Raw genomic sequence first — 144179 nt, 5'->3', positions numbered from 1 at the left:
GTTTGTTTTTGATTTCCGTCACCTATTAATAATCTATTGAAATTTCAAGTCACTGGGTTAATTAGGAATGGTTTATAAATCGCAAAGTAGTGTATTCAAATTAAAAGAAGTTTTACATTAAATATTGCCGTTAAGTATTGAAATATTATCTCCCATTTCTTACCCATTGTTTTCATTGCAGCTTGAAGGCTTCTCAAGGTTATGGTTGAAAGGGCCAATTAGGATAAATTTTCCTAACGACTTGACAGCATCCAGGGAGTCAAGCAGCAGCTCTGGATACTGGGCAGTCATCTTGCAAACCCAAGCTAATGAGGCCCGAGCAGCCACCATTTGGATTTGTCTCCCAAGCTTCAGGAGCTGTGACAAAAAACAAGTACCTTTCAGATTAATCATACATCTTGTATACATTTTGAGATTAGACCATTTTTCATGATTTTCACAATTTTTCATTTCAAGAGTAAATACATTTTAAAAGCAATTTATATAAATTAATACAACCTGAGAAAACACTAAATGCACCAGACAGGAAGTAACAAAGCTAAAGTAATTTTTCTTTCAACTAAAAGAGAAAGCCCAAAACAACACCTTGTTTTAGAGCTTTGCATGGTACAGATTAGCAATGTGAACTTCAAATTTTAAATCTGAAGCTAGCTTGAAAATTGAAGTCAAGATGTCTGGTAGTCTGTAGACTAATGCCAGAAGACCTGATCACAAATACTGAGAAAAAAATCTCAACATTGCCTTCATGGAAGGAAGCCTTGCATCAAGATTCTGTCTGGCCAGGTAATAATGCAAGCCCACACTGCCTTTCAGAATAAAAAGTGCATCTAATTGTACATTCATCACTGTTCAGGAAGACAGACTACCAACTTATCTTGCCAACCAGACATGGGCCGCAAATGTTGCCTTGTCAACAAAACACATTCTAAGTCCAACAGGTTTGTTTCAGAGAAAGACTTTTAGCAATTGAGGGTTCATTGGTAAGGGTACGAGAACCACCATCATGATTGTAAAAAGAAACAAAATTAGTAGGGATTTTCCCCTTCGCTCCTCATTCGTAAAGAACCGGGCGGGAGCAGATGGCCATAATGTGCTAGGTGTATGGGTTCCTTCCAGCCCTCTGTGAAGGTAACTGAGGCCCCTGAAGGAGAACGTGGTTGCAAATTGAAAGATGTATGAGGAAGTTTGCTTGACTACACTAGGTGTCAGCAAACAAATTCCTGAAGATACTTGCCCCCTATAATATCGCAATCCTTGTTAGCTGCTTTATCTAGATAATAAAGTCAATAAGGGTGCAGAGCAAAGCCAATAGGGAGGAGGTAGGAGTTGTTGACCAGACTAAATACAAAGAAATTATTTTTGAAGCCTCAGGGAAATTGCAGAAATTTTTGATTAATCAGTAAAGGGCAGCTCTACAAATAGACGCACAAAATTTGGAGTAGACAAGTTTGAATGCTTTGAGAGGCCAGGTGGTATCAGAACCTTTATGTGTTAAATATATTTAGAGACAGAAAAGTAGGCCTGATAGAACCCAGATGCTTGACAGGCCTCACAGGTGGGAAGAGTGAAGCTATGCATCTTTCATGCCAACTGGAACAACATCAGTTGCTCGAGTAACACAGATAGAGAAGTCAAAGAAATGAAGAAAATAGCCACATCGGGGCCAAGGAGCTGCTCATCTCGGTGACCTTATGGGTCAAGCAAGTTAAGATTCCAGAGCATTAAGAGTCCTCTAAGGAAGGGTTATGGTGGGAGGGAGTTGTGGTGGGAGGAAGAAATGATTAATCTGGTCCAACAGTTAATATTGAAGGTAAGGAAAATATCCACGAGAATTACCACATGTATGTTTTTAAAAATAAACAATAAAATAAAAAGTATGTTCTTTAAAAATAAAAGCATATTCTTATTTCTTTTTTGTTCAATAATAAAACGATTTAAAGCATATACTAACTAAGAGAACAAGTCTACAATTTCCATTTCTGAGGATAGTACAGTGGGAAAAGGTGCAGTGGGAATGGATAGTTATGCTCGACAACCCTTGTATATTTTGAAGCATGTGTTAAGAGCAGAATTGTCAAAGATGTGCCAAGACACTATGAACATACGCTATGCTTGCATGAGAGAGAAACGCAGAGTGGTGGGAACATTTAGAATCTCCAAATAGGAGTATGAATGTACACTGCAGCCTCTTGGTTTTTTTTTCAAAGATTGCCAAAAAATGCTTAACATGCAGGGGCCACAGCCAATGATTTTTTGAAACAGGTCATTAAAAAAATAGGATATGAAAAATTAAATCTAGAGAGGAAAGTGGAACAATTACCAAATACAGAAGCTATTTTAATAACTGTGATTACTTTAGAATTTAATATATTTTATATTTGTTCTCGCCACTTTATGTGGACTGCTAAACCCAAGGTCAATGGCTGAAGCATTATCTGTTTTCCTCTCCACAGGTGCCTGACACACTGAATATTTCCAACATTTTATTTTGTATCACATTTCAAGCATCTGTGCTATTTTCGTTTGTATTTTAAACCATTATGTCACTTCTTAAACACACTTGTCTAAATACCAAGCATGTAATTCTGCAGAAACTACAAAGTGCTAAAAAAATACTCTGGCTTCACAATTTGCAATTCTTCAATCGTTTTGTCTCATAGCTTGTTTTAATCTCTGACCTTTGTTCCAACCATCTGCCTATCAACCCCCACCCCCCTCACCCATGTGCACCCATCACCTGCTACACCTTATCCTGCCTCTCCACGCCCCCCACCCCACCGCTCATCCACCCCCACAAACAGTCTGAAGAAGGGTCTAGACCTGAAACCTCACCTATCCATGTTCTCCAGAGATGCTGCGTGACCCAATGAGTTACTCCAGAACATTGTGGCCATTTTTGAAAATCTTAATCCTCAGATCTCTTTAAAATTTCTCCCCTCTCATCTTAAAGCTATGCTCTCTAGTTCTAGACTTCCTTGCCCTGAAAAAAAGACTCTGAATATCGACACTATCTGTACTGCGCATAATTTTATAAAACACCATTTACCTCTCATCCTCAATAGTCAATAGTCAATATATTTGTCACATACACATAAATGTGCAGTGAAATGAAAAATTACCCCGCAGTTCAACAATAAGACCAATAAGAATAATCAATAAAAATGCAATAACACATACAATCATAACCAACACCAAACAAAAGAAACATCCATCACAGTGAGTCTCCTCCAGTCACCTCCTCACTGTGATGGAAGGCCAGAATGTCTTTTTCTCTTCCCCTGCCGTCTTCTCCCGCGGTCAGGCTGTTGGAGTTGCCACGTCGGGGCGGTCGGGGCTCCCGACATTGAAGCCCCCGCCGGGCGGAGAAAATCCCGCGGCCTATTTCAGGTCGCGCCGGACGGTGAAAGGTCCGCAGCGGGCCGACCCAAGCCCCGCGATTTGGAGCGGGCGAAGACGCTGTCGCTGCCGGAGCTCCCGATGTCGGCCCCCATCCAGGGGCCTGCAGCCTCCTACATCCATTAAGAATAGACCCAGCTGATCCAACCTCTCCTTCTAACCACAGCCCTCCTTTCCAAGGCAACATCCTGAAGAATCTCTTCTGCATTCTCCAAATTGCTAACAGATCCTGCTTGTAGTGCGAGGACCAGAATTACACACAATACTCCAAATGTGGTTTAAACAGTTGCAACATGATGTCCCATTTCTTTCATTCAATCCCCTTGCCTATGACGGCAAGCATACCAAATGCCTTCTTCAGTTCACTACCCTATCCTATGCTACATTCAGTGAGCTATAGACTTGCACCCCTAGGTCTCCTTGCACATCAAATTTCTTGGGGTCCCTGCCATCTACTCACACTAGTCTGGATTAAGTTCCATCTGACACTGCTCTGCCAAATTTATCAGCTGATATACAGTGCCCTCCATAATATTTGGGACAAAGACCCAATTATGGTGCCCTGAAATAGGGGGAATATGTATAAACACAGCTGTAAATTCTACATGGTGAAACCAAAATGTATATAAATACCCTTTAATAAAATCTGACAATGTGCACTATAACCACATGTAATTTTTTTTCTATTACAAATCTCAAATTGTGGACTACAGAGGCAAAAAATAAATGATGGGTCTTTGTCCCAAACATTATGGAGGGCACTGTATATCCCATTACACCCTTGGACAACCTTCTTTGCTCCCTATGGCTCCAGCAATTTTCATATCATTTGCAAGCTTACTTATCAGACTCCCCACATTCTCATTTCCCATTCAATGAATTTATATACAACAAAGGTCCCAACATCAATCCCTGCAGTGCACCACTTTTTTGAGTGTTCCAGTAAAAAAACACCCATCCTCTACTACCCTCTGGGTCCTACCACCAAGCCAATTTTGGATTCAGTTTGCCAATGGTAAATTGGATCCTTTGTGCTGAAAAATTCTGGACCAGCCTACCATAGAAAACATAGAAAATAGGTGCAGGAGTAGGCCATTCAACCCTTCAGGAGTAGCCCATACCTCCCCTTTTCCTAATCTGACACCATTCAGATAATAATCTGCCTTCTTGTTCTTGCCACCAAAGTGGATAACCTCACATTTATCCACATTATACTGCATCTGCCATGCATTTGCCCACTCACCCAACCTATCCAAGTCACCCTGCAGCCTCATAGCATCCTCCTCACAGCTCACACTGCCACCCAGCTTTGTGTCATCTGCAAACCTGGGAATATTCCATTTAATTCCCTCGTCTAAATTGTTAATATATATTGTAAATAGCTGGGGTCCCCGCACTGAGCCTTGCGGCACCCCACTAGTCACTGCCTGCCATTCTGAAAAGGACCCGTTAATTCCTACCATGTGGGACCTTGTTAAAAGCCTTACTGAAGTCATGCCTACTGCGCTGTCTTCATCAATTGGCTAAAAGGGATTCAGCAGCCAAACAGCCCATGTGGACATCGAGTCCATCCTGACCATTAGACATGCATTTTTGTATTAATTTTAACCGATTCCATTGTGTTTTGCCCATATTCCCAGCAACTCACGCCTAGGTTCCATCGCTCATCTGAACTATACTTACAATGGACAATTAACTCACAAACCCATATATTTTGGACATGGGCTGACACCAGAGCACACACCCATGCAATCAGAGGGAGAAAGTGTGAACACCACACAGATAGCACCGGATTGAACCCTGGGCGCTGGAGCTCTGAGTAATGATGCTGGAGATTGGCCTCTCGTGGCCTGATGCCAGTAATAAGGATCAGAGCAGCATCCAGGGGGAGGCGGCACTATCACTAGAGATGCAAAGGAATCATGAGATTCTGAAAATGATGTGCTGGAAGAATGGGGAGCTAGTGTAGATAAATAATGACAAAGGTGACAAATAAATGTGATTTGTTGCAAGTTGAAACACTGCTACCTCAGCATCAGTACTATTTCACTCACTGCCGCTTCTCCAACACTGTACGGTGTACGGCACGGTAGCGCAGCGGTAGAGTTGCTGCTTTACAGCGAATGCAGCGCCGGAGACTCAGGTTCGATCCTGACTACGGGTGCTGCACTGTAAGGAGTTTGTACGTTCTCCCCGTGACCTGCGTGGGTTTTCTCCGAGATCTTCGGTTTCCTCCCACACTCCAAAGACGTACAGGTATGTAGGTTAATTGGCTGGGTAAATGTAAAAATTGTCCCTAGTGGGTGTAGGATAGTGTTAATGTACGGGGATCGCTGGGCGGCACGGACTTGGAGGGCCGAAAAGGCCTGTTTCCGGCTGTATATATATGATATATGATATATATGATATGATTCCTTTTTCCTCAAATCTAAACACCATGGAGTTGATCATTTCATCCATTTTAATTTTCTTCTTTTCAGCTTTCCAAAATACAAACCCAACACTTAAGCTACACTCTTTTACCCTCTTCGATATCAGAAGCGTCCTTTACCATGGCCATTAGTCATGACTTCAATCTAAAAGAATAAAATATTAGATTGCAAAAGTTCTCTTGACTAGTAGTTATTATCATAAATGATGTAAGAATGAGGCATCAATTACATGACTGTAGAGAGCTGTGCTAAACCAGATATACCTAACGGTGAAAATTGTAGAGCTTTGGAAAAAAGTCTTGGATAGCTCAGGCCAAATGGTCTCATCCCGAGCTTTATGATACAATATAATCTACCCTTTCTGTGCATTTGCCAATTACATGTTAAATTAATGAACAGCATTTAACACTTGCAGGTGAATTATTTGGAGAAGGCATCATTTGCTTGAGTCACTTGTTCTAAATCTTTTATTGGATAACGCCAGCTTTATGACAGGACGAGAGAGGCGAAGCCGCAGCAGCAGAAACTAATCATACAGAAGAAAACTAATTTGGGAAACTTAACCTCAATTATGTCTATAAAATAAAAAAACATTTAGAAATTAAAATCAAGGAAAGTTTGGAATTAATTTTATCTGTCTCTCGATACATGGCATCTGTAATTCCATATTTTAAAATATATTTCTTTACTGATTAAAATTAAAACACTCAGGAGAACTCTCCTGAGATGCTGCCTGACCTGCTGAGTTACTCCAGCATTTTGTGAATAAATACCTTTGATTTGTACCAGCATCTGCAGTTATTTTCATACAAAATTAAAACACTGGTATGCCTTCATAGATTTGACATTTTTATGGGGATTTTATTTAACAAATTGCTGTAAATTACTCATTTTCACATCTACAAGCCCATTTTCGCAACCAATAACCTTTTTGATCCAGTTGTAGAGTTATAATGAAATCACTATATAATGAAATTATATTTCAGTTATGTATCATTTTAATGAGAAACTATTTCCACTGGCAGGAGAGTCATTAACTAGAGGAAGACAATATCCATTAACTTGCAGAAGTATTGGAGGACAAATTAGAAGAATTGCTCCCATGCAGAGCCAGTTGCTGTGATTTGGAATTGAGGCAAAAAACTGCACATGCTGGAAGTACAGAACACTTGGCAAGTTAGGTAGTCACTGTGGTGATCTGAGGCAACGTTTTGGTCAATTATCCTTTATGAGAATTGTAAAAGTGAGAAACAATTGGGGTTTTAAATTGCAGAGACAGGGAGGAGTGATGAGAACAAAAGAATGTCTCTGATAGGGCAGAAACCAGGATTAACTATTTAGTGTAGGAAAATAACTGCAGATGCTGGTACAAATCGAAGGTATTTATTCACAAAATGCTGGAGTAATTCAGCAGGTCAGGCAGCATCTCAGGAGATAAGGGTCTCGACCGAAATGTCACCCATTCCTTATCTCCTGAGATGCTGCCTGACCTGCTGTGTTACTCCAGCATTTTGTGAATAAATACCTAAGATGAACTATTTGATTAATAAGGGTGTCAGGGGCTATGGGGAGAAGCCATGAGAATGGGATTGAGAGGGAAAGATAGATCAGCCATGATTGATGGGCCGAATTGCCTAATTCTTCTCCTATAACCAGAATAAAGCTACATTACCATTTTCTGTACTATCCGTTTAAGAGATGGATGATGGAATTTAAACAATAGACAATAGACAATAGGTGCAGGAGTAGGCCATTCGGCCCTTCGAGCCAGCACCACCATTGAATGTGATCATGGCTGATCATTCTCAATCAGTACCCCGTTCCTGCCTTCTCCCCATACCCACTGACTCCGCTATCCTTAAGAGCTCGATCTAGCTCTCTCTTGAATGCATTCAGAGAATTGGCCTCCACTGCCTTCTGAGGCAGAAAATTCCACAGATTCACAACTCTCTGACTGAAAAAGTTTTTCCTCATCTTCGTTCTAAATGGCCTAACCCTTATTCTTAAACTGTGGCCCCTGGTTCTGGACTCCCCCAACAAATTTAGAGGGAGAGAGAAGGTAAAAAAAACATACTGGAACTGTGGGAAACAGCAGTTGTGGTAAATATGAAAGAGAATATGAGATATACCCTTCAGAACAGGTAACACCCATGGCCAATTCTGAATGTAGGTGGCTTGATTCGGAAGTTTGCAGCTGCACCAAAATAGGCGGTAGATTGTACAATGGAGAAGGTTGAATAAGATATACATCAACCAGGGAAGTGGGCAAGGTAATGGCAGATGGAATTTAACTGAGACAAGTGTGAAGTGATGTACAGACGCTCGCTGACTTAGGTAAAAGTTACATCCCATGGACCCTTGCGTAAGTCAGATGTTATGAAAGTCGGAAACGGAAGTGCTACTGGGCACGCGTAAATTGACTATTTGTACTGTGGTAGTACCAGTGGGAGCTCTGACGTGGAGGCCACATGGGAGCATCCACGAGATTAGCTGACTGGCTTGCAACAACTCGTAAAGAAAGCAGTGGGCTTAAAGAATTGTTTACGTAAGTGGGAATTTACTAGAGTTGCCTATTACGCAAGTCGGGGAGTGCCTGTATTTTGGGATGTTGAACCCGGCTGGGACTTACGCAGAGAATAGATGGACCCCAAAGAGTGCTGTTGAACACAAACAGTTAGGGATACAAGTCACCTGAAAGTGGTTACATAGGGATATACAGTTGTGCAGAAGGCAGGACACATCAGCTGAGACGCTGAGTATAGAAGTTTGGATGTCACCTGGTTGTGTCCTCAGGAATTATGCAGATCTGCCCACAAAGGTATTCACAGACATTTTTAACCTCTCACTACTCCATTCTAAGGTCCAGCACATTCTATTGTTGCTTTTCTCTCAAGTACTGCCCCCATTCATCCAAATGGCTGAGTATTTTGGGTATTTTCTATCTGCGTTATGAATTGAAGTTCATCATGTGAAAAGGGGGGGTGTAGAACGACATAGTTAGGAAACTTCTAAATGGGAATTAAATACGCACGTCTGAAAGAGAAAGATCTGTAGGGATATGAGGGAAAAGCAGAGAATAGGGTTAATTAGAAACCTGCTTCAAAGAGCTGACACAAGCAGGATGGACCAAATGTGCTGTCTTCTGATTCTTGATTTATTGCTTAAGAAAACTAGAAGAGGACATTCAGCAGAGGTGTTACAGGTAAAATAGAAAGAAAAACAAGGGGAGCGAAAGTGAAGGAGGAGGGGCTATATGTGAAGGTGACATGACAGTTTAGACTATGAACATTGGAATAGGGTAAAGTACCTTTTCATCATTTACAGCCTGCAGATGTCGAATTGAAGCCTGCGTCAGGGAAGAGATGAATCTCCACATCCAGGACCCTCTCATTGGGCCGACCAGTGAAAGCATCTTTGCCATCTCACTCAATACAGCAAGATACAGGTTGCATCTGTCAAGATCGAGAACCTCAATAAAAGAAAAACAAAACACATTTTAGAAAACTGAAGGAAGGGGGCTCCTTATTCTCTGGCAAATATGGCAACTGCTGTCTGATAAAATGAAACAATAATAAAGCTTTACTTAATACATACCCTAAATAAAATAAAATTTGACCAGATCTTACAGACCTAGTTAAACCACCCAGAATAGCCACTGATAGTCCACAGTCACAGGTGGACAAGGTGGTGAAGACAGCTTTTGGCATGCTGGCCTCCATCAATAAGGGCATTGAGTGTAGAAGCTGGCACATTATGGTTGCAGTTGTGCAAGACATTGGCAAGGCTGCACTTGAAGTGTTGTCTTCAGTTTTGGTCATCCAAACGACGTCATAGAAACGATGTCAATAAGATGGAAAAAGTGCAGGAAAGATTTACAAGGATGTCGCCAGGACTTGAAGAACTGAGCTATCGGGAGAGGTTCCTCTAATTCTTGTTGACTCTTTGGGGCCTATATTATTGAGCTATGGGGAGGGGTTGGGCAAGCTGGAGCTTTAATCCTTGGAGTGTAGGAGACTGAGGGATGTATAAAATCATGAGGGGTGTAGATGGGGTGAATGTGCACAGTCTTTTTCCCAAGGGGAATCAAGAACTAGAGGGCAGAGATGTAAGGTGACCAAACATAAGGAAGGGACAGAATGGCAGCTTAATTCTCCTGGATAGAGATGGTACAGGCAAGATAGAGATGAGGTAAACATGGAGGGGGAGTTGCTTTATTGATTAAGGAGAACATCGTGCAGTTGTCCGAGATAACACTGAAGGTTCATCCAGTGAAGCTATATGGGTGGAGCTGAGGGAAAAAAGGGATTGTAATATAGGCCCCAAAGAGTCAACAAGAATTAGAGAAACAAATATGCCGAGAGATTGCAGATAGCTGCAAGATTCATAGGGTTGTCATACTAGAAAATTTTGTAATGTTCTGCATTGTAGGCTGCTATGGAAGGTTAGATTGCATGGGATCCAGGAAGGTCTAGCTAACTGGATACAAAATTGGCTTTGTGATAGGAAGCAGCGGGTGGTAGTGAGAGGTTGTTTTTTGGACTCAGTCTCAGGGATCGATGCTGGGCATATTGCTGTTTGTCATCTATATGAATGATTTGCATGACAATATACAAGGGATGTGTAGTAAGTTTGCAGGTATCACTAAAATGGGTGGTATAGTAGACAGTGAAGAAGGTTACCAATAATTACAGCTGGATGTTGATCAGCTGGGCAAATGGGTTGTGGAATGACAAATGGAGTTTAATTCTGATAAGTGTGAGATGTTGCATTTTGGGAAATCAAACCAAGGGCAAGACCGTCACAGTGAATGGTAGGGTCCTGGGGAGTGTTGTAGAGCAGAAAGATCTTGAACTACAAGTACATAATTCCTTGAAAGTGGCAGGTAGATGGGGTGGTGAAGAAGGCTTTTGGCATACTGGCCTTCATTGGTTAGGAAATCGAGTATAGAAGTTGGGACATTATGCTAGTAAGGGTGTCAGTTACAAGGAGCAGGCAGAAAAATGGAGTTGAGAGGGTAAAATAGATCAGCCATGAGTGAATGGCGGAGCAGAGGGCCTAATTCTGCTCCTATGTCTTACGGTTACAGTTATACAAAATGCTGGTGAGGCTGCACTTGGAGTATTGTGTTCAGCTTTAGTCACATTGTTATATGAAAGATACCATTGCACTGAAAAGAGAACAGAGGAGATTTATGAGGATGTTGCCAGGAACCAGGTGCCTGAGCTTCATGGAGATGTTGGATAGGTTAAATTTTATTCCTTGAGGTGCTGGAGGCTGAGGTGTGAAATTACAGAGGTATATAAAATCATGAGGGGAATAGATAGCGTGAACACACAGTCTTTTTCCCACAGTGGGGAATCAAGACCCAGAGGGCATAGGTTTAAGGTGGGAGGGGAAACATTTAATAGGAAACTATGGGGTAATATTTTCATTCAGAGGGTGCTACATATATGGAATGAGCTGCCAGAGGAAGTGGCTGAGGCAGGCACCATAACAACATTTAAAAGACATTTGGACAGGTACATGGATCGAAAACGGTTGAGGGATGTAGATCAAACATAAGTAAATGGGACTAACATACAATAGGACAGCCACGGTGGCACAGCGGTAGAGTTGCTGCCTTACAGGGCCGGAGATCTGGGTTCGATCCTAACTATGGGTGCTGTCTGTACGGAGTTTGTACGTTCTCCCCGTGACTGCGTGGGTTTTCTCAGAGATCTTCGGATTTCTCCCACACTCCAAAGATGTACAGGTTTGTAGGTTAATTGGCTTGGTGTAAGTGTAAATTGTTCCCAGTGTGTGTAGGATAGTGTTAGTGTGCGGGGATCACTGGTCAGTTTTGACTTGGTGGGCGGAAGGGCCTGTTTCAGCGATGTATCCCTAAACAAAGCTAAACAAAAAATCTTGGTCATCATGGACGAGTTGGGCAAAAGGGCATTTTTCCATGTGGTATGACTATGACCAGAATAACCCACAATAATTAGCAATCGTAAAATGGTGCTGCAGGTAATAAAACTGTCTCACTGCTCCAGTAACCCCAAATCATTTCTGATCTCGGTTCATGTCTGTGTGGAATCTGCACGCTCTCCCTGTGACAACTTGGGATTCCCCTGGTGCCTCACTTTCCTCCCACACCCTAAAGGCTGTTAGCGGCCTCTATTAATTGCTCCCAGTTTTATGAAGGTAGCGGGATAATCAGGTGTTAATGGATATGCGTGAGATAATAGGAAACAGGCAAATGTGGGGAGTGAGTTGGGTGGGATTGCTTTAAGAACTATCATAGCGAGTGTGGGTGGAAAGCATTCTGGGTTGTCAGGAAATATGAAATATGGAATCTGGTCCAAAATATCTTCTGACTACAGACACAGCATTCCATTTTCAACTCAGAAAAGAATTGACAGCATCTCATTTTGCAAAGATTTACAATTTCACTACAAATTGACAGTTAAGGAATTAATTCACAGTTTTGACAATTTCCTAATCTGGTCCCAATGTCTACACAGCACAAAAAGAAACTCAAGAAACTCAGCAGTATCGCATCTTTTTTTGGATTTAAAAACTGATATACATACAACATATTGGATGTTTTTGAACTTTGTTGTTTTTATATTCGCCGTGATTTATTTATTTATTTTATAACATCGATATGGATAGGGGCAAGGATAGGGGCAACTGGTGCATCCGAATACCACCTTTAGGCTCAACATATCATCGTTGCTGGTCTTACTAAACAGCATTGTATGTGAACCTCCAGATGAAGGACTGCAGTGGTTTAAGGCAGTGACTCTCTATAACTCCCTCAAAGGTAATAACAATGGGCATTAAATGCTCAGATCCTGTAAATGAAGTGAATAAAAATTGCAGCATTTGACTTGCTGGCGGCCACTTCATGCAAAATAGCGAGCATCAAGGAAAATCCAATTCAATGGTATTTATTAAAAGAACCAATGTTATTAGATTTCCATTCAAATAACACAAGACACCAGTTGTTGCTGCAATGGAAATGCAATTTCACTTCCGTATAAACAGTTATTTGAACCAAGCACATTTTTAACTAGAATAGATTAAACCAAATTAGTCATACTTACAGTCTGTAATTCACTTGTCAACCTCCTGAGTGCATACTCCAAAACATGCTCCACTGAAGACATGATGCATTCTTGCAGAACATTCAGGATCCTATCTGTAGACGAATGGTTTACACAATTTATTTACTTCATAAAAATTGTTTTCTCCTGCAAGTTAGCAATAACCCGACAGCAGGAAGAAAAAAAAACAGATTAATAATTAGGAGCATGTTCACTAAATTGCAAAACATCACAAATCCTGAAGCAAATAATCAGTGTCAACCTCATATTGCACAATGCTTGACAGCAACCTATTAATGTTGGGTGCAGAAAAACAGTTCCTGAGGCAGATCTTCAAGGCATTAACCCAAGTTTGCACAATGCTGCTTCCAAAACACCTATCATTGCATTTCAATGAAATTCATTTAAGAACATTTTGTCAACAGGAGACTTATAATAAATAGAATGCAATCATGTTTCAGTGCAGATAACAAATTGATATTAAAATATACCCCTAAGGAACATGCATAGAACTTGGAATTGAGCCAAATGAAAATAGAGCAGCAAAGGTGAGGGACATGGTAGCAGTTATATCACCACACTAATGGAAGTGTTTGAATTCCTCCATGGCAGCTGCAGAACTAATTTCAAATATAAATTGACAATGCTCAATGTAAAACTGTTCAAAATATAAACCCACAATGCACAATAAAGAATAAATGAATATCAAACAAACATGGATCAATGTTTCTTTAAATATAGAATTCAATTTTTTGCATTGTTGGCTGGGGACAAGGTGATACCAAAGATATACAAATGGTGAAATTAGCACGAGGACGGGTGTGCGAGGAATGGAAAGAGAGGGAATGCAATATCATTTTATGGATGATATTGTATTTCAATAATTTTTAGTACTCAGTTTGCTGAATTGCACAACCACAAAGGCTCACATGAAAAGTTCATGTTGATGGTGGCACTAGAAAAAGACGCACAGTGAAGGCCAGAAAGTGGGTAGGGAGCTGGCGGAGAGGGTTTTGTGTCTGTAGTCTGATGGGAGGAAGGTCTAGGAGAATGGAAAGGATGGAATGAGAAGGCAATGAAGAGAGTGGAAGGAGAGGGTTCACGTAAATTTATATTTATAATTATGACATCCTCCATAAATTTTAGGTTCTACACACTACTTGGATGTGTAAATAAATTTAATTAAGTTAATGCAATTGCTAATTGAATACAGCAAAATTACGCAGAGTTTACTGATAAAAAACCAAAACAAATGGTCAAGGAAAAGACCATCCCGCAAAATGGTTTAATGACAAGCATTTTAAAATTTGGAATAGAGTTTGGTAAATAAGGAAAGCAAGGAATAAGAGCCAGCTCCAAGTAAAAACTTATAATTTAACCCATGTGAAGACTAGCTGTGACAAATGTTATTTTTAAAGCAGCTGAGAATTGCTATTCACATCCTTCTTGTCCTTTGTTGACTATTACGTCACTATATTTAATACAGACTGAATACTGGCTTAAAACTGCCAATGACGACTGAAACTGGGATTTACAATGCACAGGATCGACTAACCTGCATCATAGACATTACATAAATTAGACATGATAATATTCATCTTAAAAAAGTTATTAAAAATAACCAGCAAAGATGTAAAAACACGAGATGACTGTTATAGGAAACATATTGGTAGGTGTGGAAGATTCTATATTGCTTTCAGATTGGTTGCAAACTAAACAGATAACAGAGACTAATCAGACCAAACAGCAGAGAGTTACATCCTGTAGGCACTGTAAAGCCTTTTAGGTAGTAATAGATGACCTGTTAATGAAAATTTGCTCTTTATAACAAAACAGAAAACAACGGTTATATTTTCACTGTTATATTTCCCTGTTTTAATTGATGCAAATAACTGTGACTACATATATTTGGAAATGCACATCAACTGTTCAATTTCATTTTTATTTGATTGCTCTTACCATGAGATTAACTAAATGTTTAATCTAAAATGTTTACAAAATAAATTATGGGTAATTTATTTATCCAACATAGAATGCTAGCAGCAATACAGAAACAATCGCTGCCGCCAATGATTATGCTCACCTTGGTGTTATTCTGATGCCATCTAGTCCCATAAAACCAGTCCTCAACTTCATGGCAAGGCTCCCCACTAAGCTCAGCAAGGCCTATTTTGCAAAAGACCTTGCCCACAAGCCCACTCTAAAAGAAGTATGCAACAACTCATGTGGATTTATTGAAAACTAAAATTCCCTTTACATAAACCAAACTTCCATTGTGAGTGGCTTGATTTATTATTTGCATTGGAGAGGAGAGCTTTTGAAATGACATTCCAAAAAAAATGTAAGGAAATTATATGTGCCATTCCACTCATCGCAGGTTTAACAAAAAGGCCTCCCACGTTAATGTTGACAATCTTATGTTCACCAATTGCATGGTCAACCACCGAGGGAGTCAACTGGACTTCAGAATCCACCTGACTATCCAGTACCATGTTGAAAGCTGGTGATTTACAATGATTTGCTTAATTAAACTTACAATTCCATTTTATTTTTAAATTTTTCTTTTGCAGGGGTAGCTATTTATTTGAAAATCTCAATGAACTGTAAAGATATGAATTTAAACATCTCACCATTTGAAAAACATACTTACATTTGTGAACCTTTTCTGAAGTCATCAGGAAGGCATATTTTATGTTCCAGATCTGTTCTTGTAAAACTCTGGAGGAAGTTTTGCAACAATACATTTGTCCATTATGCGAACTGAAAGGCCCATAATTTGTGGGTGTCTGCCAGTAGTGGACACATTTCTTTGACCTCAGTGTCATGTGTTATCCCTTCATCCCTAACTTCAAAATCCAGGCATGTATTTTCTCTCTTTACCTGAACTTTTTTTCTTCATGTAATTGTAAATGTTACTCATAAGTAAATGTTGTCATAATGTTCTTGTACTATTCACTCCTCGCACTGTAATGCCTGAATATGAGTGCTGTCCCAATCTATTTATGTTGCCTGGCATCAAATGTTCTCTCAATATGCTCCTGTGAAACATCTTTGGACTTTTAAACTATACTGACAACACTATTTAAATGTGAGTTGAGGTTGTGGTTGATTGTTTATTCATACACTTGAACATCAAGCAGCAACATGCTTGTTTGCATTTCCCCAAAGAACTATTTCCTCAGGCCATATAACACAAAACAAGGGAGCATAATCTTAAGATTAGAAATTAGCTAGGACGTTTTTCCCTCTCTTATGGTTCCGTAAGACATTGATGCTGCGAGAATACATTTTTTTTATGGAGAGGGTTGGAGCTTTGTTAGATATAGCTATCAAAAGCATACACCCAGAAATATATAGAAGAGTCAGTAACAGTGGTCAGTGACAGCTCCTTGCTCGGTGATACGATTGATTGTATCACTAACACTAACTGTTTGCTAAAAATACTTCCATGAAAGCATTGCATTTTTAATTGTTCAGGAGTCTAACAGAAGCTTTCTTCACGTCACCACAAGATGTACTCATTTAGCACATTTAAATGCTTGTTCCCAACTGCTCCCTGATGTGTACATGTATATGTTAAAAATAGCAATCAAAATGAAGCAGGGTGAAACACAATGGGAGCAGCACAAGACTGTTCATGCGAAGATTCACTATTCTGTTCAATAATTGTAAAGTATTTTGTTATTTTACATTCAGATCAGTAATTTAGTTAATAATGTATGTAAAATAAGATGACATCTCTAACACAGCACACTGCTGAAATATTTACATGGAAAGTACAACATGATGGAGATTTATACTTGTATTCCACAAAGTGCACATCCTGTAGGAAGCAAATAGCAGTGGGGAAGGAGCATTTCCTTTGCTCCATCAACACAGGACTGGCAAGAGAACATGTCCCAAATAACTAGCATACATGGTCAACTGTCATCCGGCCAATTAAACTAATGTTTTCATTGTTATTTCAAGGAATGTGGATGTCACAACCATGCCGGTAATTATTGTCTCTGAATTGAAGAAGTGGTTAACAATCAACCACTTTGATGGATCTGGAATCATAGGTAGCCCTGATCAGTTAACAATGGCAGATTTTCTTCCCTGAAGGAGACTGACAAAGCGGATGGCTTTTGCTACAATCTAGAAGGCCCATGATTTATATTATTGAGGTCAGCCTGTTTTTGCTGAAGTTCCAGGTTTTTAATTATTTGAATTCAATTCCTGCAGCTGCCTTGGTAGAATTCAAACCCACATTTCAGATCAATAGTTCAGAGCTCTGGCTGCTACCCCAGTAAGTTAACAGCAATACTACAGTATCCCATAAAAAGAGCATTGTAATCTTTGAGCAGGATTTTGCATTTGATCCAAGGAGAGGCTATAACTGTGCTTCATTTGGTTAAAATACTGCAAATTGCCGTCTATTTAAAAGACTTGTTGGTGAACAAACAGCTTTGATTGGATTTCACAGCAAGCGTCCCAAAGTCCCAATAAACAATCCTTAAAAAGAGAAGGCAGCTGAATTTTCTCTCCTAGGTAGTGTACCACACAATTATTTGGGATGTGGGGAAGAACAGTTGGAAAGAGAGATGTTGCAGGAATCAGTGAGCAAGGGAGGAAAAATGAATTGAACGATATATGCCAAAATAAACAAGATAACGTACTCTAATTTAGACATTCGGGGTAAATTAATTGGGCTAGCTTGACAAAACAAAAGCAGACACATTAAAGCACAGTTCTCATTTATTTGTTCTGTAAGCTTGCTTTAAATCTGAATAGGAACATTCATCGTTCAGCACAGTTGACAGGTGAACATTCACAGCTGTACCTCAATTTTTTCTGCAATCCAAATAGTGCAGGAGTAGAAAAAGAAGCTAATTTCTTGTATCTGGTAACTTTCCACAACATTTGTACTCTTGTAAAAACAGAAATTACAGTATGGTATCTTTAAATAATGTAATCTCTTTTGGTGCAGGAAACAGCAATTAATTCCATCCACAATTTAACTAAACCAAATACAGAAACCACTGAGTAAAACTCCTTAAAATAGAAACCATTATTGTTATCCATCCTTGCTTCATTAATACTTTTGCCTGCCTAAATATCAAAGGGATAAGGACTGATATCCGGTTTCATATAAAAATAAAAATGCAATATGAATGAATTAATTGCACTGTGATAATTATATTATCTCCTGTCCATGAATTCATGAATCTAAGTGGTGTGCAGCTGATAATAAAATAATTTGTGAATTTTAAAGAGCATAGCCAGTTCCCAGAAGAAACAATGGCTCTGGGGTATTGTCAATGAAATGTCACACTATTGGAAACATATTAATCAGCTACTGAAAATATGCCACTGCTTACATGAGAGCATTTGCCTCTTCTAACATTTTTCCCTGCCAGCTTCTGATAGCTGTTGCAGGTTGGATGCATTAAAAAAATCTAGGGGACAAGGCACAGAGCTTGGGCAACATTCAGTGCATGTTTCCTTGCAGGCTGCTGAAGATACTGTTAAGTACTGTCATCCCTGATGAGCTCAATAAATTCCACCATGATTTATGTGAAACAGCATCAAATTGGTCAAACATTCAATTTGACCAAATTGGGGGAGAAAATCTACTGGAACATTGTTTAGCACCAATGTCCGCCACTTGGATTGCCGACGGATTGAAAAATGAATGGCTCTTTCATGCATTCCGATCACGACATTGTGGAATTGCAGTTGTAAACAAAAGCAAACCAAGCAGGGCCAAGGAGGGGAAGAGGAAGGATAGGGGAGGGTTAGGGAGGGGTTGAGGGGTAGGGGGAGGGGGGGGATGGGGGATGGGGGAGGGGAATGGTAAGGGGGAAACAAAACTATAAGGAAAATGTTATTTTGAATGTACTGAAGTGCCAAATCTGCTGGTATGCTACTAGATTTATTGAAGGGTTGACTAACCTTCTGAAGTTGTTGCATTGTGCTTTGGTACGGACATCTGTAACAGTTTCAGCAATAGTTGTAAGCTCTTGTCTGCTTTCAGTAAAGGTAGGTAAGCATGAGTATTCAACTTTGTTAAGGCTTCCAGAAGGGGTTGTAGGAAGCAAACCAAGGCATTCTGATCCCTGTCATCTATAACACTAAAATTTAAAAGAAAAAGCAGATGCAGAATACTTTTCAGAGAAAACATTTTTACCACACCTGCCTTTGAACAAATAAAGAAAGCTTTTAACAGAGACTCAAACATGCACTTTCTATTGTCAGTCCTAGAAGAGCATGGGAACATGGTTAGGTGCTGGCTGGTTCACTCACTAGCACATTTATCCCATCCATATTCAGCTGCAGGAATTTGATCGTCCACCCATATTATTGACTCCAGGATCTGTCAGTGCACAACGTCTCAAACATGCCTCATATGCAGACTATGCCAATGTAATGCAGGTGCTCAAACACATTCTATCCATCATGAATAGTGTAACTCTTCCCAGTAGAAAACATAGTAAAAGGAATGCCAAATCAGAATGACAAGTAGTGCAATGAGAAGAGTTGCTGCATCACAGGTTCAACAACCTCCGGGTCAGTCTTGATCTCCTATGCTGTCTGCATATTCTCCCTGTCTCCAGTTTCCAAAGAGTGCTCCACTTTCCTCCCATATGTCAAGATGTATGGGTCACTGTAAATTGGCCCTAGTGTGTAAGTGAGTGGTGAAATCTGCAAGGAGTTGGAGAATTTATTCTTCCACAGTCCCATAATTCGCAGCAAATAGCTTATTGTACATCAAAAAAAAATCTATATACTCAGACAATTTGCAGACAAAGCAAACAGAAACAACTGCAACTTCTCACAATAAAACTAGGATAATTTCTCCAGAAAATGCAATGGGTGTAAGATAGAAGTACGTACATTATTGGCATGAAATTAAATCCATTTACACCTTATGCAGGTATTTGGATGCACTTACACCTTATGCAGGTATTTGGGAATGAAAAGTTACAAACGTTCTGTGCAATTAATTTCACAATTTATCACTAAGAGATCTTCAAGCACTTTAATGCATGAATTAATGTCTAGTATTACTTCTTCACACTCACGTAAACACACCAAGAACTTTATATGAACATGGCAATATTATAGAAACCAATTTTGCTTTTGATGTGCACTTAAAATAACTAAACACATACATTTAGAATAACAGACATTACCCTTCAGTGCGATGTTGCTCTTCCACATCTGCAGCTAGGAGAATCATTCGAGCAACAAGTTGGGCCTCAAACAGGTCTGGCAAATAACTCGCCTTTTCTCCTAGTTATTAAGAAAGCACAGCAAAAGGGCATTAAATTTATTGTCTACTGATGGGTAACATTTCTGCAGTCTTGTTTTCCAGGTAACATCACTCTTACAATTTTGAAGATCACTATGACAATGGCTCAACATTTCATGAAAATGCACTCGCCCACAATTCTGCACAATCCTTCATTTTAATCCAAGGTAAAGTAGTGGGGTGGTGGTGGTGAAGACAGGTTATTTCTGCTATGAAGAAACAGGATAATCCAGATAAAGAGACATTCCATTTGTGCAGCTTCAAGGTGGAACAGATTGCACTTTTCATAATGAAGGTAGACACAAAAATCTGGAGTAACTCAGCGGTTCAGGCAGCATCTCTGGAGAGAAGGAATGGGTGTTGTTCCGGGTCGAAACCCTTCTTCACAATCCCAGGACATCCTGAAGTACCTGACAGTTGATTAAATACTTTTGAAGAGTATTTATGATTGTAATGTAGAAAGTGCCGAAGCCATATTCTGCATAGCAAATTCCCATAAACAGTTGCTTGAACAGTAAACGGTTTCATGCTGTCATTACTCAATGACTGTATTAAACAGTCAACGAGCAATGAACCAATGACCATTTGATCTAATTTTGGTAATGTTGACAGAGAGATAGCCAATATACTAAAGTTGCTGCTTTGATACAGATTTTTGTGATCTTTTTTTTAACTCAATGACCTGATGGGCTTTGGTTTAATGTCACATCTGAGCCCTCTCAGTAATGAAATGGGTGTCAACCTGGCCATTGCGGTCAAGTCGCTAGATCAGAACTTGAATTTACTGACTTGGAGATGAGTGTCACTCATTGAGGAACCCATATGTTACAATTCAAGTTAATATCAGTTTTTTTCTGAATTGAAACATATGTGTAGGAAAAAGAAAACACCCTCTTTCAGGGCTCGTTTACATTATGAGATACTCATTATATACTGCAGGCTACCACGATTGAAAAATACCATCTAGCCTGAAAGAAAATTAAAAATATCTGAATGTTTTAAAAGAAACTGCCTATCATGCTGACATTTCAATGATCGTTATTGATAACTTCATGCAGATACATGCCTGTTCTGGAAGCAAATTATACGGGAATCATCAGATGGCTCATTCAGCTAATGTTGGCCTTATCCAATATCCAAAATTAGCTCAATTGACCACGTAACCAGAGAACATTTAATCCCTGTTCATTAATCTGGAGACAAATCTTCCTACGTTTTCTCTGCTGCTGTGGGAATAATCGTGAACTTCTCAGTCCTGCCAAACAACAATAAATAGCTTTGTACGGTCTCTTAGATATTACAGAACATCCCAAGGCACTCAACAGAAAAATAATCAGGCAAATGCTGAACGAGGCAATGTGAGAAGTAATGGAACAGAGCTAAAATCTCAGGCAAAGACAAAGGCTTTCAAATACCATCGTAACAGACTTCTTGAAGGAATTCCAGAGCTAAAGAATTGTACAGATGAAAAGATCGATGTTATTGATAAGCCTCATAGCAAGTTTAGGTTAGTTTAGAGATACAGCGCAGAAACAGGCCCTTCGGCTGACCGAGTCCGCACCGACCAATGATCCCCACACATTAACACTACCCTATACACACTAGAGACAATTTACATTTATAACAAGCCAATTAACCTCCAACCCTGTATGTCTTTGGAGTGTGGGAGGAAACCGAAGAGCTCGGAGAAAACTCATGCAGGTCACGGGGGGAACTTACAAACTCCGTACAGGTAAGCACCCGTAGTCAAGATCGAACCTGGGTCTCTGGCGCTGTAAGGCAGCAACTCTACCCTGTGCCACCCTGCCGGTGATAGAGCATGAGAAATCAGAATGGGATCAATGCAGGGGTTCAGAACATCTCAGACATGGAAGGGGGCAAGGCCATGGAGAAATATAAAATGAGAGATGATGATTTTTTAATTAAGTAATTGGAAAGTGATACAGTTCTGGTGAATTCACACGTGGATTGTGTTAGTCACATGAATAATATAAATAAGTCTCTTACCATCAGTCACTGGCACCTTCATGTACTGCTTCACCAGATTCTGAACGTACGTACGTAGTGCAGGTCGCTTTAGATGTAGTTCTGTGGCACTATCGTCAAGCTTGAAACTCCTGTTGTTGCTGTGCAACCACTCGCACACCTAAAAATAACAACAATACCTAAGAAATTAGAGTCATGGTGCATTCACAAAGGGCCTGTTTCCTCATGGCGTTAACAGGTTTCTCAATAAATTATTTCTGCAGATTTAATTACACTTTAAGAAAAAAATAAGTACCATTTCTTCTGATCTAAATTGATGAAGAAACATACAGGGTGTGTTGGAAACCCAGACAAGAGCCAAGATTGAATGCCAAGATTGAGCTGGGCACACCTGGGAAAGGCTGAATTTGGGTAATTACCTGGATTCACACGTGAGAATGACCAGGCTGACCAAGTCCCCAAAATGCCCTGAATGACTGTGCAAGCATTTGCTAATTCAGGAAAGCAGAAACTGGGTGAAGAATTGCAAACTGATGGGAGAAAATTACAATCCAAGATCTGAGCGGCCTTTTTAAAAAATTACTGTATAACATTAAATATCATGAAAAAATTTAAAAAACACCTAAGTGCCAGGGAATTCCCAAATCCCAATACTTAGAATATTGGTATGATTGATTGAATATTGGTCTGAAGAAGGGTCTCGACCCGAAACATCACCCATTCCTTCTCTCCAGAGATGCTGCCTGTCCAGCTGAGTTACTCCAGCTTTTTGTGTCTAACTTAGAATATGATGCTCAGTAAGAACAGTGGCTCTCCTTAAATGTGGAATGGACACACCACATGATGAAAACACAAAACTAACGCATATGTAAATTGTTATCCTCAAACAAGGCTGTCACTCAGTCTGAGGAAGGGTCTCGACCCGAAACGTCGCCCATTCCTTCTCTCCTGAGATGCTGCCTGACCTGCTGAGTTACTCCAGCATTTTGTGAATAAATACCTTCGATTTGTACCAGCATCTGCAGTTATTTTCTTACACTCAGTTTTAAGAATGACTTGCTTTCTATCTGTGTTTGTGGCTTCTGAGGTAGGTTAATGAAGCCAATGTGGAAACAGCATGCTCTTTCACAGATAAGGCTTTTGATGCCTGACCAGATGAGTCGTTTTAGAGGTGATGTGCTATTTCCGCTGCTGAAGCAAAGCTTCTGTTTACTCCTGACAAATGGAATCATGGTTCTCAACAACACGCTGAACATTTCTTCTTTCATTTGAGAAGCTTTGAGCCAAAGATTACCAGAAATGAGTGGAACATTGCAATGAGCACATCCTTGAATCTTTCCCCGTCTGTTGATAATCTTTTCACATGATAGGGCGTGGAATAGAGTATCCACTTGAGGAGTCCTAAGCCTGATACCCAAACAATGAGGTCTTCTCACCATTGCCCACCTGACCCTAATACTGGGGATATTTAAATAATTAAACCAGATGAACAAGAGCCTGGATTAGTGCATGGAAGAGTAACATTGTGGTCATTAGAGACTTCATTTAGGGAAGAGCAGGACTGGCAGCTCAGCATTCCAGAATTTAGATATTTCTGACATGATAGAGAAGGATGTAAAGGAGGTGGAGGAGCTGCATGACTGATCTGATCGGAGAGAATGTCATAGAGGCACTTAATGGAGACATCCTGGAGAGCACATCTAGTAGGGCAGCAAGGATACATCCGAGGAAATCACTACAATGGCATTATACTATAGGCAACCCAATAGCCAGTAAGCGGTTGACGAGGTTTCATAGCGGGGGGGGAGGGGGATTGTTATTGTGGGATGCCAGAACCAACCGTTGAGCCTTCCTGAGGTGTCATGGGCCTAACTCAATGAAACACCAATGAAGGAAGGTGCCCACTTGATAATCCCAATGATATACTTGCATCGACAGGAGTAGTTGTTTTAAAATAGAATTGATATGCGGGTAGCTTTTTTAAAATAAAAGAAAGATACCCCAAAAGTGTACGAGAGCAAGATGTCTCACAGGTGGATTACCCGGATTCAGACCACGGAACGGAAAAGACTATGAGTAGGATTAGCGCATCAATGAAGGACAGCAGCTCAGTGGTAGGGGGAAAGAAGCTCCAGGTCTGTTCTTGTGGTTGGCAGAAAGTAACAACAGCAAAGGGCCTCAGAATACACCAGGGAAAGAAATGCTTGTTAGAGGGAGTGCAGGGAAATTGCATTGAGCAGTACCTTCTGAGAAGTCAGTCAAGTCAGTTGAGTAAAGTCCAGTGACTGGTAGAAAACCACAGCTCGCGGGATATCATTACCCCTGTTACTGATGAGGAGGGAACAAGTGCTGTCGAGGGGGATATGGGTGGTGGTGAGATTAATCTGCCAGTCAGGGAGAAGAACAGTAGGCTGAAAGCTAGAATTAAATGGCCTAGGGCACGTGAAAGGAAGGAATGGGAAACTGTTAATATAGATTTGGTAAAGGTGCTAGAGAGTCTGAAAGTGACAGTGGAAAACACGTTAGGTGCAGACAGGTTTGGTATTATTGAGAAAAAGAAGGTGCAGGCTCTACAGGTGGTTAGATCTAGACGAGAGAGAGAAATCAAGAGATTAGTGAAGGAGAGGAGACAGTTGAGAAAGCCGTGGAGAAAGTCTACAGTTGATGAGAGAGAGGGAATTAATATTTTGCAAGAAGAGTTAAGAAATCGGTGAGCAATATTAAGGAGGCCAGAACACCTTCGGAGGAAGAGAAAGAAGAAGGAGCGAGTCAGGTCAGCATTTTATAGGGATCCATTTAAATTTGTTAAAAGAATGTTTAGTCAGGAAAAAAGTGGAAAGCTCAATGCTTCAAGGAAGAGTTAGAGGAATATTTAAAAATTCCTTTAACTTTTTAGTTATCGGATCCAGAAAAGGGGAATGGGTTTCCCTCCAGATATACCACCCTGAGGAGAGATAGTATAAGTTAGATGTTTTGCCACCAAAGTGGAAGGAAGTGGAAGCCGTAATAAGGCATGCAAAGACTTCTTTGGCCCCAGGTCCGAATGGAGTCCATTACCAGGTATATAAAAGTGCACCTGATGTGCTTAGATTCTCGTGGAGGCTCTTGCGTATAGTTTGGGTGAAGCATGGTTTGACGTAGAGCAGGGGGAATTTTCATTCCCAAGGAGAGTCTTCAGAGTAAGTCAGTTTAGGTCTATGTGTCTCCTAAATGTAGAAGGCAAGAATTTCTTTATCATCGTGGCATAGAGGCTGGCAAGTTATTTAGAAAGGAACAGGTTAATGGATCCCACAGTGCAGAAAGCAGGAATCCCAGGTATCGCAGGTTGCTTGGAACACATTAGTGTAATATGGCACCAGATTCAGACAGCCAAGCTCAAGAGAAGAGATTTGCATGTAGTGTTTTTGGACCTGGCAAATGCATTTGGATCTGTGCCACATAGTCTTATTTGGAGTGCATTTTGATTTCTTTAGAGTTCCAGAATCAATAGTAAATTTAGTGAAAGCATATTTCCAAGATGTCTGAATGTGTTTTAGTACAGCAGACTCTACGACAGCATGGTAGAGACTGGAGATGGGCATTATGGTAATGTTTACTATTTCCGCATTAGCGTTTACAATGGCAATGGAGCTAGTGATTAGAGCATCACAGCGGATCGTCAGCAGGGAGAGATGGTAGGATGGACTGTGCCACCCTCCAATCAGGGCCTATGTGGATGATATGACCTTGGTGATCACAACAGTCGCTTGTACAAGAAGGTTGTTAGAGAGTGGGGAGGGGGGGAGGAGCGGGAGAGGAGGGGGGGAGGAGCGGGAGAGGAGGGGGGGGAGGAGCAGGGGGGAGGGGGGGGTTGTTCTGGGATGCCAGAACCAGCTGTTGAGCCTTTCCAAGGTGTTGTGGGCCTAACTCAACGAAACACCAATGAAGGGAGGTGCCCACTTGATGACCCCAATGATATACTTGCATCTACAGGATTAAGTTTTTTTTAAAGAATAGACATGTAGGCAGCTTTTTTTTCCACATATGGAGTCATTTATTGTAAGTTGGTGTATTTAGTTAGATAATACTTTGGTTTTGGGCTTGGTTTTTTTAGTTGAGCGCTTATCCTGGAGTTATAGCACGTACTTTATGTTTTAATTGTAAAAAAAGGAGATAGAGGAGCAAAAACATAGGCAGATTGTGTAAAAATGTGAAAGCAACAAGGTTTTGGTAGTGGATTACTAAACTACACCAATATTGACTGGAACGTCCTTCGTGCCAGGGGCATAAATGAGTTTGTTGGATGCAACGAGGATAATGTCTGGAAACATTATGTCGATCGTCCAACCAGGATATGGGCCGTACAAGATCTTATATTCTTGTAAATGAGTAAATGATCCTGACCAGTTGATCAGATGTTCAGTGGGAATTAGCCTACAATCCAGCATGTTTCTGGGAAGTGGGAGGAAGGCAGAGGACCCAGAGCGCCACGCTACAGTGACTTTCTTCTGAGAAATTCTACAAAGATTCTCTTGGCGATGTTTTCATCAGGTAACATCCTGAATATCAACTTGTGCTGATTAAAGACTTCAATTCTACAGCACCAGTCTCTGTGGGACTCATTCAAACAGACATGAAGGCAAAGCTTCCTTTACTAACAATACAAAGAGGCCAATGTACTGCAAAACAGATGGTTGCTAATAAGATTTCTTATCATGCAAAGACAATAGTTTTCTAAAGTGTAAAATGAAGCAGCTAGAAATATAGTGCTGGCCATTTCTATGGTGTTTCAGAAGGTGTAAGGTAAGTGCTGGATAAGACAACTCTGTACTTCTTGACTGTTATGCAATTATAGAATATTTTATGACTCCAGCTTGGTATCATTGTCTTGGGTGGAACATCATTGTTTGCTTTCTCGCAAATATACATTCCTGGCGGTACTGTTGGAACAAAAAGAACAACCCTTGCAATTCAGCTTTGGATTGGAAATCATATTCACACGTCGGTGTCAGAAGGTCTTTGGTTCAAGTCCCATTTCAAATTCTGGAAATTCCTCCCCCAAATATAAGCGCAAAAAAAAACCACTCAGCAAGTCAAGCAGCATCTGTGCAAAGAGAAATAGAGCTTACATTTACAAAGGTCAAAGATTTTTTGTCAGAACTGAGAAGAAACTAACTAATTGTAAGTAGACATAATTGTTATGGAGGATGTGTTAAAAAAGTTCCATAAAACTAAAGATAGACACAAAATGATGGAGTAACAGCAGGATAGGCAGCATCTCTGGAGAGAAGGAATGGTGACATTTCGGGTCGAGACCCTTCTTCAGGCTGATGTCGGGGGAGAGGGAGACACGTAGATAAGGAAGTGTAAGGTGTGAAAATAGGACAAAGGGAATGGAGTTCAAGGAAAATGTAGAATAGATCATTGTTCGCTAGGAGAAGGTAACAACAAAGCAAACAGAGATACAATATAGTCGGACACAGTAAGACTGGTGGGAGAACTGGGGAGGGATGGAGAGAGACGGAAAGCATGGGTTTCTTGAAATTAGAGAAGTCAATGTTCATACCGCTGGGGTGTAAGCTGCCCAAGCGAAATATGAGGTTGTGGCGGCTCCCAAGGGTCGGGCCATACTTCTACCGACCCCTCGGCACGGGAATGGACCAGTCCAGGGAGGCGGTCCAGGACCAGGTATATAAGGACAAGGTTTGGGCGCCAAGCCATTCCGGCAGACTAGACCCGTCTGATAACTGTTATACAATAAAATATATCTTCTCGAAATACCTGGCTCCTTGCCTTTATCGACGCGCTACAAGGTGCTGTTTCTCCAATTTGCGCTGGGCCTCTCTCTGACAATGGAGGTGGCCCAGGACAGAAAGGTCAGTGTGGGAATGGGAGAGGGAGTTAAAGTATTTAGAAACCTCAATAAAACTAATTTGTTTTTCTCTCTTTCCCAATACTGATAAAAGGTGTTCTACTCGATACTCCTTTTATCTTTCCATACATTCTGCCTGATCTGCTGAGTGTTTACAAAATTTTCTGTTTTTATTATAGATTTCCAGCATTTGCAACTTGTTTGGTTTTTAATCTCACCGATGGCCCCCATCCTGTACTGAAGGAAGGCTGCAAGATGCTATGTATCAGCCAAATGCCTGCACAGCCTCTTCAAGAGGATGTGAAAGTTCTCAGAGAAATTGTTCAACCACCACAAATGAGAAATATAGGAATTGCTACAAACCATCTTGCTCGTCTTCTACTAGCGGGGTAATTAAACCAAATGGTAATATAGGGTTGCTCACTACCCTTTATCAGTCTGCAGCAATAACTTGAAGCCAAATAGCACTTTTACCATCATAACATATGCCATGGTAGGTCATAGGAGCTTCACTCTATGATGGTCACACAGTTGAAAAATTGCCGTTTGTTACCCCTAGATGTTGGTCTATTCCTAATTCAAATTCTACATCAAAAGGACACCTCCCTGCCTGTTGTGCTTGTCCATGTGTTCATCCCAGATCTCTACCTTGGTCTGAAATGACCTCTTAGCATTAAAATAATACAATACATGAGGTTTTATGATGAGATTTATAAAGGCAAGGTTTCAGACGACAATAGCATTCAAGTCCAGGGAATTATGCTACTGGGACCATTGATACTCAGCAGAGCAGTAGCACCATCTACAGGAACGTCAAGCTGCAATTTATGAACCATACCACTGGATATATAACATCTCTTGAGGACATGAATGAGTGGTTTTGTAACAAATACTTTACTCAATGCAACTCAAAAATAACAATTCTGCAGGAACAGAGTATATCCACTGATCTCCTAAAATTTGCCAACCAACTCCTACTCACCGGTTACACATTCATAGCTTCATCTCTAACAGGACGAGGGTGTTGCAGTAGATTTCAGAGATGCTGCAATTGTGACTGTCTTTGCAAAATGAGATGTCCGAGTGTGATAGTTACAGAGGGGCCTATCTGCTGTGTCTTACACTGGAAATCATTGCCAGCGTCCTCTTTAGTAGGTTTCTCTCAGCAGCTGAAGACCTGCTGCCTAAATTGCAATGTAGATTCTGTCCATGAAGGGGCACATTGGGCATGATCTTCACTGCAGGACAATTCCAAGAAAAATCCTGGGAGAAAAAAGCCATTATACATGCCTTTTTCTCAACCTCCATTCAGCATTTGATTCTTCAATCGGCAGGGGACAGATTTCGATTCACATCTTATGCTTACTCCACATCTGCCAACATCCTTAGTAAAAAGGCCCAAGTTACACTCTGTCAGCTACACTGGGCAGGCCACATCGACCACTTGCTTGACACCCGAGTCCTAAAACAGGACCAAGCTCTAGTCCAAGCTCTGTCCTGAGAAGAACTTAAAAAGAACTTGAAAAGTGAATGGAGGGTTATATTCAAGGATGTGCTCCATGCTTCCTTGAAGAAACCAAAGATCTCCACTGACTCCTGGGAATCTCAGTCCATGTTAGCTGAATGTGAAGTAACTCGAGTCCATGCATCAAGAATGAACAGCGACCTTGAACATGTGATGGAGGAAGCAGACCATCTCACAAACTACCTGTGTACCCTCCCATCCTGTCAGCCACCTTCTGCCCTATGAGTGCAAAGATCGTGATTTTCCACACAGGCCACTGCAGAGTCTATAAAAACAGAGAGGATGCAAGTCATTCTCAATCCCCAAGATGAAGCAACAGCAGCACCATCTACAGGAGCCTAATGGTACAATTGGTTTGTCAGCAATATTGGGTATGAAATTATCTAGACTGAGTGATACTGCAGTACTTGTTTAAGTGTCCAATTTCCATATCAAAAATCAGAAGAAGTTTAAAATGAGAAAGCATTTTAGTATTGTTCATTTTCAAGACAATCTTAGATTGCTTTATTGGTACTGGTTTATTATTGTCAGTGAAAAACTTTGTTTTGTATATTATCCAGGCAGATCATACCATACATAATTAAAATAGATGGTGCAAAAAGAGAAAGGAAAGGAAAGGAAAGGAAATGTGTACCAATTACAGAGAAAGTGCAGATTATATAACTGTGCAAGGGCCACACAAGGTAGGTTGGAAGATCAGGAACACTTCCTTAGCTGATGAGAGGTCCTTTCAAGAGTCTGATAACAGCGGGAAAGTAGTTGTCTTGAATTTGATAGTATGTGCTTTCAGAAATTCATGTATTTTCTGCCTGACGGGAAAGGGGAGAAGAGGGAAAAACTGGGGTGTGAGAGTGGTCTTTGATTATGTTGACTGCATTCCCAAGGTAGCCTGAAATGTTGATAAGAGCAATGGTGGGAGGGGGCAGGGGGAGGCATGTTTGCATTATGGACTGGGTTATATCCACAACTCTGCAATTTCTCACGGCCTTAGGCAGAACAGTTGCCAAACCAAGCTGTGATGGATCTGTACAGAATGCTTTCTATGATGCATCTGTAGAAGTTGTGAAACTCTCAACTCATCCTAGTGACATGCATTGGAAAAGGTGCATCATACCTGGAATTCTTAAACAACCCAAGATAGAATGTACAATATAGAAGAAGTGACTTCAATTATTGATTTCACTGCTACATTGATTTACACTTATTGAGTTATTGATTTACACTACTCCACCAAGATGCAGGACAGAATGCCACAGGAAATCCTTCTTCCCTGTGGCTATCAAACTGTACAACTCCTCCCTCTTCTGTTGTGGGGTAGACTGACTCCCCTCCCACCCCTCCCCTCACCAATCTTTGCACATCCCCAATCCTTTCCACTCGTTATTTTATTTTCATGTTTCATGTATTTTGTGTTTTTATGATTGTTGGCAGATCAATTTCCCTCCTGGGATAAATAAAGTTCTATCGTATCGTATCGTATCCTACATATATTTCTGAGACTTTTGCATCACTGTTAACTTCGTTTATAAAGAATCCCCGAGGGAAAAGTGATGACAATCTTGGGCAGGATTGCAATGATAGGTTCCCAAAGAATTGCCAACTAGCCACCAAGCACAAGACAGCCCATTCCAGCCATCCCTGCCTGTGCAATGCTCTCACCCTGGGGCATTTTTGATCAGTTACTGTGATAAACGGTCAATACACTTTGTATCAGGCCGCTCAGCTTTATGCAAATTAGTTCAGTAATTGATTAGATTTTGCTCAAAGCAAGAAATTTTACTTTTCAAAAAGTCACCATTGAAAATCTACGTCAATAGAGCAACTTGCAATCAAAACTTCCCCAAGCACCAAAAAAAGATTGGTGGCATTCTTTTTGTGGGATGAAAGTGGAAATGTTTAAAATAAAGTTATCTAAAATGTCATTTAAAAGATGGAATTTGTTAAAGTTCTAAGAAGGCAAAGAGTGAAAAGGCAGATGGGTTAAATGAAACACCTGCTTCTCTGATGCAACGGTATCAGTAGCCAGCACAGCAGACCAAAGCAGGATGAGTGGAGAGCGATCATGTTAAGATATAAAGATTAAAGATTACAACAGTGTAAAGATGTAATTAAAAATTTGCATTCACGGAAAGACGAGGGCTCTGGGAAGGGAGTAGAAGAAGAATTCAAAATGATGCACTGCAGGAGGAGCCAATTCATTCTGAAAATAAGAGAGCTTCAAGAGATTTGATTCAGTTAGTTGGAAGCTAAACAAGTTCTTGACCACAGGCAACTTGATGCGAACATTAATCCTTTGTCAAACAGAAAGCAAATTTTCTTATATTTCTCTTCCAAACCCTCCTATTTCTCTGCACCTCTACACCATATTCTCCCATGCCCATGCCCATGCCCATCAACTCCTCTTTGATTCCCCTTTTCCATTAACCTACAAGAATGTGCACAAAGCTTACAATGTTGGAGAAAAACAGAAAACACAGAGGAAATCAACATGATCATCAAGAGAATGTAAATCCCCAAATAGCACCCAAAGTTAGGATTGAACCTGGTACGTTGAAAACTGCCTAATAATGTTTTAAGACTTTATAGCTTCCATACATACCAGACTAACCTGGGAATGGCAAACTGAGTGAAATTAAGACCATTTTTTTCCAAATTAATGCACTATGCAAGCAAGGGATTAAACAACTCTCATCAGCGAGAAACAACTCTCCACCTCTTTAAGAAGTCACAACAGCTTGAATTTAAATAGCATCTTTGATACAACTGAACATCCAATTTCACTGGAACATCATTAAACAAACAAATGGTACTAGCAGCTGAATACATGTTTAGTCAAGGAGGCAGACGTATGGACTGCCTTAACTGAGGATATAGAGGAAGAGAGACTCACGGGTGGGGTGAGATTCAAGTGCTTCGGGCCTTGAAAGCCAAAGCTATCAATGGCAGAGAAACTAGTGGGAATAATCACCAGCTCCAGAATTAGAGTGGAAGGAAATTACAGAAGTAGGGAGGAATGTTACGTTGGGATTTATTGTAAATATTGGATGACTTTTACAATATGGCCAGGGGAAAGGAACAATAATGCAAAAATATTCTAATGAAATTAGGACTTTGCAAGAAATAATACAGTCGGCTGGTTCAACTCTTCATGGCTGCACTGCCCAATAAGCTCTCGTTGGTCTTACCTCCATCCATAATTTTGTTCCCCGAGTCAAAGCCTCTTCAGTCCGTATGGATGTCAGAAAGCTTGCAATGTCAGAGAGCGTCACCATTTTCTAAAAGAGCAAAATAATTCATCAACAAGAATCAATTCTCATTATATGGGTTAAATTAATGAGAAATTTCAAAAGCAGGAAATTATTTTTTATCATTGTTATACCAACAACTAATAGAGTTATCGATGTTTATACAGGAATTGCCAACAAATTGCACATAAATGCTTAAGTGGAGCAGGTATGAAATCAGAATTTTTGCGATAAAACAAAATGATCTCACAAATAAAGAGATATCATAGATTTATTTTTCAAACAGTGATATCGAAGAGTCCTCATGTCCACTCATGGATAAAAGCGCAAGGGGAAAATAAATGAACAAAGCTGTCAAGAACAGTGACAACTTTGTCAGTTCGTTATAACTTCTAAAATAGAGGCACCTTGTGTTTTACATGGGGTTACGTGCTTGCCCAGTGTCTCACAACAGCCGTTCTCACGTGTTCAAAACAGTCATTGTTACCCTACATTAAATACATTTATAAAAAACTGAATATATTCACATTGTAAACCATGCAGCTGATTGATTTGTAATTTACCATGGGCTATTGCGACGCTAAATGGGATTACTTTCATTGGTAACCGAATTTCAAGTAAAAATGGCAAGAAATTGAACATTCACTGGAGTGAGGTATGGTGGAGGCAAAGTGAGTCTTCACTCCAGTTTCGTCTTACACTAACCTTTCAATTATCCTTGACATCACCAAAGATCACCACCTTGCTGGAGCTGACATTAAACAGAACAAATGGAGTGGGTTGGGGGGAGGGAGGGAGGGGACGGTGGAGGATTTCAATCTTTGATGAGGCAGGAAAAAACAAAGGTTCCAGGGAATTCATGTTCAATAAGCTAATGGTTGTGCCATCCTTGCACTCACCGGGAGTCATTTATCGTCTGTGCAGATTTCTGATGAAATTTATCGGTCTAGAATTCTTGCTCAACATTTGAAGAGACAGTGGTTTATCAGCCTCCTGAGCCTTGCGAATGGCCCTCCGTAATTCATAATTGAAAGGCAGACCACTGAAGCAGTGGAGCACTAGGCTTATAGTAAACATTCAGCATAGGTTGCAATATTCTAGGGGCTCCCATTAGAAATATTTTGGTGCAAATTCACCATTTTCAACCCTTGGAATGACACCAAGATCCAAGTATACAGTTTGGATATCATTCACACCTATCAAAAACTGAACGTCTCACACTGTTAACCATGCTGCTGCTTGATGTGTAATTTACTATCTCATTCACATGGTGACTTGCAGACCAACACATTAACGTCTTAAGAAGGGTCTTGACCCGAAACGTCACCCATTCCTCTCTCCAGAAATGCTGCCTGTCTCGCTGAGTTACTCCAGCTTTTTGTGTCTATCTTCGGTTTAAACCTGCATCTGCAGTTCCTTCTTACACATTAGCATCTATGTTTACATCAAAGCCAATGTCATCAGCACTGAGGTAATGATCTGCAGGCAGCTCTCTTCACACAGAAATATTTATTGTTTTGACCAATTCAGATGTGAGCATGGGATCATCCTTGAATCAAGGGATTGCCGACAATGTTGAGACATAAAAAGATGAACATTTTAAGCACCAATTAGACTTCTAATTGGCTTTCTTTGAGTCAAATGGAAGTAAAATGAACATTTCATGTTTCAAGCATGCTGCATTTGTACTGATGTACAAAGTGCACACTGGTTAGGCAAGAGTGTTTTATTGTCGTATGTCCCGAAATGGAAGAGTGAAATTCTTACTTGCAGTAGCACAGCAGATATGTCAACATCGTACTCAGTAGACACCATAATAACCAGCAAAAAGAAATTCAATGTATAAAAAACAAACAAACAATATAGTGCAAAGACAAAAACATTGCCCCAAAGTCCATTATGCAATCAAGGCAGTTTGTAGTTCAGAGTTTAGTTGGAGTTCATTGCATTGATTAGCCTAATGGTTGTTGGGATGAAGCTGCTCCTGAACCTGGACGTTCCAGTTTTCCCCTGAATTAAATACAATGTTTGTCAATAAGCAGAAGGCTGAGAAAAAATGGAAACATATAAAAAGCAAATGCTTGCTAGTTCCAAGAAGTTATCCTTTATAACATGTATTATATGAGACCAGCAACTGCACAGAGAGCATGAAGCATTCGTCGGCAAAACACAAAGTGCTGGAGTAACTCAGCAGGTCAGGCAGCATCTGTGGAGGGAATGAATAGGTGACATTTTGGGTCAGGTCCCTTCTTCAGACTCAAGCATTCATCAGGTTTGTATTTGGAGAGGAGCAAAGTCCTGATGAAACAGCTGCAGCAAATCATTTACATTATTACAGATATTTTGGCATTAGATGTTGTCCATGTTGGATTTATTCAGACACTTATGTTGAATCAAAGTATAGAACTGCCCCTATATACAAAGATTACTGCCAAGTACATAGATACATAGAAAACAGGTGCAGGGGTAGGCCCTTCGGCCCTTCAAGCCAGCACCCCCATTTAATGTGATCACGGCTGATCATCCACAATCAGTACCCCGTTCCTGCTTTCTCCCCATATCCCTTGATACCGCTAGCCCTAAGAGCTCTATCTAACTATGTTTTTAATGCATCCAATGAATCAGCATCCACTGCCTTCTGAGGCAGAGAATTCCACAAATTCACAACTCTTTGGGTGAAAAAGTTTTTCCTTATTCTTAAACTGTGGTTCTGGACTCCCCCCAAAATCGGGAACAATTTCCCTGCATCTAGCCTGTCCAATCCCTTAATGAAATCCACTTAATCGCTAAGTGAAGGTTAAAGAGCAACATTTTCCTTACCACATTAGTCAGGTGCATTGCAGTTTGTAGAAGGAAACACTGAGTTGCTCCTCGCAATAATATTTGGTGATTGGCCAGAGTACAACACAATACTTCTCTGTAAGTAATCAGATATAAAATTAAAGACCAAAATGTTTATATCAACTTCAAATGACAGTCAAACGTTAAAAATTGATGTCAAAAAGAATAATTTAATAATAAGGATAACACATTGGTTCATACTATACTCCATTAATGTTTTTAGTATTTAGTCAAAAGCACATTCCATGACAAAATGGAAGGATCATGCCATTAGGAGTATTTTGTGTTGAAGGTATCTTGTTTACTACCAAGAGGTCTTTTGTTTTTAAAGTTGTGTTTAAAATAAATGACTCAACCTATTCTTGTTGGTACTTACCCCCGCATAAGCAGAACTGTAATCGTATTATACACCCTTTTCCTATTTACCTTCTATCTGGCGTCATTTAATCAACTTTCTATTTCCAATCTCCATTTCAATCCAATCTCCGATATTGACATAGTTTCTGGCTCAATTACAATGCCCATTAATAAAAGGTAAATTTGCATTTAAAATCGACATGGGTCAGTTAAAGCTACTTTCCTAATAATTCTCCTTACCGAAGAGCCTGAAGGCCTTCTACTCCCCAGGTTTTGCTTGACGGGATGTGTTCTAGAGCTTGAGAGATGAAGAAAATGGGGATGGCGCACCAATGCTTGATAGCCATGCTCTTAATAATCTTTGTGAGAAAATCACCTGATCAAAGGAAATGAAAGATTTTTTGGCTATGCACATAAATTGGTTAAAGTACAAGACTTTTTAAATAAACTGCAAATTCTTTCCAGTTTCCAAGCTCTCTGGGTTTTCTCCCATGTTATGACATACTAATATTTCCAAATATGTTGTCATTGTAAAATATTGTATCTTTATTTATATATATGTATTGACAATATTTAACTATTGCAATAAGCCAATTTATATAAGGTAGATGGTGGCAGTGGCAGACACAGCCTGGAAGCAGCCAAATAACCTGTGGGGGCCTGTGGTGGCAGCAGAAGGTCCAGCCAGATGGCGGCGCATGTCCGGGGTGGCATGGGCAACCAATGCTGTAAGAAGCAGGGCCAGGGGTGGAATGGGCAGCTGGCACTGTAAGAAACAGGGGAGGTGGCGTGAGCCAGGGGTGGAGTCGGCAGCCAGCACTGTAGGAAGCAGGGGAGGCGACACGAGCCAGGGGTGGAGTGGGCAGCCTTTGGTTGGTCAGTCCGCTATAACCAAAATCCGTTATAAAGAGTACCGCTAAAATGAGGGTTTGCTATACATGACTATTTCTTTAAATAATTAAGAGGAACTGTAGAAAAGTTATAGAAGCTATAAAAATCACTGGCTATAAAAAAAAAGCTTAGATTGCACTTCCGCAATGTGCCTCAACGATCATGGCAAACCTAGTTACACAAGTGTCATCCTGAATTGTACACATAAGAAAAATTCAATTTAGCTGTCTCTTTCAGAACAAGTTTTATAAATCTGAACAGCTTACCTTTAAATTCTACAGGCATATTTTCCATAAAATCAACAAAGAATGTTTGTAACTTCACACCTAAAACAGGACAGTTGCCAATCATTTGTTCAGGAGATCTGAAAAGTTAAAATGTAATTAAATATCAAGGCAAGCAAAGAAGTGATATTGCCAATAAACAAAAAGAAAATTGGGCCATTTACCTGCTGTAAAAAGTACTTTCCGAAAGGGCATCCATCACCGGCCCACAGAAAAACTTAAATTAGAAAGAAAACCTTGAATTAATTTAAATTTAGAGAGCAAAAGGGAAGAGAAAAATAAATAGATAGAAAGAATTAAAAAGTAACCATAAAAACTTGCAAAGGATATATAAATGTCAAGTGAAACTGTCCATATGACATATTTCGCATATAAAAAGTATATAAATATACTTAAAAGTATTAAAATATATAAAATTATGGCAGTAATCAGAACCTTTTTCCCAGGATGGAAGAATCAAATACTGGAGGCCATAGCTTTAAGCTGAGAGGGGCAAAGTTTAAAGGAGATGCGCAGGGTGATTTTTTTATCGAAGGTGGCAAATGTCTGGAATGCGCTGCCAGGAAGGTGGTTGAAGCAGATATTATAGTGGCATTTCAGAAACGTTTGGATAGGCATATGGGTAAGCAAGGAAAGGAGGGATATGGATTATACTGCAGCCCGGTGGTATGAACGTCGACTTCTCCAACTTTACATAACTCCTCTGTCCCTCCCTTCCCCTCCTCCTTCCCAGATCTCCCTCTATCTTCCTGTCTCCACCTATATCCTTCCTTTGTCCCGCCCCCCTGACATCAGTCTGAAGAAGGGTCTCGACCGAGATGCTGCCTGACCTGCTGAGTTACTCCAGCATCTTGTGAATAAATGGATTATACTGCAGGCAGATAAGAGTTAGTCTCGGCATTCTGTTCAGCACAGATATTGTGGGCTAAACGGCACGTTCCTGTGCTGCTCTATGTTCATTGTACACAACCTCAAACAGCAAAGTTGAGTGTTAATTATTGGCTGCTCTATGTTCATTGTACACAACCTCAAACAGCAAAGTTGAGTGTTAATTATTGCCAATTTTGACACAGATTCTGAAGCGGGATGCCAACTTTACCTGATGACAACCAGGATCACAATATATTGATCCAAGCAGCAACATCCAGTAACGTACATTAATCAAAGACATGATTTTCTTCTTTCTGTTGTAGGATAATTCAGAGCCTTCACTTATTGATTTAAGTAAATTTCAAAAACTTACATGAGACAGTTCTTGAGTTCTGATTGAATATTTCATGACATCAAGATCCAGGAAATGAAACAGGCCTTCTTTTATCACCGTTTTATTTTCACTTGCAAACATTCGTTTATAAGCGCAAAGGACCCAAGATGAGTGGAAAAGTGAATTACCTAGATGATATATAAATGTACCCTGTTGTTAATCAATGTTAATTGCTGCTCTTCTTCCATCTAGTTCTACTAAAAATATTTTTAAACTGAATTACAAAACCAGGAAAATTGTCTGAAGCAGGATCCCGACCCGAAACATCACTATCCATTTTCTTCAGAGATGACAGGATATTAGATTTTTACAAAGTTAACAACAAGTCATAAATAAGTCAATGAGAAGAGATATGTCAATATGTTTTAATGCAACTTCAAATAAACGACTAACTACTACGTTGTGGAGATCTCTTTGTTGTTATTTACGTAAGGAAGGTATCTGCTCCCGTTTCTACGTCATACGGTAAGCTTTTTTGGTGGCTTTATACGGAAGACGAGAAGCTAGCCATTACAAAACCAATACGAATGCCAGTGACATAGCTTCAGAATAGCTTGTCAAAACAAGAATACACAATTATTTCTAAGTCAAGACATGATATAGAATACTTCCACACAATTTTTTGCCTAAATCATACAAAAGCACAGCTACATACAAAATGGGAAATTGCCTGCATTATAGTGCATGGAAAGAAAACTAAAAGTGTTCCAGAACCAGCAGAAGAGCTCCCAAACAAGACGATTTATGAGAATAAATCATGCAAAATAATTAACATTAATTTGCTAACCTCAACAAGTTATGTTCAGCACAGTTTTCTGCTGACTTTATTCCCGTTTCTAATTATGTAATTACTTTGCTTCATAATAATTGCAATTGAAAATGACTTTTTTTAAAGTTGCCATAATAGGGACAAATGGATTATAGGATTATGCTTCTGATACTGTATATCCCCATGAAATGCACTTTCCATCCTACTTCTCAGACATTACCAAAATACAGCTTAAAAAAAAGCCTAAGATAACCTTGTGTGCTAAGAACCAGCATTGATTCTCCTTAGCAAGTTCGGAACTAAGCAGATAAACTATCAAACCTTGAGCTGGTTCCTGTGTCTTGGACTTTGTCATTGGGTTAAAATATTGATAGATAATGTACTGAATAAAATACAACAAAGTGTCACAATCACCTTTTTCATTGGAAATAGTGGCATCCATGATGCTTTTAAGCCTTGGCAAAATTGGTCTGATCACGTGAATCTAAGACAGAATACCAAAGAATTCTTGCGTTAACTTGAAAATATGCGTAGATATTACAGACATGAAAAGTAAAGCAATTTTCTTAAATTTTACTGTCGTTTTCATGGTGGGAGTCAGTACCTCCCTCTGAACTGGATCCTTGACTTCCTGACCCATAGACCACAATCAGTAAGGTGACAAAACATCTTTATTCTCATACATGATACAACATGATTATTTTAATTCCGATATCACTCGTTACAGCTATGAGTGACATATATGTTGGCCGACTGGGAAACATCATTGTTACATGATATTTCCACTGGAACCTCAAATTTATCTTCTTAGTGGATACGTAAGCACCCATGTCTCAGGGAAAGTGCAGGTACAGTATGCTTAATAATATGTTACAATTCGCTTGCCTGGATGCATTTATTTTACAGTCAATATCATTACTTCACTCATTGCGTACTGATACTAACTGTTTTCAACGTCAAACTAAACCTATCCAGATGAACTGAACCGAGTGGGAGCTCCCGGTGAGCTACGCATTGTGCCGCCGCGGCGCTCACCGGAGCCGTGAAGAGAGGACCTGGCGGCGGTCGAGGACAGGCCCGCAGTGGGTGCGGGAGATCGGACGGCCCCGCGGTGGGTGCCGGAGGTGGGTCGGGTCAGCGGTGGGTGCTGGAGGTTGGACGGACCACCAGTGGGTGCTGGAGGTTGGATGGGCCCGTGGACAGTGCCGAAGGATGAACGGGGATGGGCCTGCGTAAGTGCCAGAGACCAGATGGGCCATGTGGGTACCAGAAGTCGGATGAGGACACTCCACTGAGAACAAAGAGGGAACTGGCATGGGGGGGGTGGGAGCTGAGAACAAAGAGGGACTCGGCATATAAGGGGGGGCCGAGAACACCGAGGAACCCGGTATGGTGGGACCGCAGAGAACAAAGACCGAATGGAATACATTGTAACTTTGCCGGTGCCCTTTATGTGGCGACTCTTTGCATATTTGTGCGTGCAAAACAAAGAATCTCCCTATGAAATGTCACACGTGATAATAAAATATCACTCATTCGAATCTTCTTTTGTCAAAAGCTTGAAAACGTATACCACCAGATTCAGTGGTTCTCTCATAAACCAAAGCTCTGGTACTGATCTCCCAACCTACCTCATTACTGCTCCTATATTTTTTCTACTTGCACTTTCTCAGAATCTATAATGCTGTAACATTAAATTCTGTACTCTGGTATTTTTATCTTTGTAGTACAGCAGATAGTGCTGTATAGGACACGATTGAACTCATATATACAGTAAATCCTTTGAATAACGGACCACCATATAACAGATTTCGGTTATAGCGGACCGAGGCTCCCGCTGCACCGACCCCCCCTCCTCCACTTCCACCTGTTACCCAATGTGCTGCCGCTTCGTGGCTTGCTAGAGTGGAGAGAGCGAGCAGACTGAAAGAAGCGTGAGCATCAGGCCCATCCCTGGCGCAATGCATGTGAGGCCGGGAGCTCCGTGGCTCCCCGGCTTGTAAATTCCTGCTTGTTTAAACCCGCTCCCCTAATGCCGTGTTTCTTCCCTCTCAGCCACGTGTCACACTTTATCCCCCCTCACTCCGTTACAGCAGACAATCGGCAATCACGGACACCATTCCCCCCCTTCCCCTTGGCCCCCTTGGCCGTTATAGCGAGGTATACTGTAGTATGATTTGACTGGATAGTATGCAAACAAAGTTTCCTACTGTATCTCAGTACATCTAACAATACACCACTACTACCGTTCCACAAAGTCAACAATCCAACATTTCTGCTATCTCTATCATTTAAATTCTTTGCATTGCTGAATATAATTTTAAACCTGGAATTTGAAATTTGTAAACCATGATGGTTTTCAGTGGGGGTTGACATAAACGACACAAATTACTCACTTGATTTTCTTCCAATGTCTCCATAATTAAAATATAATTTTCCCATAATTGTACAAGTTGTTTGCTTTTTTCACCCAGCCACCAGAAAAGGCACGTGTCTAAAATAAGAAAGTTCAAATTAGGATGAAACTGGGAAATTGCCACATTTGCCTCAATAGTGAGACCAGATGTAAAAACAGAAAATGCTGAAATTGCTGATCAGTGGAGAGTTACACAGAGTTAACATTCCTGGCGAATAACCTTGCATTTGAGTGAGGAAATTATAGAAATCAAACATATAAGTTGCAGATAAATTTGGAGGGGTGGAGGCTGGGGCAGCGGTGTGTAGAGAGCAAAAAGAGTACCTGTGATAGGGCAGAGGTCAACAGGGACTTTTCAGTTTTAGTTAAACCAGACAAATTTATCTTAAAACTAGACCAAGAGGACCCGTTGGGCCAATAGACAATAGGTGCAGGAGGAGGCCATTCGGCCCTTCGAGCCAGCACCGCCATTCAATGTGATCATGGCTGATCATTCTCAATCAGTACCCCGTTCCTGCCTTCTCCCCATACCCCCTGACTCCGCTATCCTTAAGAGCTCTATCCAGCTCTCTCTTGAATGCATTCGGAGAATTGGCCTCCACTGCCTTCTGAGGCAGAGAATTCTACAGATTCACAACTCTCTGACTGAAAAAGTTTTTCCTCATCTCAGTTCTAAATGGCCTACCCCGTAATCTTAAACTGTGGCCCCTTGTTCTGGACTCCCCCAACATTGGGAACATGTTTCCTGCCTCTAACGTGTCCAACCCCTTAATAATCTTATACGTTTCGATAAGATCTCCTCTCATCCTTCTAAATTCCAGTGTATACAAGCCTAGTCGCTCCAGCCTTTCAACATATGATAGTCCCGCCATTCCGGGAATTTACCTAGTAAACCTACGCTGCACGCCCAACCTCTCCTGCATTGGTGCAGCACTCTCCACCCCCCCCCCCCCCATCCCCTTCCCCCTCCCCCCCTCCTTCTCCTCCCCCTTTCCCTCCCCCTCCCTGACACCTCTCTCCCCCTCCCTGCACCCCCCTCCCCTTCCCTGCACCCCCCCTCCCCTGCACCCCCCACTCCATCCCCCTGTGGACAGGGTTGCTCCACGTTAAAGGTTACTAGTTTCTCCTCTCCTCCTCCCCCATCACCTGCATTCCTTCCATCTGCTACACAATTCACAACTTTTCTACCCTTGAGTTTCCCAATTCGCAAATCTTTATCCTTTCGGACTCACACATGTCTTTTCATCTCTGGCCTCTGTCCAACAACCTGCCTATCAAAACTATCGCCTGTGTTCACATATTACCGGCTATGCTCTATGCTGCCCTTCCGCTTTTCCAGCTTTCTTTCCAACCCATCCCTCACCTTACCCGGCAGAAGGATCCCAACCCTACTCGTCATATCCATGTTCTCCAGAGATGCTGAGTTCCTTCAGCATTTTGTGCATCTCTTTAGCTAAAGTTCTGAATTAGGGCAAGGCCGACTTTGATGGTATTAGACACAAACTCGCAAAAGTTGATTGGAGTAGGTTGCAGGCAAATGGGGCATACAGAAAGCAGGATGCTTTTAAGAGTGCGGTGGTGAGAGTTAAAAACATGCATATTCCTGTTAAAGTGAAGGACAAGACAGGTGGGAGTAAGGTAGCCTGGATGACAAGAGAAACTGAGGTTCGGATCAAAACATAGACGGGGGCATGGGTTGGGTACAAGCTGCTGGGATCACGTGTGTACCTGGAGGTGTTTCAAGTCAAGTCAAGTCAAGTCAATTTTATTTGTATAGCACATTTAAAAACAACCCACGTTGACCAAAGTGCTGTACATCTGATTAGGTACTAAGGAAAAAAAAAATCAGGGACTGAGTATATTCTATGTGAAGCCACAAAGACGAGCAAGGTCCTCAATGAGTATTTTTCCAATATTTTTACTGTGGAGAAAGACATGAAAAATGGGGAACATATTTGAGGACACTGTGGGAAGCGAGAGAAGAAATTGCAGGACCCCTGAAGAAGATATATAAATCATTGTTAAACATAGGTGAGGTGCTAGATGACTGTATGGTGGCTAATGTTGTGCCTCTATTTGAGATGGCAAGGAAATGCCTGGGATCTATAGACCAGTGAGCCTAACATTTGTGGTAGGTAGGTAGCTGGAGAGGATTCTGAGGGATAAGATATACATGCATTTGGATAGTCAGAGGCTGATTAGGGATAGTCAACATGGTTGTGTGCATGAGAGAATGCAGGCCATTCAATGAATTTAAAAAAACATAACCCTCCAGTTCTTGTTCTCAATTTAGCTTTAACACATGGTACTTTGCAAAATGGGTAACTTGTTTACTATTTCCCAAGTTGCTGATCCCAAACTGGATCGCTGCTTCCCTCCAAAATGTCCAAACTCAGAATCGCAAACAAAGAAAGATTCCAGCACCTCACGGGCCAAATGACCTCCGTCCATGTCAATTGTAGTTAAGGGCAATCCAGCTCATCTCCCTACCCTACTTCTCCATATTGCTCCGCAAATATTTTATTTTCCAATGCCTATCCTAGTTTCCTTTAAAACACTACTACAGTATTTAAATGTTTCTACTGCTCCCCTTGCTATGGGTTTTAGGATCGGAGCATCACTGCCAAGGGCAGCATTTATTAACATCACTAAACACCCAAGAAAGGTTGGTGGTTGGCCACCCTCTTGAATCACTGCAATCTTTCTGGTGAAGGAACTCCTAGTGGCAAAGGACTGGTGACATATTTCCAAGTCAGGATTGTATATGGCCTGTATAGGAAGGAACTGCAGATGCTAGTTTAAACTGTAGACACAAAAAGCTGGAGAAATTCAGCGGGACAGGCAGCATCTCTGGAGAGAAGGAATGGGTGACGTTTCGGGTCGAGACCCTTCTCTCGACCCGAAACGTCACCCATTCCTTCTCTCCAGAGATGCTGCCTGTCCCAATGAGTTACTCCAGCTTTTTGTGTCTATTGTATATGACCTGATGTGTCTGATGTTCTGCCTAGTGGTAGAGTTCACGGTTTGGGAGGCACCATCAGGACAAAATAGACAATTAAAGTGCTGTGTGAACTCAGCAGGTCAGGCAGTAACTGTGGAGGGAACAGACATGCAACTTTTTGGGTCGGGACCCTTCAGTTTGAAGAAGGGTCCCGACCCGAAACATACCCTGTCTATTCCCTCCACAGATGCTGCCTGACCCGCTGAGTTCCTCCAGCACTTTGTGTTTTGCTCAATATTCCAGTAGCTACAGTTCATTGTGTCTCCAATTAACCGTAGTATTTTATCATTAATGATGCAGCTGAAGATCGTTGGGCTTAGAATATTCCACCGAGGAACTCCTGTGGAGATATCTTGGGGCTGGGGTGATTGATTCCCAGCAAACATAACCACCTTCCTTTGTGCAAGGTATGAGGTGAGATTCACTTAACTTTACATCAAGGCTGTATTTAACCAAGAGTGGCTTCACTGCAATGTTTATCTTTGAGGCACATTGATATTTTTGTTTACAGGAGCCCTTTGATGCCACACTGTCAAATATTGCCTTGTGTAAAATGCAGACAATCATCTGATTTCTGGAATCCAGCCGCACCAAGGCAAACCACCACCTTTTCTCGGATATTTTGGGGTGGGATCTGGAGCTGTAATACTGGCAAAACACAAAATGATCAATAGAGTTGATGTCTCCTCTTTGAAACAGGCTTAACCCTCTGACTTGATGGTGATGATAGTGAGCCACATAGTTGAATATTGAGAATCTGTACATTTCTGCTGCTGTGATAGTCCACAATACCTCACAGATTTCCAGTTTTGAGTGTGTTTATTACATTTGGCATGATTGTTATGCTACACAACGTACCAGAAAATATTTGTAGTGCTTAAAAAGATTTTCCACATGAAAATAAATGGACAGGAACACTAAAAGGAGCATAATATGGTCACCCATTTTGCTGCACAAAAGGCAAAAGCAGAGCTTTTCTTTTAAACTGTGATGGAGAGAGAAATGTCTATGTTTAAAGTAATCTAGGTGCCCTTGTGCATGTCACTTAAAGCTGACACACAGATGCAGCAAAAAAAAAGAAAGGCAAATTGTATGATGGTATTTATTTATGAGACTTTACAGGAGTAAAGGTGTCCATGTGCAATTATACAGGGCATTGCTAAGACCGCACTAGGCGATCCTCGCCTGAAACACCTTCGCTCAGTCCGCCTTAACCAACCTGATCTCCCGGTGGCTGAGCACTTCAACTCCCCCTCCCACTCCCAGTCTGACCTTTGTCATGGGCCTCCTCCAGTGCCATAGCGAGGCCCACCGGAAATTGGAGGAACAGCACCTCATATTTCGCCTGGGCAGCTTGCAGCCCAGCGGTATGAACATTGATAGTTCCTCTGTCCCTCTCTTCCCCTCCCCCTTCCCAGATCTCCCACTGTCTTCCTGTCTCCACCTATATCCTTCCATTGTCCTGCCCCCCCTGACATCAGTCTGAAGAAGGACTGGAACTCGACCGGAAACATCACCCATTCTTTCTCTCCTGAGATGCTGCCTGACCTGCTGAGTTACTCCAGCATTTTGTGAATAAATACCTTGATTTGTACCAGCATCTGCAGTTATTTTCTTACACTACTTTTGGACATGCTTGCATAGACAAATTCAAAAGCCTGATGTACATACATATGTGCGAGCGGCAGATCTAGTTTCCTCTTGCTTCACTTAGTGATTGTCACTTCTTTCAGTCTTATGTGCTTTTGATGCCTTTCATTTCAATAATGTGGTAACACAGTTACTGCAAGTGTGGGTATTTTCCTACTTGCGTACAAAATCGACTTGACAGTTTGTAAAAGTTTAAGCTGTTCATTACCAGAGGACAGCCTGGGCTTGCAATAAAGCTTTACTAGACTGGTTCCTGAGATGATGACTTTGCCACAAGAGGACAGATGGAACAGACTGGGACTGCAGTCTCTAAAGTTTCAGACTGTTGAAATTTGTAAAATTACAGCTAGTTTAACAGGGTTAATGGTTCCCTTCTTGGTCGAGTCATACAAAATTAGAGCTCATGGACTCAGAATAAGCAGTAGGCTGTTTTTTTAAAAACTGAAATGAGGCATTCTTCAATGGCACTGGGTCTGTATAAAACAGCACAAAGGGTGACATTTCGGGTCTGTGTGAAGGGTCTCGACCGGAATAGTCACCCATTCTTTCTCTCCAGAGATACTGCCTGTTCCGCTGAGTGACTCCAGCATTTTGTGTCTATACCATACCATACCATACACATACAGCCGGAAACAGGCCTTTTCGGCCCACCAAGTCCGTGCCGCCCAGCGATCCCCGTACATTAACACTATCCTACACCCACTAGGGACAATTTTTACATTTACCCAGCCAATTAACCTACATACCTGTACGTCTTTGGAGTGTGGGAGGAAACCGAAGATCTCGGAGAAAACCCACGCAGGTCACGGGGAGAACGTACAAACTCCTTACAGTGCAGCACCTGTAGTCAGGATCGAACCTGAGTCTCCGGCGCTGCATTCGCTGTAAAGCAGCAACTCTACCGCTGCGCTACCGTGCCGTTTAAACCAGCATCTGCAGTTCCTTCCTAGCCAAAGGGTGTAGCTTTATGCTGCATCTGTATGTCAGATTTCTCTATACCATTAGAATAGGGTCCACTTTCTATGAATAACATTGCCCATGTGTTGCTTTAATAAAATTATTACTTATTACAATAGATGAACGAGTCTTCAAAATACCGTTTTCGGTCTGATAGGCCAAGGCGATGTCCTTTTCCAATACCCCAGAAACATCCACAGCCCTTTTCAACAAGTATAATGCTCTTTTGCGCGTTGTGTTGTCCGGCTCCACCAGTCCTGCCTGCACCACTTTCCAAAAGTCAGTGCACGCCCGTAGGTCGAGGCTGCCGGAGGATGAAAGCGAACTGAGCAGCAAAAGGAGTCTGGGCACGCTGCAGGGGAACTCCGACAGTCTCACCCGGTCCCAGATATCCCGCACGGTCACGCTCTCCTGCTCCAGGAGGGCCGGGATCAGCCCGGTGACCAACGTGGCCACCACGCCGTCTTCGCCGATCCTCAAAGCGGTCAGGGCGAGCGGCAGCAGCTGCCCGGCACCGGTGCCCGAGTCCCGCTCCGACACCAGAGGCCACAGCTTCACCAGCATCTCGACGACGACGCGGATGTCCGAGTACTCGGCGCCTGGGGCCAGGGCCGCGCCGCTCCGGCGCTGCTCGCTGTAAGCCCGCAACTCCCGCAGACAGGAGGCGGCCACTTGCTCCAACAGCTCCGGCCGAGCCAACCGACAGCAGGCCAGCAGCAGGCCGCACAGAGAGAGCGCCAGCCGCCGCTCGCCCGGCTCCTCCAGCCGCAGGGTCCGCAGCAGCGGCAGGCAGCGCTGCTCGGCCAGTTCCCGCAGGCCCTGCCACTGCAGCCCAAGGCCTCGGGCCTCCCGCCGCCAGCACAGCTCGTCGAGCAGCAGGCGCAGCACCTCCACCCTGGCCACGTTCAGCGGCCCGGCGCCCTCCTCCTCCTCCCAGCACCACCGGCACAGCTCGGCCACGATCCGCGGCGGGTCGTGGCCAAGGCGCAGCAACAAATCCGCCACCAACCGCGGCTCCATGGTCATCGCCGCAACAGCAGCACCCGGACTCAACGGCCGGGCGGACCGGACCGGACCGGACCGCACAGCAGAGTCACACTCTCAAACACCCCGCGGAAACGCGCACGCAAATAGTCAAGTCGTTTATTTGTCACATACACATACACGATGTGCAGTGAAATGAAAGTGGCAATGCCTGCGGATTGTGCACAAAAAAGAATTACAGTTACAGCATATAAATAAAGTTAATAAGTTACTATAGTGTAGATAAAAATTTAGTCTCTGGAGATACAATATACCGCAGCTGCTGGATAAACCTGAGATAAAGGGGGAAATGTCAGAATTGCTGCGCCGTGTTGGCAGCATCTGGGGGGAGAGAAACGGTATTTTCAGTTCCCTCGCCTTGAATCAGTTGATATCCCAGCTGGGGTTCCTCACGCTGCAAATACAACAAAGAGCAAAAAAAGAAATGACATGAAAGGGTCAGCATCTAACGTTAACAGTTCACAGTTAGATGGTTATGGGTTTAATTCCGAATGCAAAGATTTGACTGAAGAAGGGTCTCCACCCGAAACGTCACCCATTCCTTCTATCCAGAGATGCCTGACCCGCTGAGTTACTCCAGCATTTTGTGTCTACCTTTGACTGCAAAGACATAGTTTACGTTTTGGTTTATTATTGTCACGTTCATCGAGATGCAGTTTTTAAAAATCGTTATGTTGCTCGCGATTCTTTCACATAATACCATAGATATACACAGATTGCTGGAGTAACTCAGCGGGACAAGCGGCATTTCAGGCAGAAAGAATTGGTAACCTTTCGGGTCGAGACCCTTCATCAGACTGGCGTTTCGGGTCGAGATCCTTCTTGAGGCCAGCATCTGCAGTTACTTCCTCCACATAATACTATACATGAATGAGTACTACGGGTACTGCACATCGAATAAGGCAGAAGGAATAAATAAAGCACAAAGATCGCAATGACGGAGATTGGGAGATCGGGAACACATCCATAGTTTATGCGAAGATAGACACAAAATGCTGGAGTAACTCAGCGGGACATGCATTATTCCTGGAGAGAAAGAATAGTGACGTTTCGGGTCGAGACCCTTCTGCTCGACCCGAAACGTCACCATTCCTTCTCTCCACAGAATCTGCCTGTCCCGCTGAGTTACTCCAGAATTTTGTGTCAACCAGTCATTTATCTATTTATACTAATCCCCTTTCGCAGCACTCAACCCGAACTTCCCAATGTCAGTTTCATGTGCTCATCTCAATATATGTTAAATGTTGCGAAATACCTTCCTCCAACTCAGGCAGCGCATTCCTAATTTCAACCATCTTCTGAGTGAAAACGTTCCTCCACAAATTCCATTAAACTAATACCCTATCGTTGTAGATATCTCTACTAATGGGGAAAACTTTCTCACTACCTTATCTGTGCCACTCGTAATATTGCTTACCTCAGGCTGCTAACAATGCAAAAACTGGAGACCAGTTTGCAACAACTATCAGGGAGAAAAATGGTCGAATTGGAGTTAACAAGGTATGGAGACTGGATTGTTCGAACTATCCAAATGCTTATGTTCTCCGTTTGTGTAGAAAAATATTTATTTACACCCCCCATGGTCACCCTTGTTTTACTCCAGGAGATACAATCCCCATCTCTTCAGCTATACAAACTTGTCTTCTTGTAGGGCCTTCAACCTGAAATGTGGACTCTAGTTTCTCTTCCCACAGATACAGCCTCAGCTGGAATAGATGTGAATAGCATCAATCTTTCCGTTTGGATAGGGGAGTCTACAAAAGAGGGGTTTAATATGAGAGGGGAAAGATTTAAAAGAGACCTGATGGACCAATGTTTTCCACAGAGGGTGACACGTATACAGAACAAGTTGCCAGAGGAAATAGTAGAGGTGCAAACAATTAAGACATTCAAAAAAACCCTTTGAACTGACACATGGAAAGAAAAGATTTGGGCGAAGATGGGCCAGAATGCAGCCAGCGTCGAAGACCTCCGTTGGACAACGTGGACGAATTGGACCAAATGGCCTATGTATGAGCTGCTGAATATTTCCAGCATTTTCTGTTTCAACTGGTAGTCTGAGTGTTAAGTGAAAGTTTTGGAGAAGTCTCAGTGATTATGGCAACAAGCCATTCACTGCGACGATGCAGAAACAAAGAACTATGGTCTGAAGAAGGGTCTCGAACAAGTGCCGGATTAACATAGTAGCAAAAGTAGCATTTGCTATGGGCCCGGCACTTTCGAGGGCCCCACACTAAATGCTTGAAATCGGCATCCCACTGAGGACACAGTGTTGTGCGCGCCGCTTCCCAACCGCTGCAGTTTGAATGTGTTGGCGGGGCTGTGAGGACCAATGGGCAGTTGGCTCATCACCGCCCAACCGCCAACTCCGAGACACATACCCTCACCCCCTCCCCACAATGACCCAGAGGGACAGTGACCGGCACCATCAGCAGCAGCGAGACAGAGACAGGCAGTGGCAGCGGCACAGAGGTGAGAGACCGGGGTGGACTATGGGGTGGGGGGAGCACCGTCAATTGGTACTTTGACAAGGCTTGGGTTGGGGCTGGTTTGGTGCAGAAACTGGTGTGAGGGTCAGTGTTGGTGTCAGTGTTGCCGTGTGTGTGTGTGACGGGGTGAGGGTCTGTATTGCCAGGTGTGTGTGTGGGGGGGGGTGATGGTCAGTGTTGCTGGGGTGTGACGGTCAGTGTTGCCGTGTGTGTGTGTAAGGGGGTGAGGGTCAGTGTTGGTGTCAGTGTTGCGGTGTGAGGGGGTGAGGGTCAGTGTTGCCGGGTGTGTGTGAGGGGGTGAGGGTCTGTATTGCTGGGTGTGTGTGGGGGGGGGGGGTGGGTGAGGGTCAGTGTTGTCGGGCTGTGTGTGAGGGGGTGAAGGTCAGTGTTGCCGGGTGTGTGTGGGGGGGTGAGGGTCAGTTTTGTCGGGTGTGTGGGAGGGTGAGGGTCAGTGTTGCCGAGTGTGTGTGGGGGTGAGGGTCAGTGTTGCTGGGGTGTGAGGTGCATGTGTGTGTGGGGGGGTGAGGGTCAGTGTTGCCGGGTGTGTGTGAGGGTCAGTTTTGCCGGGTGTATGGGAGGGTGAGTTTCAGTGTTGCTGAATGTGTGTGGGGGTGAGGGTCAGTGTTGCTGGGGTGTGAGGTGCATGTGTGTGTGGGGGGGTGAGGGTCAGTGTTGCCGGGTGTGTGTGAGGGTCAGTTTTGCCGGGTGTATGGGAGGGTGAGTTTCAGTGTTGCTGAATGTGTGTGGGGGTGAGGGTCAGTGTTGCTGGGGTGTGAGGTGGGGGGGTGAGGGTCAGTGTTGCCGGGTGTGTGTGGGGGGTGAGGATCAGTTTTGCCGGGTGTGTGGGAGGGTGAGGGTCAGTGTTGCTGAATGTGTGTGGGGGTGAGGGTCAGTGTTGCTGGGGTGTGAGGTGGGGGTGTGTCGGGGGGTGAGGGTCAGTGTTGCCGGGGTGCAGGGTGTATGTGGAGGTGAGGGTCAGTGTTGCCAGGGTGTGAGGGGGTTGCGGGTGGGGTGAGGTTCAGTGTTGCCGGGTGTGAGGGGGTGAGGTTCCGTCACCGGGTTGCCGGGTGAGATGGGGTGGTCGATTCGCTCTTTCGAAATAGGTGCAGTAGGCCAGTAGGCTCTTCTTGCTTGCTTAGGTGTGGTTGTATTATTGTATTCTTGTACAAATAAAGTTTATTTTAATATATTCTGTGTGTTACATCAGCTCGGCATCTGAAAACACAACACATACCTTTTTATTTCCTGACGTTCACATGTTTATTTACATAAACCATTTCTTTTTAAATGCATTTTTTATTGAATTTTTCCCCCATTGCAGACAGCAATGAGCAAAAGAGGCATAGATATTGGACGTCATTATGCTTCTGGAAGTGCAAAACGTAAAGCGGAGGAAAAAGAAAGAAGAGACCAACTTGTGATATTTAAAACACGTAAATTGACAGAATATTTTAATGTTCATGGTGATGGTGCTATAACGGCTGCGGCTGGAAATATAGGAACAAGTACTAGTGCGGCAGAAGGCATGATACAGCAACAGCCAGCATCCATTGAATGCGAAAGAGCAAGTGAAAAGACCAAGTACTCTAATGAGTATACGAAAATAACTGCAGATGCTGGTACAAATCGATTTATTCACAAAATGCTGGAGTAACTCAGCAGGTCAGGCAGCATCTCGGGAGAGAAGGAATGGGTGACGTTTCGGGTCGAGACCCTTCTTCAGACTGATATTAATATTGGTGAATGGTATTGACCAATGATATTGGTGAATGGTATTGACCAATGATATTGGTGAATGGCCAAACAATCTAGATGATTGTGATCGTGAATATTGGATTGCCAAGGGAAGTGATAAATGTCAACATGCTAATAGTGACTTCTCTTCATCCATGCGATTGTATGACAATGAAATAATCCTCGGCACTGTCAGAAGTCTTATTTCACATATGTTCATAAACCTACAAACAAGCAACATGCAAGAAATTGGTTAAGCTATTCAGAAAGCAAAAGAAGCCTATTCTGTTTCCTATGCAAGGTTATGACTTCAGGATGTCCATCAAAGTTTAGACAGTGAAGAGGGGTTTAATGACTGGAAAATGCAATCTATAACGTCGACATGAAGTTCCTCACAACGCTACCTATCAATGTACTCCAGAAAAAAGGAGTCGGTGACGTTTCTGGTCACTTACAATAGACAATAGGTGCAGGAGGAGGCCATTCGGTCCTTCGAGACAGCACCGCTATTCAATGTGATCATGGTTGATCATTCTCAATCAGTACCCCGTTCCTGCCTTCTCCCCATACCCCTGACTCCGCTATCCTTAAGAGCCCTATCTAGCTCTCTCTTGAACTTATTCATTTCTCCAGAGATGCTGCCTGACCGCTGGGTTGATGCAGCGCTTTGTGTCTGTTCCCTGCAAGGTCTTTGCCGCCGGTGCCGCCCTTTGTTCCCCAGCGCCGCCGCAGCCCGCGTGACGTCACGGATAGCCGCGTGGCCGCGGGCGAGGGCGCGTGCGCAGAGCGGCGGCACGGAGCCGCTCGAGCATCCTCCCCAACAGTCAGCGATGGCGTCGGCGGTGGTCGCCGCGGCCGGAGAGGCAGCGACGGCGGGCACCCGCGGGCTGGAGCAGAAGAAGTTCGAGTACTTCTCCTCCATCAGCCCAATGGCGAGGAAGATCATGCTAGAGAAGGAGAAGATCCGGGAGAAGTACGGGCCGCGCTGGGACAAGCTGGAGCCCCGGGAGCAGGAGGAGATCATCGATTGCTGGATGGTGGATCCGCAGGTCCGCAGCCGCTACAGCCGCCACCGGGTGTCGCGGGAGGAGGCGGTCAGCTACCCCCGCCTGCAGCTGCAGACCGGACAGAAGATCGTGCACTTCGGGGAGGAGGTGAGGCTGTGGGGAGGAGGGATGTCCGTCCGTCCCGTCCATCTATACCCCGTCCTCGTCCCTGCCTGTCCTCTGCGCCCCGCCCCTATCCACCCAAACCCGTCCCTCCCCCGTCTATCACCCCCCCCCCCCCGTCCATCTATACCCCGTCCCTGCCTGTCCTCCACGCCCCTATCCACCCAAACCCGTCCCTCCCCCGTCTACCCCCGACCCTCCCTGTCCTGTCGACCCCCGTCCTGTCTACCCCCCGTCCTGTCCAGACCCCGTCCTAAACCTCGTTCCCCGTCCCCTGAAACAGGCAGAAAGGCTGGGGATTGGGGCCGCTGGCACACCGGCCTCTGGCCGCGACGGGTGTGCCGGGCATCGAGCCCCAGCCCGCAGTATGTCAGGAATGCCGGCCACTGTGAAGCCACCGTGGCTTCCCTGCTCTTTTTTTCCTAGAATAGTGGTTTATTGTAAGTTACACTTTAAATAAGCCTGGGGTAACCTGCGAAAATTACCACGACGACCAAACGAAAGTTGCTGCGAAGGTCATTCGGTCCATCCTGTTCATGCCGGCCAGTGTACTGTCTTAGTTTCCTGCCTCCCCTTCCCGACTCCGGTTATTACCTGGGTGTGCTAGAGGGTAAAATGTTGGAGACATAAATCCTTGTCACCGTTAGAGGCAGGGGTCTCCGGACCCCAACATTCAGATTGGGGGTGCGGTGGGGACGGCCAGATCTGTTTTAATCCTTTTTAAAGTTAATTTAGAGCCATGTTTCCGAGACATTGACTGGAAGGCATGAATATTCCCCCTCACCTGTCCAGGCTAAACCACTCACTCCACAGTTATCCTTTGTTCCAAAGAAAACAACCCCATTCTTGCCCATTCTCCGAATAGTAATTCTTCAACCCAGGTAACGTAGTCGTAAATCTCCTCTACGATGATATAAAATATCTAGAGAAGTATTTGTGGATGGCACTCCCAATGGAGTTAATTTAATGGATAGTGGGTTAATGCTCCATGCGAAGACTTTGCTTAATGGATAAAATGTGTAGAGGGCTAAATAGAAGGTGTTGCGGAGCAAGTGATCACTCCTGGGGAATGTGTTAGGGTTTCTGAAGAGATCTAGAGGAGAGTAGATAACACATATAACCCAGAGTCAAAATAGTACACAATTTTCAAATGCCAGAGTTCAGGATTGCATACTGAATGCAAAAGATGAGAAAGGTTTAGCTATGATTCATGCTGAAGACAGTGGGATTATGTTTAAAGTATATACCATGAAGGGTATATACTACTTCCCATTTCAAGGAATCAAACAGCAAGGGTGTTTTGTAACGTGAGCATTCATGGGCATGGAATTTTTTCATCTTCGCCCAAATTCCTTGCAGAAGAGTAAATAGGGCAAGGGGAAGATATAAACCAGTTCTGTAAATGGGAAGGAAAATCTACACTGTCAGAAATTGGTGGGGCAGAATCAGGGCGATTGGCCAGTTCCCTGATTAAGACAGATGTCCGCAGCATAAGAAACAGCATGAGAGTTGGAAACACAAATTCCATATAAAGTGAATGATGTAGAAATAGCAGAACTATTCTGTGCATTTTAGGTATTAAAATATTTCAGGCATTTGAGATTCTAAGCAGAATTGGAATTCTAAGCTGCAGTATTTTAAAAATAACTCAGCGAGGCAGTAGAAGCGACATGGGCTATTCAGGAAATTCAAAAGATGTAGGACTCCAGTTTGAATTGCTTGCTGTTTGATGCTCTTGGAAGCCAAGACATAAATAATCAAGATCAGGAATCAAGTCACAAAATAATGTGATTGGGCAGGGGTAAATGGAATGACTTCCATAATGGACTTGTACAAGAGTTCGACATCAGTATCATTTAAATTAATAAGCGATCAGGCCAAACTAGCTTTGGAGATATAACAGGCCAGCATACAGCAAATCCTGCACATAGATAGTGACTGCAATCTGATTGAATTTAATATTAGACTTGAGAAGGAAATGTTCAAAACCAACCCAAGCTGGTATTGATTGCATCCTGATTGGATGCTTTCTACGGTGCATCTAAACATAGCACAAAAAGTAAGGAAATTTGTGTTTGGTAGATTATTTCTTTGTTGTAACAATGCTTCTTGGCAATAAATCTTATACCGTTGGGAAGCCTGTTTATTTCCCTTTTAAATGGTGCCACATTTGTAAGGAACATGCATTTGTGGGATGAGCAGCAGAGCTGAGTATATGGGTTGCGCCCATGAAAAATTTGCCAAATCTTCTCTGCCAATGCCAAACAGCTTATTCTGCTGTTGCTATTGACTCTTGTTTTGAGCTTCTGGTACCCCCAGGTGCTGACAATCAGGTGCCTGATTGGCACCTGATTGGCAGCATCTGTGAGCATGGGCCCTGCTACAGTGGTCAGTAGGTGTCTGCTCCAAGAATCGGCATGCCACGTTTGACTGATCTGGATAGGGCCCGTGCGATAGGGCAACTTCAAGCTGGTGTTCCGCAAAACCAAGTTGCGGCATTATTTGGAGTGAGCCCTAGTACCATCTCCAAAGAGAAGGCCAAGTTCCATATAACGGGGGATGTCAGAGACAGGCCGCGAAGTGGGCGTCCCAAGAAGTCGACATCCGAAGAAGACCGTTTCCTCACCCTGTCAGCACTTAGGAACCGTAGGCTGTCTTCTACAGATTTGCAGTCAAGGTTTGCAGGACGATATGGCCGACGGCTCTCTGCCCAGACAATTCGGAACAGACTGCACGCAGCCGATCTCCGGTCTCATAGGGCTGCCAGGAGGCCTGCCATGACTGCTCTTCACCGTCAGGCCCGTTTGTGCTGGTGTCGGCAACACGTGCACTGGAACCTGAACATGTGGAGGAACGTTATGTTCAGCAATGAGTCCAGATTCTGCCTTCGGCAGTTGGATCATAGGGTCAAAGTGTGGAGAAGACGCGGAGAACGCTATGCTGATTGCTGCACCGATAGAGTAACATCTTTTGGTGGAGGCAGTGTGATGGTGTGGGGCGGCATCTCCCTCACTGGAAAAACGAGGGTTGTCATCATTGGAGGCTATCTCAATGCAGAGAGATATCGAGATGAGATTCTGCAACCAGTGGCAATCCCATATCTCCACAGTCTGGGACCGAACTCTATCCTCCAAGATGACAATGCTCGCCCCCACAGAGCAGGGTTTCTCAGAGACTACCTCCAGAATTTGGGAGTGGAGAGGATGGAATGGCCTGCCAGCAGTCCTGACCTCAACCCCATTGAACACTTGTGGGATCAGCTTGGGCGTGCTGTTCGTGCCAGAGTGACCAACACAACCACGTTGGCTGACTTGCGACAAATGCTGGTTGAAGAATGGGATGCCATCCCACAACAGTGTGTGACCAGGCTGGTGACCAGCATGAGGAGGAGGTGGTGCCAGGCTGTTGTGGCTGTGTATGGTTCTTCCACACGCTACTGAGGCTCCTGTTTATTAAATGAATAAATTGTTAAATTGCCAATATGTCTTGTTTCTTCAGACTTCAATCATCCAATCCACCAAACAACACCGAACAAGAGTCAATGGCAGAATAAGCTGTTTGGCATTGGCAGAGAAGATTTGGCAGATTTTTCATGGGCGCAGCCCACATACTCAGCTCTGCTGCTCATCCCACAAATGCATGTTCCTTACAAATGTGGCACCATTTAAAAGGGAAATAAACAGGCTTTCCAACGGTATAAGATTTATTGCCAAGAAGCATTGTTACAACAAATAAATAATCTACCAAACACAAATTTCCTTACTTTTTGGCTATGTTTATATAAAGTAAGAAGAGTCATCAGTGAGATGCAGAATTTCCTTAGTTTTCTGAGGGGGTAGAGGAGTTTGTGTGTTTTCTTGGCCACAGTATGATTGAACCAGAACAAATTGTTGGTGACATTTATTTCTGCAGTTCCTTGTGTACTTGCTACATATGATCTCTTCCTCGAAAAATCCGTGATATTCTGAGGTCATGAAAGATGATGCATCCAATATTTTTTCCTTTGTGTCTTGTAGAATAACAAATATACTTAATTAACTGTTTATTTTGCAATCTTAGGATATTACATGGCAAGATGAACACTCGGCTCCATTCTCTTGGGAAACCAAGGTATGCTGTGCACAATCTTTCTTCCTCGGTAATGTTAGTCACTTGTGTCAATGCATAAAATATTTTTTTAAACAAAATCTTGTGCTAAAATTATAAAATCACATGCACAATGAACAATTTGAGTATTTCCTTTTGCCTTTTATGTGAGGGGCAAAATTCTTATCTTATGTTTAGAAAAAAAAACACAATAGTAAAACTTGACAATCTGCTATCTGATTGTTCAGCATCTAGTTCATTGACTGCTGATTTCCACATCCTCTGACATATCCTTGAAAATTCACCCGGTTCACTAAAATTTATTGTACAGCAGTTCTGCTAGAATAAGACCTTAAGACATAGGACCATTGAGTCTGCTCTACCATTTGATTTTGATTGATCTATTTTTCCCTCTCAACCATATTCTCCTGCCTTCTCCATAACCTTTGACATCCATACTAATCAAGAACCTATCAATCTTTAAAAATACCCAATGATTTGACCTCCATCGCCATCTGTGACAATGGATTCCCTGATTCATCACCCTCTGGCTAAAGAAATTCCTCCTCGTCTCCATTCTAAAGGTTCAATTTTGTATTCTGAGGCTGTGCCCGATGGTTCTAGACGTTCCCACTACTGGAAGCATCATCTCCACATCCGCTCTATCTAGGCCTTTTATTATTTGGTAGGTTTCAGTGAGATACCCCATCATCTTTCTAAACTCCAGCAAGTACAGGCCTATAACCTTAAAAAAAACATTGTACGTTAACCCAATCATCCCCGGGATCATTCTCATAAATCTGTGGACCCTCTCCAATGACAGCACATCATCCCTCCGATATGGGGGTCCAAAACTGCTCACAATATTCAAAATCTGGCCTGACCAATGCCACATATAGCCTAAGATTTACATCCTTGCGTTTATATTCTAGTCTGCTCAAAATGAATATTAACATTTCATTTGCCTTCCATACTACTGACTCATCCTGCAAATTAAACTTTTTGGAATCATGCACCAGCACTCCAAGTCCCTTTGCACCACTGCTTTCAGAATCCTCTCAACATTTAGAAAATAGTCTAATCATTTCCTCCTCCTACCAAAGTGCATGACAGCACACTTTGCTAGGCAATTGATGCTTGGATTAGAGGGTATTACCTACAAGGAGAGGCCATACAGACTTGGATTGTTTTCTCTGGAGGTTGTAGGGACACTTGATAGAATTATATAAAATTATGAGAGGCATAGACAAGGTAGACAGAGACAGTCAGAATCTATTTCCCAGGATAGAAATATCAAATACTAGAGGGCACAGATTTACGGTGAGGGCAAAATTTAGAGGTGATATGCAGAGCTAGATTGTCACCACAGAGGGTGGTACGTGTCTGGAACACACTGCTGGGGGTGGTGGTGGAGGCAGATACGATAGTGGCATTTAAAAGACTTTTGGATAAGCACATGGTTATGCAGGGAATGACAGATATGGATTACACGCAGGTAGATGGTCTTGGCATCATGTTCACCACAGACATTGTGAGCTGAACGGCCTGTTCCTGTGCTTTACTGTTCAATGTTTAATCAGTTTGATGATGTTATCAGTGATCTATCCCAAATGGCTAATATGAAATGGATTTGAGACAATGAAATAGTTTGTGACCTGACGAGAGAGAGAGAGCGAGCTCATGGAAAGGAAAGCATACAGTAGATGTGAAATACTATGTTAGGCTGAATGTATTTCCACTTGAAATTGGAGCACACAAGACATTTTTGTTTACTCCATATGTATAATCTTGAGTCCTGCTCTTCCAAGCAGCCACTGGTGAAAGATCTGTGAGGAAACAAGAATATTTTGGTGAATGTACTGTTCTCGGTATACATTAAATGAAATGTACTTTTCACTAGTCTTCACTTTTCAGCTCAACTAATTTTTAATAATTTCAGAGTCAAATGGAATTCAGCTTTGCCTGCACTCCTGCTGCAGAACCAGTGGTTTCTGCACAGAGTGAACACCGACAGCCAGTCAAGATATCCCAAGGAAATCACCAACATAAAACATCTCAGGGAGGTCAGCCAATCAAACAAGCACAAAATGGAAAGGTGCCAAGTACAGATTGTCCAGCACAGGTCAAAAAGGAAGAGTCATCATCCTTCTGGAAACTGAGTACAGAAAGATCTAAGATGGAAGGTGAGCAATCTGATTACCAGTATGTAACTCCAAGTCAGATAAAGTCAATGGAGAAAGGAGAAAAGCCAGTTCCTTCCTATTTGAGACAAGAGTCTTCAAAGGAGAAGGATGAAAATAAATCCGATAAACCTTGGACGAAGAAACAAGAGCGAATAATCAACACCAATGTCTCATCCGTGTTCATCGACATGGACAAGCCACGTGCAAGCCAGCCTTCATTTGGCATACGTGAAGATGTTTTGGCCCCTAGCCAAACTGAGAAATCTCCAGATAAAAAGAATGTTGCAAAGGAATCAGAAGATGAAGAGAGGGATGACTCCTGTGCATCTGATACACCATTTTTCTCACAGGTACAGTATGGTTTAATGTGGGTTATATAACTATAATGGTATAACTGCATCAATAGAGTATCAGAGCGAATGGTATTATTTTGCTTTAAATTAATTTTTAATAATTTATTACTATACAAACCCATTTCAACCACAAATCTTAAAAATGTTTCGGAGTGGGTAATGCTGATATTCTTTTGAATCGTTTCTTCCTCCTGGATCAAGAAGAATATTTGGTGTATCCAAAAAGATTGCGAGTTGGAACGAGAATAAATATGGGGAAGGCAAGCATGGTGGCACAATGGTAACGTTGCTGCCTTACAGTGCCAGAGAACCGGGCTCGATCCTGACTATGGGTGCTGTCTGTACAGAGTTTGAACATTCTCCCTGTGACGGCGTGGGTTTTCTCAGGGTGCTCCGGTTTCTTCCAACACTCCATAGACGTAGAGGTTTGTAGATTAATTGGCTTGGTATAATTGTATATTGTCCCTAGTGTGTGGAGGATAGTGTAAATGTGCAGGATCGCTGGTCGGCGCAGACTCAGTGGGCTGAGGGGCCTGTTTCCGCGCTGTATCTCTAAACTAAAACTAATGCTAGGTGTTAGGTGTTTATTACTAACCTGTGGTAAGTTTATGTTCATAAATTTCATTTTTCTTAAAATAATTAAAAACTAGTTGCTGTCTTCAAGTTTTGACAGTGATCTTTGATAGAAAAGACCATAGAATCATACAATATGGAAATTGGCCATTTGGCTCACCACCTCCAAGCTAACCAGTGGACATCCCTCCATATTAAACAGACCTTTCAGCATCTGACTCACTGTCTTCTACACCTAGGTGATTCAAGTGTTCATGGAGACACTTCTTAAATGCTGTCTGTGACTCTGCTTCCACCATTCTCTCTAGCAGTACTTTCCAGTTACTTGCCACTCATTGGGTGAAAAACATCCCCCTCCAACCCCTCAAAATCTCTAACCCCCTTACCCTAAATCAGTGTTCTCTAGTTTTATTCACCTCTTGTAAGAGATAACGGTTCTGCAGTCTACCCTATCTATACCCCTCTTAACTTTATAAACCTAAAATCATGTCATTTCTTAACTTGCTCCATTCCAGGGACAACTGGCCTATCCTCTCCAGTCTCTCCTGAAAACAGTCCATACCAGGCAATATCCAGACAAATCTCCTCTGCACCCACTCCAGTACTATTTTATCCTTCCTACAGTGTGGTGACCAGACAGATTCAAGAACACCTTCCTGCTGTTATCATATTCTTGAATTGACCTCTCATAGACTAGCTATGCATTCCTGATATTCCTATCTACCTTGCTTTGGCTCTTGTACTTTTTATAAACTGCATGTTCTCCATAGCTCTGGCTCTATATTTATCATTGTGTTTGTTTTTTTTTGTACTACCTAATGTAATGGTGTTCAGTATGATTTTCCTGGATAAACCAATACATTATTGCATAGTTTTGGTGCATTGTTGTTGATCTCTGTGACAATAATAAACCAATACTGTGCAATAACATTTATTTTATGATTTACGGGGCAATCATTCCTAATAACCCTGGGAATGGTAGTGGTGAGTTGCCACCTTGAACTATTGTGGTATATGTGGAGAGGGTGTTGCCACATTATTGAGATCCATGGTCTAGGTCTGAAGATGGGTCTCGACCCAAAACGTCACCCATTTCTTCTCTCCAGAGATGCTGAGTCTCGCTTGAGTTACTCCAGCATTTTGTGTCTCATCTTTGGTTTAAACCAGCATCTGCAGTTCCTTCAGACACATTGAGATCCAGGAGTTGGACTGAGGGATGATGAATGACAATTATATCTCCAAATTTAAAGGTGATGTTCCCATGCACTTATGTTTCAGTACTTGGAGAGAGAGATTGTGGATTTGAGAAGTTCTGCCAAATAGCTTTGAGTAATTGAAACAATTTTTCTTGGTGGGAGAGAATTAAAGTTTAGGATATCTCTCAAGCTACTTTGTCTGAGGCAGTTCGGAGAAGATTCATTAGTCTGATTCCTGGAGTGAAGAGGTTGTCATATTGTAAAAGGAGTCCAAAAGAATGAGAGGTATACACCTTGAATTATTGATTCCAATGCAGCTAGACAGAGTAGATATTCAGAGGACAAGGAGGGTGGGGAGCATCTAGAATTCAGGGCATAATTTCAAATTGCTGAATTCCTTGCATAAGATGGAGGTAAGATGACAGTCATGAATCTTTGGAGTTCTCTATGCCACATACCTGTAAAAGCCAAATCATTATTTTAAACCAAGATGGATTTTTTTGGTCTCTTGGGGAATTGAGTGTTAGACAAAAACAGGTAGCAGAGACTAATATCAGTTTTACTATGACCTTGCTCCAGCAGGCTCAATGGACCCCATGAACTACTCCTGTTTGTTCTGAAACTGTTTGTGCACCACTCATCCATACAATTGTAGTGTGTACCACTATGCCACTGTGTGCCCTTTGGGTAGTGGAAAGACATTTGGCAGTTGCTTACTGTTGAACATCCAGTACTTACATAAATGTCCTGTTAAGTTTCAATGGTAGGGAACTTCGTGAAGGTAATGCAAGTGAATGATTAGACTTGTACTTTAAAATACAGTTGTTCCCCAGTGCTTGTGGGGCATGTTGCATTAATATAATTGAAGTGTTTGTATATTTGATGCAATTAATAGCTTACTATCTAGTGGATGAGATTGATAATTGGTAATAGCATGTCTCTTGTACAAGAAGTCTTGTGGGATGCAGCAGTGATGTATGAAAATAAATTAAAAGTCCTCTCCAGAAATGTCTTTTAAAATCATTGTCCAAGGGATTCGTGGAGTAAATATGACTAAATAATGTTACAAATGGTTCTAGAACATTTTTTTCATATTCTCTTCCTACAGATCAATAAGGGCAATTCCATTCGAAAAACAGGCTTTGACTTCTTGGACAATTGGTAATCTTCTTACTTGCTTCAGAATTCATAACAGCCAAAAAAAACAGTCCAACTATAAGCATGGATCACATTTGGATAAAACTGTTACTCAAATACTCCAGTTTGTCATTTAAACTAACGCTAACATTTTTACATTGTGTTCTTCGCAGTATGTATGAAATGGGTTGACTTTCTATAAATTGGAAATGTCCTTGGATTATAGGCATATGGTTACATTGAACAGAATCTGTTTACCTTCTAATATCCTAATGTAGGGCACATATACAGTTCAAGTCAGAATTCTGATTTCAAGGGAGAATTCTCCAGGTAACTATTCCATCAGTCCTCTTGCAAATGACATTGCTTCAGATAATTGTCTCGGCTCCCAAGGAAACCTGGATCACAGAAGATAATAAATGGATGTTATGGCACATACAGGTAGTGATATCAAATTCAAAACTAACTTCAAGACAACTGCCATCTTTTCCTAAATAGATGAAATTACATTATTCCAACAGATGAGTTTTTGACATTTGTTCTTGCTGCAACATGCTTTCTGATTTAGGTTTACCATGTTGGAATCCAAAGTGTAAACATTTCACTGAACTGATTAGTGAAAGTATTGCCGTAGGAGGAATAATGGTATTTGATTGGACTGGTGATGAAAATGTCTCACTTCAACTTAAAGCAGCAGCTGGAACTTTAAAATGTTACAGAGTGTTTTCTTTTAAATGGATTTGAAACAAATTTCTCAGTAAAAAATGGACACGGTCTCGGTATGTTTAAATATCAACCTTTACCTTTGTGTCAAGCTCGTTCAGCTGGAAGCGAAATGATGGGAAGACTTGCTGGTTCCAAATGTAGTTTAGATAGTTAAATTCTATAACTTGAAAAATCAATTTAATAGTAAAATTGGTTCATTGTTTAAAAGTCCTGGCAGATTAAAAAATACTGCAGAGTTATGTTTGATTCATTTTATAGCTGTTTTTCATTGAAACAAAATACATTTTCTCTGCGGATTGAGACTCTTTGGACATACTCATAATAGAATTACCATATTCACAAAGATATGCAATAAAAGAGTAAAATCCCCAATTTGTTGATAGCCTTTCAGTGTGACATCAAAATTTAAAAGAACTTTGTTCGATAACATTTTAAACAGTAGCCAGTAAACAGCTCACTTGTTAAATTCTCTTCCATCCAATGACAAAACCTCAGTTTAAATATAATTTAAAATGTTCTGTGCTTATACCCAAATGTATTTATAATGTATTATATTGTTTTTATACTTCATACTTGTAGATGCTGTAGACTACATCTGTTATTTATCATCATTTAAATGTAGCAGTCTTCTCTAAATATTGGCCATTGTAAAGGCTGTCAGTTGTTCACAATTCTGCAATTTTCAGCTGGCTTAATGTTTTTGTTGACATTGAATTGCATTAAATTAAAGTCTTATGCTTTACTGAAATGAACTGCATTTGTTTTCATATCAATACCCAGTACCCAGCTATTGACATAACTCCAGTTGATGATTGAATTATAAAACATGGGCTATGCTTTGTATTTTGTGGGATAGAGATGTTGCTAGCAAGGGAAACAGCTGTTACTCATACATAAACAAAATGCTGGAGTAACTCAGCGTGTAGGAAACTAACTGCAGATGCTGAAACAAATCGAAGGTATCACAAAATGCTGGAGTAACTCAGCGGGTCAGGCAGCATCTGGAGAGAAGGAATGGGTGATGTTTCGGGTCGAGACCCTTCTTCAGAAGAAGTCTTCGTCTGAAGAAAGGTCTCGATCCGAAATGTCACCCATTCCTTCTCTCCAGAGATGCTGCCTGACCCGCTGAGTTACTCCAGCATTTTGTGTCCACCTTCAATTTAAACCAGCATCTGCAGTTTTCTTTCCTACACATCTTGTTGCTCATACATAATTGCTTTGCCCACATTAGGTCCATATTATCACCACTTTTAATGAAATTCAATCAAGTTTATAAGACATGAGCTGTCGTGGACCAAGTCATGCTAACTGTCTCTAATTTAGTCCAATTTCTTCCAAATGTGAATACATCCTATTGCAAAGAATCTTCTCCAATCGCTTCCCTAAAAAAGATGCGTGGTTTGCAGGCCTATATTTTCCTGTTATCTCTACTTCCCTTCTAAAATAACGGAACAACATAGGCTACTGTCCATTCCTCTTGACTCTTCACCTGTGGCTAGAGAAAATACAAAGATGTGTGTCAGGCAATTTCCTCTCTGGTCTCTACCAGTAAACTGGGATAGATCTCATTAAACCCTGGGGAATTATCCACCTTAATGTTTTAAGAGACACAATACCACCTCCTTAACACAAATCGCTCTACCATATTCCACATGCTGATTTTATTTTCCTCCATGCCCGTACCTTAATCAAGAGTACTCATTTAGTACCTCTTGTACATCCTGTCATCAATCATAAATTCCCTCCTTTATCCTTAAGTGGTCCTACCTTCTTTTGGGTTGCCCTCATTTTAAATTTACGTATAAACTACCTTGGGTTTTTAATTTGTCCTTAATCTAACTTGCCAATAACAATTCATGGTCCCTATTGGCCCTTCTAATTGTCTCAGGGTTCTTTGCTGCCCGCTTTATATTCCGCAAAGCACCATCTGATTTCTGATTATATTGACGATAATCAGCATGGTCATAGACTTGTACAGTACAAACTGATCCTTCAGCCCACCATGTTCATGCTGATCTTTTTTTATTTTTTAACAAAGTTTATTTCTGATTTTTATTAATACAGCTTTGATAATTCAATGCATGAACACATTAATGCTGGTAAGTATCCCCCCACCCATCACCCCCCACCCACCACCCCCCACCCACAATACCATTCAATATACTAAATATAAAACACAAAAAAACAAAAAACAACAAAAACCCCCAGAGAGGAGGGAAGCAAAAAAATCGGAATGTTAAGACATATCAGGGACCATTCTAATATTTCAATTCCACTCTTAATTACATACACACATATCAAAGACGCTACCCAACCATAAAATTATCAGAGCCTAAAGCATCAATACAACTAAGAAAAGGTTGCCATATCAATGTAAACTTGTCAGCTGATTCCCTAACAGTATACCTAATCTCCAATTTAATAAAATACAACATATCCCTAATCCACTGTGCAAATGTTGGAGGGTTACAATCTTTCCATCTGATCAGGATTTGTCATCAGGAAATGCAAGATTTTGTGTTACCACACCGAATAAAGCAAGGGGGGCTGATGGTTCCAAAGATTCATTGGTAGTTTGGGAGAGCATATCAAATATTAATTGCCAAAAATTAGATAACTTAGGACAATCCCAAAACATGTGAATTAAAGTGGCTTGGTTCTGCCTGCAACGGTCACACGTGGAGTCTATATTGGGTGTAAATTGGGCTAGCTTAGCTTTGGTCCAATGCAATCGGTGGAAAATCTTAAACTGCATAACAGTATGCTTCATGCATATCGAAGATGTGTATATACCCCCAATCATCTTTGACCAGATAAAGTCTGAAATTGTCATGCCCAGATCCCTTTCCCACTGCTCTTTTAGGGAGTTAAGACTTGTCATGTTTTCTTTTATTAGTAAAGAATAGATGTCACCTATCTTTCCCTTTCTGATTGATGTAATGTTATTAATTGAGTCTAGGAGTGTGTCTGAGGGCTGTGAAGGGAATTGAGTGATATTAGAAGATATGAAACTGCGAATTTGCATATACCTTGCATATGCATATGCTTTGGCATACTTCACCCGGCACGACTTCGTATTACCTACAATGGAGTGGAGAAGTTTTTCAACTCGCCCGATGAAGCCTAGAAATACATCACCGGGACACTAAAAAACAAGTGACTGCGGCCTGTTCCGTAAAGGGAGGAGGCTGCGTTATGTTCATTAATTTTTGTTTACCCTATTTGGCTTGACGTAATTTAAATCAGCCTGCTTGCTTATAAAGTGACAAGCTGATGTCAAATTTAAATAATGGAGGATTAGAGTGAGCTAGTTAAAACTATATTTAAAAAAAGGGTTCTTGTTACACATTGATACCTACGCCTAAAGGTTCTTTTTTTTTTGTTGGTCTGTCGAGTTTAGTTGTTAGCTTAGTAGTTTCCCTAATATAAGCACATTGTGTGGATGTTGTTACAATGGGGAAAGGGTTCAACCCAGTTAGGATGGGTAAGAAGGGAGGGGAAATGAGGGACTTAAAGATGTTTTACCATTCAGATTTATTCTTCCGTTCGTTTTATGTCATACTTTCTTTTTTTTTTTAATTTTATTTCTTTAAATTCATGTAACGATAGGGGCCTGACGTGCAAATTATCATTTGTCTTTACATATACTCAGTATCTCTGGTCATGGCACAGAATGTGACTAGAGGAGGGATGGCTACTTGCCCAATCTCGTTTGTGAGTTGGAATGTTAAGGGGATGAATCATCCTGTGAAACGTAAAAGAGTCCTGAAACATTTACATCAGTTAAAGGTGGACATTGCTTTCCTTCAGGAAACTCACCTAAATATATCTAGTCATTCACGTTTGCATGCTGGGTGGGTTGGTGTAGTTTATCATTCCAGATTTCAATCTAAATCAAGAGGGGCAGCACTTCTTATTAGTAAACACATGCCTTTTATCTCTTCCCAGATTGACGCAGACACCTTGGGCCGATATGTCATAGTTACAGGCAAACTATATAACACCCCAGTTACCTTAGCTAGTGTTTATGCCCCTAATTGGGATGACGCTGCATTCTTCACTAATTTCTTCTCCCGATTACCTGATTTAAATGTACATCATTTGATAATAGGTGGAGATATGAACTGTGTGTTGACCCCTAGCCTAGACCGTAGCTCTGTTAAAAATATGCCAACCTTTAAGGCTGCCCTTTCAATTCAACTGTTTCTTGATACCTGTGGTAATGCTGATGTTTGGCGTACTCTTAATCCCACTGCTCGTAAGTATTCCTTTTTTTCAGCTGTTCACAAAACATTCTCACGCATCGATTATATCTTAATGGATAAGGGTCTCATTCCTTCGGTTCAGGAATGTGACTATCATGCGATCGCAATTTCTGATCACGCTCCCCATAAACTGAAGCTTAACCTACCAGCCACAAAACCTGGTTACAGGCCTTGGCGTTTCAATCCACTTTTACTTTCAGATAAAACATTTTCAGATTTTATCTCATTACAGATAGATTTCTTTCTAGAAATTAATCAAACACCAAATATGTCAACATCAACAGTATGGGAAGCACTTAAAGCATACTTAAGAGGTCAGATTATTTCTTACAACACACAGTTACGAAAAATCAGAAATGCCCGTACAAATGAATTGATGAATAAGATTTGTAACCTTGATTCACGATTAGCAACATCCCCATCAGCTGATGACATTAAAGAACGCCTACTCCTCCAAAAAGAATTTGATCTACTAACCACACAAAAAGCGGAGAACCTCTTGGTTAGGTCCCGCTATACTTACTATGAGCATGGCGATAAAACAGGGAGGATCCTTGCACACCAACTTCGTCAAAAAGCAGCAAGTCAGGCAATCCCTGAGATCCGGGATGAAGCTGGTATGATCTGTATGGATCATTCTGTCATCAACTCACGCTTTATGAGGTTTTACCGTAACTTGTATTCATCTGAATCGCTGAAGGACGACCAATTAATTAAATCATTTTTTGAAAGTGTTGAGATCCCTCACATAGACCCTGTGGCAGCAGCCGAGCTAGAGTCTCCGTTTTCAACAGAAGAAATTGAGATGGCCATTAGGAGTATGCAGTGTGGAAAATCCCCTGGACCAGACGGATATCCAACAGAATTCTTTAAGAAATTTTCTAATCAATTGGCTCCCATTTTAAAATCTGTGTATAATGATTCCTTGTCAGTTGGTTCCCTGCCTGAAACATTGCGACAAGCTACCATTTCACTTATTCTGAAAAAGGGCAAAAATAAACGGGAATGTGGCTCCTATCGTCCTATCTCTTTGCTCAATGTGGACAGCAAATTTTTTGCAAAACTGATCGCTCGCCGTCTTGAAAAGGTTCTTCCAACAATAATCTCACCAGACCAGACGGGCTTCATAAAAAGTCGGCAATCCTCCTTCAACATTAGGCGCCTGTATAACATAATTTATAGCCCTTCCCCACCCGGAAGTGGTTATATCTCTAGATGCTGAAAAGGCTTTTGATCGTGTGGAGTGGGACTATCTATTTCATACTCTTGAAAGATTTGGATTTGGACCAATTTTTTTATCATGGATCAAAATTTTATATAGCTCGCCAATGGCGGCAGTACGTACTAATAATAATATATCACCTTATTTCTCACTGACACGAGGGACAAGACAGGGTTGTCCACTGTCCCCCCTCCTTTTTGCGATTACAATTGAGCCGTTGGCTATAGCCTTACGTAGCAATAAAGATATTATAGGTATTACAAGGGCAGGGTTGGAACATAAAGTCTCGCTATATGCAGACGATATGTTACTTTATTTGTCTGATCCTACCTTATCTTTTCCTGTAGTTCTTAATCTCTTAAGTAAATTTGGCAAAATCTCTGGCTACAAAATTAACACACACAAAAATCTGGCAGCAAGAGAATCCCTGTTTATACGTACGGTCCCGTTTAAAGTGTGCATGGACAAAATAAAATATCTCGGTATCTGGGTCACACATAAATTTAAAGACCTTTTCTCAGCAAACTTTCCCCCTCTCCTGTCCTCTATTAAAGAGGATATTGACCGTTGGGATCTGTTACTTCTATCTTTGGCAGGTAGGATTAACACTATAAAAATGAACATATTGCCCAAGCTTCTTTATATGTTTCAGTGTATACCAGTTTTTTTAACTAAAACGTTCTTCATTTCTCTGGATAGAAAGCTGTCTTCCTTTATTTGGAATAAAAAGATTCCACGTATACACAAAGCTATACTACAGAGACCTCATCGGCAGGGAGGGCTTGGACTGCCAAACTTTCAGTTCTACTATTGGGCAGCAAATATTAAAAGTATTTCTTATTGGATGGAAAGAAATGTATTAACCACTGTACCTGACTGGCTAATTCTAGAGAGAGACTCTTGTAAGAACACTTCATTAGCCGCCTTATTATGTTCAGGTCTGCCATATCCAGAGCCTATTACCAAATACACTTCTAATCCAGTTGTTATTAATTCTTTAAAAATATGGAAGCAATTCAGACAATCCTTTGATATCTGTAAATTCTCAATACTCGCTCCTATTGTAACGAACCATGCATTTCTGCCACCTTCGACAGATGCTTCATTCAGTGCTTGGCTCAATCATGGGGTCTGTTCATTTAAAGACATGTTTATAAATGGTTTGTTTGCATCTTTTGCGCAGATTGTTCAGAAATTCAATATCTCTAGGTCACACTTCTTTAGGTATATGCAAATTCGCAGTTTCATATCTTCTAATATCATGCTGATCTTTTTGGCAGGTACAGTAATTAAAAACTTATTCATTATGTCCTCTTCATACCTCTAGCTTTTGTCTATCTCCCCTATCTATGCCACTTATAATTTAACATACCTCTAACAGGACATCCTTCAGCCTCCTTTGCAAGGAGAAAGAGTTCATAACTAAATCCAAGAGATTTAGTGTGATTCACCCCTGCAGAGTAATCTGATCCTACAGTAAGGCAACTAGAAGTGGACAGAGTATTCCATGTTGGTCAAACAAGTATTATGTAAAGTTGCAATACAATGTTCCAACTTTTATAGTCCAATTTATGAAGTCAGTCAGGCAGCTTCTTCAGCACACAAATACTGACGTGGCCATTTCCAGTGAACTACATACTTCAACCCCAAAGTCCTTCTGTTCATCAACATTCCTTAGCACCTGATCATTTACTGTACATGTCTTCCCCCAACTTGTCATCCCAAACAGCATCACCTTAGAATTAAATTCCAACAATCGACATCCTGCCGACCTTTCTATGTGATCTCTATCCTTCTGTAGACTAAGAACTTTATTGCTATCCACAAAAAGTGATGGGAAGTAGATTTTGATTAATAACATGCTGACCCATTGTTTATTTTCAAGATTATTGGATTCTAGCCCTCAGTTCCATCTTGGTTTGAATATGACATGTAATTCAAGAGGAGAGGTAATGACAGCAATGATTAAGAGAAGATTGTATCAATTAACTTTTTGGAGTCGTGGAAATTAGTTGGAAACCTGGCTTGGAGTCAGGCCCGACATATGAGCCACAACATATTACTCCAGTCGTTTCTCAGGACAGTATCTTCGGCTCACTCATCCTCAGCTGGTCGTTAATTGTATTCCCTTTCACAAGGTCAGTATCACTCCGCACGGCATAACTGAATGGAATTGAACGTTGCACAATTATGAAGTAATTCCTACTGCAGGAGCTGATAGCAAGCAACTGTTGATTAAATCTTAGCCACTGACCACTTTGATTAATACAGGTGTCATAGGTTATGGGGAGAAGGCAGGAGAATGGGGTTAGGAGGGAGAGATAGGTCAACCATGATTGAATGGTGGAGTAGACTTGATGGGCCAAATGGCCTAATTCTGCTCCTATCACTTATGATTATCATCTTATGACCATTTCCACACCACTTCCTCTTGACGTTGAATATAACCATCAAGCGTGCCTTACAAAGCATTTAATTGGAATGCATCACAGCATGGTTTTGCAACAGCTCCATCCAAGACTGCAAGAAATTGCAGAGAACTATGGACGCAGCCCAGACCTTCACACAAACCAACCTCACTTCCACTGACTTATTTACACCTCACAGTGCCTCAATGACCAGGCACACCCCAGCCCATCCCTCTTCCTTCTCCCATCAGGCAAGAGGTATAGAAATGAAAACGCACACCTCCAGCTTCAGGGACAGTTTGTTCCCAGCTGTTATCAGGCAACTGAACCATCCTACCAACAACTATAGAGCAGTCCTGAGCTACTAGCTACTTCTTAGGGACTCTCGGACTATATTTAATTGGGCTTTACTGGACTTTATCTTGCACTAAACATTATTCACGTTATTCCCTTTATTGTGTCTGTACACTGCGCATAGCTCAATTGTAATGTATTGTCTTTCTGCTGACTGTTTAGCACGCAACAAAAGCTTTTCACTGTATATTGGTACACACGCCAATAAAATAAACTAAGCAATGGCACATTGCTTTATGAAGGATCATAATAAAATATTACCACTCTCCCTCACAGATGCTGAGAATTTTCAGCAATTTATTTTGATTCTATGACAAAGCAGTTGGTTAATTGGTGAGTGCAGCCAACACTTGCATTGTTCAAGTTCATAAGTCTTAGGATCAGAATTAGGCCATTTGCCCCATAGAGTTTACCCCATTCAGCAGCACAGCTCCATTCCCAAGGTTTATCTCAGCAAGTTGGTTGATTGATTGCAACTTGCGGAAACTGAAAGGTGAGAAGCTTGATCAGTGTTGATACCTTTTAAAACTGAAGGAACTCGCATTATGCAGTGACAGCAGAATTCATGATGGCAGCTGAAGATTCTGTGCAAACAAATCCTACATCAGCTAATTGTCAAATGGAACTGTAAACCTTTAAACCACTCACTGTGAGCCACCATCTGACATTTCCTGTTCAGTCAGCCTGAAGCAAATTCTATGCTTAGAATCATACAGCATTGACACAGATCATTCTGCCAAACCATGTCTGAGCACCAGCGAATAGCCATCTTCCCAATGATCCCATCTTCCAACACTTGGCCTGTAGTCTTCAATATGTAACAAATTCAAATAGTCCTCGCAATATTACTTAATGCTGTTTGTGATTTTGCTTCCACCATTCTCAGGCAACACATACCAGTTACTCGCCACTCTCTAGATGAGGATCCTCCTTAGATCTCTAAATCTTATGCCCTTTACCCCGTGTTTAGGTCCTTTCAAAACCCTACCCGCTCCCCAGCATTCCACAATTATGCTTCACTCAAAACTTGCCCCTTATATCAGCATTATTCTCTTCCTTTTTGACTCGTGTTCATCTGTATTTCCCTCAAATACATCCACATGGCCCTGTGCTTCTTCTTTAGTGTCCATCATCTATGTTTCAAATGTTACATCACTGTCATCGTCTGTCCTGAAAAGGACGCAAGCTTCAGGTGACAATCAGTGGGAGCCATCAATCACTTGTATAGTAGATGATGGTGGTAGCAGAATTAGCTCAGGACACTTCCAGTTTCCAGCCCCATGACATGGACGCTTCTGCTATGGGTCCGGCCCTGTGCTAATCCTTGTAAGCAATTCCACGTTCTCACCTCTATCTGGCAAGAGTACATAATGAATTCAACACATTGGGAGTAGTCAAGAAAAACAATTTTAAGACTACCATGCACATGCAAGCAGAAATCCTGCCCAATGCCTTGTGCAAAAATTTATTTTCCCCCATGTAATCTGGGCCAGAATATTATTTTTATTTAGCAAAGCAATCTGAACTATGAAGCTTCAAGACTAGATAAAATTGAAGTAATTGGGCATCAAAACACTCCATTGGTTGGAGTACACCTTACATAACAAAAGATGGTCATGGTTGTTATTCAGCTTTCTGTTTCCGAACCAGGTCTTCACCTCGGGACCTCCTAAAGACAATGCCAAAGGCCCGATCCTCTGTTGTTTAATAAATCACCTCCATTTTTTTACATGACCGAAGGAAAATCTTTGCATTGTCCTTAATTGTATTCACAACTCCTACAAATGAAGCAGTACATACCTGCATGTAGCAAGACCTAGATGCACGTTCACACATGGGCAGATAACTGGCAAGAGACATTCACAGGAAGTGCAGGGAATTACCATTTCCAACAGTAAAATCTAACCATTTACCTTTGATTTCTAACGTCAAATGTCCCACTTAAACATCCTGTAGGTCACCATGAACTAGAAACTCAACTGGACTAGCCAAATAAATATTGTTGCTACAAGAACAGGTCTAAGGCCAAGTTATTCCCTGGCAAATGACTTACCGTCCGATACCCCAAAGTCTCCATCATCTTCAAAGTATCGTAAGGAAATATCCACAACTTACTTGGACACGTGCAGCTCTAAAAACACCCAATGTGCCCAGCACCATCCATGACTAAATAGTCTGCTTGATTAGTACCCCATCCATCACCCTAAAGATTCATCCCCTTCACCAAGTCTGCTGTGACTACAGAAAGTAGAATCTATAAAATGCACTGTATTTACTTGTCCAGGCTACTCCAACAGCAGCTCCCAAACTGCAATCTCAACCATCAAGCACATGGGCAGCAGATAAACGAGAACATGTTCCCCCTCCAGATGACACATCATCCCGATGTGGAAATATGTAACTAGTCCTTCATTGTCGGTGCCCACAGCATTGTGGGACTACATTCTCTTGGAAGACCATGATTTTTAATGAACATGACTCACCAGTAGATTCTCATGGATCAATACAGAAAGAGGTGCAAAGAGAAGCTATTTAATCAGCTACTATCCTAGTTGCCACAGTTCATTATCCATCACTCAACATTAGTCAAAACATTAGAGACTGTAAAAAGCAACTCCAGATTGAAAGCATTTTTAATAAGACAAAACTGATCCCTTAGAAAATGTTTGATAACATGAACATAGAATTTTAAGTAAACAAAGCACATACAGAATACCACTGGTAGCTCTACCATAACGTAGAAGAAAAGCATATTTGTAATTAGGTTTCTGCAAAAAACAGTAAGAAAATATAGTGCAAATTTAAAACTGAATTGCAGTGGCATTGAGAAAAGCACAAAAAATGAATTTGTGTCAGTGGAAGATCGAATACCATGGAAGATGGTTGGACAGAAAATTTTGTTCTGTGGGGTAGGTACAGTTCCCCTTTATTGAAGCACATAATTTAAGACAAAATGCATTTAAAAATGGTGTACAGGCAACAAAACAAAATGTCAATCAACTAGGAATTCAAATAAAATCATTTCTTTAAATGAAAATATACATATTGATAAAGGCTCAGATATGTCAAAAATGGTTGCTTTGCAGTAAACACATTGCACTTTTCTAAGTAAACATGTCCCAGTTTTCAGTTGCTGTTCATACAAAGCTGAAGACTTTAACTCCTTTGTTTAGCCTACCACCAGGCAGGGGTTTAACAGAAATTGTAACCCCAAAATAAATCTATATTAATGGAGGTATTCCTGACTAAGATGTACCAGAGGCCACTTTGAAGCTCCAACAGTATTGTTTATGAAACTCTTACACCCTCAATTATTTGTTAAGCTGTTTTAACTAGAGGCCCCTCAAGAAGATAAATTGAAAATAATTTAAGTTACAGATCCAGCAACTTCACAATATCCCTGCAAATTATGATGGTCTGCTGAAGCCAAACCACCAAAAAGCAATAAACCAAACCAGTATCTCATCCACTAAATCTACAGCTGTTTTAGGGAACATTTATTAGCCAAGCAAAGTAGGAAGAGATATACGTGGAAACACTTTTGATAATTCTTGCAGCACTATACATGATGCGGTTAATCAATGTTTGTTTGAAAGGGCCAGATTGGAAAATAAGTTACAGTATTTTGTTCGCCGAGAAAATTGCTTGCATATCATATAGCCAGGTAGTAGTCTCTTTATGTTGTCAACACATTCTTTAAGTACTGAACCTTTCTAATATCCTAGTAAGGAATGATCAACACCCATTCTTTTTATAATAATGAAGTTCTGAGGTTTCTTTTCCAAATATTAAATTAAGCAGTATTAAAAAGTACCAAAAAATCAAAATGGACCTCATTCGTTTACATCTTTTTTTATTATAAAAATAACTTAATGTGAAGCACAGCCTGCACTTTGCCTTCAGACATTCCTATGAGTTTTTGGGACAATGAGAAGATGTGTCCGTGTTAAGTGCTTCTATCATTGTTCTTTTTGTTGGAAAAGTATCCAACACAGCTGGAAGACTGGAGTATGATGCCGGCAAGCTAAAGGAAAAAATAATAAAATAAGCAATAATATTATGTTATTTATTGCATCAGTAATTTCATTTATGTTTAAAACAATTCATAATTGAGAATGCATTTTCTTTCAAAAATGTAGTAACCACTCAAGCATCAGCTTTGAGTGAACCAGTGATGATTCATCTCCTTTGGTATTTGTAGTATTCAGTGATACAAAGATTACATTCAATTATTCTGTGCACCAGCAAACAATTCTTACTTTTTCCTTCTGCTTGTGAAGATAATGGGTATCTCATTGAAAAACATGAATATTAAAGGGAGAGGAAATATTTACATAAGGACTAAAATTTTATTCATATATTACAAAAAGAAATGAGTGCGAATTTATTACTAGATGGCAGAATTAACAAACCATTCCACCCACCCATCCACCCCTTTTCAGGCTGATATCATCTGAGGATTATATACTTTGACTTGCAATTGACCCGGTCATTGAAATTATTCACCCCTCTAGTCAACTCAGACAAAATCAGGAAGCTTGTTTAGTGTTGACTTCCTCGTGCAGTGCACCATCGAGGAGCTCCTTGGCATATTCATTGAAATGTGAATTGTAATTGAATTATGCACCAAGTGTGATACAAAGCTCTCAAAGTATGACAAGAATTAATCTACTACCTGATGACAACACTTCCAAATTAGATTTTTTACCAAATTAAATCAGCATGGACCCATACATTAAGACAACTTTTAAATAATTACAGGTTTCCATATTGTACACAAAACTACATAGTGAGAGTTGGTACAAGTTATTCTGTGTTAATGGACTGTGTGATTGCAAATTGTACCAAACATTGTACAGGATTAACCTGTTGATTTATTTTGATGGGAGCCATTGCCATTAAACCGAAGAATCTAATGTTTATTCCTAAATTCCTCACCTTTTCAAGTTCATCCAGCTTTTTCCTATTTTACTGAATGCCTCCGGGCTTGGAGTTGTCATAGCTTCAAAATCTACTAACTGAAAAGGATAAAACCATTATTAAAATTACCATTTAATACATTTATCCAACAAGGATTGATTAAAATAAAGGTCAAATGTTTAACCCACGCCTAGTTGCCCAAACATGGATGGGCTGCTTTGAACCCTCTATAATCAAGCAACACAGCTGAAACAAGATTAGACTTGCTGTGTTGCCTACAACTGAATTTTGCAGCATTTTCAATTTGAAAGTGCTGTTCTTAGCACTCACACTTCACTGGTAGAAATGTCCTACAATTGAAAACTTCAAATCAGTTTGCAACTATATCTGGGGATGAAGCACATTAATGAACATGAAGCAGAAATCACCATGTTACCACAACCCAAGAAAACGTCAACTAAAACAGGAGGGAAGCCAATTGCAGGGTAAAATTACCCTACATTAGCCTGCACAAAGTAAACTTGTTAAGTAAATATGCAAAGAGCTGTGAGAAGAAGAAGGACCCGCATGTTTTAACAGAACTGTCTCTAGTAATGAACTGATCCAGAACTTGTATAATTTATAAATAGAATCATGCAGCACACCAATTCCTTGCCGGCCAAGATATCCCATCTAAGCCAATCCCATTTGTCAGCATCTGGCCCATATCCCTCTAAACATTTCTAATTCACCTACTCAAGTGTCTTTTAAATGCTGTTATAGTACCCACCTCAACTAGCTCCTCTGGCAGCTTGTTCCATATACCCACCACCCTTGGAATGAAAAAGATGCCCCTGAAGTTCCTATTAAATCTTGCCCCTCTTACCTTAAAACTATACCCTCTGGTTGTTGATTCCCCTACTCTGGGAAGAGTCCGTGCATTCACCCAATCTATTTCCCACATGATAAGATCGAAAAGATCATCCCTCAGATTCTTGCGCTCCAAGGAATTAACTCCCAGCCTGCAAAATCTTTCTCTATAGCTCAGGCCCTCGACATCTTTTAGACTGCTCCTTGGGGAGCCTTGTACATAATGTAAGATATTACAATTTGTCTTCCTGTCTTTTTGACGACTGAAGATTAGGATCATTGTCAGATATGGCAGCATACCGGGGCGGTCAATTATTTGCCAGTTCAGCTGCTGTTCACCTCGATGCTGAAGCGTTTCCATGCAAAGGGCAAGACAAAAAGCAGGACCCAATTGAGATAAAAATCACCTTGCCTTCTGTTCAATGAAAATGGTCGAGCAGCTTAACACCAGAGCAGTGTGTCGCTACTTCAATCAGCTATTCTCTTCTGCCCTATCCATGTGGGCCAAATGCAGGCAAATGGGACTAGTCAAGTATGCCAACCAAGTTGTCTTTTGCCTGCATTTGGCCCACAGACCTAGAAACTCTTTCTATTTATACATCTTACAAATGTCCTTTAAAAATAGTAATTGAATCCGATTCCATAGCGTCCTCTGGCAGCTCATTCTAGATACAGTCCTGAGTGAAAAGGTTGTCCATAATGTCCCTCTTAAATGTTTTCCCCCTCATCTTAAGTCCATGTCCTCTAGTTTTAAAATCCTCTCCCATGGAAAAAAAGACTTTGTGTGTTCACTTTATCCATACCCTTCATGATCTTGTGAACTTCAATAACGTTACCCCTCAGCTGGCTGCGCTACAAAAATAAATGTTCCAACCTATCCAACCTCTCTTTATAATTCAATATACTGGCGAATCTCTTTTGCACTTTCCAACAACGATATCCTTCCAGAACTGCACAAAGTACTCCTCGTGTTGTCTCATAACGACATGTACAGTTGCATCATGATGTCCCTACTTTTGTACTCAATACTCTTCCCCCCCCCCCCCCCAAATATTTCTCTGTTCAAATCCAGCCCTGGTTTGACATGCAAAGTACAACACGTCAGAGTTATATTCCATTTGTCATTCCTTGGCACACCTTCCCAACTAATCTAGATCCTGTTGTAAACGGACAGCCTTCCTTATTGTCTACTACGTTATCAATTTTGGTGTCATCTGTAAATTTACTAACAATGTTAATGTTATATTGTCATTCAAATCGATAATGTAAATTACAAATAACAGCATCTACCCTTGGGGCACTCCATTGGTAACAGGCCTCCAAATCAGAAAAATTGTCCACAAATACCCTTTGACTCCTTCCCCCACGCCAATTTTGAATCCAATTAGCTAGATCACCTTGGATTCCTTGCACTCTAACCTTCCAGACTAGGCTATCATGCTAGACCTTTTCAAAGGCCTTGCTAACGTCCATACATCCCGAAGAAAAGGATAAATATGGTCACAAATTGCTGGAATAACACAGCAGGTCAGGCAGCATCTCTGAATATGGATAGGCGATGTCTCGGGTCGGGATCATTCTTCAGTCTGATCAAGTGACCAGACCCTAAACATTGCCTTTCCATGTTTTCCACATGTCCTGCCTGACCTGCTGAATTATTCCAGCATTTTGCATTTTACTTTGTAAACAAGCATCCGCAGTTCCTTGTGTCTACATGAAGAAAAATATGCCTAAAGTATATTTTGAAATTAATTGTGCATAAAAGTCTTTTAAACTTCCAGGCTAAACACAATGTCGAGAAAAGGCCCACAATTGATTAATTTATTCTAGCACATTCAGCTTACTTTTCCTTTGGGGATTTTCCCTGTGATCTCTTTTCCACTAGCCATTAGTGCTCCCATAATGACTGAATATGCTACTACGCTGGAAAATAAAGCACAATTCATTAGAACACAGCAGAATTCAACACATTTTACAGCATAATATAATTCTGCAGGGTTCGGCAAAAAATATCAGGGACTTGTCCTGACTGTCTCAGGTTCTTGTTTCACAATCTGCCTCGGTAACATGCCACTTGAGCAGAAAAATAGTCAACTGGTAGTCAACGACACTGTGGGAGGTGTATCCCTGGGCTGGTGGCAACGGGGCCTCGCGGTCAATGAACGCGAGGGGGGAGAAGACAGTGGGGACCTGGCATGGTGGGACCGTGAGGGACATTGGGAGAACAAAGGGTGACCCGGTGTGGGGGAGGGCACTCTGGTTTATAACCCTCTGTCCAGAGGATAAGTCTGTGTTTTTTTGTCTGTTCATTTGTTCCAATGAAGGCTGTGCTGGGCACACGGCAGCCAGCCAACAGTCGCTTGTCTTTTTCTTTTGTTTTCACTTTTAATTTCAAATTTTGTTGGGACTGTTTGCAGACCATTTTCCCTCCGGGGATAAATAAAGTTTTATCGTATCGTACCATTTGCTCTCTCAGATGGCCGTTAAAAATTCAATGGCATTATTTTGAAAAACAAAATCTGTATTGCTATCCCCAGAATCCGGGCCAATATTTGTCTTTCAGAGAACATTTCTAAAATAATTTAACGTTGCTGTTCATGGGAGTTTGCTATGCGGGCAACATAATGCATTTCCTACTTTACAAAAGTGACTAGATTTAAACGTTTAACGTGGTTAAGATTTTCGGGATTTTTTCAGAAAAGATGGGGAAGATGAGAAGTTTTGTGAGCAATATAAAGTGGAAACTTCATCCACTTCAAAGTAAGCAATGAATTAGATTTGCACAAAGCATTCCCAGCACCAAAAAAATATGAAACGGACTTATTTCACAAATTCATTTTCATGGTAAGTCTTTTGCCTCCCATGAGTAAAATATTATTAAAAAACATCCTAAAGTTATTAAAAGAATTAGAAATTCATCAATAGCATATGTAATGAGTTAGAGTACAGACATTTTCCAACTTAAGTAAGGATTATGTTCGATAAACCCTTAAGTAAATCAGATTTAACGCAAGTCGGAATCATCTTAAGACTAGGTAGAAACAAAGAATTGCAGTTGCTGGTTACAATAGACAATAGACAATAGGTGCAGGAGTAGGCCATTCAGCCCTGAAGGGTCCTGGCATGAAATGTCACATATCAATGTTCTCCAGATATGCTGCCTGACCCACTGAGTTACTCCAGCGCTTTGGGTTGTTTCACCCTTAAACTAGGTACAGATCGGCACCACTGAGCCCTTGTTCACCTGCTGCCGCACAGTCGGATCAATGCGGCTCACGTTGTAACCCCTCGATGACAGCGTTTTCAACATGTCGCCGCCACCTACAGGATACGCACACTCACCGTGCAGCTCCCTCCCTTCTCACTAACTGCAGCCTCTTCCTGTCAGCAATTGCTTTGTCCACTGCGCCGCTTTCCCCCTCCGTCTTCTCCCCCGGAAACCAAGGTGGAAGATTTCTGCGACTCCAGGGAAGGAAGCAGTGGCGGGAGGGAGTGGGCAAAGTGGGCAAAACAACAGGAATTATTTCACCTGGAGGACAGTTAGAATTTGGAATACATTGCTTGGGGGGCGAGATGGAAGCAAGTGTCCTCACAGCACTAAGGTAGGAGCCAGATGAGCATTTGAATCATCAAGGCATAGAAAACTATGGACCAAGTGCTAGCAAGTGGGATTAGCAAAGAGTTGATGGTCAGCATGAACATGGTGACCAAAGGTCCTGTTCTATGCTGCATGACTCTCGGTTTAGAAACAAATTGCCGAGCAAATTGTTTGGAACATACTTCCCATTCAGTTTATCAATTTTTGCAGTTACTCTTTACAAAAAAACATTAAAATAGGTTATACTCCACTAACCTGGATCCTCTTGAGAGAGGCATTAGATTGTAAAAGTAATACACTAAAGAAATGATTAGGTTGCACACTGCATCGGCTTCCTGTTAAAGATAAAACAAAACCAGAAATACTGCTTAAAACTGCATCATTATAATCATTTAAAGACAGACTAGGCATAGTTCTTGTGACAAGCACAGTGGTTTCACGTGTGATTTTGATGGTGTATTGGCCTATGTTTTTGTTTCAATATATTCTATGGTCACAGTACATGGGAAATCTCCTGAAAGGTCTTGTTTAGTTTAGAGATACAGGCCCTTCGACCCATCGAGTCCGCACTGACCAGCGATTCCCGCACATTAATATTATCCTACGCACACTAGGGATAATTTACAATTATACCAAGCCAATTAACCTACAAACTTGAATGTCTTTGGAGAAAACCCATGCAGGTCACGGGGAGAACGTATAAGTTCTCGTTACTATTGAGTTAGCTGGATCTCAAGAGTGATTCAGAAATTATTATAAGTTCATAAGACATAGGAGAAGTAGACCATTCAGCCCATCAAGTCTTCTCCACCATTCAATCATGGCTGATCTATCTTTCCTTTTCAAGCCCGTTTTCCTTCCCCTAACCTTTGACATGCTTACTAATCAAGAACCTATTGATCTCCACTTTACAAATACCCAATGACTTGGCCTCCACCACCATCTGTGGCAATGGATTTCACAAATTCATCACCCTCTGGCTAAAGAAATTCCTCCCCACCTCCATTCTAAAGGTACTTCCTTTTATTCCGAGGCTGTGCCCTCTGGTCCTAGACTCTCCCACTACTGGAAACAGTCTCTCCACATCCACTATCTAGGCCTTTCATTATCGGTAGGTTTCAATGAGATTTTCCTCATTACACTAAACTCCAGCGAGTACAGGTGCAGAATCATCAAAAGCTCCTCATACTTTAACCCAATCATCCCTGTGATCATTCTCATATATCTCCTCTGGACCATCTCCAAAGCCAACACATCCTTCCTCAGATATGGAGGCCCAAAACTGCTACAGTTCTCTGTCATTGACTAGCATTCAACCCAGCCACCCAAATAATTGTTATTACTGCTTTGTACACACTAATAATACAGATTAGAATCTACAATTTAAAACAGCCATGGTAGGTCGTTTCACCAAACCAAACAGTGGTTTCAAAGTAACATCCCCACATATCCAAACATTTGTTCAATATGATCTCCAAGTGAATATTGAACAAAATTCAAATTACTGACTGACTTCTACAAACTAATAAAAGTTGTAAATAATGAATCAATGGACGCTCAGAGAGATTTCATTCATGCTGCAAGATGACCACAGGCAACTGATGATTTTAATCACCGTTAATAAATCTTTGATTTTCCTCATGAATGAAATTATTGCTGTAATCACTAAAATTACCTCAATCTCCTTCACAATTTTAACATTTTAAGAAGATTGTTTGGGGAATTTGAGGTTATTTCAGTTATCCCAAACAAACCATTGAGTGAAAAAGACATTTTTATCCATCTTTTGAATATATAACCAACCATTTTCAGAACATTGTAACTAGTAATACTTCTAGATGTACAGCTTGAAAAAAAATGTAATTTTAAGCAAAACAATCTTACCCCAAGCTCAGTGGAAAGTATCAGTGCCTTTCCTTTGCTGCTAAGGTCCTTGTACAGTGCTTCTATTTCATCGTGATATTGCTGAGTCCGCTCCTCAGTTGTCTGAGTTTCCACTGAAAACAGCATGTTGCCAACTCTGACATAAAGGGCAGAGAAAGGAAAGGAATCACTCAATTTTTTAATTTCTTCTTCCCAACTTTAGGTTGAAAATTTAAGAATCAAACTTTATTGCTTTCAACACAGCGATGGGACATGCATCCAGTGTAATTGGCAGCACACCTATTTTGGGGTAAATTCTGTACCACACCCTATATAATGTGTCTATAGCTCAGTCCCAACAATTTACGCACACATCTGCACGAGCTCAATACCCCCGTTCTCCACAACTTTCATGTACGGAGATTGGCCACGCTGATTAATGTGAGAAACCTACATTCCTAAGAAACCAGGTCAAAATTCTCAGCACTCAGGCACAGAACAGAAAGTAATGGCAATATCTGTCCAGCCCAGATTTGGTCAATTATTCTCGGACCCATTCCTCAGATAATTTAAGAGGATATGTCATGTAGTTTGTCAAAAGCTGTCCTCCAGTTTATTTACTCATTCCAATTTATTTTCAAAGCCCCATTTTTGGCTTTTAATTTGACAGACAAGCCTTTCCAATTGAAGGGTAATTAAAATGTGAATTAAAAAACCAAACCTCATACAAACTATTAATTTCACTTGTGTAGGTCAACCTACCTGTCACCAGTTATTGTGATGGTGAATCCGTCATACTCCTTCCCTTGAAATTTTAAACTGGGCACCTTTGTGTTTACAGTGAAACCATCTCTGGTTTTACTGTTGAACTGCTTCCAAAAGAAAGAATAAATATAAAGATTACCAGGGGATAATTTAAAGATTACACCCAGATTCTGTACAACACCATTAAGAATACAGAAGCAGAAGCCCTATTCTTTGGAAAAGAAAAGATTTAACTGATGTGCATAAAATTATGTGGTACCTAAATTAATTAAATAGGAAGGATATATTTCCAGGAGCTTGGATTTAAATTAATTGGTAGAAAGCTGAGGAGTGGTGGAAATATTATTTTCATCCAGATCATGGTTAGGATCATTGCCTGAAAGGATGTTAGAGGCAGACACCCTAATCACATTTGAATAATGCTTGGATGAATACTTGAAGAATTTGATATACAAATTAGGAGCAGGAATAAGACTCTCACGCCTGCTCTGCTACGAACAAAATCATGGTTGATCTGACTGTAACCTTAGACAATAGACAATAGGTGCAGGAGTAGGCCATTCAGCCCTTCGAGCCAGCACCGCCATTCAATGCGATCATGGCTGATCACTCTCAATCAGTACCCCGTTCCTGCCTTCTCCCCATACCCCCTCACTCCGCTATCCTTAAGAGCTCTATCCAGCTCTCTCTTGAAAGCATCCAACGAACTGGCCTCCACTGCCTTCTGAGGCAGAGAATTCCACACCTTCACCACTCTCTGACTGAAAAAGTTCTTCCTCATCTCCGTTCTAAATGGCCTACCCCTTATTCTTAAACTGTGGCCCCTTGTTCTGGACTCCCCCAACATTGGGAACATGTTTCCTGCCTCTAATGTGTCCAATCCCCTAATTATCTTATATGTTTCAATAAGATCCCCCCTCATCCTTCTAAATTCCAGTGTATACAAGCCTAATTGCTCCAGCCTTTCAACATACGACAGTCCCGCCATTCCGGGAATTAACCTAGTGAACCTACGCTGCACGCCCTCAATAGCAAGAATATCCTTCCTCAAATTTGGAGACCAAAACTGCACACAGTACTCCAGGTGCGGTCTCAACAGGGCCCGGTACAACTGTAGAAGGACCTCTTTGCTCCTATACTCAACTCCTCTTGTTATGAAGGCCAACATTCCATTGGCTTTCTTCACTGCCTGCTGTACCTGCATGCTTCCTTTCAGTGACTGATGCACTAGGACACCCAGATCTCGTTGAACATCCCCTCTTCCTAACTTGACACCATTCAGATAATAACCTGCCTTTCTATTCTTACTTCCAAAGTGAATAACCTCACACTTATCTACATTAAACTGCATCTGCCATGTATCCGCCCACTCACACAACCTGTCCAAGTCACCCTGCAGCCTTATTGCATCTTCTGGGATTCCTAGTCCCATAGTTCTGCATTCGGTCTATTCGAACAACTTTTCACCCTCTTGCTTATCAAAAGTCTATCTATCTCCATCTTTAAAATATTCAATGTCTACTTCTGTTTCATCCATGGCCGAGGAGGCCTAAGAAGACTTCTGTTGTCCTCTGGGGAAGAGTTTCAAAAAGTAAAAAACTGCATAATTAATTATTTCTTTAATGGTAGCTTATTTTAATAAGCATGGTGTGCTGGCTGGCTGTAAATAGTGATGTTTCACATGAAGTGTAGGACTATGGAAGTGGGATTAGGCTAGGAACAGAACAGACAGAGTAGACTGAATAATCTCCTTTACACGTGAATTTTCTTTGATTTTAGGATTCATCAGGAGACATGAAACCCAGATTGAAACAGGGCAAAGCATTTAGAGATAACATGGAAATAGATACGAGTAAAATCATTTTGCATTTACTTATCTTTATCTAAACAGATTCCTAGTCCCATAGGCTGCTACGTTTTAATGACGTTTCTAGATTATTCAAGCATAAACTATTTTTAAAGCAAAAGCATTTTCCTTAGCAAAATTACTTTCATGATTGGGAGAAGGTCTTCCACTTTTTTTACTTTCTCCAGGGCATTCCTCACTTCTGAAAGTCCTTTGGGATTGTTTGCACTAGAGAGGAGGAGGAAAAAGTTACTTTTTCAAAATGGTTGCTTGATTACAACTATTCTAATATCTATTCATTTTCTACATTCTTAAAAACCATACAACTATAAATCTGAAAAGCATGAAAAGGTCAGCTTTGCGCGTAAACATTCCTTCCTTTCCCCCTCTAACAGCTGCAAGAGGAGGGGAAAATGGACAAAAAAACCAAAGCAACAGTAAGCAGTGAAACACTCTGGGGGAAATCCTTCCATCAGATAGAAATTAGTCCAGTAGATGGTATGGAACATGGTGTGATCCAAGATACTTCACATTGCCAAATAAATCATTTGATCGACCAGTGTGAAATGAAACCACTTCATGATCTGCTTGATAACAGCAACACTCTAAACCAAGCCAAACAGGCCAGAAAATGCCAATTCAGACTGATGGTCAGTGATGTGGCCAATGTGAAGAGTGCTCATTTTCATTAAGAATAGAAAAAAAGTTTCCTGATCATCAATGAATGGGCATACTAAGCAAGGAAGATGTAGGACGTATCTCTTAATAAAATAGTCCATCAACACTCCTTTCTTAAAATCAGGTAGCTCTGTGCAAAAAGCTGTTTTCTTTGGATACAGATCACGGACATAAAAAATATACTTCAATCCAGAGGATGAATGAAACATTTGGGAAAATCCCTTCAAATGTATAACCACCCAATACAAACCCCATGAAAACACTGCAAATCATGCAACAACACGACCAGCATATTTATTCCATTTGAACGCAAAAGGTATTTGCTGCATTTTCAGCTCATTTGATAATCAAGTACTTTGGAAATGCAGGGGCAAAAGTTGGAGTTACTGAAAGATATTTTTAAACTGCACAAAGTTGGCAGAGATATTTCTATCATTTTTAGCCACGGGCGAGGTATTAGAAGACTAGAGGATAGTTAATGTACTTTTATTTAAGAACTACAGGCCAGTAAGCCCATCAATAGTGGTAGGTAAATCACTAAATCTGAGGGGTAGGATCTACCAGCACTTGAATAGGCAAGGACTTTGTGCCTGGGAAATCATGTGCCTGGGAAATCGTCTTACACAAAATTGTTGAAGATGTCACCAAGAGGATCAACAAGGGCAGGGGGTGGTTGGATCCCTTGGGATCCAGTGACCTAGCAAACTGGATAAAACATTAGCTTTGTGGAGAAGGCAGAGGTTGTTAGTTGATGATTGTTTCTTTATATTTTAGGCCTGTGACCAGCGGGGTGCCGCAGGGACTGCCGGGTCCACTGTTATTTATGTCTGTATTCAGGATTTGGATGACAATACAGTTAACATAGTTTGTGAATTTGTGGATGACACCAAAATTAGTAGTAGTGGACACTGAGCAAGACAATCGAAGATTACTAAGTATCTGGATCAAGTAAGGAAGTGGGCCAAACAATGGCAGATGGAATTTAACAAGAGTGAGGTGATGCATTGTGGCGTGTCAAGCCAAGGTAAGTCTTCACAGTAAATAATAGGGCCATGGAATGCGTAGTCTTGCAGAGTCAGATGGGTACAATTTGCTGAAAGTGGTGACACAGGTGGACAGAGTGGGGACATACTTTCCTTCATCAGTAAGGGTACAGAATACAGGAGTTCAGACTTTAGCTGTATGAAATGCTGTTGGAACCACACTGGAGTACTGTGAGCAGTTCTGGTCACCAGCTACAGGAAATATGACATGCATTTGGAAAGGGTGTAGAAGAGACTAACCAGGATGTTACCTGGACTTGCGGGCTTGAGTTTACAGGGAAGGGTTATGGAAGGCTGGGACTTTATTCGCTGGAATGGAGGCGGCTTAGGGGCGACTTCACAGAGGTATACAAAATATTCAGGCATAGATGAGGCGGAATGGTCAGTCTTTTTCCCTTGGGTAAATGAGCCCTGAATAAATGGCATAAGTTTAAGGTGAGAGGGGAAAGACTTGAGACCCGAGGGACAAGTCTTCACACAGTGGGTGGTGCGTATATGGATCCATAGTAAGGCTTGTGTCTGTTGCATAATCATGGAAAGTTATAACATGGTTCTACTTTGGTAAACTATAGAACGTATCATTTTTGGGTCACCATTTTGTCAAATAAATGCCTGATTAAAATTAATATTTGAATGCTCATAGTTAATTTAACTCTGCAAAATAAAAGGAAAGTGAATTACCCATGATAAACAAGTATTCTGTCTTTTATAAAATTCAGTATTTTGTCAAAATATGCCAGGTACCGCATGTTAATGATTTGACCCCTGCGGGAAGAGAAAAAAATATATATTAATGGTCATATACAGACAATATTTACACAACCAACGAGCTTCAGATAAATTTGACTGTGGTTATGTAAAGTTAGAAAACCACCAGGAAATACAAAATACCTACTGCTAGGTTTCTGTATACTAGGAAATCACTCAGAACTGAAAGGAAATTGTTCTGTCTTCAGGTAACAAACATGATAGTTTATGTTACTCATTAAATGCCTACGAATACCTCCTTCACATTCACTTACTTTCCTTTGCAATGTACTGGTTAGTTTTGGAATTTCACCTCATAGATTTAAAGCAGGAGGAAAATTGTCCAATGCCCACAATGTTGCAAGCTGTTTGTTTTCAGCTTTCTTGACAATTTCTAACATTACAACTGTAACTATACCTCAAAAGTACTCCACTGACTACATTCTGAGCTTGGGAAACGCACTGTGTTTTTATTTCATTTCAAGGCCATGATATATAGGATGTACATTTGTAACTGAAGAGCGACAAAATACTGGAGTAACTCAGCGGGACAAACAGCATCTCTGGAGAGAAGGGATGGGTGACATTTCAGGTCAAGACCTTCAAACTATAGTCAGAGATACTGCCTGTCCTGCTGAGTTTCTCTTGCAGCGCCAGAGACCCGGGGTCGATCCCGACTACGGGTGCTGTCTGTACGGAGTTTGTACATTCTCCCCGTGACCTGCGTGGGTTTTCTCCGAGATCTTTGGTTTCCTCCCACACTCCAAAGACGTACTAGTATGTAGGTTAATTGGTTTGGTGTATGTGTAAATTGTTCCTCGTGTGTGTAGGATAGTGTTAATGTGCGGGGATCGCTGGTCAGTGCAGACTCGGTAGGCCGAAGGGCTTGCTTCTGCGCTGCATCTCTCTAAACTGTAAACTAAACGCCAGTATTTTGTGTCTATCTTCAGTTTAAACCAGCATCTGCAGTTCCTTCCTACACATGTACAGTTGTAACCTGTGCATCATATTGAAAGCAATGCTCCCATTCACTTGCATGTATCACCAGTTGTTCTGAAAGATCGTGTTGTGCTGATATTGGATTTATTCACCGAAGCCATTGAACAAGGAGCAGTCATCATTAAACGGGTAGGATCAAGCAAGTCAATCACAAATCAACATATAAGAAACATATGCACATATGGGAATGGGTTGCTTAGGCGATAGGAGCCACACTGTCAGGGCACGGGGAGCTAATCTGGCACGGTTTCAACCAGGAAATTCTGCATTACCCTACTCAAAAGCCGCAGGAATAGAAGGCTCCATAGTCTGTGCTTTGAAGGACAACAACAGCAATTTGATATCTCCCCACTAAATGAAGAAACCCATGCCTGCATTCAACATGACCAAGACAACATTCAGACATAACTTTGTTATGTTTGCCTACTATGTAGGTTTTTTCTCTGTTGAATGTCACGTGAATGATAGCACCTACAAAAATGGTCAAATCTGTTCTTTGTTGCCATAAGTTGTCGATTGTCACCTCTGCTTGACAGTGAATTTACTCCCACGGTGCTATAGGGTAGGGAGATCCAGGATTTAGATCAGGTACAGTGAAGAATTGTGTGCAATTTAGAGATGGTGGGGTTCTCATGTACCTAATCCCCTTAACCGCCTGCGTGGACAAAGTTCCATGGCACAATGCACAGAGTGAAGTTCTCTTTGGCCAAAATGTCTCTCTCAATCATTTTTTTCAGCAAAATGAAGATGTACCTGATAAGGTTTATATGATTATTGAAGCCACGGCTGAGGCTTTGAGGTGGCATTTGGTCCAACCACAGTACTGGCTGATCTGGATCCGCAATCCTAAGGTCAAAATGCAAAGGAAAGCTAAGTTAATTTATGACAACCTTCCAACCACTTGCTTATCAATACTCCATCCAAACCTGGCAGCATAGCACTCAATAGAAAAAGACTTTGTTGGTAAAATAAATAAATGCTGCACAACCAATGGTCTGTTGAAGGGCACACGGGGGGGGGGGGGGTTTCTTGCAGCATCTGCAAATTATATTCTTGATACATCCAGAAATTGGCCATTATCTACTTTATATTGAAATAACATATTAATCTTAATTCTTTCCCGAGGGCAGCACCTCCTGCTAAGTAATGCATTACAAAAACACAAAGAGATGCTGAGTGGGACAATCGACCCACCATCCCCATTCTGCTGTCCATAAACATTATACCTCATCTTTCAAATTCAGCCAAATTTTCCTGCATTAACTTTAAATTTGTTTAATAAATAAAAAGATCCATCTATCTTGATGGTCAGCAACCAAGTCTCCACAGCCCCCGTGGGCTCTTCCAAAGATGCATTACCTTCTCGATGAGCTATTTCATGCCCCCATTCTGAATCTGCATCCTTTGAGACTGTACCCCAGCCAGCAAAACAAAACGACTGCATCCGCCTCAAATAATTTATATATTTTATGCAATCACAAGTCAACTCTGTCTCACTAACACTCTGCAATCTCAGGAAGACTCTCCTATTCAAATTCCCTTGCAATAAAGGCCAACATCTCATTTGTGATGTCAACTGTTTGCTTCACCTGCACATTAACTTGGGAGTGTTAGGAAACACTCCAAGGCCTTCCTCCTATCCTTTCTTACTTTCCCTTTTTGCCTTTCCTTTCTGAAAGGCAAGTATCCTGGATAAATTCATTCCTGACACAATCATTTGTCAAACAATGTCTCTATAATGACCATCAGATCTTAACCATTTACAATAATTCTGGGGATAATTTGGCATCCAGTTCTTCAGAAATCTTGATGCTTTGGCATCCAACTGACTCACAGGACCCAAACGTGAGCCAGACGTTGAGAGTACAAGCAGGGTGTGCAGCCAGAGCTGAGGGTTAGCATCCTGAACACCATGGATAAAGAATGTCAGTAAGCTGGAGCTGGGATCCAGTGATCCCAGCTGAGTGTAGGCAAGGCCAGGCTCCAGACTGTGGGCCAGGTGTGTAACCAGTACCAGGGTTGGCATCTAGAACACCATGGATGAAGCATGAAGCCTGTCAGTAGGTTTACAGTTGGAGCTGGGATCCAGTGTGCTTAGGTATTTCCCACTCCCTTTAAACTTACTAGGTTCATTGGCCAATTTATTATACTACCCTATAATATGTAAAAATAAAATTCTACACCAATCTCTGAACCACAAGTTCAATTATGATCTTGTTGATTCCATATTTCGTTTTGAGGTTTTTGTTCCAGGATGGTTATGAAATCATTCCTGATCCACCATCCACATTCTTTAACTGTGTCACTAGATAGTAAATGCAATATTTTATTGGGTATTAATACGAGGAACATCCAATCATCTGATGCGTGATTACTAGATTTTACAAAATTCTAAGGATTCCCAATTAAATGAGTTTTACTAGTGCTTCTATTAACACAAAGAGTTCCTTTACTCTGTTATGAATGCTGCATGCATTTAGCGAAAGAGACTACAATGCCCTTTGTACTATTTTTTCTAGTAATGACTGTAATCTCTTGTTTACATGCTCTATCCCTCCTTTTTCGACTCGGGTTATCATTACTCATTTCTGTAAGCACACAACTGCCGAACCTTCCTTTTTAACCTTCGAAAACTCCCCTCATCAGAATCCTTCTCCCATTTCTCTACTATTTAGCGTACAGTCTCATCTAAACCCAATTATTGATTCACTGGACCCAGTTTGATTCAGGTGAAGTGCAGGCCAAGGGAAGAGCTCCCCCCTTCCCCAGTGCCAACACCAGTGCACGATGAATTGAAACACTTTTCTTCCACACAGCCTCTGAACCATAATTCAGCTCCCTGACCTTGTTGGTTCCATGTTTTGTTTAAGGCTAGATAATTGATTTGGAGGATCTTGTTCCATGTTGGTCATACCATCAGTCCTCATCTAATAGCCATATTTGTTAACAGCAAGAATCACTCAACTCTTGCTGTTAACAAATATGCAAATGAAATATTTCCCTTCCTAGCATCCCAAGCATATAGTGCTAATCCTCTTGTCTGAACACTTGCCCATTGACAGACACACAACATCACTGGAGACGTCAGCCAATATTATCATATCATATCATATATATACAGCCGGAAACAGGCCTTTTCGGCCCTCCAAGTCCGTGCCGCCCAGCGATCCCCGTACATTAACACTATCCTACACCCACTAGGGACAATTTTTACATTTACCCAGCCAATTAACCTACATACCTGTACGTCTTTGGAGTGTGGGAGGAAACCGAAGATCTCGGAGAAAACCCACGCAGGTCACGGGGAGAACGTACAAACTCCTTACAGTGCAGCACCCGTAGTCAGGATCGAACCTGAGTCTCCGGCGCTGCATTCGTTGTAAAGCAGCAACTCTACCGCTGCGCTACCGTGCCGCCGGTAGCAGAAACTTCAAAACTTACGCACTGATGAAATCATTCTACAAGAATTGGCACTTTTCAAAGGCACTATTCTGAAAGAAGCATCATTATTTTAATAAGCAGACTCCAATTGCATAGTAAATAGTTTTTGCACTTGCACTTTTACATCACGCGCAGTTTAAAAAATAATCTAGAGTTAAAAATAATACCCTTCAGACATCTTTAACCAGAAAGTGCCTTTGTAGACAATTCCAATAATGGAACTTGTTTTTAGCACAACCAATCCATCTTACTAATTCTGCTTTTAAATTCATGTTCAGGCTCTCTTACAATTCTTCATAACTATAATTATTTAGCCACTGCAGTGTTGTGATTTGTGTGAGCATTGATTGTTTGTGTTATGTCACACACAATTACTATCTCCATCTTAGTATGATCCCACCAAACCTCATTACGCCATTACCTCCTCCATTTCACAGCAATATCAAACATGTCCTTCCATTGCATCACTCTGGTTTTGCCAGCAACACGGATTTTTGAATTTGCCCATGTTCGTTGTATAACCTGCATAATTTCTAATGTTGCGAGTCCCATAGCTGCAAACATATAATAAAAAGACACAACTGATTATAAAAAATGTTCTGTCATAAATATTTAAATGCATTTCTTGGTGGGATTGATTATTTTATTCCTTTCCTCTGCACTGCGCAAATGAACGAACAATGCTGGCAACTCTTTAAGTGGGCTCTTCACATCCCAGCCCAATCTTCTGGAGATTTTATGTAACAGTCATACCTCAGAAAACCAAGCAATTTTTCCATAGCATTCCCCTTACCTAAAGGCATAAATTAGAAACTAGAGAACAGTGAAAAACCATGCACATGTAGTTCCTTTAATGTAGTTAATTTGTTCAAGGTTCTTCACAGGGCCATTATCAAGATTTGACATGAGGAATTACTCGGAGAGATGACCACAACCTTGGTCAAAGAGGATCGTTTCTTGGAGTGGAGTGGCAGAGAGGATTTTCTTTGGGTGGGTAGTGGAAGGGCAGAATAGGGTAGGATCTCAGCAGCTTAAAGCAAATCCACACTGCTGGGATGAGCAAGAACAAAATTCTCAGAGGTTTGGAAACCTGGAGCTTACAGAGGTAAAGAATGACAAGACCAAAGAAATATTTAAAAATAAGGATGGAATTTCTTTAATTGAAATGTTCCTCATCTGGCCACCAGGGTTTGACAGAACATGAGGATATGAACAGCAGGGCTTGGGGTGAGCTTAGTAGGACAAGGATAGAAGTAAGGAGTCTGGTCAGGAGAGCTTTGGAATAGTCAAGTAGCAAAATGTGAGTTCGTACCTCGGAGCAAAGGTCAAGCCCATCACGTATTTTATTCAATCAATGGAAAATCTTCAGCTTTTTGCAAGTGCTTGTGAGAAACCAACAATACGCACAATTTCTACAAAGATTATGTTCAGAAGATACACAGAAAATTGCACAGAATGGTCTAATAGTGCAGCCCCTCATGAAAGCAATGCTATCAACAAAGGGTTATCAATTACTTTGTAGATGTAAAAATCAGAACCAGTCAGGTCCCGGAAATAGATGTTTTGTAGAAACATCAATGCATGGTTAAAATTCCATGGCATGGGGAAAATAAAAACAGCTTTACTTTAAAAAGATACAAAAAACATAAATCAATAACAGGTGTTGAAGGCAAAGTCAAATTTCAAAGGTCTTTTATTGTCACATGTACGAATTAAAGTATAGTGATATGCAAATTACCATACAGGAAAAAAAGCAACAAGCCACAGTTCCCGAAGTCGGTCTCTGACCAGAGATCGCGGGCTCCGTGATGTATATCCTCAAGCACCCACGGTTGGAGCATCGAGGTCAATCCCTGGCGCAGGGATCGCGGGGCTCCACGATGTTAAAGTCCCGTAGGCACCTGCGGTGGAGCTCTCAAAAGTCGGTCTCCAACAAAGACCGCCAACTCCTCGATGTGAGGCCGCAGTGCTGACGATGATACGACACGGAAAAATAATTTGCATTTCCGTCGAGGTAAGAAATTAGAATAAGTTTCCCCCAACCCCCCAAATAAAACAAGCTAAAATATACATTTAACACATTCTATTTAAACACAAAGAAAGAAAGGACAGACAGACTGTTGGCGAGACCGCCATTGCTGGCGCCATTTCAGACATTTAATGAAAGGTTCAAATGTATGACAGTAATGAAAAATAGCAGACAGAACAGCTCAGATACATGGATTTATAGCTGCGGAGGTTTCAATGGTATAGTGTACACTGATGCCAAGAAATGAAAACTCATTGTTAAAAGTCATAGATGTTTATTGTTAAACTTGAAGTTGCCGGCCACTTTTGAACACAGCTGATTAATGGTGTTGATATATGTACATGTACACACTTCAATCACTGCATAGTTACCTTCTTCTTCTTCTTGCGTTTGAGGCAGCAGAAATTAAGTAACGCCCTCCAGGCGCTGTAGCCAGTGCAATGTGCTGTTGTCAAGGGCCGTGAGGTCTACCCCTCCACCAGGGGGACGGAGGACAGTGCAGTTGAAAATGACGTGCTGCGCTGTTTGCTGGTCTGCTCCACACACGCAGGCTGCTGATGGACGCAACCCCCCAACGATGCATGTTGGCGTTGAACCGGCCGACCCCTGTGCGGAGCCGGTTCAGGGCGACCCACTCTTTGCGGGGCATGTCCGAGCCGGGTGGGGCTGTGGTGTTCGGTGCGACAGTAAATTGAGGAGGTCGCGATGTCTGTTCCCAGCTGGTTCTCCATGCTCCTAATATGTTGAAACCGGAGCCACAGAGGGTCGCTGCATGACGGGAGAAAGGGTGACGAGATGACAGGCGTTGAGGTCCCAGTTGCTGCGAATCCTGGGCGAGGTGGTGCAAAAGATGTTTGGCATCCGATGGGGCCTTGCACACCAGCCTATGAGTGAAGAACTCGCTGCGAAGCTTGGCTGGTGCGATACCTGCGAGCACCGGCAGGAGATCCGTCGGAGTAGGGCGTAGGCAGCCAGTGATGATCCGCATGGTGTCGTTGAGGGTGGCGTCTAGCTTGCTGGTATGAGCGCTGCGACACCATGCTGGGGTGGCGTACTCAGCGGCGCTGTACACGAGTGCAAGAGCACTGGTTCAAAGAGTAGATGTCCTGGCACCCCATGACGATCCAGCCAAGCATCGCAGGAGGTTGTTCCGTGCCGAGACTTTAGCACGGAGAGCTAAATACTTGCAAAAGAATTGTAGTGACAGAAAAAACATGAGGCATCAGCTATTTCTGTTAGAGCTACCCGAGTTTAAATTTTGAAAGTTACTATTGAGCATATGGGCAACTGGCTGAACCAGCAATCTTTTCAGCAAAATTCCAAATCAGAACACCCTGCATTGTGATAACCTTAAAACGTTACACTTAACACATCAAATTACATAGTTCACTTCATCAACAAGAGAGGTAGATTCAAGGGGTTGAAAGGAGCATACAAACTATTCAGAAATTCACAAATTCCTCAGCATTTTCCAGCTCACCTCTATGTATCCTTTTGTTTGGAAGAAAGCCTGGTGTGGCATATTGCATAAGTGAACCCAAGCGGTCTGCAGTGCAAATTAGCCCTTGCACATCTTCACTGTAACTCTCAAATTTCTGAGGCAGAACATCCCTGTAAAGAACATCAGCATATTACTTACAAGAACTTGCATATCTTAATATTCAAAAGGGATGACATTCGCAGCATATATGAACCTATTTCACTAGGCCCATCTCAATAAACACTCTTCTCTTTACTGCCAATAACATGTGCAATGACATTTTTCCAATGTGCTAATGTTCGGAGCAGGGATTCTTTTGATTTACCATTGTGCATTCTTTTTTAACATAAAAGCAGGAAGAGGACACATCCCCCTCCAAAGCTGCCCCTGTACCGTTACTTCCTCCTAGTCAATGCGATTATGGCTGATCTGCCTCAAACTTCATATCTCATCTACACCTCCTTGCTTCCCTCAACTATTCCCCTCTATCCTGTGCCCCACCTGGACTTGCATCTATTTCTCACCTTCCCCTACATTCCTTCCTCAAGGTTCACAATTCACAACTCTCCAGTCCTTTTGTCTTGCACCTTCTGTCTTTTCACTCAGGCCCTTGTCCACCATATTCCTATCAATAACCCCCTCACCTGTATCAACTGATTGTCTGCCAGACCTTGTCCTGCCCATCTTCTCTTCCAGCTTTTTCTTGAACATCATCTAAATTTGTACTCCAGAGATGCTCTAAAGATATTTAAAAAAACAGTGCTGGAGTAACCCAGAGGATTACTCTAAGTTACTCCAGCACTGTTTTTTAATACTTTGAAATACTTCAATAAGATCAACCGTCATTGTTCCAAACTCCAAAGAATATCAAATTTCTATAGCTGCTCGTGACAGAACAACCCACTCACCCCAGGAATTAGCCTAGTGAATGTCTTTTGGTCAGCTCCCAATGCTTGTATATCCTTTACTTAACTAAAACCACCAAAAAAAGAGATTGGTCCCTGTTCCCTCCGAATCCATTTGCCCACATATCTCACTTCCTCTGTCTACACTGGATAAATGTATTGAGCATTCTGGGATGCCTTAATATTCCATATCCAAATATTTACTCTGGAGAGTGTGGCACTGATGATGGGAGGGAAGAGGAAAACAGGAATTTCTGGACATTCTTCTGATTTGTTTGATCGCAAAAAAAATATCACTGTACTTTAATTGGTACACGTGACAATAAACAGACCTGTGAATCTTTGCATCATGATGGTTTTCTCACAAGATTTTAATCAATCTGGTTAGTCTATATTTATTTTCCTTTAAGTCGTGTGCTCTCAATGCTCTTTATCCCCTCCACCAACATATGTTAAATAACAGCATTTTGATCTCCTTTAGGTCCTTTTGGCGGTTCATTAGAAATCATCTTTTTTCACCGGAGGCAATCTCAGCACAAGAATTATCCCATTAGGATTAAGATAAAGTGAAATATCTTCACAAAAGGGTTGTAAATCTTTGGAATTCCATCAACGACTGTAAATAGTTAGTCATCTGTTCTTATTTCTTATTTCTTTTATGGACAGTTTAACTATGTTTTTCAGTTTCATTTAATAGTTATCTTTCACAGTTCCAGCCTTGGACATTAGGCACGCCCAATTAAAAGCTTGGCCAAGGAAACAAAACATCAACAGATCAGCAATTTTGTAAAATAGCAATTCTGTTTAATTAAACTTACTTTATATGAGGCTGTAATCCTGGTTGTTCTTCATAGTCTTCAATAAGGAAAGGAAGGTTCTTAGCCCAGTGATCCTTGAAATTGCCAGGTAGATCAACATCTATATTGTACTCCGTCACTGGCACATCGAGGTGTGCATGTAAGTAACGTGAATATTCTGCAAAGGATTAGGCAAATTTAACCATACAAAAGCATTCTCACTAATTCAGAATAATGAATAGAATTCACACAAATTTCCAGTCCATTTAAGACACTATAACATAGCCACTCTGATTGTCAAGACTTCAGATAACGAAATCAAAATAGTTTGCTGAAACACAAGTTACTGACCTATTTGTAACTTTACAGAACACTGGTTAGATTGCACTTGGAGTACCATGTGGAGTTTTGCTCTTCACCCATTAGGAAGGATGTAGTTGCACTGGAAAGATTGCAGAGGAGATTCACAAGGGTATTGCCTGAATTGGAGGACTTGAGTTAAGGGAAGAAATTGGATGGCTGAGTTAATTTTCTCTGAGGGAAAGGAGGGTAAGGGTTGATCTGATAATGTTTCCCCATAGTATTGAAAACAAGAGGCCAAAGGTTTAAGAAGAATGGTACATTTTCTACACCCAGAGTGGTTGATATCTGGAACTCATTGCCAGAAGAGGTGGTAGAATCAGATAAAAAGACCATGTTTAAACGACACAAGCACTTGAATAGGCAAGGCATGGAAGGATATGGTCCTAATGTGGGGAAAATGGGATTAGAGCAGATGGGCAAGAAGGTCAACAAGGACATGGTGGGCCAAAAGTCCCATTTTTGTGCTATATGATTCTATGACCCAGAAAGAAGTAATAATGGACATGAAGAGCACAAGGAGGCAGTAAACAGGACACCAGAAATTGCTGAAGTTTCAGCACATTATGACATGTACAGATGATAGGCGTCCAACTACGATTCTATCATTCTACCAATGAATGAGATGAGGGTTTTACATATTACCTGCAGGTAGTTTTTTTAAGCAGGGTTATTGAGCTGCATAATCCACAAACAGCCAACTAACACCACACTCCCATACACCAACTGCACAGGCAGAGTTTGCCACCTTTCCTACCTCTGGGCCAGATTTGAGGCATGAGGAACAATGTGAAGCATGAAGAGCACAGTCAGCTTCTATGTCAGCGTCTATGTTCCAAGTAGTAAAAATAGAGGACTGATAGGTAACCACATTTTCTCAGCAGGCTCTATTAGGTTTTAATTGGATCTTACAATAGAAATATTAAAATTAACTTCAGCAAACCAAGAAGAAAAATAATCTGCCAGGATTCCAAATTCTAAACCTTGCTGCAACTGCACAAACCATTATTCATACACAAGTGAAAGTCACTGAGCTAAACTACAGGACAGCAAATGCGACAAATGGAACTATATCCCAGCAATGCCAACAGAAAGAGACAGAGTAAAACTTGTGGAAACATTTGATAACAAAAAATTTAAGAGGAAATAAATAATAAAAATCGTGGCTATGCAGAAAGAAAATCAGAATTGCCTATTGGTTTACAGTGCCCTCCATGTTTGGGACAAAAACCCATCATTTATTTATTTTCCTCTGTACTCCACAATTTGAGATTTGTAATAGAAAAAAATCACATGTGGTAAAAGTACACATTGTCAGATTTTATTAAAGGCCATTTTTATACATTTTGGTTTCAACATGTAGAAATTACAGCTGTGTTTATACATCGTCCCCCCATTTCAGGGCACCATAATGTTTGAGACACATGGCTTCACAGGCATTTATAATTGCTCAGGTGTGTTTAATTGCCTCCTTAATGCAGGTATTAGAGTGATGTAGTACAATGTGATGGAGTACAACTCACCTCTGAGGTATTTCACTTTCAGATATTCAGAACTCGCTTTCTGACCTGGAAGTGGGTCATTTAACATCACTTTAGTCTGTGCTTTAATTCCTTCATAAAACTGTCCCATAGCAACATGACCCAGGCCCCTCATGTACTGGCAAACCTCATTGTATGGCTCCAACTGCAGACACCCCTGTTGTTTAAAACAAAAGAAAAAAAGCACAAAGTTGTTTTTTTCAGTTTTGCTCTTTGTGATATAGACAAAATGAATATGCACTTCAAAATCTCTCGTTTGTTTTATATCCTACACTTCATGAATTCTCTAGCCTAGTTTACCCTCATCAAACCTGTTACCTTTCAGTTCCCCATGTTCAATTTCATTTGCCACTTTTATGCCCTCCCAACTAGTCCACTGATACTTACCTGCAGCCTAGAACCTCTCACTTGTTAATCCACTTTCCGACATTTAACCTTGTGATTAACATCTACCATACGAGCAGACTCACTACTGAACCATTTGAAAGCCATTCACACATAGCTTTCAACCAACTGAAATGAAATTACCATTACCCCACTTTAATCCAGCTTGCTACTTGCCCTTGGCCTGCATTTCTAACCAATCAACCATGTCATGATTTGACTTTTTGATTCTGGTGGATTAAGCCACCTCTGTATAATGAATTAAGAAATTACTCTGACTCATGGCAAAGAGTGGAAGATCATTTCTCATAGCAGTTTGCAAGATAGCCAGCAGGTTATAGATGGAGGACAAAGACCAATCCAAATACTTGCTGCCTATCTCATTGGAGTAATTCAAGATAAAAAGGGGAGAAAGAGAAAATAAAAATGAATCTAAAAAATAAATATGCATAAAAAATTTAAATATATTCAAATACCTTAAAGTCTTTCAATGCCTCCTGAAGAGTACCATGATGGTAGAGCATCATTCCTCTCAATTGCAGGGACTGAATGTGGTTTTGATTTAGCATTAAGGCCTTCTGGAAACTTTCCATAGCTGCTTCAAAATCACCCAACTCTCTATGGAAAAATGCATTATCACAGCAGAACTGATCAGATTTTCCAGAAGATGCAACAGGTGACCATATATACAAAGTGATCTTCATTCAAAATGATCACGTGAAGATTTAGAAATTACAAGCTAAGATTTTTCTTGTACAGTGCAGCAAGAATAAACATGCAGGTTTCCCAAAAATAATAAATTACTCTGTAGTGGACACGGAGCTGTCCGTCCAAGAACGAGGCAGCAGACCAAGTTTATCCGACACCACTTTAATTCACTGCACCAACTTACTCTCTCTCTCTCTCCACGCTCTCTCTTATCTGCCGCCCGCGCCACACACCCATACTCCCCCGGGGCACCTCGTGCCCTCTGACGAGCTGAAGGTTTTTGTACCTCGTGTGGCTCACCACCAGGGGCCGCTACATGACCCCCCCCCCCCAGAACCAGAGGCGCAAAAATGGACGGGCAGCCAAACGAGGCGGCCGGACCTTATACGCACGTCCCCGCGCAAAAGTGGCCTGCCCTGCAAGGACAAATTAGGTTGGACCCAAGATGGCGGACGCCACCGACGACGAGGCTGGGCCTCCCGTACTGGCTCGCTCAGGTCCAAATGGGCTGGTTTCAAGCGAGCCACCGATCCCGTCTCTTGCCGACCCCCCATGTCCAATACAAAAGTTGTGGGCCCATGTCGCAGCACCCGAAAAGGATCTTCATATGGGCGCTGCAAGGGCTAACTGTGTGCATCGCGCCAAAGGAAAACATATGAGCTGTTGGTGAGAGCCGGAGGCACATATGATGGAGTGACCCCATGCCAAGACGTTGGGACAGGGGACAGGGCGCCGATCCTCTCCCGCAAACGGACCAACATGGAGGACGGTGACTCCTGGGGGCCGCCCGTCTGACCATCTCATCTATATCTTCCTGCAGCTTGCAGATCCATTCCTCGCTATTCACCACCCCCCCAAACTTTGTGTCATCTGCAAACTTGCTGATCATGCCCTGTACGTTGACATCCAGATCATTAATGTAGATTACAAACAGTAAGGGACCCAACACCGATCCCTGCGGCACCCCACTGGACACCGGCCTCCAGTCACAGAAGTAACCTTCTACCATCACCCTCTGCCTTCTGTCACTAAGCCAGTTTTTTATCCATTTTGCCAAGGTGCCCTGGATCCCATGGGCTCTTACCTTCTTGACTAGTCTCCTGTGTGGGACCTTGTCAAAAGCCTCAATGTTTGACATGCAATGCACATCCGGGCCCAATGGCCGACCTGCTTCCGCGACCCATGCCACACGAATTTTACAGCAACCAATGCCACCGTCGCCCGAATAGATGGGTGGGCCAAACCGGAATGGCGTCGAAAACCCGACGGTACCAGGCCACCGGAACAACAGGCCGCGGCTGCCCTGTGGAGGTGTCACACAGGACGGTGATACCGGCGGGACCCAAAGGAACGTCCTCGAGCACCAGACCCGTGATGGCAGTTCAGTATGCCTTCATCTCCTCGTCCGCCAGCTGCGCTGCCGCCAAATCAGAATAATCAATTCCCGGGGCCATATCGAGAGCGGCTACCACCGCCGGGCGGGACAAGGCGTCCGCGACCAGGTTACTTTTCCTGGCGATGTGGCAGATGTCCGTGGTAAACTCCGAGATTGCCGTGAGTTGGCGCTGCAGCAGAGCGGACCAGGGATCCGCAACCTTAGCGAAAGTGAGGGGCTTATGGTCGGTAAAGGCGATGAAGTCTCAGCCCTCCAGGAAATACCAAAATGCCTAACCGCCAGGTGTAAGGCGAGCAGCTCCCGGTCGAATGTGCTGTACTTACACTCTGCCGGGCTAAGCTGGCGGCTGAAAAAGGCAAGAGGCCGCCAGTGACCGTCAAAAGACTGCTCCAACACGCCACCGACCGCAGAGTGGTCCACGGTTAGGCAGGGGCATCCACGGTTAGTGCTGTAGGGGCGTAAACACGTGGATGTACTAACATCGTCGCCCGAGCCAATGCTTCTTTCGCCCCGTCAAAAGCAGCCACGGTGACGTCGGTCCACTGCACGTCCCGCCACTTACCCAACAACAGCTGGAACAGCAGTATGCTTGCCGCCACCAGCACGAATCAGTGATAAAATCGAACCATGCCCACAAACTCCTGCTGGCCCCACACTGTGGACGGCCGTGGAAACCGGCGAATGGCCTCCACCCCGTCTGGTAAGGGCACCGCACCGTGCTGCGTCACACGGTGGCCCAGGAAATCGACAACTCGGAGGCCAAACCGGCACTTATCCGGGTTGATCATAAGCAAATTCGTTGAGTCGCTGACACAACAGACGGAGGTGGGCGCAATGCTCCTGCCGTGAACGACTCGCCACCAGGATGTCATCCATGTAAATGAAGATGAAATCGAGCTCCCGCCCCACGGTGTCCATCAGGCATTGGAATGCCTGCGCGGCGTTCTTAAGGCCAAAGGGCATACTCAGGAATTCGAACAATCCAAAAGGGGTGATGATGGCGGTTTTTTGTATATCCTCCGGTCGCACGGGGTTCTGATGGTAACCCCTGACCAAGTCAATCTTAGAAAAGAACTTAGCCCCAGCCAGATGGGCAGAGAAGTCCTGAATGTGCGGGATGGGATACCGGTCTGCAATTGTGGCGTCATTCAGGTGGCGGTAGTCGCCACAAGGCCTCCAACCGTCGGAGACCGTGGGCACCATGTGTAGTGGGGAAGCCCATGGGCTGTTTGAGCGTTGAACAATTCCCATGGCTTCCATCTTCTGAAACTCTGCTTTCGCAATCTGGAGTTTGACGGGGGCCAGTCTGCGGGCACGGGCATGAAGCGGTGGCCCCGAAGTGGGAATATGGTGTTGAACCCCATGCTTCGGGTTGGTTGAGTTGAATTGAGGGGTCAGGATTGCTGGGAAGTCGGCCAAAATCTGGGCGTAGATGTTATCCACCGCCGCCACCGGGTTGCAGACAGGCACAGTGGACGCAGGAGGGCGTAAGGGGATAGCTTCAAGCGTAGAAGCATGGACAAGGCGTTGACCCCTCACGTCCACCAACAGAGATTGCTCCCGGAGGAAATCCGCGCCCAACAGTGGCTGGGATACGTCTGCCACGGTAAATGTCCAGGAAAAGTGGTAAGCGCCAAAGATCAGGGGAATGGTGCGGATGCCATACGACTGTATGGGGCTGCCATTAGCGGCGGTCAACGAGGGCCCCCGCTTGCCAGCACACGTGTCCAACCCGGACGGGGGCACAATGCTGTATCCACTGGAAATCTTTGGCCTGGCAGCCGGTCCCAGGCATATAGGCAGTGAATCTTGCCGACTGCCGCGGCGTTCACCGGCGGCCGGCCTCAGCGTTTCCCGGAAATGTACAAGGCGGGCAGCACTGGCGGGCCGCCGAGCCCCAGCGCTGATGGTAGAAACACCATGCTCCTCCACGGGCTTCTCCGGCAGGCTCAGAGAGCTCCGTGGAGCCCCCGGCAGGTATGGATCTAGGCCGCCACGCCTTCCCTGGCACTGTGGACACTTGATCTAGCGCGCCCTCCCCTTGCCACCCGGCCAGCCACAACTCATCGGCACGCTCCGCTAGAGCCAGAGGGTCTTGGACACTCACCCCTGCGAGGAGTGGGCGAATATCATCGTATTCGAATAACATGCAGGGCTGGTGGCCGTCCATGAGCGAGAACATCTCACTCATTAGGACCGAGGGCTTCCGGTCGCCCAGCCCACCCATGTTGAAAATACGGGCCGCTCGTTCCAGACGACTGAGGCCGAAAGTACGGAGTAGCAGCGCTTTGAGGCCCCCACATTTCTCGGCCGCCGGTGGATTCTGCAGGTAGGGAAGTACCCGACCGGTCGTCTCTTGGTTGAGCGCCCCAACCACATAATAGTAGTGGGTCTCGTCAGTCGTGACTCCGCGAAGATAAAACTGCGCCTCGGCCTGTTGAAACCATACCCGCGGCTGGGTGGTCCAGAAAGTAGGCAGTTTCAGGGCGACTGCGTCGAGTTGGACCTGGTCGGCGGCGATGGCGGGTTGGTCGCTGGCAGCGTGCATTCTGATCCTCCAAAATGTCTATTTTGGACGTCGGCTGGTCACCAGATGTAGTGGACAAGGAGCTGTCCGTCCAAGAACGAGGCAGCAGACCAAGTTTATCCGACACCACTTTAATTCACTGCACCAACTTACTCTCTCCCCACTCACTCTCTTATCTGCCGCCCGCGCCACACACCCATACTCCCCCGGGGAACCTCGTGACCTCTGATGAGCCGAAGGTTATGTACCTCGTGTGGCTCACCACCAGGGGCCGCTACAACTCTTACTTTAAAATATGTGGGTCAACTCCCTGTAATCATCAGTGCTGTGACTTCACTTTTCCTGTTTTCTACCAAATAGAATCAACTGAAATTTAATTTGTCCCTCCCCACAGAAATTAAAAGTAAACCAACCTGTATGCTTGCCCTAGACTTCTGTAGGCATCTGTAAAATCTGTTTTCAGTTCAAGGGCTTCTTTGAATGAATCAATTGCTTCCTAAAAGATGCAAATAAAATTAAAATCTGTTCCCTTTTATAATGTAAATGTACAAAAAAAATTGTGGCAGAACTCTTCCCTATTCCTTTCATGCGATCTATCCAGATCACCATAAATCTAAAGTACTTTACAATGTTTACCAAAAAGACAGAAGATATTTTTTTCAAATGCTCAAGGCAACAATGTAGTCCATGGTGCTAAGTGTCAATATACTGAAGCACAATGCCAGTAAAATATTAGCTTGTGCTGTGATCCCAAATGCAATTTTTTCCCCCTCTATCTGTTCTCGTAGAGAAAAACAATGCAACTAGCTTGTCCATTCCAACTGCTTAAGTCTTGAGGTCCTAAAAACGTTGCCATTGGCAAGATTATAGATTTGAGATTTTAAATTTAGATTCATTTATCAGTTGCCAAGTCTAAAATCAACCCTCCACAGGATCCACCATTCTGGATTTATCAGAATTTTAAAGCAGACAGACGTGCTTCAAAATTCATATCTTTGTGCAATGTACTCACCTTCAACATACCCCTGTGATAGAAAGTTAGGCCTTTATAAAGCATTGCAATCGGCTGATATTTCTTCATTTCTAAGGACAGTTGAAAATCGTCATGTGCTGCTGCATAATCCTGGATGAAAGATCAGTTAAAAACCTACTTAGAACGTTGTAATAAAAATGGAGCATTTCTTTTTACTAGTAAACAGGTACAACTATGTTGTCAGTTCTACTATATGAAGGTGTCAAATTTAATATTTTCCTTATAGATTGAGTTCAATGCATTAGAGTGCCAGATTGACTGGATACTCCAATTGGCCCAGCCTTCAAAAAGACAAGCTTACGGAAAATTAAAATATGAAGCTGGCAAGAAATCTATTTCTGCAAGAAAATGTCCAACATTTTCAAAACATTTTCCCCCAAGTGTGTGCAGTTTCCTTATTGCTACCATACCCACCACCATATCACATCCTGACCAAATATAAATTAGACAGGAGATTCTATCTAATTTTCTATTCTCAACCAAGGGTACCGTCCACAGGGAATTACCATACCCCTATTCACAGATGGCAGCATTTAAATTTCAATGTTACGCAAAGAGAGTTGGTGCTTCCTAGGTATGCGCAGCCTAGTCTTTAACCAGCTAATCACAGAGAAAAATTTACCAGAGAAATCTACCTGCCTCAAGGATTCCTGTTTCAAATGTAAACATCATTGATTTTCATTTCTGGTCATAGCTTTCTTTACAGGCTCTATAGTAGAGATTAAGGTGTATTCCTGTTGCATGCTTCAATAGTTTATATATTCTGAAGAGCTTCCCTGTTAAACTGTAAAGTGCAAGCTTAATTATATTTTTACAATGGCAGAGGATGTTCCGTGGAAGTTTCCTTTCACAGCTGCTTATTCAATGGTTATTGCATTGTGTAATTAAAAAAACAGAAGAAGCATGATCACCTACTCACCTCAGAAATAAAGTATAGTGTGCCTCTGTGCCTATATAGACGTGCAGATGGGCGCAATTGTATAGCTCTGCTGAGGTCATTTAAAGCTTCACTTAACCGTCCCAGTGGCGACAAAATCTGAAGAAGGTTAAAAAATTAAGAGCAAACACGAAAAATTGAAGTTGAGCATATAAACTCTACTAAATGGGCCATCATAACATTTAAATCATAAAAAATAATGGAATCAATGAATAATGACGGAACCTACCTCTGCTCTTTGTTCAAATACTTCAGGTGCATTTGGCTCTAAGGCTATAACTCTATTCAACTCCAACAGAGCAAGTTCAGCATTTCTGATATCCTGCAAACAAAAAGATTGCTTCAGATAACAGCACTACAAGAAAAGTTAATCTACTTTTCTTTCTTTTATAATCTTCCTCCATTATTCGAACAAGCATTTCAGATGTCAATTGGAACAAAAGTATGCTGGCAATCCAAAATAAAAACACAAAATGCTGGAAGCACTTACCACGTCAGGCAACTTCAGTGGGGAAAGAAACAGAGCTGACATATCAGGTCAAGCACCCTTCATTAGAACCAACAAAAAAAGTGTTCCTCTGATGCTGCTTGACTTGCTGAGTGCTGCTAGCATTTTCTGATGGTTAGCATCTCAATGGCTAGCTCGGCAAAAATATATTTGTTTCTAACTATCTGTAGCTTAACTTATTAAAAATGAGGAACATCCTTCAAAATACAGGTTAGTTCTGTTATAATGCACGATCCATTCCACGAACTGGATAGAACATGATTAAGGTATTAGTGAATACTATGTGTATGTATTACACACCCAAATAGTTCAATGGATATTTTTTGTCACAAGTGCCATTGAACATCCCATGGTGAAATTCGTTTTAAATATAATGTCGTCGCCGCCATGTTTGGCACCATTTCATCAAGTTCACATTCCCGGCCTGGCCAAGCGCAGCCGTGATGTCCTCCACTGCTGCAGGCCACATCCAGTCCACATGATCGGCTTCTTGGAGCAGCGCACGGTTCAGCTGAGCATCAAGCTGTTGCAGAGTCTCCAGCGGCCCACTCCACCGTCGAGGCAGTGCATTCCCTCCCGCAGCCGGTCCGCTTACCGGCCCTCTGTCTGACTGTTTCCTCTCTGGGCAGATGAGCCGGGCCTCCAGAGGTGGATTCCTGGTCCACGGCATGGGTCTGTCCATGCGGGCAAGCTGGGCAAGTCCCCGATCTCCGGCAGCAAGTGGGGCCTACTGGGCAGCTCCTCTATCTTCCGGTCGCGGCTCCTCGGAATTTGTTACAACTTAATTTCAATCATGAACTAGAGAACTAATTAAAAGTTACTTTGGAGATTTACAAGCAGGAAAAAAACGTCTTGGAAAAAAAAAATGCTTCCATATTTCCCTTCAGTAATTAGATACCAGAGAGCATAATCTGTCAGTTTCATCGTAGGTGCCCCATGAATTTGGCAAGTAATCACTTCTATTAAAACTTTTACAATAATACTTGATTAAATAATAAAACATACAGCTTATAGCTTGCAGTAACAAAAATAAATATTACTTTATAAAATAATTTTATTTTTGAAAAATGCTGCGGAAAAAAGAAAGTTTGTTATTGTGAGTCTGAAACAAGCTCCCCACCACGTTGTCCCCATTGACATAAATGTTTCTATAATAATACCTTCTATAACCCGAGCTTTCTTAGGAACACAAATGTTGCATTATAGCAGAACCACCCTCATACAAGTAGAAATTAAAGCTCACAATGCCTTAAAAGAAATATCACAAGCTTTCTAGAATCATGAATTTGGTGTTATTACAAACAGGTAGAGTACTGACCTGTAAGCCTTTCTTTCCGTATGCTATTCCTCTTCCATAGATCGCACTCACAAGTTCCGGGTTTCCCTACTCTCGTGCAAAGACACAAAATAGAGTAAAGGCAAGGTGCAATAAGAATCATAAAAAGTAGTTACAATTAGATCAATTGAAGTATGCTGCTTCTACGTGATAGATTCGCAACAAATTTGAAATATCACAGAATATTTACGACATTAATTTCACATTAAATATGAATACTCAAAGATAGATATCTACAATAAAAGCAAGGTTCCTTGATGGCAGATGTTAAACACTTTGTTGTTAAGCAATATCATGCACTCATTCACCAGATGTAGAAAGATGCTCCATCTCCACCACCAGTAAGGCACCAGTAACGCAGTCTCACAATGCAAAATATTTCCATGTAGTTCTAGTTTTGCATATACCAGGTGTTTTACATATTGAGAATTGTACATAATTATACTTTTAAAACATTATGTAAATAATTCCCATAAAGGATGAATGCAGTTTTTGTTGTAATTTTAATAAAACATACATACCTGTAACAGGGCTGAGAAGTGCTTTATTGCTTCATCATATAAGCTGTTTCCAATCAAGGCATAGCCAAATGCTGGGAAAATATTGAGTACAAACAGATGGTAATTAACACCATCTTAAAAGACTATTTAAATTAAGTAGGCAGTTTAATCCCAAAGGACAAAGTTGATTGTCTCTCAGAAACACTTCTGCATATAGACAATAATAGACAATAGACAATAGGTGCAGGAGTAGGCCATTCAGCCCTTCGAGCCAGCACCGCCATTCAATGCGATCATGGCTGATCACTCTCAATCAGTACCCCGTTCCTGCCTTCTCCCCATACCCCCTCACTCCGCTATCCTTAAGAGCTCTATCCAGCTCTCTCTTGAAAGCATCCAACGAACTGGCCTCCACTGCCTTCTGAGGCAGAGAATTCCACACCTTCACCACACTCTGACTGAAAAAGTTCTTCCTCATCTCCGTTCTAAATGGCCTACCCCTTATTCTTAAACTGTGGCCCCTTGTTCTGGACTCCCCCAACATTGGGAACATGTTTCCTGCCTCTAATGTGTCCAATCCCCTAATTATCTTATATGTTTCAATAAGATCCCCCCCTCATCCTTCTAAATTCCAGTGTATACAAGCCCAATCGCTCCAGCCTTTCAACATATGTGTGCATTCATATCTTTGTATACCCAGTGTTGTGTTTGGATAGTTACCAAGAACCAGTTTTCTTCCCTTGAATCTTTGATTTCTCCAGTGCATTCAACACCATTCAGCCGGGGCTTCTTGGGGGCAAGCTGGAGCACACAGGAGTGGATCACCACCTCACATCCTGGATTCTGGACTACCTCACCAACCGACCACAGTATGTGAGGACAAAGGACCTGGTCTCGGACAGGGTGGTCTGCAGCACTGGGGTTCCACAGGGAACAGTGCTAGTGCCATTCTTGTTCACCCTGTACACTGTGGACTTCAGGCACAGCTCTGCAGACTCCTATCTACAGAAGTTCTCTGACGACTCTGTCATCGTCAGCCTCATCACGGGCGACGAGGACAGGGCGTACAGAGAACTGATCAAGGGGTTTGTGGACTGGTGCCAGCAGAACTGCCTCCGGATCAACGCGGGGAAAACCAGGGAGATGGTGGTAGATTTCCGCAGGCGCAGCCAGGTCCCCCCGAGACCGGTGAACATCCAGGGAATGGACATCGAGAGGGTGGATTCTTATAAGTACCTGGGTGTCTACCTCAACAATAAACTGGACTGGACTGAAAACACCGATGCGCTATACAGAAAGGGCCAGAGCAGACTTTATCTGCTAAGGAGACTCAGGTCCTTTGGAGTGCAGGGGGCACTCCTAAGGACCTTCTACAACACGGTGGTTGCTTCGGCCATCTTCTATGGAGTGGTCTGCTGGAGCAGCAGCATCTCAGCCTCGGAAGGGAAGAGACTCGACAAGCTGGTCAGGAAGGCCAGCTCTGTCCTGGGTTGTCCCCTCGACTTAGTGCAGGTGGTGGGAGAGGGGAGGATGATGGCAAAGCTAACATCGCTGCTGGACAACGACTCCCACCCCATGCAGGACACTGTTACTGCACTGAGTAGCTCCTTCAGTGATAGACTCCTTCACCCCAAGTGCGTGAAGGAGAGATATAGGAGGTCCTTCCTTCCCGCTGCTGTGAGACTGCACAACCAGCACTGCTCCCAGCAGACGAGTCAACAATAACAGCTAAGAACACACAGAAAACTGATGACAATTTATGTATCTTTTATTTATAATGAATGATCTCTTGCTCTCCAATTTGCTGCTGTAACACTGTAAATTTCCCCGGTGTGGGACGAATAAAGGAATATATTATTAATCCATTTGATGCAACTAGAGATCCAGTAATCAGCATGTGGAAGGGTTAACGCTCAGACTGTTATGTTCTTTGACTCTGGATGTTATTTTCTTTTATCTCTATGCAAATTTCGTTGAAGGTGTAACGAGAAAGAATAATTCATATCAGTGGGGACCCAGGAAAGTTCAGCAAACAAACAGTTTATTTCAATTCCTGTTCTTTCAGATCCATAACTGCTATTCAGCAGTCTCAATGGGTAAAGAGCACTTTCAAATATTGAAGACCAGCAAAGTTACATACATTTTTGGGGTTATTTTTTACATATATCTTCTCAAGATAGTAAAATTAATTTAAAAAACAATGGAATACAGAACTTAACTGTCTGAGGGTCAACCCTTCCACATGCTGATTACTGGATCTCTAGTTGCATCAAATGGATTCAAGGGAAGAAAACTGGTTCTTGGTAACTATCCAAAAACACTGGGTAAACAAAAATATGAATGCACATATGTAGAAGTGTTTCTGAGAGACAAACAATCAACTTCAGCCTTGCTATCTTGCTCCTTTTAATCACCAGTTAATGTGGCAAGACCTAAAAGGAGAAGAGCGCAAGATTTGTTTCCCTTTCCAAAAAATGTTTTTTTCTTGATCTGATTATCCATCTTCAAATTCACTGATACAAAATATTAATGCACAATGCCTACCTAATTCCTCATTTGTATTTGTATCAATGGTAGAAAAGGGAAACCTCTTTTGTTCAGCCAAAACTTTAGCTTGACTCTGGAAGCGAGAAACATAATGCGTTAGTGCAAGGCGTATCAACTATGCAGCCATAAAATGAAGGGTAACATATGATTAAATAATATTTCTCTATCATTATCACAATCATAAGCACACTTCTCAATATTCAGGAAAGATGCTTCCATTATGTCAAAAGTTTTACATATTTCCCCAACACGGAAATGTCAATATACAGATGCTCCCCGACTCGCAGACTCTTGTGCAAGTCAGATGTTACGTAGGTCAGGAACAGAAGTGCTACTAATCTGGCCGAGGTATTTTTGATGAAACCCTGCTGAACATTCTCTATGTTTTGGCAGGGCCGTTTTTACAGCATTATGGGCCCCCGGGCAAAGCAGTGTACTGGGGCCCCTACCGTTACTCTCCCCCACCCCCCTTTCCCTACCAGCCCCCCCCCCCCTGTCGTGCCGGCGAAAAGCACTTACCGAAAAGCACTTAGCGATGGACTTAGGGTGCTACATTGTTGCGAAAAGCACTTACAGATCGCTGTGAGAAGCACTTAGGGACCGAAAATGTTGCGAAAAAAGCACTTATTGAACCTACATTTTTAAAGTAGTATTTATTTATTGCAAGTCACTTAACATACACAGATCAGCATGGGGCCCCTATGCTCGTGGGGCCCCGGGCAAGTGCCCATCAGGCCCATGTGTTAAGACGGCCCTGCGTTTTGGACAACTGTTATTTATAATTTGCCTGATAAACTTCCACCATTTCTTGGTTAAAACCATAAGAAAAAATACTCTCTAAAGAATTGCTCAAATAATGTTGACACTAGGAGGGATGGCAAACGCTTTGATGAAGAGACATTCTCCCCATGGAAAAATTGGGTGCAATTCCATAGCCTCTGAAAATAGCAATAGATGAAGGGCTGAGACAGGATAGTCAGAATCTTTTTCGAGGGAGACTCAACCAGTATGCATTGGTTTAAGTTGAAAGGGAATAAATGTAACAGTTTTTACATTTATTACACCACATAGAAGGTGGTGAATATCTGGAACTAGCTGTCAGAGGAAGTGGTGAAGGCAAATAGAATTACAAAATTTAAAAGGCATTTGGACAGATACTCTGAAAGGAAAGGCATAGAGGGCTACAGGTCTAATATGGACAAATGGGATTAGCATAGTCAGGCATGACATTCATCATAGATGAGCTAAAAGGGCTCAATATTGTGCTGTTTGTTTCCACAATTCTGGTTACAAATCAACAGATTTATACGCTGTAAGACTCTATACATCTGGAACACAAATGAATGACTAAATTCATTATAGCATCTTAATGACAAATTAAGATACACTATGTAATAAGCAGGCTTTAACAAGATGAATTGGAAATGTTGTACCTTAAAAAAATGTTCAGATTTAATTTCAGATGAATGATTTAATGAATTCAAGTTTTGGTCTACCTTAGATTTCCTTTGACTTCAAGACTAGTATTGTTCTTCATATATTAAAAATATGAAGGGGCATCCAAGTATGCACAAGAACAGTGTTCAAATCAATTCCAAAGCAATACAACTATAGCACCTTCAGAGTAAGCAATGTCACGAGTTCAATAAGCCTGTCCTCTGCTTTATTGTATAAGATAACGTACCAGAATTTTTTCTGTATCCAAGGATGGCATTGGGTCACATGGTGGAGCTCCTCTTGGCACACAATCCGTGTCTTCAGGATTCAAAAATGAAGACTCTGAAACATTAAAAGAAAAGCTTACACTAAGTAATTTAAAGCATTAACCGTGTGATAAATGTCTTCTTAGAGGTGACATAAAGAAATTTATATTGAATCTGTTTATTCAAATAACCAGTTAGCGTTCTTGGATCAGCAATTACAGCTGGTATACAGCAATTGGTCAACACCTTATCAATCATGAATCTTACAGCACACCCCTTTGCCCTGAATGGACACAAAAAAAAAACAAATGGAGGAACTGCATCTGTGGAGGCAAAGGATTGTGGTCAACATTTTGGGTCAAGACCCTGCATCAGTACTATGTTTTATACTCCAGATTCCAGCATCTGCAGTCTCTTGTGTTTATGATTTTATAGACCACATAATTACTCCAAGGGTTGTCAATTGTGTAGATTGTTTTAATACAGTTAAATGGTATAAAGATGCAAATATCTTTTTTAAATGATCCACCAACCTAAACTCAAAATATTTTAAAACTAAAAAACTAAACTAAAAAAAGCTGGAAAGCTGGGAAAACACAACAGTGCCGTTAACACCCGTGTAAAGGGGTTTCAGGTCTGAAACTTACGCTTCAGAACCGAGAAAGAGACAAACAGGTTAGTCTAGGCAGTGGAGAAGTGGGAGGGGAGGCCATTAGGTGGAACAAAGGAATTTTCTTTGGTAAGATGAAGAAATGTACAAAAATGCCAGCCACAAATAGCCTGTCCTGATATGAACAGCAAGAAGGAATGGTTATCTGAAGTTTGAGAATTGGATTGAGGCCTGCATGCTGTAACATGCCCAGACAAACAATAGCATACTCTTTCTCAAACATACGATGGGCCTTGGTTTAACATGCAGGTCACAGACAGATCGGAGTGGGACTGAGTGCAGGCTTTTCAGAAAGTGATCAACTAATCGGCATTTGCTTTCTCCCATGCAGAGGAAGCCACATGAATGCATTACCCTACACTAGAAGTGCAAGGGATGGAAAGACCATTAGCGTCTCTAGATGGTGACACAGGAAGAGGTGAAAGGACAGGTACTGCATCTCATGTGGTTGCCTAGGGAAGTGCAATATGACATGGAAGAGTAGGCAGGAACAGGTTGTTGGAAACTTGTGGAGCTGAGGAAAGATGATCTGTTGAATGTAGGGGCGATAGGATGGAAGGTAAAGACCAGGAGAATTGAAGAAAGATCCCGACCCGAAACGTCACCTTCAGAGATCTTCAGAGATGGGTTACTCTAGCACTTTTGTGTCTTTTCTGTAATCCACATTTCCTTGTTTCTGTGGAACTCTGTTCTCACTATGTTTAGGAGATAGAATGAAACCAGAGAAGCAGGTACATATATACATACATATATATTTATACATACATACATATAAACATATACACATATATATATATACTTCATTCCATTCTCTCACTTCCTCTGGGTCTATCACATTTGCTCTGATGATGATACATTCCACCATATATATCAGGTGCCTCTGATATATATGGTGGAATGTATCATCATCATCAGAGCAAATGTGATAGACCCAGAGGAAGTGAGAGAATGGAATAAAGTATTTCCAGTGAGCAGAGTAGGAGGAAGTGTAATCTAGCTACCTGTGGGAGTTATGGACATAGTGGATATTGGTGGATAGCCTTTCTCTGGAGATGGAGACAAAGAGTTAGAACGGAAAGAAAAGAATCAGAGATGAAACATGCAAAAGTGAGAGCTTGGTGGAAGTTGGCTGCAAAAGTGACGATTATGTGGGAAGGAGCATCAATATAGTTGCACGGTCCTGATCTCACAAGCTACCTCATTAAGGCCCTTGCACTTTTTGTATCTGCACATTGCCTGTAATGCTATAATACTTTAACACGATAGTCTGCACTCTGGTACTGGCTCTGGCTCTGACCTCCCCATCATCAAAGGGATTTACCAGAGTCACTGCCTTAAAAAGGCAGCCAGCATCATCAGAGACCTACACCACCCTAGCCACATACTCATTTCACCCCTGCCATCGGGAAGAAGGTACAGGAACCTGAAAACTGTAACATCCTGGTTCAGGAAAAGCTTCTTCCCTACAGTCATTCGGCTATTAAACACTACAACCTCAAATAAGCTTTGAACTACAGACTATTATCATTTGTTTTTTGTGTGTATATAAAATCTACATATATATATATATATAAAATCTATATATGTGTGTATTTATCATATCATATCATATATATACAGCCGGAAACAGGCCTTTTCGGCCCTCCAAGTCCGTGCCGCCCAGTGATCCCCGTACATTAACACTATCCTACACCCACTAGGGACAATTTTTACATTTACCCAGCCAATTAACCTACATACCTGTTATTTGTGAGTATGTGTATGTAGACACACACAGTACTTTTTTCCCCTCGTATTTACTATATTGGTTGCAGTGTACTAAGTTTATATATTCTGTTGTGCTGCTGCAAGTAAGAATTTCATTGTTCTATCTGGGACACATGACAATAAAGCATTCTTGACCCTTGGTATTTTACTCTTGGCACTTCCCTTCATAGTTGTGCATGGCTTGATTGTACTCATGATTTGATTGGATACTATGTTAACAAAGCTTTTCTCTGTATCTCAATAAACATGATAATAATAATAAACCAAACCATAAATTCAAAACTGTTTATTGCAAACTGCCAGAGTGATATTGAGTTTCATTCTCCTGCAATTATTCCCCTTAACCGATATTCTCTTAACCTCTCGCACATCTCGCAAACACTTTCTTTGTTTTCTTACGCAGATCCTGAGGAGTGAGATGACTTGCTTCCACTCACGTTTTGTGGCCTCACCTGCCACATGAAAACCTAGTATCGGACCTGCAGACTCTAACACAAATGGGGTAGGAGGTGCCTGATGGGATGAAATGGGGTGGGAGGTTTGCAACAATTGCATACTTTGAGGTAATTGCTCCTTTCATCGTTTGCACTTGGCTTCGATATTCACCTGATGCGCACTACGGAGGTTTTAATTACCATCTCAACTGCCCCTTCTGTAATTCTGAGCAATCATGGGCCAAGTTTTCCCAGGTGACAGTGTGGATGTTGCAATTTCTCAGATGTTTTGAGAAGATCCTTGAATCCGTTCAACTGTCCATGTGGCAATCCCGTCCAAAAAAGTATTTGGTTCAGGATTTGGAATTGGGAATGAAAAAAATGAGACTTGCTCACTGGAGGTTTAATTAGTACCTCAGTGATGGGGAAGCTAGGCTGGCAGAGGCTACTGACATTGAGTCACTAATCCTGTCAGATTTGGAGAAATTTTCAGAAGGTATGTTGGTGGAATCTCTCCAGTGCCTTGAGTTACCTATTGGAAGCGGTCCACATCTCAAGGGTACATAGGAGAGCAAGGATCACTACTGCCCAGCGGAGAGTGAATTTTATGCTGGGTCCGAGGGCTTAATCCTTTTCATCAGTCCACCAAAAGCTATATTGTCACAGTGAAGGCTCTGCTGAATTTCATCATCAATATTTGCCTAGCCGAGAGGCTTCTCCCACAATAATGGAAGTGGCTCATGTTTTCTAGGGGTTTGTCGTGAATTTTCACAGTTGTAGGTTAGTGTTGTGCTCTTGAGGGGGGAGTCGGTGAAGAGATAGATGGGGAAAGGGCCTTTTTTTCCAGAAATTGAGTGGTGTCTTTCCTCTCTGCATGTGGACATATGCAAGAATTTCCTGTATACTGCACCAATGTTGCTGTAAGTTTAATTCTGAAGCTGAGGAAAGGTAAACTGAACAGTTTCCCTAATGATCCTGTTGATTGGTTACCTTTCAACTACAAACTTGTTGGAGGCGAGGTGCAGAATACTAGCAAGAAAAATTGAAAAATGCTGGGCCCAGCATGACAGCAGAATGTGCAGTTTGAATAAGATATTTTTCTGTTGCATCGATGACTATATTGAAACTGCTTCCAGCCTTCATGCAGAACCAAGATTTTGTATCTCTGGCACAAATTTCCACTCGGTCCACACTTGTACATAGACCACAGAGAACCCTATCACTCATGGTCAGTGAGTCTAACAGAACTAAGTTTGAAGAGTGTGGAGAAACAAGGAACTGCAGATACTGGTTTATCAACAAAAAAACCCAAAGTGCTGGAGTAACTCAGGCAGCATCTCGGGAGAACATAGACAGGTGACGTTTTGGGTCGAAACCCTTCTCCCGGCTGATTATGGTGATGGGGGAGGGGTGGAAAGCCAGAAGAGAGGAGGGACAAGATACAGCCTGACAAGTGATAAGTGGATACAGGTGGGGATGATTGAAAAAAAACCTCACCTATATCCACCTATCACTCGTCAGGTCCTGGCCCTCCTCTTTTCCAGCTTTCTCCAGAAATGCTGCCTGACCTGCTGATTTACTCCAGCACTTTGTGTCTTTTTTTGAATAGGGTGGGGTCAGTTCAATTGAGAAGAGGCAAAGTCAAAGGGTGTCCATATGCCGTGGTGCTGTTGACGATCAGCCAACCAAACCACAGAAAGCATTGGTTAGCATATCCAGCCCGTTATAATTTAGCTGCTGAAATAGTGTGAACAATGGCTGTTGGTTCCTGCTGAGACAATATCACAGATTGAAAATATTCATTCTTGGTTAAAAGTACTACATGGCCTTATATCGCAGATGCCCCACCCACAACCTGGTAACCTTGCAGCATCTACTGTCTCTGCAGCCCTGAAATACTTAGATACGAATCAGTGAAAGTGCTCTTGCCAGAAGCAGATTGAAAGATCAAATTCCATTCTAGGTATGCAAGTGGTAATATTTCAACCAACAATCAAACACCGTACTGAGCGAATGCTACACTGTCAGAGACGCTATCCTTCAGATGAGATCTAAAATCAAAACACATCTGCTTTCTGAAATGGATGCAAAAGATTAAAGAGTTGGAATAAACACAGAACATGCTGAAAATAAAATTGTGTTAGTCCCGTATGTTAACAGTTTCTCCTCCGATAGATGCAGCCAGACTTACTGAGTATTCCCAGCCATTTCCGTTTTTATATTCGATTTTCAGCCTCTGCAGTTTTTTTCCCCCAATGAGCAGGAAAAGCTGATTAAACTACTGCACTCATGAAAACTGCTGCACATCTGCTTCAAGCAAGCATTCACTAATCTTTACACAAGGATCTTAGATCCTGCACTAGTCACTAATTATTTATAAGACAACAGCAAGCCTGTGCAGAAGGTACCCAAGAATATATAGCTGTGGTTTCTTATTCGCCATTAATTATTATTTTGCCTGGGATGTATATTGCATGTCAGTACTACATTTCCCATTTGGGCAGGTAGAAATCCTTGCATTACGTGCACGGATGTCATGAACACATTTACATTAAAAATTAAAAAAACATTTGCCACAGGCTTAGCCAAAAATGAAACATCCAAGATAATACTGAGCCTCGTGTTTCAGATGCAGTTCCAATGAGGGTTAATGTTTTGCAATAATTACCTATTTTTCTCTCTACAAATGCTGTTTGACCTGACAGCATATGTGTTGTTTTTAATCCCGAGGCATTATTCTTAATAAAGAGTTTGATATCTTATCTCTGCCAATCAACACAACTGATAAGTAGCAATGAAATAGACAGAAGAATGCCTGAAAGAGAATTGAGACTTATACCAGTATCAGCAATTAGCTTGATGTTACATCATGATCAATATCTACTACGTAGCCAAAGCAGATGTATAAATCTGAGATAGACAAAACGCTGGAGTAACTCAGCAGGACAGGCAGCATCTCTGGAGAGAAGGAATGGGTGACGTTTCGGGTCGAGACCCTTCTTCAGACTGATCAGTCTGAAGAAGGGTCTCGACCCAAAACGTCACCCATTCCTTCTCCCCAGAGATGCTGCCTGTCCTGCTGAGATGCTCCAGCATTTTGTGTCGATCTTGGATTTAAACCAGCATTTGCAGTTCTTTCCGACACATGTATAAATCTGTGGATACTCTGGAGAGATGCTGACTTGGAAACAAGCTCTCGTTCAAAGGGAAATCTGATACTTAACAATCTTTGTCATTCTTGCACATTTCCTTCCTAAATTTATCTGAAAATAAAAAGGAGAAAAACAACCTTTCATCAACAAAATCGCCACAAACTTCCACAATAAGTCTACTATTGTTTAATTTTAATAAAATTATATTAGATAATCAGACCAGTCCTAAAGGCAGTTAAGTTCCCAGGGTCTGTGAAATATATCCACACTTCACTGGTTACAAAAGTGTTGCAAGATGACTGGAGGACAGCGAGTATCATATCTTTACTCAAGAAGACCAGCAAGAATAAACCAGTTTACAGAAGTGATTCTGACATCAGGAAGTTACTGGGGAGGAAAATATAAGGAACAGGATGGACCTGCACTTGGGAAGGAAGGGTTTTGTTAAGGGAGGGCATATCTCACCAACTTGAATGAGTGCTGGCAGATGGAATTTAATCCTGCATTGTGCGAGGTGATGCACGTTGGAGGTCTAAAAAAAAGGTAAAATGTATGCAAATTTTCCCCAAAGGAAATATGTTTAAAACTATTGGGTATGGGGTGAAAGTAGTTTGGAAGAATTCTGAAGCAGTAGTTAAAATATGAAATGCACTACCCAAGTAGGTGTTGTAGATAGATACCTCACAATAGGAAAGCATCTCGACAACTACCGAGCTATCTAGTCATTACCATTTAAAGGCTTATGTCATGTGCAAACTGGCTGACAACACACCAAAAATTAATTTTCTTTGGCATTGCAAAGAAACCATACAAATACACCCTTCTTTTTACGATGAAGAGGAAGGCCTCAGGATATGGCCCCAAAAAGGAAAGCAAAACACAATTCCCAATTTGTCTCCGTTAGCTGAATTCCAAGAGAAAAATTGTTCAAATTTTCCCATGCCTCGTGGTACTGATTTGATTCTCCAAATGTGTACGAAACCAGACACTGCACACAGTACAAATTGGTTTTGTTCTGCTACCTTTAGTGGTTAACCTACCAACATTTACAGTCACAGCTTATAAACAGAACTAGAGGAAGTGGCAAAGAGAAACTAAACACACAAAAAAGTTGTTGAGAAAACAATATCATTCATGTCACTTGAAAGTGTTATTATTAGTATTGCATCATTATATGCAAATAATTGCTAACTGGTTTGTTCATAATCCTTGAAGACTTTGATGTGTTTTTAATAGAGAAATACCAAACATAGTGCAATCAGCATCAGTCCTTCGTTGTAGACGCCATTAAAAGATGGATTTCCAGCTGCTGTCCTCCTCACATAACAGATTGCCCAATACATTAAGCTCTCATTATGGCATGGATTTCCAGGAGATAGCAAAAAATGTGGATATACCAAGGCCCTCTTCGTTGCACCCAATACACTCAACTAAATAAATAAGCCATGTAAATATTCTAAAACCATTAACATTAATAAGCACACTCAAATATTTAAATAATCAAAAGGAAAATCAAATTAATTAGATACTACTTTAATTGAAGCAGTGATCCCATTCGAATTCAAAGTGCAGCTATGTAAACAGAAATCACTTGCTATTAAAACAGCACGCAACAGAGACCTACTTGGCACGTTGTATGGAAACTGATCACAGTATTTATACAAAGATTGGCTCAAATTAATATAGATATATTTGTCAGAAAAAATTTGAGATGGGGCTTGAGGGCATCCTCGCAAATATAAAAAATTATGAATAGCAAATCAGTGGATAACAAGAATTAAGTGTATTTACAAACACGTGTAGCAAGTAGCAATAAATCACATTGTTACTAATCTTCTAATAAATTACCAGTGAAATTGATCACCTACATTAGAGCTTTCAATGCCATTTCTCATGAAATATCCAGCAGATATGGTTTTGTCAAGAACATGGTTGCTTCTATTACCGCTAAATCTTGAGATCAATAACAGTTTACTTCTCTAATAAGTTTATGTAAAACATACTGACTTAAAAAAATAGCCTCATTGGCCTAGCCCGTAACTCACTTTATGAACTCCTATTTCTTTCCTAACCTTTCAGAACCATAGCAAAATCCATTTGTCAATACTTCTGATCACCTATGCATGTCCTACAAACAAATACTCGCTACACGTTCTTCCTCCGTGTCTCTGAGCCACCTTGACATGTTTATTACCCTTGGCGACACAAGAGACTACAGATGCTGGAATCTTAAGCTAAAAAAACAATTTGCTGGAAGAACTCTGGGTTCCTCTTGTTTCGCTAAAGATTGACACGAAATGCTGAAGTAACTCAGCGGGTCAGACAGCGTCTCTGGAGAACATGATGGATAGGTGACGTTTCGGTCGGGACCCGTCTTCAGACTGATCTTTGTTGTGTATATCTTTGTTACTTTGCTAATGTTTATTACATTAAAAGACACCAGTGTTATTTGCGGCTACAAGGCACGAGGAAATAAAACAACGCTGACAACGAACAGATACTATTTACATAACAATTGAAGCTCAACGAACTTGACGTTGTATATAAAAGCTGATCAGCTTGTTTTTTATAATTGTCACTGTATTTAGAAGAGTCCGCATGAGGAAACCTCAGCGTTTTCAGAACATTTTATAAATATCTATTTAGCAAGGACGACTGCATGCTGTTTAGACACACTGACTTTGCAGTCGTCTGTCCCGGCCAAGGATGCGGAAGTCGGCAGGAACCCGCACTGGATAAAGGGGGCATACAAAGTAAAGGCTCTCACCACATTCCACGAAGTCCTCCGAGTTCCCCAATTCTGACTGGGTGACACAGCCTTGCTTCTGCAGGTGGCTGTTACCGTTGAAAGACAAGAGCGAGGAAAAGTATTCAGCTCGGGCCGAGCCGTGTAAAGTAAGCAATAAAAGTTGAGCAGCAACCACCGCCGCTCTCTGACTGGCAGCTGCCATGTTTGCGCCGTTTCTCGGCGGGGAGGGCCGCATACGGGTAACCGGCGGAGTGGAAACGCCGTGCACACTGGGAAGTGTAGTTTTTCCTGCGGAAGCGAAAGGGACGCAGTCCCTCGGTGTGAACTACGTTTTCCATGATGCCTCGCGGCGCGGCGCCGTCGTCTCCATTTCGCTTTGGCGCGCGAGCTGGTAACCAGGCAGCCGGGGTAGAAGGGGAAGGGGAAGGGGGAGGGGAGACGGAACTCGGAGCGGGTGCTCAGGCCTGGCAGTTTGAAGCGGCGGGGGTGGCTGTTAGACGCAATGGCGGCGCCGTACAGATGCGTGGAGTGCAACGAGGAAGCGCTGGAACTGCACAGGGACTACAGCCACAGCATCATCAAGATCACCATTTGTGTGAGTGCGGAGAAGCGTGAGGGACGCTACTCGTGCACTTCTCCCTCACTCACTGCGACACCTCGAACAAGAAGCTACCCAGAGCTTTGTGGCCCTGCACCCACCCCATTTATTCGGAACCTCTGCTTCCTTTCATATTCGCACCTCCTGTGGCCATTTTACTTCTTCTGCGAATTACTTTCTCCTCCTATAGTGTATTACCCCACCCCCATAACAAGCAGGTGAAAATTCAAAATAAAAACAGAAAATGTTGCAAATAGTGTGGGCAGGTGGCAACTGTCTGTGGGAAGAGAAGCAAATGAAGTGTGTCAACCTGAAACATTCATTCTGACTTCCCGCTAGATTCCGCCTGCCCTGTCTTGTATTTTCAACATTTCCTGTTTTTATTTTATATTGTAACGCCAACAATTATGCCCAGTGAGGCCAATGGGTATCTCAAGGTTGTCAGGAAGCAAGAAGTACAATCTCAAAACAAGGAGCTGCCCATTCTGGATTGGATAAGAAGAGATTGATGACCCAGGAGCCACCGAATCCTTTGAATTCAAAGCTCTAGATCTATGGGGGTTCAGTATATCGAGGACGGACCAATAAATGTGTGATGTTAGATGTCCTCCTCCCTATTTAACATCATTCCGGCCCTTTTTTCTTTGCGTTTTGTCTAACTAACGCTAGAACACTGTAAAACCACCCCCTGCACTCTGGCATACTTCCCCCTTTGTGCCTGTTGTACTTATGAATGGCTTAATTGCATTCATGTATAGTATGATTTGACTGGACAGCACACAAAGTTTTTCCCTGTATTTCAGTAAACGTGATAATAAACCACTACCATCACCAATATGGGATTAGTACAGGAAAGTAACACTGTTAATAGATCAGCCATGATCTTCCTGTAAAGTAGGTGCTGAATGGTCAACTCCTATATCTTGGGTCCAATAGAGGCTCGGTAAAGTACTGGTTTCCTTGTATTTCTTTTGCTTTTATAGTTTATTTGTTGACCATATCTATTAATTTTTGAAAACCAAATGCAGATTTGGTGAATAGTTTTGGGAGTGGTGTGGGGAATGGCTTCATGTCTGCAAACAGGACCTGGAGCTCTATCCTTAACTGTTTCCGATCTCTTTCCTACTCCCTTTCTGACCTTTGTTGTCAAGCTCTAACACTGTATCAATGAAGTTTATCACAAGCTTAGAAGCAGCACTTTATTCTGAAATGACACCAGAAAGGTATTAGGGAGGATGATAGTTTACTGAATTGTACTTTCCAAGAGGTTCCCCACAGACAGAATATTCAACTTATTAGATCGGTTTCTATGCAGAAGAGTGGGTAAAGATGGGAATGACAAGAGACTTCAGAATTTGCACCGCCCTCAAACTTGCACGTTGCATTTGGGACTGCTAGATTACTTGAAGAATTGCAGCTCAGATTGTACACACCACAAAACAATCTTAATAAGAGATTTCATTGTACATTTATGATTATAGTTGTAAGTCCTACAATGTGCATTGCTTCTCTGATGCCCAGGATAAAGTGTGCTGAATGTTTAGTTTATGAAATAGAGTTGTTGTACATAGAACATGTATTGAGGTTCTATGGTCTGACATCAATAAATCTTGAAGGAATATAAAAATTAGGTTCTTGAAGATGGGGATCTTTGGACTTTTTCCAGTCTCACAGGTCAGCAGTGGGTGTAGAAATTGAAGATTAAGATCAATGTGTGTGAGAGAGAGAGAGAGAGAGAGAGAGAGAGAGAGAGAGAGAGAGAGAGAAAGAGAGAAAGAGAGAGAGAGAGAGAGAGAGAGAGAGAGAGAATATGAGAGAGAGAGAGAATATGAGAGAGAGAATATGAGAGAGAGAGAGAATATGAGAGAGAGAGAGAGAGAATATGAGAGAGAGAGAGAGAGAGAGAGAGAGAGAGAATATGAGAGAGAATATGAGAGAGAGAGAGAATATGAGAGAGAGAATGAGAATATGAGAGAGAATAAGAATAAGAATACCGGGGCTACCTGAAGAGAAATAAATCAATATTCATACCACTGGGTTGTAAGCTGCCCAAGTGAAATATGAGATGGTGTTCCTTCAATTTGCGTTTAACCTCACTCTGACAATGGAGGAGACCTAGGACAGAAAGTTCTGTGTAGGAATGGGAAGGCGAATTAAAGTGTCTGGCAACCGGAAGATCGGGTAGGTTCAGGCGGGCTGAGTAAAGGTGTTCCACGAAACAATCGCCCAGTCTACGTTTGGTCTTCCAGATGTACACGTCCACATCTTGAACAACCGATACAGTAGATGAGGTTGGAGGAAGTGCAAGTGAAACTTTGCCTCAGTTGAAAGGACTGTCGGGGTTCCTGGACCCAGTCGAGGGAGGAGGTATAGGGACAGGTGTTGTATCTTCTGCAGTTGCAGGGGAAGGTACCTGGCGAGGGGGTGGTTTGGGTGGGAAGGGATGAGTTAACCAGGGAGTTGCGGAGGGAATAGTCTCTGCAGAAGGCGGAAAAGTGGATATGGGAAACTGTGGCTAGTGGTGGGATCCCGTTGGAGGTGGCAGAAATTTCGGAGGATTATGTGTTGTATGTGACGGCTATCTTTCAGGAGGTATGTTTTTCAGATTCATGGTCATTAGCCAATTTTGTGAGATATGACACATCTATTTGAAATGGTAGGTTGAACCTCAACAGGGCAGGAATCAATGTCCTTCTGGGATTGGGGAGGTTTTAAATTAGATGGGCTGGAAACAAAGTGCAGAAAAGAGTTGCAAAGTTGGATCATGCTAGGAAAGGAAATAGTCTAATGCTAGAAAAGTAGACTGCAGAGGACAACAAGAAATACAAAGACAAGTTTACCCTACACATGTAAATCGACTTGTTGTGAATAATGTTGGTGAGTGATAAGTATATGTGATATGATATTGTAGTAAAAATGAAAGGCTTAGAAATGGTGAGGAGTGGTACTTCATGTCCACAGATACAAAGTGTTCAAAAAAGATATGAAAGGAAAAAAAGCATGATGTATAGGATATACTGATTAGGGATGACATTATAACATTGGGAAGAGACTCTGAAGAAGGGTCTCGACCCGAAACGTCACCCATTCCTTCTCTCCAGAGATGCTGCTTGTCCCGCTGAGTTACTCCTGCTTTTTGTGTCTATCTTCCGGTATCTGCAGTCCATCCATTTTAGAAGCAAAAGGGGATGGTTTCATTAACTGGGGAGTGTTAAGCAGGCCTCTAAATAACGAGAAGAAAATAGAGGAACAAATCTGCAGAAAAATTACAAGGTGAGTAAGAACTGTAGAGCACACATATTAGGGAACTTCAATTACCCCACAAAAAGACAGTGTTGGTGTAACAGCGGATCAGGCAGCATCTCTGGAGAGCATGCCTATCCATGTTCTTCAGAGATGTTGCCTGACTTGCTGAATTACTCCAGCACTTTGTATCGTTTTTCATTAACCAACATCTGCAATTCCTTGTGTCTACTTTCAATTACTCAAATATCAATAGAAAGGAGATATTTCTGAAATGAATTCTTTGATTAACTGGATAGAGGGTATTGCTGAGTCAGGTGCAAGGGAATGAGGTGGCCCACAGAGAGATGGAAAAACTCTCTTGTTTGATAATTATAACATCAGGTTGAGATTAGGACGAAAGCAGAGCGAGGAGCAATCTGGTGTAAAATGAAATCAATGGTATGAAAAGGAATTCAGCCAAGGTGAAATAGAGCCAAAATTTTGACAGGTTGAAAGATAAAAGTACAATGGATGACCTTTCAGGAGGAGTTGTTTTGGCTACATATGCACGGGGAAAGAATAGAGGAGCAAAAATCAGCGATTCTTGGATGATGATTACAGAATATGATGCAATAATTTGGGAGGGGAAGGAAAGATAAAGATAATATAGAAGGAGAGAATATGAGATTAAAATGGTGATTAACAAAAAAAGGCACCCAAAATTATCCTGTAAAATGTTCATAAACTATAGAATATAGTGTAGCACAGATATAGTTTAGCCCAGATATGTGAAAGATTGTTCCAATTAAATGTTCTCATGAAGGGAATGTAATGAATGTTGTTTCTATCAATTTAAGGAAACCATTTAATGAAAATGTAATTCTTCTTGCGTAGATTGAATTCTGTCTGGGAACTAGAAAGTGATAAATAAAGCAAGGTTTATGAAGGAAACAATGTGGTGCGGGCCGAGAACTAAAGACCAGGGTATTAGCCAATTGGTATGGTACTGGCTGAAAGAGAGTGGTGAACACAAGAAAATGGAAGCAAGAGTAAGCTACCAGGCCCCTCAATCTTCCCTGCCAATCAATATGGTCATGGTTGATCTATGCCAGCCTCAATTCCTTTTCTGTGCCACTTCCCTATTACTAGCAATTCCTCAATCTTTCAAATATTTATCTAACTCCATCTTAAATAAATCTAATGATCTGGCCGCCACAACCATCTCAGTCACAGAATTCTAGAGATTATCTCTGAGAGAAGACATTTCTACGCACCTCAGTTTTGAATGTCAGGCTCTTATTTTGCTGCAATGTCCCCTTGTTCATAAATGAAAACTGGGATAAAAATTAATGAGTAACTGGTTCTGTTTGGTGATATTGTTTCTCTTCATTAAAGGTCAATGTAATATCTTCAGGGTCTAGTGCTCATGACAGGAAGTTCTTCCATAAATCAATTTCTGTTGCCCAGAGATTTGAATCTAATGGAGAAATTAATGGTTCTTGAGAATGAAAATGTATTTTTCCCTTGCAGAAATCATGCCAGAAACCAGTTGACAAATATGTAGAATATGATCCTGTGATCATTCTCATTGATGCGATCTTATGTAAAGTTCAAGCTTATAGGCACATAATCCTCAATGCCAACATTAATGTAAGTACTTTAAACTACCATATTATGTTACTGTAAATAACTAATTATAGTAAAATGGTTAAAAATCTCTTGTGTACAAGTAATTTGACAATTTCTAGTAAAGTGTATCAATTCCTCATATTCCACCGTTGACACCATAGAGATATGTTAGCATTGTAATGATCTGATTTGACTAATATTTCAGAAGCCTAGATTAATCTGATGATTTAAATTTAGATTTTACCATGGAAGCTGAATAATTTTTTTTCAGTTAATTAAATAAAACTGCAACAAAATGCATATATTAGTTGGGGAATTAATAGATTATCCAAAAAACATATCTGGTTTACGATTATTGTTTTTGGAAATGAGCCATCCTTATCCTGGACAAGTTAATCACAACCAGACCCACAGCAAAGTTCTTCATACGTATATTCAAGCAAAACCTGCCCAATTACCCAATACAGGAGCAGTTATGCATGTGCACAAATGAGAGCCTTCCGTCATCTACATCCCATGAATACATGTTTTTATTCAAATCAACATTGTTTTATCCCTGCCCCTCCATATTTTAGTTTTTGAAGTCATTGATTCTTCAGTTGGCTGATGAAGGATCTGAGCTGAATGGCTGGTTTATGGGGTTTTTTCCCCCTCAGAAGCAGCCTTCACACGCAAGGCATGTTGATGAGCTGTTTTATCATATAGGCATTGATAATCCATCAAATTTTACACTTTTCCTTCAGATTCATTGGAAGCTCTGTATTTTCTGTTTGTTATGTGAAGCATATCTTAGATGGTCACACCTACAGGATTCACAGCAAACAGTTGATCCTACAGATATAATTCGTTACGCCAAAGAATGGGACTTTTACCTAATGTTTGGATTAGCTAGTCTGGGTAAGTTCAACTTTTTGATACTTTATTGAATTTGTTATTGTTTCATACTTTATGCATCATTCATTGTGCCAACGTGTTTTTGTAGATTTTATCCTTGCTTGATTTGTTGTAAGTCAGGGGTGTCAAACTACCGGCACGCGGGCCGAATGCGGCCTGCGAAGGGGTCCAATCCGGCCCATGGGATGATTTAGGGAAAAACCAGCGCTGTTGGATTATACACAGAAAGTGAGCTACATGACCGCTTAAATGCGCAAGAAATATGAATTTTGCGCAGTAGGAAAATCCAAGTCCGATCTGCAGCTGTCACCTCCCAGCTCCCGGGGGTGAGTGGAAGCTACGCCCATATCCGGCCATGCGGTGACGCGGGCGGGAAGGGGCCGGTGTTGGGGAAGGTGGGGAGTCTCAGTGTTGTTGTGGACACCGGGAAGTGTCTCGGTTGCCGCCACCATGTACCTGAGACCCAGGTGAGTGCGTGGATAGAGGCCGGTGGGAAGTCGCCGCACTGTGAATCTTTATTCAAATGATCCAACATCTGAGCAGCTCTCCAGGGTGGGGGCTCTGGGTTTGGGTTAAGGTTAAGGTTAAGTGGGATGTGAAGACGTGCTGGTAGTTATGTGGGTATATGGAAGAGAAGGTGGTGGTAAAGGAAGGGAAGGGGGAACAGATGAGGGAAGGGAGGGTTTTTAGGGATGAGGAAGGGAAGAGAGGGTGTTGAGGGAATGGAGGAGTAGGTGGTAAAGAAAGGAAGTAGGGAAGGAGGGGGTGAGGAAGGGAACAGATGAGAGAAGGAATGGTGTTTAGGGATGAGGGAAGGGAGGGGATTTAGGGATGAGGTGAGGAAAGAGAGAGGATGAAGTAAGGGAGGGGAATGGGGGACTAGTTGGAAGGAAGGAAGTGGGGATGAGGGAAGGGATAGGCTGAGGAAAGGGAGAGGGCAGGTGAGGGTAGAGAAGGTCAAGGGAGGCGAGGGGAGAGGATGTGAGGGGAAGGAAGAAAGACATAAGGAGAAGGATGGGGTGAGATGATGGACAGACCATCTTTCACCATGCCAAGTAGCTGCTGTTTGGCTGTTCACCACCCAGCCAGCCCATTGTGGGCAAAACATAAACCTTGTGGGAAGACTATAAGACATGAGAACAGAATTAGGCCATTTAGCCCATCAAGTCTACTTTACCACTCAACCATGGCTGATCTATTTTCTCTCTCAATCACATTCTATTGTCTTCTTTCTCCATGTAACCTCATCAAGACCTATCAATCTCTGCCTCAAAAATACCCAATATCTTGGCCTCCACCACTGTGGTCGCAATGAATTCCACAGATTCACCACCTCGTCTCCATTTTGAATGTATGACCTTTTATTCTGATGCTGTGACCTCTGGTCCTAGACTCTCCCATTACTGGAAACATTATTTCCACCTCCACTCTAGGGCCTAGATACCGATCAAGAAAGTAATGATCAGCAATCTTCTTCATAAGAAACAAAATTCGTAAATGAAACACTTTGTAGTTATAGCAGAGACTGAGACACATGAGAGCAGGGTGAAAAAACGAAGGCAACAATAGCTGTGGGAGCACGTGCCTGTGCATTCGTGCGTGCACAACTGATCTGGCCCGCATGAAGTCACATTTTGCTTATTATGGCCCGTGACCTAAAATGAGTTTGACACCCCTGTTGTAAGAGGAACATCACATGTTAAGCCCACATTTATTCTCTCCCTTTTCATAACTGGTCGTCTTCTTCTCCTGTGCTCATTTGATATTAAGTGTACGAGAGGCATAGCAATAGGCTTTGAATAACATTGCTGCAAACTGAAATCTAGATCACTTATCTACCTTAACCAGAGTCCCATGGACTGGGAAAACTAACTGAAAAATAATTGCTGCAGTCTGTGCATGATTTAACATAGCTTTATGTTTTGAAAAAAAATCTAAATGCTTGAATTAATTTATTTAGTTAACAATTTATATTGGTAATATTACAGAAATTAAAATTATCAAACAAATCATGCCAATTGAATTGAGGAATAAATTACTTCCCAAAGGTTGTACCATATACATAATATCTTTTGTTATTGATGCTAGAGACTAATCAGCATACATTTCTCCTGAGTTACCTCTGGAGCGTCACAAGGATTGTTACATTGACCTTGTTGTACTTCTCATCTGTTTGTAGGTTAATTGGATGGGCAAATGTAAAAATTGGCCCTAGTGGGTGTAGGATATGCGGGGATCGCTGGTCCCAGTGGGCCGAAGGGCCTGTTTCTGCGCTGTATCTCTAAATCTAAAAAAAACTCAATCTAATTGGTGACTCTCATCGGCTTCGTAAATTTTAAGCACCAGAATTTCCTTCCAGAAGCTCTCAACTGCTTTTTCCTGTTTTCTGAGATGCTCTTTAGCCAAGCTTTTAGTCATAGATTTCCCATTTCAGCTTGTTGCCAGTCTATTTGCTAACAATTTTTATGAATTAGTTTGGAACATATTAATGGAATAAATGTGAATGTAATTTGTTTGTTTTTAAAGAAAATGCCATTTGTTTCAGTACTCGGGTAAAAATTATATAATGTTTTATTTCTCCTAGAGCTAACAGCATTCCTAAGTGGGGTGTTTTTCTTCTTGTGGTTAACAAAACAGGATTTTATTCAGAAAAAATCAAACCTCAACATGCTGCTAATAGCCTTATTATTATCTGGTTACGGGAAACTCCTTGTGATTCCAGTTGTCATCTGGGAACATGACGACTCACCTCTGTACATTAACCTCATCAAGTTCTTTGTACTTGCATCAAACGCACAAGCTGTCAGAGGTAACCTTCTTACAATATCAGATTCACTGTCAAAATCATGAGTTGAAGATTTGTGGCTTTCCATGTTCACCATATTTCATTCTGAGAGATGCTGTGGTATTTTAATGTACAAACAAATGAATACACATTATTTGTATAGGAAGGAACTGCAAATGCTGGTTTACAATGAAGATAGAAACCAAATGCAGAGGAATACACATTGTAGTCTGCAATGATAGAATATAATTATCTTTAGATAGAATTTAATACTGTCGTATGTTGAAAGACTGGAGCGACTAGGCTTGTATACACTGGAATTTAGAAGGATGAGAGGGGATCTTATTGAAACATATAAGATTATTAAGGGGTTGGACACGTTAGAGGCAGGAAACATGTTCCCAATGTTGGGGGAGTCCAGAACCAGGGGCCAGTTTAAGAATAAGGGGTTGGCCATTTAGAACAGAGATGAGGAAAAACTTTTTCAGTCAGAGAGTTCTAAATCTGTGGAATTCTCTGCCTCAGAAGGCAGTGGAGGCCAGTTCTCTGAATGCTTTCAGGAGAGAGCTAGATAGAGCTCTTAAGGATAGTGGAGTCAGGGGGTATGGGGGAGAAGGCAGGAACGGGGTACTGATTGAGAATGATCAGCCATGATCACATTGAATGGTGGTGCTGGCTCGAAGGGCCGAATGGCCTACTCCTGCACCTATTGTCTATTGTCTATTGGTATTTAATACTGACATTTGATAAGAATGCACTGAGGGAAGACTGAGAAAGAATGTTGGCCATCACAACCAGAGGAGTTGAGTATAGGAGCAAAGGGGTCCTTCTACAATTGGACAGGGCCCTAGTGAGACCGCACCTGGAGTACTGTGCAGTTTTGGTCTCCAAATTTGAGGAAGGATATTCTTGCTATTGAGGGTGTGCAGCGTAGGTTTATTAGGTTAATTCCCAGAATGGCGGGACTGTCGTATGTTGAAAGACTGGAGCGACTAGACTTATATACACTGGAATTTATTGTCTATTGTCTATTGAAACAAAGCCAATCCTTCTGTTAATATGATACCCCCTTCTACCCCACCATGAAAGGTTATCCATCTAAAAGAACAATCCTGTTCCCCTTCCCCATTGCTGTAGCCTGAACTGTTGAACATCCATAGCATTTCCTGCTCTTGTATCTGAACTGGCCAGTTGTGACTCAAACTGGAAAAGCTGGCTATCTGAAATTGTAAATTCATTGTTGAACCCTTAGGGCTGCAATGTGCTAATAAGGATAATGTCCCTCAAGCTTACATCGAGCTTTGTTATAATAATTTAAGAAGCCAGACATAAGTAGGAGTGGGGAAAATAAATTCAAATGACCAATATTGTGCCAGGTTCGGAGTTCATTGAGATGGTATATAGGGATGTGAAACTGAGGCCACTGCTGAGGATGGATCGTTCAGAATCAGGGAGGAGTAGATCAGCAGAAAATGGAAATACACCTTGAGAAGTAAGACTGAGCAGAGAGATGGGTTATGGGGAAAGTGCAGTGAGCACAGTAACAGCTGTGGTCTGTATGTCACAGTTCCAGTAAATTTCCTTGTCACCTTCTTCCTCTATTGACTAATCTGTGTCATCCAGTTTGTCTTTGTCTCTACCCTTTCACAGACATTCCCTTGTTCTTTCCATTACTCACCCCCCACCCACCCCTCACCCTGCCTTCTCTGCAACTTAGAACCTAAATTTTCCCAATTCTAGCAAAAGGTCTCTGACCTGAAACATTAATTTCCTCTCTTTATAAATGCTGCCTGACATTTCTATTTATTTTGGACACAGAGACTGTCACCATGGCTTACATTCCATCCATCCTTTTTAAAACTGGGAAGTTACAGTGATCATATACTCTGTATCCTCTTTTGTCTGCATCCATACGTACAAATATTCTGGACAGATGGTCACCAGCCATTTGGGATAACATATAATACCAATGTTTTAGTAAGGAATGAGGGCCGTTATCCAAGAATTGGAGACCTGTGTCAGAAAAAGAGCTGTGCCACTTGGGACCAAAATGATGAGACATTTCTTTACGTAGATTGTTGTAAATCTTTGGAAATTTCATCTACGAGAAGCTTGAGGACACGAGATATTCAATGCAAGGCTGAGATTAATTGACTTTAGACGTCAAGGGAATCAGACAATAGCACCCCTCCCAACCCTTCTGGATTTGGCGGAAAGTTTCTGCTTTCTTATTTCAGAATCAGAATAGCCTTTATTTTCATCAAAAAAACATGTATTTTAGACGACATTCCGTTACCCACAGTCCAACAATAAGAAGCAATAAAAATAAAGCAATAACACACAATCACAAAACCAACACAAAACCAAAAAAAACATCCATCACAGTGAGTCTCCTCCAGTCACCTCCTCACTGTGATGGAAGGCCAGAATGTCTATCTCTTCCCTGCCGTCTTCTCCCGCGATCAGGCTGTTGAACTTGCCACCTCGGGGCGGTCGGGGCTCCCGACATTGAAGCCCCCGCCGGGCGGAGAAAATCCCGTGGCCTATTCCAGGTCGCACCGGACGGTGAAAGGTCCGGGCGAAGACGCTGCTACTGCCGAAGCTCACGAGGTCGGCCCCCACCTAGGGGCCGGCGAGCTTCCGATGTCCACGCGGCCTGCGGCCGAAGGCGAGTCGCAGACGCACTTGCAGCGCCACCACAGCCTCCGAAGGCAGCGAGCTCCGCAGATGGCAAGTACAGTCCGCGGGCTCTGCAAACCAGAGCCCCAGGTGGTCCCAGCTGGAGGCCGCCAGCTCCAGGTGTTTGGCCGATGGTAGGCCGCAGCGTGAACGGAGACAGGACCCAGAAAAAAGGTCGGGTTTCCGTACAAAAGAGACAATTTTTACAGTTTCTCCTCCCCTCCCCCCCCCCCCACATAGCACACAACCACAAAAAAACACTACATCACATCTAAACACTACAATTAAGACAAAAAAACACAAAAGACAAACGGACTGCAGGCGAGCAGACTGCAGCGCCACCACTTCCTCCCAATTTCATTTCCGCCATTCTGATTTCGCCTCACATTTCTCCGCAAAACATTCGGTAATTGCAATTTGTCAATTCGGCAGCTAGAGGTCGCTAGGGGTTCCGTGAGAAATCCCCCTGCCCTGGAAGTCTCCCGGAATGTGGCGCCTAGGCTGGGCAAGGCAGCCAATCTCGACCTCATCGGGACCTCCATGGCTGATCGGTGGGTTGAATTTGCAACCTGCGGCTGGGGCTCTGGAACTCCAGCTCAGCTGGAGCCAGCACATCTATCCCCGTAGCTGACTTCCTTGAACCATCAAAGCTCTGGAACCAAGAGTGCCAGAAAATCAGTGGTGGAACTGTAATCAGTAAATATTAAATTTAAGTGCAAGATTATATAAACTTCCGTAAGCTTAGTCAAGTTGCAAATATCAACTCTTTCTTCATAACTTAGTCATACGTTTTATGACCATTGTTCTTTTATTCAATACCAAGAGAATTGGGATGTATAAGGAAAAAGCAAAATAGAAAAAACTAAACAAAACAATTTTTTCTTTGTGTTGCAAAAAGTATCTGTTCAATAACCTTTCTATAAATAGCAGAATATACTCATGATAGGCCAGACAGTGTACATGTAGTCCAAGAACTACCGACTGTTGGAAATAATAGTCGTTTTTTACACATGAAAGTTGCACAACGCGTATGCGCATGCGGTGTGCATACCTTTTTTTGCTGAAAAGTTGCATTACGTGCCATATTATGAATTTTGATGTAAAATTCTGACGTTCAGACATCAAAATTATGAATTTGTAAAATCAAATATTAGGAGGTCTGCAATAGGACAAGAAAGTGGACGCGAAGTGCAAGTTCAACCATGATTTTGTTGAATATTACAGAAAGCTCCAGGGACCATGTGGCAATTCCCCGCTATTTTCCTCCAGTCAGAGACGTTTGCTGTCCTGTTGGAAATTCCTTTTTTAAAATTTCTTCTCATCTCTGTACTTATCATTTCTACAGTGTGTTTTTTTTTCTTCCACGATGCTGAATTTTATATATTTAATTTGTGTTCTTATTTTATATATTTAATTTGTGTTCTTATTTTTTAAATGTTGAGTCCAAGTCTCATTACAGAGGTTTGAAATCATAATATAGCCTGTGAGAGCTGTACTGTCAAAGGTGACATTCTCCACATTCTCACTCATTAGTCATAGAGTGAAAGTCATTGGTCTTGGATTATGATTGTCACGTACCGAGATGCAATGAAAACAATTGTTTTGTATGCAATCCAGGCAAATCTTACCAGACATGCATAACAACAGGTAGTGCAAAAGAGAAGATAAACAGGGTACATAATATATTGTACATAACAGATTAAAAGTGCTATGGCTGTAACAAAGTAGATTGGAAGATTGGGAATTCATCCTCGGCATACAGAAGGTCCTTTCAAGAATCTGATAACAGCAGGGAAGACACTGTTCTTGAATCTGGTGGTAGGTGCCCAACAAAAGAGGGGAAAAGAGCGAGTGACCAGGGTGTTGAATGGACCTTGATTATGTTGACTCTTTTCCTGAGGCAGCACGATCAGCCAAAACATTATGACCACCTGCCTAATAAGCTGTTGGTCCTCCATGTGCCGCCAAAACAGCGCCGACCCGCCGAGGCATGGACTCTACAAGACCCCTGAAGGAGTCCTGTGGTATCTGGCACCAAAACATTAGCAGCAGATCCTTCAAGTCCTGTAAGCTGCGAGGTGGAGCCGCTGTGAATCGGACTTGTCGATCCAGCACATCCCACAGACACTCAATCGGATTGAGATCTGGAGAATTTGGAGCCCAGGGCAACACCGTGAACAATTCATCATGTTCCTCAAACCATTCCCGAACAATGTGTGCAGAGTGGCAGGGTGCATTATCCTGCTGAAAGAGGCCACTGCCATCAGGGAATACCATTGCCATGAAGAGGTGTACCTGGTCTGCAATGATGTTTAGATAGGTGACACGTGTCAAATTGATGTCCACATGAATGGCCGGAACCAGGGTTTCCCAGCATAACATTGCCCAGAGCAGCACACTCCCTCCACCGGCTTGTCGTCTTCCCACAGTCGGTTCGGACCAGACGGGATAGCCTTCGTTGCCCTTGATGAGCCTTGGGTGCCTAACACCCTGATGCCAGTTTGTGGCTTGTCCCTCCACGGACCACTGTCAGTAGGTACCACTGCTGACCGGGAGCAGCCCACAAGCCTTGCCGTTTCAGAGATGCTCTGACCCAGTCGTCTAGTCATAACAATTTAGCCCTTGTCAAAGTCACTCAGGTCTTTACTCCTGCCCATTTCTCCTGCATCCAACACATCAACTTCAAGAACTGACTGTTCACTTGCTGCCTAATATATCCCACTCCTTGACAGGTGCCATTGTAACAAGATAACCAATGTTATTCACTTCACCTGTCTGTGATCATAATGTTTTGGCTGATCGGTGTATGTTTTCTTGCACACATTTGCATAAAGTACCATGACAGTACTTCAGGGAAGAACAGGGGAGTTCTCATTCATGTTTCGATGAATATTTATCTGTAAACCTGTGTTTCGAACGAAGCTTGGACAAAGTAGGTTATTAGCTATTGGAGTTTAGATGCATGCGAGGAAACTTGATTGAAATGTTTACGGTCTTGTGGGAACTTGGCTGGGTCATTGTGGAGGGGATGTAGAACCTAGAATTAATGGTCACTATTTAAAAAGGCGGACTACCTTTTTCAATAAATAAAAAAAAATTATTTTTTTCCTCAGGGTCATGGTCTTTGGCGTTTTCTCAAAGTCTGGTGGAAGCAGAGCCTTTTAATATATTTACTGCACAATAGGCATTCTTGATTATCAGTGGTGAAATATTGTCATGGATAGTCAGGAACGTGGGATTACGGTTACAGTCAGATTAGCTGTGGTCTTAATGAAGGCGCATGTTCAAGTGGCTGAGTGGCATACTTCAGCTAATTCTTAAAATATAATTTCCTCTTTACTTTGCTACTTTTGAGGTGTAGATGTGCACAAATTGGCTGTGGTATTTCCTTTGTTACAGCAGTAATAATATTCTGCTCTAAAGTACTTTGGGGATGTCATTAGATTGTAAAAGGTTGTACACAATGTAATTCTTTGTGTTCTCTTATAAATTCTCTGTGCCTATCCAACAATAACATTTTTTGGAGTAACTCAGCGAGATAGGCAGCATCTCTGGAGAGAAGGAATGGGTGACATTTCAGGTTGAGACCCTTCTTCAGACTTTCTGTCCTAGGCCTCCTCCATTGTTCTCCACAGAAAGTCTAAAGAAGGGTCTCGACCTGTAATGCCACACATTCCTCTCCAGAGATGCTGCCTGTCCCGCTGAGTACTCCAGCTTTTTGTCTATCTTCGGTTTAAACCAGATTCTGCAGTCCCTTCCTACACAATAACTTTGTTTTTCTTTCTGCACAATTACTAAATTTAGACTCCAGTCTCTCAACAGTAACAATGCATAGGACCTTCACAAATGATTAAAAGTACTGATTGGTTTAAATTCAAGCAATGTTAAATTCCTAAATATACTCTGTTTTCTAAGCATTGAGTATTTTGCCTTTGGTTTGTTTCCTCTTGCAGTTGTGCTGAACAGCAGCAGAAAGTTTGCATTGTCCGTCATTTCTGTTGGATGGATGGTGGAACGTTTTACAGCCTACATTTTTCAACATCTCAAATGGAGTACATAGAAGACTCCAAATTCCAGGCTGGAATGCAAAAAATGACTGGCTTGAAAGCCGTGTTCTATCTGAGAAAACCTTGACACTTTTTACTGACACGTATTGAACAATGAATGGTGGTTAGCAACTGAGGTAAAAATCAGAAGGAAGGAAGATAATATGAAAAAAAAGTCTACATTACAAAAAACAATTTCCAATTAACTCCAATTATCCATCTAACTTGACTGCTGTTGATGGGAAAATCACATTCAGTAACTTGTGTTATTTTTGTCTTGCATCATAGAGAGAGGAATTATAACAAATTGTGATTTTTATAACATAAAACCGCTAATAAAAAGGTTTACATTTTTAGTAGTTTCACTTTTTGTTCACTATTGAAGGAATTATTCTTATTTATTAATAAAATTACACTTGTAAAAGGAGTGTAGTGTATTTTTGTTTTGCCATTTTTATTATCAAAGGGAAACCTTTCAACTAAGTGACTTTATACAAACCTATGCTGTCAAATGTGAATATTCTGATGCAAGATTGTCCTGAAATGTCAACGATTACTTCCCATCCTCAAGCAGATTGTTGCTGTCTTGCAAACAAATTGGTTTGGTTTGATATCATGCTGATAATATAATGATATTGCTATGTTGCTGAATGAATATTGACCATTGTAGACTTTTCTTTTTCATAAGAAACTTATCAAGTGCTTGGTGTCAAGAATATCACAAGGGAAGTAGAAGCAACACTGGAACATAATCATAAGTTTAAATGTCTGAGCAAGTTTGTTTGGTTAAATATCCTCTTGAACGTGAACTGTGTTTGCTGAAGTTAATTTATTTTTAGAGTGGATGTAATTTCTCTTTTTTAATGCCTATCTTTTTTTGCAATCAGCTGCAGTGTAGAAGAGCGAGAGATGACTTGGTTGAATCATTGAAGATCCTGAGGGTTTTGACAGGATGGATTTGGAAAGAATGTTTCCCCTTGTGGGAAAATCTCAATCTAGGAGTCACAGTTTGCCCATTTAAAACAGCATACAAAGCCCTCTGAGGATCAGGGTTTTTTGAGATAATGGAAGCAGAATTTTTCATTAGTTTTAAGGCAGAGGTTAATAATTCTTAATTAGCAAAAATCAAAAAAATACTGCAGGTAGACCGGAATGGGAAATTGAGATGATAATCACATCATCTACAATCTTGTTGAATGGTGGCACGTGCTTGTGGGGTCTAGTGAAACCACTAGTTGCTAATTCTTGTATAATCCATCATCCAGTCACCTATCCATCCAGCCTAGTGTGCAATGTAGATTTCTTCTAATTGAAGAACAATTTTAAAAAAAGTATCAGCCTATGCACTTGCATAGAATATCATAGTTAGAATTTCAACCAGTCTCTTCCCTTTTTACTCAGCTCCTGCCCAGCTTCATCTCTGTTAATCCTGCAAGAGTTATTTGCCTGTCAGGTTAAAAGTATTGATATTAAGACAGGAAGGAGAATCTTCCTTATTTTCTGACACAAGAGGGCTACAAAGGGATATAAATGAGCCAAGTAAGTAGTCAAAGGTCTAGCAAATGTAATGCCATCCTTATTGGATTATGCTGGTCCTGAAACTCAATAACTGGCCTTTAAATGATTCCCACATGTAAGATCTGGACATGCCCAATATCAACTGATCCCAATGCATTCTCCCGAGCTCCTGCCTAACAATGCCTGCCTAACAACATTGTAATTTGCCTTACTCCAAGTTAGTACCTTCCTGCAAGGTATAGCTTTCTCTCTGTTCAAACAACCTTAAAACTTAAGGAGTTGTGATGACTTTGCCTGAAATGCTCTTTCACTGTAAAGCAAGTCACCTGGCCAGGCTCATTTCCCAACACAAGGTCCAGTATGTTCGCTTCTCAGGTTGGGCTATCCACATTCCTTTTCAAGAAATCCTCTTGCATACATCTAACAAATTCTGCCTCATCTAAGTCTTTGGCACCGAGCAAGTCCGAGTCAATATTGGGGAAGTTAATGTCACCCACTAAGACAACCCTGTTGCTTTGGCATCTTTCTGTATTCTGTTTACATATCCAGCTTGCTATTTGGGAGGCCTGTATTACAATCCCATTAGAGTGCTTGCATCTTTCTTATTATTTTAGCTAAAACCATATCACCTCAGCGGACGAACCCTCCTGTGTGACCTTTCTGAGTGCCACTGTGACAGTGTTCCAGATTAACAGCGCAACTCTTCCACTTCTTTCCCCTCCCTCTTGATCACATCTGAAACATCGAAATCCGGAACATTTGAGGTGCCATTCGTGTCCCTCATAATCAGGTTTCTGCAATGGCCATTATATCATAGACCGTAGCACTGATCCAGGCTCGAAGTTCATCTGCTTTCCCCACAAGACTCCTTGCATTCAACTGAACACACTTCAGCCCATCAGCTTCACCATATTCCTTCACCTCCCCATGTCTGTCCTTACGTTGAGACTTAATGGACCAAATCACAACTTTCGCAGCACTCCCACCAATTTCTGGCCTACCTATCTTGGTCCCACCCTCGTTTAAACCCTCCCAAGTAGCATTCGTGGACTTCCTGCAAGGATATTGGTTTCCCTCCAGTTCAAATGGAACCCGTCCCTCTTCTACAGGTCACCTCTGTGGTAAACCTCAGGGTAAAAAATCCAAATGCCTGCCCACTGCACCAACATCTGTCATATCTTTACCTTCCTGATTTCTGTTTCCTGCAGAGTCCACTCTGCCTTCCTGGTTTGCTCATTCCTCCCCACCCATCCCACACCCCAGATGTTTTCTCATATGACCATAAGAGATATAACATCTGTCCTGACAAATCCTCCCTCACCACCGTCTAGCGACCCAAACAGTTCTTCCAGGAGAGGCAGAGACTAGGTTGGAAGAGATCCACATGCATCTCCTCTATTGCGTCTACTGCATTCAATGCTCTCGATGTGTCCTCAGCGAGACTAGGCAACTGCTTTGCCAAGCACCTGCCATGGTCAGTTGGAACTCCCAGTTGTTAATCATTTTAATTCCTCTTTCCATCCCACACTAACCTATCTGTTGACCTCGGCTTCCTCCACTGCCAGGGTGTGGCCCAATACAAATTAGAGGAAAAGCACCTAATTTTACCTGGGTAGTCTAAAAGATGGTATGAACATTGAATTATACTTGTTCAGGTAACATGCAACCTCTCTGACCCTGTCTCCTTCTGATCTACTTAGATCTCTCACCGTCTTCTTTTCAAGCCCACCCCCAGCCTATGTGTATGGTACAAACAGTTAGAATTAGCTGTAGAGCTGTGTTTACAAGACATTTAGGTACATGGATAATAAAGATTTAGGGAAATATGGGCCCAATGCAAGCCAGTGAGACCAGCTCGGGTTGACATCTTGGTCAGTATGGATGAGTTGGGCCAAAAGACCTGTTTTCTTGATGTATAACTATGACTCCACTTTGTAATCAGTTCACATTAAAGCACCAGTAAACTAAAGTACAATGTTTAAAAGACACTTGGATAAGTACATGGATAGGAAAGGTTTGGAAGGATAAGGGTCAGGCACAGGCAAGTGAGACTAGCCATAACCGACAGCAAGCCTGCCGCAGAACTGGGTACCCGCCAGGAGAGAGACGTCTCCAAGCCCGGCCCCTGCTCGCTCCATGGACCAGAGGAGGGAGTCAGACAGAAGGCCGATAAGCAGACAGCTGTGGGAGGCAGTGCAGTATCTCAATGGTGTAGTGGGCCGCTGGAGGCCCTGGGACTTGGCTGGACCGGGTGCCGCTCCAAGAGGCCTAGTGGGTGGACTGACATGGCCTGCAGCTGCACGGAGTGGTGGAACAGTGATGGACGACACCAATGGCCACCCTTGGCCAGGCTGACCCTGAAACACTGCCAGGACAGCAGGCCTTCATGGTCAGATTAAGAACTACACCTATAGCAACTGGGACTCAAAAATTGCACCAAATCTAGTGACTCTGTATACTGTCACAGTGCCCTGCTCCTGAAGTACTGTATCTGAGATGCTTATCTAAGACGTATCTAAGTGCTTATGTATAGTGAACTATACAAAAAATGAATTTCACTATACATCAGTGTCTGTCACAATAAAGAACCACTGAGCTCGGTTCAGTAACTTGGTCAGCATAGGCAAGTTGGGCTGAGGGGCCTGTTCCATGTGGTCCTCCTCTTCTTATCTTACTTTATTGATTTCAAGACAAGTCGTGTTTTTGGCATATGCACATTCTATCAGGTACAGGTACAATGAAAATCTTGCTCGCAGCAGCATCACATGCACATAGACTCAGGCGACACAGTTAAACGTCGTGTAAATTATACATCTATAAGATAGTAATACGAAACAAAAAAAACACAAAAAAAGACCCCCAAGACGTTTGTGCCAAACTCAATTAGAAAACATGTCCACGGTTGTGAAAGAGATGGCCGGTGCTGTTCCGTTGCTGAGGTAGGGTTAGGGTTGTGCGGATTTGATTGGTTATAAGCGTTCTTTGTCAACTCGCATGTATTAAAATGTTATTGTTATGCATTTATTAAATTAAATTTGAGGCATGTTCAGAAAATTCTCAGCAAACTTTTTAACGGGGCTCGTCTGCCGCTGGTGGAGACACAAGAGGCTGTACATGTTGGAATCTTGATCATAAAAGCACATTGCTGGAGGTACTCAGCGGGGCAACCAACAGCGGTAGAGGGATGTCAGACCCGCTGAATTCCTCCAGCGTTGTGTTTTCCTTCCATTTTACCGAGTAGCGCGCCGACCAGCTGCTTTGACTCACTAACCCATCATTGCTCCTCACGGCAGCAACACGCCGACTTCCAACTATCATACCCCGCTTTCGAGGGGAAACAGATACGGTTTAATATAACCACCTCCATACCCCACCTCACACTGTCATTTTGAATACCCAGTCATGCGGAAAGGATCGTGACGATAGCATTTTGAATGTTGCGTTAGAGACGCAATAATGTATGTTTAAGTGACTGGCTGATTCCTGTCAGGGCGTGGGAACTGCAGCATGGCGGGCAGGGACGGGAGAGACGTGTCCCACATCAAAACGGAGTCTCATTTCATCACATTGAAAAAAGGAAGAGCAGGTGGGGTGAAGATAAAACGTCTTTGGTGTCTTTAATCACATTAGGAATTAATATGTAAATTGCCACCTGTAGTTAAGCTAGTCAACACTCTGGTTTGGCAGTGCTGCGATATAGAGATGAATGCAACAGTGTGCTTGGATAGCATACAACCCAAAGGTATGAACATTGAATACTCCAATTTTCAGTAAATCTTCCCCACTGATCTCTATTTCCTGTGCCCCCAACCCTGTGTGCATCTATTCCTCTCACTCTCCTGCTCCTCTTCCCCTGTTCACCACTACCCACGCCCTGTTCCCCAGCCCTCCACACCCCACCCCCCTCTGGCTTTCCATTCCACTCCTCTCCTGATCTCACACCTCTTTGGCTTCCTTTCATCTCTACTTTTGTCACTCCAATCAACCCCGCCCCTTGCATCTCACCTGTATCCACCCTGCACTTGTTTAGCTTTGTCCCATCCTCGCCGCTCTTTTCCAGCTTTCTCCCCTCAACTATAATCAGTCTGAAGAAGGGTCCCAACACACATCATCTATCATTCCCTCCAGAGATTGCATCTGACCTGCTGAGTTCTCCAGTCCTTTGTGTTTTGACGAGGGTTCCAGCATCTGCTTTTTCTTGTGTCTTCATTGTTCTTACAACGTCATTTTTACAATATTTTAATGACTTGCGCAGTGCTGAAACTTCACTCGAGTTGAATTTTAAATAAAGCTCTCTTGACTAAACTCAATGGAAAATGGTCCCTCCTGGCTAACTAAGGTTAAGAATAGAATTAGAAGACAGAGTTAAGATGCCAAAAAGAACAGTCAGATTGCAGAACCAGCAAA

The 144179-nt window shown here is 41.9% G+C and overlaps 4 protein-coding genes across 8 annotated transcripts in view; 2 read left to right on the top strand and 2 right to left on the bottom strand.

Annotated features, from left to right (window-relative positions):
• Positions 1-48330, bottom strand: part of tarbp1 (TAR (HIV-1) RNA binding protein 1) — a 159331-nt gene extending 111001 nt beyond the window's left edge. For all 3 annotated transcript variants that reach the window (XR_013547647.1, XR_013547648.1, XM_078405386.1), the window contains exons 1-15: positions 47388-48330; positions 41620-41717; positions 39638-39707; positions 38434-38582; positions 37355-37407; positions 37173-37270; positions 36256-36391; positions 35638-35734; positions 32758-32847; positions 22218-22356; positions 20092-20191; positions 18851-19029; positions 12917-13011; positions 9136-9297; positions 164-357 (exon numbers count right to left, since the gene is read on the bottom strand). Coding sequence is in view for 1 of the 3 variants with exons in the window: in XM_078405386.1 (XP_078261512.1) it covers positions 164-357; positions 9136-9297; positions 12917-13011; positions 18851-19029; positions 20092-20191; positions 22218-22356; positions 32758-32847; positions 35638-35734; positions 36256-36391; positions 37173-37270; positions 37355-37407; positions 38434-38582; positions 39638-39707; positions 41620-41717; positions 47388-48273 (2546 nt within the window). In the remaining 2 variants the exon portion in view is untranslated. The remainder of the gene's footprint in view (positions 1-163; positions 358-9135; positions 9298-12916; positions 13012-18850; positions 19030-20091; positions 20192-22217; positions 22357-32757; positions 32848-35637; positions 35735-36255; positions 36392-37172; positions 37271-37354; positions 37408-38433; positions 38583-39637; positions 39708-41619; positions 41718-47387) is intronic.
• A 4968-nt stretch (positions 48331-53298) lies between these two features.
• On the top strand, positions 53299-64646 carry c9h1orf198 (chromosome 9 C1orf198 homolog). The gene is made up of 4 exons (XM_078405385.1): positions 53299-53668; positions 57743-57793; positions 59709-60302; positions 63183-64646. The coding sequence occupies exons 1-4, from the start codon at positions 53345-53347 to the stop codon at positions 63237-63239; spliced, it is 1026 nt and encodes a 341-aa protein (XP_078261511.1). The 5' UTR covers positions 53299-53344; the 3' UTR covers positions 63240-64646.
• Positions 64647-74807: 10161 nt separating this feature from the next.
• On the bottom strand, positions 74808-143968 carry ttc13 (tetratricopeptide repeat domain 13). Of its 3 annotated transcripts, none has more exons than XM_078405381.1 (23): positions 143915-143968; positions 113608-113702; positions 111921-111996; positions 109398-109468; positions 108859-108924; positions 107262-107354; positions 107015-107131; positions 106075-106185; positions 105476-105558; positions 100908-101049; positions 100030-100204; positions 98168-98324; positions 96445-96575; positions 93357-93489; positions 90248-90340; positions 88430-88513; positions 86171-86255; positions 84179-84288; positions 83438-83573; positions 81809-81888; positions 79800-79878; positions 77125-77204; positions 74808-76210 (listed from the first exon to the last, which is right to left on the bottom strand). In XM_078405381.1, the coding sequence occupies exons 1-23, from the start codon at positions 143958-143960 to the stop codon at positions 76096-76098; spliced, it is 2358 nt and encodes a 785-aa protein (XP_078261507.1). In that variant the 5' UTR covers positions 143961-143968; the 3' UTR covers positions 74808-76095. The 3 variants fall into 3 exon arrangements, with proteins under 3 accessions (XP_078261507.1, XP_078261505.1, XP_078261506.1); XM_078405379.1 differs by lacking the exon at positions 143915-143968 and adding an exon at positions 122417-122633; XM_078405380.1 differs by lacking the exon at positions 143915-143968 and adding an exon at positions 122417-122608 and having other exon boundaries at positions 84179-84285.
• Positions 122735-138659, top strand: arv1 (ARV1 fatty acid homeostasis modulator). The gene is given in 6 exon segments (XM_078405887.1): positions 122735-122842; positions 122844-122993; positions 127752-127871; positions 128594-128747; positions 131329-131553; positions 138162-138659. Coding segments are annotated over 6 exon segments (864 nt in total). The 3' UTR covers positions 138269-138659.
• Positions 143969-144179: the final 211 nt, after the last annotated feature.

The sequence above is a fragment of the Rhinoraja longicauda genome, chromosome 9 (genome assembly GCF_053455715.1).
Source record: "Rhinoraja longicauda isolate Sanriku21f chromosome 9, sRhiLon1.1, whole genome shotgun sequence".
NCBI lineage: Eukaryota > Metazoa > Chordata > Chondrichthyes > Rajiformes > Arhynchobatidae > Rhinoraja > Rhinoraja longicauda.
The sequence above is the reverse complement of the archived record's forward strand: the minus strand, read 5'-3'. Positions and strand labels throughout refer to the sequence as shown.

What these genes read in the sequence shown, in the direction of transcription:
- c9h1orf198 (XM_078405385.1), top strand. Translation starts at nt 53,345, where the DNA reads ATGGCGTCGGCGGTGGTCGCCGCGGCCGGAGAGGCAGCGACGGCGGGC. An exon ending in CATTCTCTTGGGAAACCAAG is followed by an intron (nt 57,794 to 59,708) that starts GTATGCTGTGCA and finishes TAATAATTTCAG; the next exon opens with AGTCAAATGGAATTCAGCTT. An exon ending in ATACACCATTTTTCTCACAG is followed by an intron (nt 60,303 to 63,182) that starts GTACAGTATGGT and finishes CTCTTCCTACAG; the next exon opens with ATCAATAAGGGCAATTCCAT.
- ttc13 (XM_078405379.1), bottom strand. Translation starts at nt 122,633, where the DNA reads ATGCGGCCCTCCCCGCCGAGAAACGGCGCAAACATGGCAGCTGCCAGT. An exon ending in TGGATACAGAAAAAATTCTG is followed by an intron (nt 111,997 to 113,607) that starts GTACGTTATCTT and finishes TCTCGCTTCCAG; the next exon opens with AGTCAAGCTAAAGTTTTGGC. An exon ending in ATCACAATAACTGGTGACAG is followed by an intron (nt 83,574 to 84,178) that starts GTAGGTTGACCT and finishes CCTTTATGTCAG; the next exon opens with AGTTGGCAACATGCTGTTTT.